At 41.3% G+C, this 144179-nt stretch overlaps 2 protein-coding genes across 6 annotated transcripts; both read right to left on the bottom strand.

The window, feature by feature from the left end:
• Positions 1–30996: 30996 nt before the first annotated feature.
• On the bottom strand, positions 30997–60810 carry LOC102450720 (actin, aortic smooth muscle-like). The gene is made up of 9 exons (XM_075927687.1): positions 57180–60810; positions 50341–50516; positions 48592–48720; positions 47173–47283; positions 42912–42996; positions 39342–39503; positions 37038–37229; positions 35131–35312; positions 30997–31987 (listed from the first exon to the last, which is right to left on the bottom strand). Exons 2-9 carry the CDS (start codon positions 50467–50469, stop codon positions 31844–31846), a joined length of 1134 nt encoding a protein of 377 aa, XP_075783802.1. The 5' UTR covers positions 50470–50516; positions 57180–60810; the 3' UTR covers positions 30997–31843.
• A 2421-nt stretch (positions 60811–63231) lies between these two features.
• LOC102451127 (uncharacterized) lies at positions 63232–130251 on the bottom strand. 5 transcript variants are annotated; one of them, XM_075927683.1, is made up of 29 exons: positions 130025–130251; positions 123551–123608; positions 121568–121711; positions 117917–118066; positions 115217–115339; positions 113915–114082; positions 113323–113508; positions 112158–112280; positions 111855–111968; positions 109006–109327; positions 107964–108079; positions 107466–107583; positions 105886–105977; positions 104710–104860; positions 100703–100812; positions 99778–99901; positions 95586–95716; positions 92470–92579; positions 91474–91642; positions 89089–89193; positions 77985–88778; positions 77423–77574; positions 74416–74575; positions 70688–70840; positions 69497–69664; positions 67384–67481; positions 66102–66236; positions 65118–65232; positions 63232–63895 (listed from the first exon to the last, which is right to left on the bottom strand). In XM_075927683.1, the coding sequence occupies exons 2-29, from the start codon at positions 123593–123595 to the stop codon at positions 63737–63739; spliced, it is 14535 nt and encodes a 4844-aa protein (XP_075783798.1). In that variant the 5' UTR covers positions 123596–123608; positions 130025–130251; the 3' UTR covers positions 63232–63736. The 5 variants fall into 5 exon arrangements, with proteins under 5 accessions (XP_075783798.1, XP_075783796.1, XP_075783800.1 ...); XM_075927681.1 differs by having other exon boundaries at positions 130071–130251; XM_075927685.1 differs by having other exon boundaries at positions 99811–99901; positions 130071–130251.
• Positions 130252–144179: the final 13928 nt, after the last annotated feature.

Here is a 144179-nt window from a genome sequence, read left to right as displayed (position 1 = left end):
ATTTTCTTCAAGCTAGAAATGAGAAAGATTTGATCCTTGGAGCAATTACAATGGGAGCTGTAGAAAGGGTCAGTTTGTCTAAGTCATGTCAATGTTATGTAAGTGTGACACCTACTGGTGGGCAATGAAGATTAAAACATATCAAACAAATAGTTGTTCATGCCTTGCTCTCATTGCAATGTTTTAGGACTGTAGATTTACATAATTGCTTGCTTTTATCTTCAGCAATTATTACACTTTCAGCTAAGATATTGAAACAAACTATAGCCAAAGATCTTTGCTTCACGCTAACCATATAGGGTCAGAAAGCAGACATACTAAATTCACAACTAATTCTTTTCATCTGAGACAAAACAATTAAACAAACATATAATTTAAAATAATAGTGATGCTCTGTTCCTTTAAAGTCTTCTGGTATCTCTGGACTTCTCCTCTGCCAGGTGCAATGCGCCACTTCCAGTTAGTTTCAATTTTGCAGCCAGAACAATAAAACCACCACAGGAGAAAACTGTGTTTCTATCAGCTCCCTCTGCATCCATCTATCTTCTCTTCCGCTGGCTCCAGAAATATAACAAATAGATGCCTCAAATATTTCCATTTCTAATTCTTCCACCATTTCCTGAAGCCACTAAAAAATTTAAATTTCATATTCGTAATTTCATCTAAGGCTAAGGCAGTTACGATAACTTTCTTATATCTTTTAACAGAATAGAAGTGGCATGATGATTTGTTATCTAATGTTTTGCATGTGATGTAATAGTTTACTACAATAAGGTCTGATCCTGCATGAATAGGTGAGTGCTAACAGGGAGTTTTGAGAGGGAGTTCTCCAGGAGAAGCAGATACAGGACTCTTGAGGGAAGTGTGTTTTTGTTATTGGGGCTTTCTTACTGTGTGCTGAGCTTGTGTTTGTTTGGTGTGTGGTGGTGTTTTTTTTTTTGTTTCCCCCCCGTTTGAGTGAGGCTGTAGAGAGGGAGTTCTCCAGGTAGGGAGAAGCAGATACAGGAGTCTTGGGGGAAGTGGGTGTTGTGTTTCGGGCTTTCTTGCTGTGTGCTGAGCTTGTGTTTGTGAGTGAGGGTTGGTGTGTGTACTTTTTTTGTTTTTTGTTTATTTATTTATTTATTTTCCCCTGTGATTGAGAGAGGCTTTCTTTTTCCCCACCTTCCCTCTGCCCTCCCCCTCCCCTTGATGGAGTTTGTGCTGTGATTGGCAGGTGGAAACTGTTGGCTTCTAATTAAAGTTTGAATTCTAGAAGCCTCTGCTGATTGGCTGAGCCTTGGTAGGGAGAGGGGCTTTATAAGGCAGTGGGCAAGCGACCAAGGAGCTTCCGAACAGGTGAGTGCTAACAGGGAGTTTTGAGAGGGAGTTTGGAAGGGAAGAGGAAAGGGCGGGAGGTTCTCTTGCCTTTCTTTTTAAATCCCTTTTCCAGGACAGCAGCGATGGTTGGTGATGGGTCTGCTGTTGTTACCTGCACAGCGTGTGCCATGTTTGTCTTCCTCCCGGAAGAAAGAACGGATTTCATCTGCACCAAGTGCAAGTTGGTCAACATTTTGGAAGAAAAAATTAGAGGACTGGAGGCCCAAGTGTCGACCCTACGCTTGATCAGAGAGGATGAAGACTTCCTCGATAGAAGGCAGCATTTAATCCTTCAAGCACGGCAGGCAGAAGAGCCAGAGAGGGCAGTACGTGACCAAGAAGAGAACTGGCAGCATGTAACTTCTAGAAGGGGAAAAAGGCCAGCACGGGAATCCCCCGATGCTATAGAGGTAAGCAATCGCTTTCAAGCTCTCTCCACAGGCTCTGCAGTGCTGAAAGCTCTGGAAGGGACCTCACAAGGAAGAAACCAGAAGGGAACATCATCTACTGGAAGGCATGGGATGCGTAGTCCTACGGATGGGGGTTCCACGGCCACCACCCCCAAAGGGAAACGACGGGTGGTGGTGGTCGGGGACTCCCTCCTAAGAGGGACTGAGCCATCTCTCTGCCGTCTGGACCTGGAATCTCGAGAGGTGTGCTGCTTACCGGGAGCTCGCATTCAGGATGTCACTGAGAGGCTTACCAAGCTGATCAAACCTTCGGATCGCTACCCCTTCCTGCTTCTCCACGTGGGAACTAATGATACGGCCAAGAATGATCTTGAGCGTGTTACTGCGGATTATGTAGCGCTAGGAAGAAGGATCCAAGACTTTGGAGCGCAAGTGGTATTCTCCTCCATCCGCCCTGTTGAAGGGAAAGGACTGGGCAGGGATCGTCGAATTGAGGACGTAAATGCGTGGTTGCGCAGATGGTGTCACAGAGAGGGCTTTGGTTTCTTCGACCATGGGACTCTGTTCCGGGCGCAAGGATTGTTAGGAAGAGATGGGATCCACCTAACGAAGAGAGAAGGAGCATCTTCGTGGGCAGGCTTGCAAACCTAGTGAGGAGGGCTTTAAACTAGGTTCGTCGGGGGACGGTGACCAAAACCCTGAGGGGAGTGGGAAAGTCAGATACCGGGAAGAAATGCAGAGAGGAAGGGGCAAGAAAGGAGGACCCATGTTTCGAATGGAGAAGATAGGACGATCAACTGGTTACCTGAAGTGTTTGTACACTAATGCGAGAAGCCTGGGCAACAAACAGGAAGAACTGGAGGCCCTGGCCCAGACCAAGAAATATGATTTAACTGGGATAACAGAGACTTGGTGGGATGACTCGCATGACTGGAGTGCTGTCATGGAAGGGTATCGACTGTTCAGGAACAACAGGCAGGGGAGAAAAGGAGGAGGAGTTGAACTATATTGAAGAGAGCACCACGATTGCTCTGAACTCCAGTATAAAGAGGGAGAAAAACCTGTTGAGAGTCTATGGGTTAAGTTTAAAGGAGCAAACAACAGCATTGATGTTGTGGTTGGTGTTTGCTACAGGCCACCCAATCAGGTGGATGAGGTAGATGAGGCTTTCTTTGGACAACTGAGCGAAGCTTCCAGATCGCAGGCCCTGGTTCTCGTGGGGGACTTTAATCACCCTGACATCTGCTGGGAAACCTATACGGCAGTACACAGGCAATCCAGGAAGTTTTTGGAGAATGTTGGGGAATAACTTCTTGACACAGGTGCTGAAGGATCCGACCAGGGGCCGTGCGTAGCTTGACCTTCTGCTCACAAACAGGGAGGAACTAATAGGGGAAGTGGAGGTGGGTGACAACCTGGGAAGCAGTGATCATGAGATGGTAGATTTCAGGATCCTGACCAAAGGAAGAAAAGAGAGTAGTAAAATACACACCTTGGACTTCAAAAAAGCAGATTTTGACTCCCTCCGAGATATGATGGGCAGAATCCCCATGGATGTTAACATGAAGGGGAAAGGAGTCCAGGACAGCTGGCAGTATTTTAAAGAAGCCTTATTGGAGGCACAGAAAGAAACCATCCCGATGCGTAGCAAGAGAGGCAAACATGGTAGGAGACCAGACTGGCTTACAGGGGAAATCCTTGGTGAACTTAAGCACAAAAAGGAAGCTTACAAAGAGTGGAAACTTGGACAAATGACCAGGGAGGAGTTTAAAGGTATAGCTCGAGAATGCCGGGGGGTTATCAGGAAGGCGAAATCGCAAATGGAATTGCGACTGGCTAAGGATGTGAAGGATAACAAGAAAGGTTTCTACAGGCATGTTAACAAGAAGAAGGTGATCAGAGAGGGTGTGCGGCCCCTAATGGATGAAGGAGGTAACCTAGTGACAGATGATGTGGGGAAAGCTGAAGTACTCAATGCTTTCTTTGCCTCTGTATTCACGGACAAGGTCGGCTCCTGGACTTCTGCGCCAAGTGAAGCAAGATGGAATGAAGATGGACAGCCCGTGGTGGGTAAAGAACAGGTTAGGAACTATTTAGAAAAGCTAAACGTACATAAATCCATGGGTACGGACTTAGTGCATCCGAGGGTACTGAGGGAGTTGGCAAATGTCATTGTGGAGCCTTTGGCTATTATCTTTGAAAAGTCGTGGAGATCGGGAGAAATCCCGGATGACTGGAAAAAGGCAAATGTAGTGCCCATCTTCAAAAAAGGGAAGAAGGATGATCCAGGGAACTATAGGCCGGTCAGTCTTACCTCAGTTCCTGGAAAAATCATGGAAGGGATCCTTAAGGAATCCATATTGAGGCACTTGGATGAGAGGAAAGTGATTAGGAATAGTCAGCATGGATTCACAAAGGGCAAGTCATGCCTGACCAATCTGATTAGCTTCTATGATGAGGTAACTGGCTCGGTGGACATGGGGAAGTCAGTGGATGTTATATACCTTGACTTTAGCAAGGCTTTTGATACGGTCTCCCACAATATTCTTGCCAGCAAGTTAAGGGATTGCGGATTGGATAAATGGACAGTACGATGGATAGAAAGATGGCTAGAAGGCCGGGCCCAGCGGGTAGTGATCAATGGCTCGATGTCAGGATGGCGGTCGGTTTCTAGCGGAGTGCCCCAAGGTTCGGTTCTAGGACCGGTTTTGTTCAATATCTTTATTAATGATCAGGATGAGGGGATGGATTGCACCCTCAGCAAGTTTGCGGATGACACTAAGCTGGGGGGAGGGGAAGATACGCTTAAGGGCAGAGATAGGGTACAGAATGACTTAGACAAATTGGAGGATTGGGCCACAAGAAATCTGATGAGGTTCAACAAGGACAAGTGTAGAGTCCTGCACATGGGATGGAAGAATCCCAAGCATAGTTACAAGCTGGGGACCAACCGGTTAAGTAGTAGTTCTGCAGAAAAGGACCTGGGGGTTACAGTGGATGAGAAGCTAGATATGAGTCAACAGTGTGCCCTTGTAGCCAAGAAGGCTAATGGCATATTGGGTTGCATTAAGAGGAGCATTGCCAGCAGATCCAGAGATGTCATCATTCCCCTTTATTCGGCTTTGGTGAGGCCGCATCTGGAGTATTGTGTCCAGTTCTGGTCCCCCCACTACAAAAAGGATGTGGACGCATTGGAGAGGGTCCAGAGGAAGGCAACCAAAATGATTAGGGGGCTGGAGCATATGACTTATGAGGAGAGGCTGAGGGACTTGGGTCTGTTTAGTCTGCAGAAGCAAAGAGTGAGGGGGGATTTGATAGCAGCCTTCAACTTCCTGAAGGGAGGTTCCAAAGAGGATGGAGAGAGGCTGTTCTCAGTAGTGACAGATGGCAGAACAAGGAGCAATGGTCTCAAGTTGTGGTGGGAGAGGTCCAGGTTGGATATTAGGAAAAACTATTTCACTAGAAGGGTGGTGAAGCACTGGAATGGGTTACCTAGGGAAGTAGTGGAGTCTCCATCCCTTGAGGTGTTTAAGTCTCGGCTTGACAAAGCCCTGGCCGGGTTGATTTAGTTGGAATTGGTCCTGCCTAGAGCAGGGGGCTGGACTTGATGACCTTCTGAGGTCTCTTCCAGTTCTATGATTCTATAATTCTATGAATCTATGCACTAGCAACTATTTTGGGGACATATTATGGCCTGAGTTATGCAGGTCAGACTACATAATCATAGTGGTCTCATCTGGCCTTAAAAATATCTGAGAGAGATTCCGATGGGGGAAATGAAGCAAAGTAAAAGGAAGCCATAGGAGGAATGGTCTTGTGGCAAGAACATAGGACTAGTCACATAGGGTACATCTACACAGCAAGGCTAAAGTCAAATAGACCTATGTAACTTCAGCTACATCAATTGTGTAGCTTAAGTTGAAATAGCTTCATTCGGCTTTCGGTGCTGTCTACACAGCAGGAAGTGGAAGGAAGAACACTCTTCCTTCGACTTCCCTTACTTCTCTTGAAATGAAGGTTACAATGAGTTGGAGTAAGAAGTCCTCCAGCTTGACATTGCTTTGAAATCAAGTCTTGTAGTGTAGACATGCACTATGTTATTTTTGAATAACATCAGTTATTCTGAAACAAAGCTGCTGTGTAGACTTACCCATAATGATGTGGAGTTCTGGCCTCAATTTTGCCACAGATTTCTGGCTGACCTTAGACAAGTAACAGACCTTTTTTGTCCCTCAGTTATAAAATGGGGATAACACTACTACAGTGAAAGGGTGGTTTAAGGATTAATGTATTAATATTTGGGAAAGGGCTTTGATATCCTCACATGAAAGATATTATTGTAATGCAAAGTACTTGCCTAAAGCCACAGAGAGAATTAGTGCTGGACAGGGGAATAAAACCCAAGAAGTCCTGGATCCCAATGTATTCAGTCCACATCTGTCTGAGCAGAACACACCTGGAATTCTAAACGCTAATTTTTTGGACTGGCCATAATAATTTTCATAGTTTTTCTATTATGGCTCTTTGAAAGAGATTGAGTCACACTTTTATCAGTGCATAGAGGCTGGTATCCTATTCCTAATACTCAATATAGTTGTCAACAATAAACTGCTTGTCTAAATACAAGCCAGTTTCAGGAGTTGATGCATAGCACTGTGCTGCTGTCATGAATGACCTTTAACTATTAACCAAAGGCCTGTGTCAGTCTTAATTTTGCTAGAACCCCTCACCTCTTTTGACACTATTTTGGATGACATATATTTATTCTGTGCAGTCACCTATGCCCAACTCCAAGGTAAAATTTGAATTGGGTGTGATCACTTGTAAGCTGTCATTAGTGTTTGTCTCATGAGGATAATTGTTGTTCTTGCTTGTTTTCTTTTCAAAATAATTTATGCTATTACTGGTTTTTAAAGTCGTATTTTCTAGGTTCAGTTTTCAACACTTCTGTGTCCATTACTATCTTACATTGTCAGCTTCTCTAGGAACCGTAGCATATGTACTCATGAAGGCAAATCCTCTCACAAACTGATTTTGTTCCTCTTTCATACTCCTAGAGCAACAATATGCAGAATGACCTTTATTTTAGACTAAGGAAAACAATAAGAAAGAACCAATGGAAAAGTTCCATCGGAAAGCAAAGTGTGTGCCTCTCCTTTTTTTAAAACCCAGTGTCAGCTCTGCTTTAAATATGACCAGTGCTCCTGAGGAAAGGCAGGTTCCTTAAAAATGTAAAAGCACTAGACACAGAAAACAAAAATCACAGGCTGGTCAACAGAAAGAACAAATTGGGGAGTTTTACAAGGGAGTCTACAAGGAGTCTATAGGGGAGTTTATAAGGGTGAAGGAAGAGCAACTATGTGTCCCTTGGGGTGAGTTTGTTGCCTAATGGTTTGTTTGTTGTCGTGTGCCTGCTTAATTGAAGTTTATAGTGTAGCCCAGGAATGGCAAAAGGGCCTCCGCAGGACAGATCCAGCCTGCCAAGCAGGATGGATCCGGCCCACCAAGCGGGTTGATCTGGCCTGTGGATATCCTGCCTCTCCCCCATCCCTAGGCTAATCAGGGCATTTATGCGAAGTCTCCTCCCCTGCCAGGAGCACATGGTGCTTAGAGTTAATGATCAGGGTTGACTCTAAGTGCTGTGCGCCCCTTGCAGGACGGGGGTAGGGCAGGAGGAGACTTCATGAACTTCTTCTCGCCCGCAGGATGCCGCACACCCCTTGCAGGATGGCAGGGCTGGAGGAGACTTCCTAATTGGCCTGGGGGCAGAGGAGAATGCAAAATCTCCTTCTGCCCAGCAAGGGGCACACGATGCTTAGAGTCAGCTGGCAGTTGATGTAAAGCTGGCAGTTGACGTAAAGCACAGCATGCCCTTGCAGGGTAGGGCAGGGGCAGGGAGCAAGAGACTTCCTGTGCTGTCCCTACCCCCAGGCCCTGATTGACCTTGGGGTGGGGGGAGCATGTAAAGTTTACTCCCTCTGCCAGGGAGGTGGGCGCTTAGAGGGAACCAACTATTCAGAACAGCTGGCGGTTCTCCCTGGGACAGGGCAGGGCAAAGACTTCACACATTTCCCCCACCCCCTGGTCAATCAGGGTCTGTGGATGGGGAAGCATGGAAGTGCCCTGGCCCCACCCCTCCCACCCAAGGCACCGCCCCTTCTGGGGTGGGCCGGGTCCACTTCAAAAATTTCTGAAGTGGCTCCCTGTCTCAAATTTTTGCCCACCCCGTGTGTAGTCTGTATGGGGATCTATGTGCTGAACCTAGCAACCTACCAGGCAAGAGTTAGAGCTTCCTAGTCTGCCATCATTTGGTCCCTAATGTCTTTTGGCTTGCTTGGCAGAGGAGTAGTGAACAGGGGCATTTTGTAGGGAAGTTCAGAGCGGGACCATGGGGGCCAGATACATCTAATGAACATGCTCTAAACCAGTGGTCCTCAGGGCCACCACTGAAGTTCTAAGTCCTGGCATCCCCATGAAGGGTGAGGCTGGGGGGAGGCGCAGGGCTGAAACGGGCGGTTTGCTTTCAAACCTCGAGGGGCTGAAACTGCCCTTCCCTCTATCTGCCCCACTGAAGCTGAGAGCAACACACAGCTAAAACCCCAAGCTCCCCTCTCTCTGTGTCTCCCTTGCTGATATGTGGGGCTGAACCCCTGAGCTCCCCTCACCTTTCAAAATCAGAGAAGCAAGGAGCTGAAACCCTGATGTAGTCAGAAGCCTTGAACCCATGAGTAGAGTTGAGGGAATATAAGGGTCCCCCCTCCATAGGGGCAGTGTTGGTGACAGGTCCATCGCCCCACACATATGCCTCCTCCTTTCCCTCAGCCTTCACTCTCTGGCTAGATCCTAGGTGAGAAGCCAGAGCCAAGAGCTGCCCCTTTGGCTGGTGGTGCTAGTCAGTGGGCGGCCCTGGTATTCACCTGTCTGGCCCCCACGGTTCAGCTTCTCCTCATTTCCCATCACAGCTGCCCAGGTGGGGCCCAGACTCCAGGGCTGACAAATCCCTTAGGAAGCAGCCCCCAGTGCACAACCTCAGACAGGTTGTTTGGCCTGCTGAGGTGAGGCAGCCAGTGGCAGTGGCACTTTCTCTCTGGACCCCACTGCAGAGTTTGCCCAATGCCTGTTGGCCCTTGCTTCCTTCCCCCCAAACAGACATAAAACTATGCCTATGCCCCAAGGTCCCACCCCTGAGCCACAGCCCCAAGTCCCTCCACTGCTCTTGCTGTGTCATGAAGGTTTTATAGAAGGTTGAGAGAGGTCTAAGGAAGAAAAGGGTTGAGAACCCCTGCTTTCAACTATGGCCAATAACTCACCCCAACACACACACACAACAAACCAAAAGAAACCTGTACAAATAATGGAGGCACAAGTCCTGCAGTAGAATCACACACAGTCCTACAGTTTATCACACTGAATGCTGCAGGTATGATTACCTGCCTTGTGGGCAGATGGCATGTGCAAGCAACTTGTGCTCCTCAGAAACTGAAGAAGGGTTCCTGAGACCAGAGTGGCTGAATTGGAGATAAGGAAGACAGTGAGGTACACAGAGGAGACTTTCAGGGACACAATACAATGGCCCCTCTCTCAGTCTTCTATGCTGTTGTGGAGTCTTGGGGAAGAGAACATCAAGCTGGAGATGGAGAGAAATGACTCTATAGTTGGAACCTTCCTTCCCGATAATATCATGGTACCCTCTTGTACTTAATGTATCTCTCTAGAGGAGGAGGCACTGTTCTTAGAAAAAGACAGGTAATAATAATGGGGGATTCAATGGTTAGAAATATAGATATCTGGGTTTGTCATGAGGAGGAGAGCCATGTGGTGAATTGCCCTCCTGGTGCAAAGGTTGCAAATCTCTTGAAACATCTAAGTAGATTTATGTGTAGTGGTGGGGAACAGCCAGTGGTCATGGTACTTATAGGTAGCAACAACAAAGGGAAGAGTAGGAGAAAGGTCCTGAAGACAAAATTTAGATGGCCAGATAGAAGATCAGAACCTCCACAGAAGCATTCTTGAAATTCTTCCTATTCTAGTTAGCCAGGAAGAACTTCAGGATCTTAATATATATGGATAAGACAATGGTATTGGAGGGAAGGGATTTAGGTTTATTAGAAGGAAAGGAGGAAATTATACAGGAAAGATGTGCTCCACCTTCACTAACATGGAACCAGGTAGCTGGCATGTAAAATTAAAAAGGCCATACCACACGTGATTTTCTAAACTAAGGGCTGGACTAAATGTTACAGGTGTGCAGAAGTATATGATTTGGACAGACATATCCTTTAGGGGAGCATTTATTAAATGGAATACTCTACATCTAGTAAAGAGGAGAGGATAGAAGTTGATAACGTACAGGTAGGAATTTAAGAGAAACAGTCAAATGAAAAAAGACTCTCAATCACATTACATAAAGGCAGATAGCCAAACATTGACAAATTGTATACAAATGTGAGAAGTCTAAATGCTAAGATGAATGAACTTACTGGAGAGCCTGGTATTAAATAAAGAAATTGACAGGCATCACAGTAACTTACTGGAATGAAGATAACAAATGGGCATGGTAATACCAGGGAACAAAATACAGGAATGACAGAGTAGCTTGTGCTAGGGGGGACTGGCATTGTATATGAGAGAAATCAAAGTCAAATATAGTATAAATCTTAAACGAATCATACAGTGTTACAGAATGTCTATAGATAGAAATTACATGCTTGTATAATAAAAATATAGCAGTGGGAATATACTACTGACCACGTGACCAGCATGGTGACAGTGATTGAGATGTTCAGGGAAATTAGCAATGCTATCAAAATTGAAAACCCAGTAATAATGTGGGATTTCATCCATCCCTATATTGACTGGGAACATGTTGCCTCAAGATGGAATGGAGAGATACAATTTCTACACACCATTAATGACTGTTTCTTGGAGAAGCTAGTCCTGGAATCTACAAGGGGAGTAGCTGTTCTTGATTTCATTTGAAATGGCACACATGATTTTTCCAAGAGGTGAGTATGACAAAGTAGAAACATATTGGCCTGGTTTACACTAGGAGTTTAGGTTGAATTTAGCCACATACAGTCACTTTTCTAAACAATGAGTCCACAGTACCAAGCTCGTTCAGTCAACTTTAAGGGCCACTAAAGTTGATTTTGGAACTTCTGCTTTTCACAAGGAGTAACACTAAATTCAACCTTGCATGGTTGACTTTACAGTAGTGTACATGCAGCACTGCAAAAATCAACATTCTTGGCCTCCAGGAGGCATCCCACGGTGCCCTGCTCTGATTGCTCTGGCCAGGACTTGAGTCTCTACTGCTCTCCATGTAAACAGGAAAAGCCCTGGGAATCTCTCAATTATATTTCCTGCGTGGACAGCATAGCAAGCACACCACAGAGCAGGTAGCACACCTAAGCAGTACACCTGTCCATGAGTTCAAGTCCCATGAGCTCCAGTTCTTAGGGGTGCATATGTGGGAAAGAGTCAACATGCCTTTTGTAAGGGACAACTATGCCTCACCAATCTACCGGAATTATTTGAAGGGGTCAACAAACACATTGACAAAGGTGATCCCTTGAATATAATATACTTGGATTTTCAGAAAGCCTTTGAAAAGGCCTCATGCCAAAGGCTCGTAAACAGGTATGGGATAAGAGGGAAGATCTTCTCATGACTCACTAACTGGTTAAAAGATAGGAAACAAAGGGTAAGAATAAATGGTAGTTTTTCTCAGTGGAGAGAAATACATAGCGAGATTCCAAAAGGATCCGTACTGAGAATGGTGCCGTTCAACATACTAATCAATAATCTGGAAAAGGGGGTAAATAGTGATGTTGCAAAGGTTACAGATGATACAAAATTACTTGGGATAGTTAATTCTAAAGCTGACTATGAAGAGTTACAAAGGAATTTCATAAAACTGGATGACTGGGCAACAGAATGAAAGATGAAATTCAATGTGGTAAAATACAAATTAATACACAATGGAAAGCAATCCCGATTTATATATACAAAATGATGGCACCTAAATCAGCTGCTACTATTCAAGAAAGATCCTGAAATCATCATGGAGAGCTCTCTGAAAACATCTGCTCAATGTGCAGCAGCAGTCAGAAAAAACTAGCAGAATGTTAGGAACCATTAGGAAAGTGATAGATAAAAAGACAGAAAATATATTGTCTCTCTACAAATACATGGTACATCTACACCTTGAATACTGCATGCAGATCTGGTCACTCCATCTAAAAAAGATATATTAAAATTGGAAAAAAGTACAGACAAGGGCAACAAAAATGATTGGTGTTATGGATCAGCTCCCGCATGAGGAGAGATTAAAAAGACAGACCAGACCGTTCAGCATGGAAAAGAGATGACTAATGGAGGACATGATCGAGAGCTAAAATATCATGAGTGGTGTCAAGAAAGTGAATACATAACCAGGGGTCACTCGATGAAACTAATAGCCAGCAGGATTCAAACAAACATAAGTAAGTACTTCTTCACACAATGCATAGTTGCTGGATCTCATTGCCAGGGGATGTTGCAAAACTAAAAGTTCGTGGATGGTGGTTCCACCAATGGCTATTAGCCAGGTCAGATAAGGTTGTGACCTCATGCTCTGGGTGTCCCTAACATTCTAGCTGAGACTAGATGACAGGGGATGGATCACTGGAGGAATTGTCCTATTCTGGTCATTCTTTCTGAAGCACTTGGCAATAACCAATGTCAGGAGACAGGGCACTGAACTAGGTGGATCACTGGTATGCAGGCCCACCAATGGAAGCAGGCAAAGAGGGCAATTGTCCCAGGGCCTGGCAATTCAAAAGGGCCTGGAGCGCCTGGCCACCACCACAGCTACTGCAGCAGTGGTGTGGCCAGAGATCCAGGCCCTTTAAATTGCCGCTGGAGCACCATGCTGCACCCTCCAGGTGGCTCTGAGGGCTGGGGAGGGGTGCCATGCTCTGGATGGCATGGAGGGCTGACTGCCCCTGATACCACCCTTTCTGCCTGAGGCCCTGTCCCTTCCAGTAACATGGAGCCAGCCTCCTCCCCCCCCACACACACACACTTTGCCAAATATGGCCTTTCCTCTGTTCTCATATCTCATATACTTGCATAATTGAATTGCTAGAAACTGTGCTGTATGCCCATCAAAGCACATCATTTTACCAACTGTTTTAAAAAGAAGGAAACGTATATCCTGTGAGTGAGTGGGAGGGTGAAATTTCATAAGATTAAATACATTTAGAGAAAGATAAGACCAAACTTTGAAATTGTATTTTACATCAACACAGCAATTTACCTGATGTAATAAAAGAATGCAATTTATGACTAGACCGAATGATTAAGTGCCTCTCTAGAATTGTTTGGGCTGGCTAACCCAACACAACACTTGAACAATTCATTAGCAAACGTAAGAGTCTTATTGGGAGAGATCCAGGTTCTCTCTTAGCAAGACATTTTTCTTTCAACATGAAGCATCTTGCTGACCATTTATTAATATTAGTTGGGATGAGATTTGGCTACATTACAAAGTGTAATTGGCAAGGAACCACCTGAAGTCCAGTCGATCATCACTGTAAGATACTCTGGGCTGAAATTGAAAGTATTACACTGGAGATGTGTTCTAAGAACACATTATTTAATAGGCTTCCTCCCGCCCTGCCAGGAACACGTGGTGCTATGAAGCGCCACACGCTGCTCACAGGGCAGGGGAAGAGCGGAGAAGGCTTTGCTCACTCCCCTGCCCCCAGGCCCTAATTGGCCTGGGGCAGGGGAGTGCATAAAGTCTCCTCCCACCCTACAAGCACATGGTGCTTTGAACTGCCATGCACTGCCAGCCTGGGGCGGGGAAGAAAGCGGAGGATGCTTTGCACGCTCCCCTGCCCTTAGGCTCTAATTGGCTTAGGGGAAAGGGAGCAAGGGAAATCTCCTCCCACACCAGAGGCATGGGCAACGTGGGGAAACTTGGAGTGGGGGCAAAGGCACTCCCTCACCCCCAAACCAATCATTGTCTGGGGGTGGGGAACCTGGAAATATATCAGCCCCGCCCCTTTCACTTGATGCCCTGCCCCTTCCTATGTGGCCCAGGGCCACTTAAAAATTTTTCGAAGTGGCCCCCCCCCCGCAAAAAATTATTGCCCACCCCTGTCTTCATCCACGAGTAGGCCTCATAGATACTTGGATAATAACAATAACTAGTAATAATAATAATCAGCATACAGTACTGGCATGACTTTATTCCACTGAATCAATAGGAAGACTAAACCAGGTACTATATGTTAAGGATAATCATATCTTCAAGTAGAAAAATTAACCATGTGGCAGATGCTCAGAATTTCCTGTCTTGTTAAAAACAAGATATATATTATGGTGCACTAATGGCACTAATATCAAATTGATATCCACAAAACTAGGATATTCAAAATAAACTCACACACCTATATATATCAGTCTCCCAAACTATATGCTTACAAATACCCTCTCTAAATAAAATCAGCCCTGTTGAATTATGGTAACCAAAATCAGCCCAAACAACCTTAACTCTGTCCAGTAAAGAATAATATTTTAAAATACATTAAAGAAAGTATGTGGAACAAAATATAATACAAGGTAACATACACAAGTGTTCAGTTCATCCACGCTGGTAAAATGTGTCACTGGTCTCTTTCTCAAAACAAGTCACCAAAAATGTGCTACATTGCAAGTGGGGGTCACAATGCAAGGCATACACTATCTGTCATTTACAAACAGAATGCCCTAGTACATCACAGGATGCAAACATGAACATTACTGCAATTATCACTTTTAAAATTGCAGAGCTCATCAAAAGCCCAAAATATAAAATTTTCACAATAATTCATGGGCTGAAGATCTAAAGTTGTAACAATGACATATCCAAATATTATAACATTCACAGTTAATCTATTTCCACATACATTTTACACAGATTTTTCCTTTTACACACATGCAAAATAAATGTATCTTTAAAAACTAAGGATTATGTAGTATATCAATCAGAAAATATTTACTAATGACAATGCACTCCAGTCCACAAGTCTAATATTTCAAACACACACATTTGTAATAACTGGTTAAAGTTACTAAGGGGGCATAAATCTAGATCCCAAATCACAAACAGGAAGAAATAAACAGTCACACAGCAACATTGGCATCAGAGGGATGAGTTAAGGTGATCTTGGTAACAAAGGCTAGTCTGGATGGGGAAAGGACGGTGTATATGTGAGCACTTATGAATGCATATATATGGGGAGGTGACACATGTAGGCATACGCTTAACAATATTTTCTGACACTTGCAGTTTTGAAAATGTCATTATTGCATCCTTAACTGGTGTCCATGAGGAAGTTTTTTTATATTTGACATATTTTACATTGTAAAACAAAATACAATGTTTCTGGTCAGATCTCCCCCCACACTCATTCCCGCACTTGATAAACTCTCTGCCTTGCTTCACTTACACAGCAGCACTTGTGGTTGTCTAGGAAACCCATCCTGTCTTCTCCCCTGCATCAGGCCTCTGGTAATGAAAGAAATCCCTTTGCATTCTTGGGTCATGTCATGCTAATTCAGCACTCTCTTTATGTGTGAGCCCGGCAGCTGATTTAGTGCGTGATTTGCAATGGAAAATGCTCAGTATGAGACTGTCAGGAAGAAAGAGCTGCCATAAGGGGAACATTCCTTACAGACTGTTACAGGGGCTGGCTACATAGGAATGTGAGCAATCTGTATTCATGGAGTACTGCACCTGCCTGTTTCCATTGAAGTCAACGTCAAAACACACATTTATGTTAAGAGAAGCCGGAGCAGGTCCAGGTAGTAGTAGTCTCTGTTAAGTAGCATGACATCTGCAAAACCTTCTCCGATTGACTTCAACAGGATTAGCCTGTATAAGGATCGCAAGAGAGGGCCTCTGGTTTCATTTACTATACAAGAAAGATGTAATTCCCACAAAAGAGAATTACTTAGCATTTACAAAGCGCTTTTCATCCAGAAAGCTCTCTAAAAACATTAACCAATGAATCCTCCCATGCCTCTTGGGAGTTCGGTGATAACTCATCCAAGGCAATGGAAGAAGGCACAGCAGGAGAGAGTCAGGATTAGATATTGTTAATTTGATGTAGCCTGACTAAACTGTGTACCCTCCATTATTCATTATAGTCAATACAGAAAAGAAATGGCAATTCAATACTTCTCTCCTATCACTAACCCACAAGCAAATTGTCTTTTCTGGGTCAGGTTTGAATCATGAGTCTTGCAAATCAAAATGTAAACCTAATCTAGACCATCATTACTGACCTTAGTTTCAAAATCCAAAACCAGTGTTCTGTTGGTCCATATGAAGTGATGGACCATTGCTGATGTGAATTAATATCCGAAGTGATGCATTTAATTATATGCATTCCTTTTATTCTTGATTGTACTCTACAAAGCATTAGAGCTGTGGCTCTCAACATTTCTAGGCTTCCCAACCTTTCCAATTTGATTTTTCTGGCATATCTCCAAGTTTCACCTCATTTAAAAACTACTAGCTTACAAAACAGATATAAAAATACAAGAAGTGTCACAGCACAGTACTCCTGACAAAAAAAATTTTTTTTCTTCATTTTTAACCATATAATTATAAAATTACATAATTTGGAATATTGTACTTAAATTTCAATGTATATTATATAGAGCAGGGCTACTCAACTTTGAGTAGTTGAGTAGTTAGAGCCCCAGGGACCACAATGACACTCACGGCACATGCCAAGGGCCACAACTTAAGTGTAGTTTTTGCATATACATGCAAATATATATGCAAATATATGCAGATAGCTTCTTTCACACTGACGGGCATGAATACAAAGATTAAAGCAAGACTACACAATACAGAGGCTCCATTTAAGTCGGTTCTGCTGATATTAATAAAATGCAATATTTATCTTATTTCCACCCATATGACAGCACTTTTAATGAGCAATGACAGTCCAGGAATTTAACTGCTAAAATGCAAATCAACAGAAGACCATTATATTGACTCACCATTGTGGAGCGTGTTCCCAGTGGAGGCCATGTTCAAAGGATTCCACCTGCGGGCCTTGTGTTGAGCCCCGCGTAAACCCAAACTGAACCGTGGGCCACAAACAGACCATGAGGCCGCATGTTAATTAGCCCTGATACAGAACAGTATAAACAAGTCATTAAATGAAATTTTAGTTTGCCCTGATTTTGCAAGTGCTCTTATTATACCTGTTTTAAAATTAGGCAAATATCTAGATGAACTGATGTACCTCCCTCCAGAAGACCAATGTGTACCCAGAAAGGTACGCATACCCCTGGTTGAGAATCACTGTATCAAGTATTGATATTTACATTAAGCCATTGTAACAACTTCACCATTCCCACTTCAGGATGGTTCAGAAGTGCTAGTTTGCCTCCTTTGTAAACTTCACACTGTCATACAGGCAGTAAGTATTGCCAGCCCCAAGCCTTCAGAAGTCCAGCCCCCAAAACCATGTGAGTGGCTTAAAAATACCGCATTTGGGGCTTTTATTTGCCTTTTATGTTCCAAACCCTGAGATAACACTTAGGGCAAAAACTTCCTTTAAAAAAAAGAAACCTGAGATTCTCATAACATCACTTGACTACAGGAGTTTGAGGAAAACTATCAAAGGCCATGCAACACAGTTGGTAATAGTTTTAGCCCCATTGTCACCACTGGAATGTTAATTTGCCATGATGTGCCGCATACTGTCAATAATTACATTGTACAGTAAAACTCCAATTGTCCGGCATCCAGTGGTCTGGCACTCTTGATAGTCCGGCACCAACTGGAACCCGGAAGTGCTCCAGCCAGCTGGACAATTGGAGCTCCTGTGAGCCCCACACGCGCTCACGGGCCAGGAAAGAGAAGGGGAGGAGAGGGAAGGTGATTATATCCCGTTTTGCAGGGAGGCAGGGGAAGCCCTGTGCAGCCGCCTGCTACAGGCCAGCTGGGGTTGCAAGTGGTGGCAGAGGAGAGGGGGCGAGGCAAGGGGTGGCACTGCGGGACCAACCTAACAGCACCCCAGCTGCTCTGCTCCGCCGCTTTCCCAAGTCTGCCACCGCCGTTTGCCACCAGCCTGCAAGTGGCGGCGGACTTGGGGAAGCAGCAGGGCAGAGCAGCTGGGGTGCTGCTGGGTTGGTCCCGCAGTGCCACTCAGGTAGCAGACCCGTCACAGCCCCTCACCGGAGTACCTCCTGATACTCCAGCATATCCAATAATCCAGCACCCGCTGGGTCCCAAAGGTGCCAGATTATTGGAAGTCTACTGTAGTTAATAATGATTTGCCTGTTCTGGGGGTATATCAACTCACTATCCGGGAGCACCCCTTCCTATTACCTGGGGGTCCCTGCCATCTTCCAGGAATTTGCCAAGCCACCAATGCCTTCCAGGCTGCCTCAGTGACTTAGCCCTCCAGCTAAGCCATGTTTAGTCCCATCGTGTTCCAGAGTTCATAGCTAACAAAACAAGGTCTTTGCCCTAAATTCAAACTGGGCCCAACTCCTCCATTCGAAGGAATTTACCTTTTCTTTTCTAATTCGAACACTCTTCTACCCACTCTCTAGACTCAGCTTTCATCCATTCTGGACTTCTTTCCATTTCTCTCTTCATCCTGTCCTGGGTTCCTTTCGGTTGCTTCCTATTCCTTTCATAGCAACCGTTCCCAGGCCTTCTTAGCTCCAGTCTTCTCATAGGCCTATGCCTGCTTCAGTGCAGTCCTCTGACTCCTTATAGTAGTGGCAGGCAACCTGTGACCCACATTTCACCTGAGGCCCGTGCACTCCCCTGTTAGTCCCCTTCCCCTACATGCCACCCTCACACACCTTCCCCTAGAGCCTCACACTTCCTCCTCCTCCTCCCTCCCAGTAGTTTTGGAGCACCACAAATATGCTCAGTTTGAAAAAGAGCTAACTAGTAAAAGTGTATGATAGAGAGCTATGCATAGCACTCAAACCACAGGCCACTCAGTGAAATTAGGCCAAACGTAAGTACTTCTTCATACAATGTACAGTAAAACAATGGAACTCATTGCCAGGGGATTCTGTAAAAGCCAAAACTATAACTGGGTTCAAAAAATGAACAGATAAGTTCATGGATGGCGGGTCCATCAGTGGCTCTTAGCCAAAAGTGCTCAGGGATGCAACCGTATGCTCTGGATGTCCTTAAACTTCTGATTGCCAGAAGCTAGAACTGGAGTTGGGGAATGCCTCACTGAATAATTGCCTTGATCACTTTATTCCCTCTGAAGCCTTGGAAGTTGGCTATTGTTGGATATATTAAGTTAGCTGGACCAATAGTCTGAGCTAGAAAGGTCACTCAGTACTATTAAAAAAAAACTAATTTTTCTGTCTCTCTCTAGCTCCTCAAATTCTCTAATTTCAATGTCTTTACAATTTGGAGGTCTCTTGGTGTGTCAGCAAAACCCTAGTGCTGGGTTCATCAATTTCTTAGTTTATGGTTTACTTTTTAAGAGAGCATGAGGAATGACTATGGGAATCAGTGACAACAAATAATTCACTCTGTATCACAAATCATCTTAAGGGAGACAGGCAAGTACTGTGGAGATGAAACAACATTTTTAAATGCAGTGCTACCGGGGACAGGGTTTTAATAAATTATTATTTTGAAAGAAAGGCATTAATGTTTAAATAGTACAGGTTTAATAGGCATAGTCTATTGAAGTCACTGGAGCTACACTAATATACACCAATTGAGGACTTCAAGTCCATTGAAGTCACTTGAGCTACACTAATATACACCAATATCTCTTAATTAATGCTTTCCTTCTGCATATTACTGTCACAGGAAGATGAGCCCCTTGAGGAGAAATGTCTATTGTAAAGTATTGTGATTTGTTAGGCAAGACTTTCTGCTTTGGATGAAGAAAAAAAAGCCATGACTGCTAATTAGAATTTGAGTTCTTTTTTCTTTGTTTCTTTTGTTTTTGTTTTATTTAAGTGTCGCATTAATTAACATGTTTCCAAGAAAAGAACTTCAAGAATGTTGATGAATGTTTAGTCTATGATATGGCTGTTAAAATCTGCACTTGCTTTGGAGAGACAGAGCTGTGAGGTCCAGGAGCTTGGGCAAACAACAACATTTATCTTCCTGTAGAATCAGAAAAGTAAGAGCAATTTGCTTGGTCCCTGAAAAAAATGGTCCCTACCTAGCTAAAACTGGTTTTCTTGGATTTGTATCACCACAGTCCAGCTTCTTTGTCACATCTGGGAAACCAGCCTGCAGCTTATCATCAATAGATCTATTACTCATTGTGGTGTGTGTTGTTCTCTCATTTCTTCAGCAACACCAAGGAACTAAGTGAAGATAAATTAAATTTGTTCTAGTTTGCTGCTGCCCTGGATAATTTTTCTAACACACAAGGCCTGTTCTCCCTGCATTTTTAGGTTCTCTTCAAAGACTAACAGGCAAATCATTTAGCAACAATCTGAGATAATTCAAAGGATCAACGCAACATATGTACAAGTACAGCTGCTAACGCACTAGAAAATGAACAGAGTGGAGTCTTAACAGAGTGGGTTTTATCTAATTTATGCATGTATCTCCATTGAACATTTTCAGCGTTACCAAGCATGGCTGAATTTGGCTACCTTGTAGTTCAACAAAATATGAATATTGTACATTTACATAGTGCCTTTCATTACTGCAATTGCTTTACATACTCTGAGCTACATCCAAAAGTCCTTACTCACTCAAAAGTCTCAGAGTATGTCTATACTACAGTGTTATTTTGAAATATCTTATTTCAAAATAACACGTCTCCAGACAAAATGCATTTTGAAATAGCATTTTGCTATTTTGAAATAGCTCATCCACACTGAGTGGACTCTGAATCGCATTTAAGGCTGGCCGGAACCACTTCCAGCAGGGCACCAGGTCAGGACTTACTGTGTGGGGCTGCTGCCTGAGGCTATTTGAGGTTTGTGCTTAAAGGGACCCCCCTGGACAGCCAGTTCTAGGTTTCCCTGCTTGCTTGCCTACCTCAGTGAGGGACAGCAAAGCATTTTGTCCCTGCGTGCTCTGGTTGCCCTCACTTGGGACACCACAGCACTCTGCAACATGGAGCTGGAGCTGCCCCTGGGCACTCTGGTGCTTCTCTTTGACGCGTTGCTGCGAGCCTGGCTGCACTTTCTGCAGGCTTCCATCTGGGAGGTCCATCGGGGGGCTGTCAGTATCCAGGAGGCCCTGCAGGAGAGCTTCCACCCTGAGGAGCACTAAGAGCTTCCTTGGTGTGCCTTCCTCGGGGTTGTGCCTCATTCCTCCCTCACGTCCTTCCACTTACCCCTCACTAACTCCCCTTCCTGATGTCAAATAAAATACATGTATTTTCATGAACACAAACTCTCTTTATTTAACAAAACTGGGGGGAGAGGGAATGAAACTCTGGTGAAACTGGGGAAAGGAGTCGGGAGAGGGGAGGGGAGAGGGCAGAAGAGAGGGTGAGAGAGGGGAGGGGGAAACCTCGGAGGAGGGATCTGGAAGGGGGAAGCAAGGGGAAGAAGGGGGAGAAGAAGCTCAGGGCTGGGCATATCACCGGACCAACTTCATTGTCATGCAAACCTGCTCCTGGGTTCACATGTGGCCTTTGGTGGTCAGGCTGGCAGCTATCCTGCCATAGACGGCCGCGTTCCTCCATCTAGTGCGGAGATCATGGACGTTGGGGGCATCCCCCCTAAACCTGAATAAGATCCATGATCTCCACCCTGGACCAGGAAGGCGCCCACCTTCTCCAGACCCTGGCATGCTCCTGGGAGCTGGAAGACTGCTGTTGGGGAGCAGTGGAGGGCTGTCTGCCAGTGGCTTGCTGGCTCATGGTTTGGGGCCACTGGGTCAGGGGCAGTGACTGCTGGCTCTGGGCTGGCAGGCTTGGAGCTGGCATGGGCACTGTGGCCAGAGTCTACCCCTTTAAGGACTCCTGGGGGGGGGAGGGAGAGGAGTGTTCTTGGTCGAGACTGGAGTGGCCACCTGGGCACCCTGGGAAGGCTAGAGGCCCCCTATTTCGAAATAAGTGTCTACACAGCACTTATTTCAAAATAGCTATTTCAAATTTGGCGTTATTCCTCGTAGAATGAAGTTTACCAAATTCGAAATAAGCGCTCCGCCATTTTGAATTTATTTTGAAATAGCAGTTTGGCTGTGTGGATGCTAGGAAAGTTATTTTGAAATAATGGCTGTTATTTTGAAAAAACTTTGCTGTGCAGACATACCCACACTGAATAACGAACTGAGACAGGACTTCAGCATATGTTCTTACACCTGAGGTTCTCAAAGTGTGGGCAATAGACCACTTACAGAACTAGATGGTCATAGGACTAGCTCCTCCTAATGTCCCACAGATACATTTCATTAAAAGCCAGAAAGCGGGATATTAAAAGGTTTCCTAATTAATTCTGCATGTAAGCACCGACCGTAGTTAGCACGGAGAGAAACTACTCTGAGAGATGGGTTCAAGTTCCTGCTGCCTATGTGCCTCTGGGCAAGTCATTTAACCCTTCTAGTCTCAATTCACTATCTGTAAAATGGAGAAAATCATACTTTCCTCATGCACAGAGGTATGTTAAGAGGACATACTGCATTAAAGACTTGGAGGCACTCTAAAGTAAAGGGAGCCTTAATAGGGACTTCAAATAGAGTCAGAGGTACAGTCATGAATGGCAGGAGAGATGGTCAGCTCAATCAAAAATGGGAGGGAGAGGTGTCTTTGAGACAATCAAATGCGGTGTGTACTCTGAAACAGTTTGAAACTCCCCACTCAAAAAGAATCACACTTTGCCTCTAGGCTGCAGGGAACAAGTAGACAAATGGCTGTCTGACTAACATGCTGTTCAAAATTCCCTGCTCTTTATATTTAAAATAGTAATCACACTTTACCTTTGAGACAAGGACACAAGCAGACAAATGACTGCCTAACATGCTGTACAGCTAAGATGGGTAGGAACCTGAACTTCTGGCCAGGAGCACGGGGTCAAGAGCTACTTGTTAATGGTAGTAATCTAATGCGCTGGTGGGCAAGCTATGGGTTATAAGTAGCCCATCAGGGTAATCTGCTAGCAAGCTGCCAGACATTGTTGACTTTAACTATCAGCAGGCACGCCCCCCCCCCCCCTGCAACTCCAAGGCCCCATTTGTAGTTCCTGACCAATGGGAGCTGTTAGAAGTGGCAACCAACATATCCCTGTGGCCCATGCCACTTCCTGCAGTTGGCTGGAAATGGCGAGCTGCAGCCAATGGGAGTTGCAGGGGGTGTTCCTGCAGACAGTCAACAAAATGTCTCATGGACCTCCAGTGGATTACCCTGATGGGCCACCTGTGGCCTGCGGGTTGCCCACCACGGCTCTAATGTCTATGCAGAGCAGAGAAATCCAGAGCTTTTAAAGCATCCTCTGAAAGAGTGCATGTCACCTGCTGCAACAGCTTCAAATAATCTTTAGAATCTGAGAAGTGTACAGCAGCATGGAATGGAGGGAGGGTCAGTCTGGAGGGAAACTACAGGCAAAGAGATCAGGCTGCTGGGGTCTCTCTTCTGTGAGACACTGTGTTGCTGTTTCCCAAAGCCCATATACATATCCACAGAGGTGTACACAGTATGTTGGCTGAACACTATACCTATATAAAATTCCAGAATTGTTGCCCCTCTGTGTGTCATTCTAAAGCCTAGAATGTGTGCTGAATCAGTGTGAAGCAACGGAAACAACTACAGGGCTTTTTGTTCAGAACATTATAAAGTTCATTCATCTCCGGGCTTCATCGTCTGTTACCCTCTGTTTTATAAGTTTTCATATTTGGCTTTTTAAAAAACACACGACACTATGAATTTGTGACAGCATGGGTGTTCTGCTACTCGTACAGCTGCCATGAGTGAAGCTTGGAAACTTCTCAGTACCTAGTTATGTAAATGGTGCTAATGATGAGACCCTGAGAGAAAACCATGCCTTCTTCCCTTGTACTACTCTGTCAGCACACAGACATGGTTACCTGGTCAGGGAGTGTGATTTTTGTTACAGATCATCTATTTTGCTCCTTAAAAGCCAGAACAATAAGGATGATGTTCACTTACCACCAGCAGCACAACAGCAAAATTTGCCATTGGACTCCACAACCAGAACAGCCACAAACCCTCTTACAAAGGTTATTTGCTTCCTCCTCATTACATCAGTCCTCATGCAGGTGGGGAAATTTTACTGATAGCTAGAAGAACAAGATTAAGAAGCACAACAACAAAAGAATGAATAAAGCAGAGTATCCACAGCTCCTTATGTGATACTATTTCTACCCTTTGGTCCCATCATTTATTTCTTCTTCAATAGATGATGTTTCATCTTTGTAGCCTCCAGTGGGTTTGGTGATAGAAATGTAGCTGTGTAAGTCTGGTGTAGCTGAAGCAAAATACAGGACTGCGTAGCACTTTAAAGACTAACAAGATGGTTTATTAGATGATGAGCTTTCGTGGGCTGTACCCACTTCCTCAGATCAAATAGTGGAAGAAAATAGTCACAACCATATATACCAAAGGATACAATCAAAAAAATGAACACATATGAAAAGGACAAATCAAATTTCAGAACAGAACGGGGATGCGGGGGGCGGGGGGAGGTAAATGTCAGTGAGCTAATGATATTAGAGGTGATAATTGGGGAGGCTATCTTTGTAATGGGTAAGATAACTAGAGTGTTTGTTGAGACCGACGCATAAAGTGTCGAATTTTAGCATGAATGACAGTTCAGAGGATTCCCTTTCAAGTGCAGATTTAAAAGGTCTTTGAAGCAGGATGCAGGTGATTAAGTCGTTGAGACAATGTCCTTTCTGGTTGAACTGGCAAGAAACTGTTTTTTCTTTGTGATCCTGTCTAATATCTGTTTTGTGGGCATTGATCCTTTGGCAAAGTGTCTGAGACATTTGTCCAATGTACATAGCAGACGGACACTTTCGGCACATGATAGCATAAATTATATTTCTGGATGCACAGGAATATGTGTTCGTGATCTTATAATTCACTTGGTTAGGTCCAATAATGGTATCAACAGAGTGAATATGTGGACAAAGCTGGCAACGGGGTTCTGAAATTTGATTTGTCCTTTTCATAGGTGTTCATTTTTTTTAAAATTGTATCCTTTGGTATATATGGTTGTGACTATTTTCTTCCACTATTTGATCTGAGGAAGTGGGTCTGGCCCACGAAAGCTCATCATCTAATAAATCATCTTGTTAGTCTTTAAAGTGCTACATAGTCCTGTATTTTGCTCCAGTGGGTTTGAGAACTAATGTTATAGTTTAGAAACAACAGGGTTGATTAAAAATGCAAATAACCTTTGCCAATATCCTCTTTTGTAGAGCAGAATGATTTTTACTGTCCTCAAGTCCCTAGCCTATTAATCAGACTATTACCAATCTGATTTCCAATTTTTGCACTACCCTCTACCACATTAATCCCTTTTGATGGTACTGCAGACTCACAGTTTTACCATGAATCTCATGATATTTGTGTTGAACTCCAAGTCCCAGCTCCAAGCGCAGTAAGAATCTCGACTAATATTTTTTTCCTTTGAAGGAGAGACTTGGAGTGCTCATGGTTAAACCAATAGAAAACACGACCTGAGCAAATCCACCAGGTAAATTACAAAAATCAAATGTATTGTTATAATATAAAAAAATCAAATGTATTAAAAAATGTAATAAAAAATGTAATAAAAAATCAAATGTATTGTTATAATATAAAAATATTGTTATATTAAAATATTTATTTTCAAGCTATTAGTCTGATTTTAGAGAATTTAATGCTTGGGGTTGGTAATACTGTTGAAATCACTAGACCCCAAATAGCATAGATTGAGCGAGTGTAACTGAAGACAGATTTTATCACTTACATGGGCATACAGACACTGGTGGAGTAAAAGCATAAATGATCTATACCGCAGAAGAGATTTTGCAGCCAGTGCTGAGTCACCCTTTTGGGGGTTGGGAAATCCCCACCTGCTGCTTTCAGAAGTCCACAAGACTGTGCAGCGGGCTAAAACAAGGCTTACATGGGGCTGAAGTCAGTTTCATCTCAAGGAACAAGAGGGTTTATCAAAATGCTTTTTTTTAAAATCAGTATTTGCTCATAGCACATAATTAATTCTCTTTTTAAAATGCATCTTAATTTTGAATAAGATTGCACACGTGGATTGTTAGGGCTGTATTCAGAACATAATCACACGCTTTCCACATTGCAAATAGAATCAGCAGCAGGATGCAGATTCCTATTCTGAGCATTGGGAACTCAAGTATTAGCCCCAGCTGGCCAAATGAATATGCCAGACAAGGATTTTGAATAGAATTTTGTGTGGCAGATGAAAGAAAGAAAAGCCCCCCAAAGGAGTGTTCTAATTATATGTAGAATAACTGCAATTGCATTCACGGATGCTGTACTTAAAGAAATTGTGATCTACATTTTAAAACAAATACAGTACATGCATGAATGTTCCTTTTAAAATATTTTTGCATAGTTGTGTTCATTAAAGCACTCTCAGCATGTTTTAAACTAGATAGTGGAGAGAAGTTTGAGTAGCGTCATTTGGGAAAGGTTGCTGGAGCTTTGACCTGATTGTCAATCCCATAAGATCACCTCAGAAAGCACGGAGTAACTTTTCATACAAATTAAAGACACAGAAGTACCTGTACAAATAATGATATCCTTCCTCGGCTGGGATCTACCTACCTGTGCAGGTAGGTTTCGTGTGGGACGCTCACGACAATAAGCTTTGGATTTAACTGCTTGTGGCACTCTCAGTGATGGGCTTTCAGGACTTCTGTGTCAGGTATACAGCAGAACTAGAGTCAGTTGATATTTATAGTTCAGTACAAGGCCCATATACTTTTTCAAAAGTTTGATTGAGGGGATGGCAGAGCATGAGGGAATTTTTAATTTGGGAACACGACAACTGGGCTGAAGCATGTCAGAGGACTTCTAATCTCTCTATGTTTTAGAGAGTTTGTACGTCTGTGAGTCCGTCCTTCTATGAGTCCATTTGTTCAAGAACTACTCCTAATTGGTAAGAGCTAGGACCACCAAATTTGGAATGCAGCTTCCTCTTATCCTAACTTAAAGCAAGGTTTGGTTATGCCAGGAAAACAGGATATGTCTGGAATACGATTGTTTTCCATAACACAGAAAGGGAGAGGGCTGAGAGCAGGGACAGTTATGCTCTACAGTGACCACCGGGGGGCAGTGGTCACAGGGGACAGTTACACTGCAGCGTGATGACAGGGGGATGACTGCACCAGAAAGAGAGTGGTAAGAGGGGGCCAGGGCTCTCCACACTGCTGGCCACTGGCCACACACCCTGCTCCCAAACACGTCCCGCAGTCCTCAGCCTCAGCAATGGATGGGGGGAGCCCCACTGTCCAGTGGTCCACCCATTGGGGGCCCCCTCTGTGAGCTCCACCCGGGCTAACCAGTACAGCATTGCCCTCCCCAAGGAGCCACTGGGGCAAGGCACTGCACCCCTCCCCACAGGAGGGTGGGGGCAAGCAGGGGGCAAGCAGCTGAGGTGGGGGCAAGCAGCTTCAGTGCACTCTTCACCACCACAGGCAGTCCTCCCTCCTCCCAGGCCTCCCAGCCCCCTGCCCTGAACCTGCTGGCCTAAATCCCCCATCCCCCCTGATCTGAATTCTGTACCCCTCACCTTGCACCTCATACACCTCCCAGCCCACTGCTCTGAGCTCCCCTCCACACCCATCTCTGCCAAGCTCCCTGCCCTCTCTGTCCTGGGCCCCTCACCCTCAATCCTCTGCTCTGACTCCTGCACCCCTACTACCTGCCCTGTCCCCCCAGTCTCTGCTCTGTCTCCTGAACCCCCCACACTGTCAGACCCCTGTTCTGAAGGAACCAAGCAATGAATTTACTTTTCATTATTTAGGCTGTGATTGCTTAGCTGGAGAATCTATGGCTATGTCTACATTGGCAAGATTTTGCGCAAATATTTTTAACGCAAGAGTTTTTGCGTTAAATATTTGCGCAAGAGACAGTCTACATTGGCATGTGCCTTTGCACAAAGATGTGCTTTTGCACAAAAGCATCCATGCCAGTGTAGACACTCTCTTGCACAAGAAAGCTCTGATGGCCATTTTAGCCATCGGGCTTTCTTGCGCAAGAAATTAACGCTGCCTGTCTACACTGGCCTCTTGCGCAAGAACACTTGTGCAAGAGGGCTTAGTCCTGAGCGAGAGCGTCATAGTTCTTGCGCAAAAAGTACTGATTTCTTACATTAGAACGTCAGTGTTCTTGCGCAAGAACTCGCTGCCAGTGTAGATAGGTGGCAAGTTTTTGCACAAAAGCGATTGCTTTTGCGCAAAATCTTGCCAATGTAGACATAGCCTATAAGTGGCCATTTCACTTTCATTTCTAGTCAATTCCACCTTCAGGTTCTCACACAGCGGCACAACACTTTATTGTTTTTGTTGCAAAAAGAGCAGGAAATGGACAAAAAAACCGGCTTCCACTGGACTCTTTGCATATATATTTTGAAACATTTCTACTGGTTTCAGGTTAGATGACAGAATATCTTTACAAAAGCAACATTTTTTGCTTTATTTTAACCAGTGTCCTTTGCTGTTTTTTCTATTAAAGCTTCATTTTAGTCATTTTCAGAAACCTTAATATGAAGCCGGGTAGTATCCACCATCATTTTTTCATCAGTCATGCACATCATGCTGAAATAACAGTGTAACTTGACTAGAACATCCTCACATGTTTGTGGCAACACCACGATAGCCAGGATACTTGACCCATTTACTGCTTTGAGGCTCTCGGCATCTCTCTCTTTTTATATATTAAAAAAAAGTTTCCTGTGGGCTGACAATGATGTCATCATGTCATCTGCATCCACAGGAGCCAAGCCCCACCCACTCCCAGCCTGGCCCGCCCTAGCCTGGCCTTCCCCTTCCCAGCAGCCAGGGGGAGGGTAGCGCCAGGCCTTGCCTTGACCTTGGCCCGGTCCTCCTGGGGGCGGAGGGAGAGCTGGGGCTGCCTATTCCCAAAGAGATGGGGGTTGGCAAGCATAGCAAGCAAGGAGGTGCAGCCCTCTAGTGACCTGTAAAAATGAGTTTGTGAAACTTACTTCCTAGGGGCTGCTCCAATCTGCCAGCTTTTTCTCACATAAATTAAATGTGAGTGTGCATGGAAGGGAGATGTACAAAGAGCTGAGGATTTTTTTAAAAGCACGGAAACGTTAGAAAACCCTTTAAAATGTCAAAACCAGAGTAAACTTGGCATTTTCATTAACAAACCTGATTATTTTTCTATTTCAACATTACAAGGATTTGTAAAAAATAAATCTGAAAACCTAAGGCTATGCCCACAAACAGCACTGGCTGCAAGACATAAAGGCTAAAAGATTATGCTATATTGCCTAGAGAAGGCTGTTCTTCTCAACCCACATTGTATCAGTTTCTTGCATAAGTGGTGATGTAAACCTAAACTAAGGCATTAAGCGTATGGTAAAATTTATTCTGAAGATTCTCAGTGATTCTTCCAAATATTTACATTAGTTTGGTGAGTACACAGTTACTGACCATTCGAATTTATGCTGCCATTCAAAACTTGGAACAAGACAAGGATTAGTATTTTTGCCTGCGGCTAACTCAATGGTCTTTCAGAGAACAATATTTGGGTGAAGAAGTAACTTTGCATAGGGCTAAAATTAGCAGCTAACAGAATTAACGAACCTTTAAAAAACATTCCTAAAGTTGTATTTCAAAAGGCTGCGGATATTCTTGTCAATGAAAATGACCTAACATGAAGTTCTACATACATTTAGTTCATCTCGTACAAATAAATTAAGAAAACAAAATTGCATTGTCTGATATCAGGATCAGTTAATGATACTTTCCTTGAACAGTGGGAGTGTTATGAAATAAGTGCCATGCAACAGAAACTTTTTCTCTTTTAGAAACATGAATATAAAAAAACAGATTTATAAAGCAATTGATGGAACCAAGGCAAACGCCTGACATTTTCTATTAATTATTAATCAATCCCTCAAGAGTATTAGTTGTCACCTTTTAATTTCTTGTCCAGTGGCACAGAGGAACTGGAAATGACATGGACAAACACACAGCATGCAGTTGGAAGAACATATATCACCCAGAATGCTGGTGCTGTTTAATGGGCAAATGGCTGGCTGGCATTACCCAAGAGGCTAGCTGAAAAACAAATGGGGCAGCAGCAGCCCTTGATAAAAACTTCTGATATTTATATCAGTTAATCACTTCTTGCTTGCGTGCTGTTGTCCAGGGCAGTGTCTGTTATGCTGTTGTCTCTGAAGGAAACAGGAATTATTTATATCATCCTGTATTTTTTTCATACTTTAAACCTTCAGCCATTTTATTTAGAAGAAAAAGCCTGGCTTCTACAAAAGCTGGCAATTAAAAAATACTCTTTCCCCAGAGCACAAGCCATATAAACAGACTGTGAGTGAGAGAAGCGTGCGCTGAATGCATACTCATGCCATGGAAAATCAATATTCCACACAATTGATGTGTTTTTCCCTTCCTTGAAAGAGGCTAGCAGTCCTGGCTGGCATCTCCCCTTTCCAGCCAGAAATGAAGGATTTAGGACGTGTCAGTGCAGAAAGCCGTGACATCAGACAGAGAGAAAGAGAGAGAGGGAGAGAACATTGTCTAGTTGTTAGGTCATTTGACTGGGCGTCAAGAATCCTGGAAGACCATGTCCAATTATTCTTCCTCCCTGTGCCAGGCTTTCTTCATCTAGGAACTGGTAAAATACTTACCTCGCTAGCATATCTCAGAGGGATTAGACCTAGGGGCCCTGATATTCGAGTCATGAAGTCAAAGGGAGGTTTGCCTAAGAGGTGAGGAATCATGTCAAATGAGTTTGTTTTGCATTTGAAACATAGCCAGAAGGGTAAATCCTCTCACCAGAGGAGCTGTTTGGAAATACAGGCACATTTTTTTATATGAATTATAAAACTTTTGTTAGTTGAATTTTAAAATTGCTTATCTTGAACCCTAGGTTGGAATTTAACCAACCAAATTTCATGACTCACTTAAAGTAGACTGTTATGATTACTCATTAATATATGTTTAATTTATCAATCAGTCGCTATGTAAGTAATGTAAATCACACTAGCATTATTTAGATAATTACTCTTTTATTGATCCATTAAAACTAGAAGTTTGAGGATATATTTGAAAGGCTCATTATTTATTTAGTAATAATTTCTTTGGCATAAAAAGAACAGTCACAGCAAGTTAATTACGAATCAATTAACTGCTACAAGAAGAGACATTTAAGCAGGACAATGTGCAACAGGTAAATGAGTCGGGTACATGTAACTACAGCACAAAATCACTACAGTTTGTTGACACTTGTGGCTGATAGCATGGGTTCCTGCCAAACAGTCATGAAAAATAAAGGAAAAGATTATATGCAACTTCTCTACAAGGGACTTTTCACTTTATGACCCATCTAGATTTGTTGAGTCTGCCACTTTCTCATTGGAGAGATGCATATCTATAAAGAGGGCCCACGAAAAAGCTAAGTCCTCAAATAAGACTCAAGTGGGATTTAGGAAGTGTATAGGCTTTGTGTTGTGTTTCTATGCAAGGGGGAGAATTTCAACCTATATGAGATTGGAGAAATCATTTCATTTTTGTGCGCTTCAGATTCTCCATCAGTAAAAGAGGGTAACAACCCTGACTAACACCACAGCAACTTTGTGAGGTTTAACTCATCAATGTTTGTAAAATGCTCTCAGATTCATGAAAGAAGAAGTTCTACAAAATTGATTGTTTTGTTGCTATTATTACTCTGGGAAGGCATCTGTCAATTGCAGGTTAAATTATAGTGTCTTTTCCTTATTCAGAAACAAGACAAACAATATACTAATCATCTTGATAACCATTTATTGCGTTTTATTAAGCAGTGGAAGAATGCCTAAAGCATGTACTTCCCACAAAGGGGATGTAGTGTAGAGAACCACCATTACTTATCATTGATGGCACATCATGAGTGTACTCAAAAGCATTTGCGATGGACAATGGAAGGACCAGCTTCCTCATATTCATCTTTGCTGATCCACATTTGCTGGAAGGTGGACAGAGAAGCCAAGATGGAGCCCCCAATCCAGACAGAGTATTTACGTTCTGGTGGTGCAATCATCTATAAGAGGAGAGAAGTGTAATTTTTTACAAGGAGAGAAATGACTAACTCACACAGTAACATCTCTCGTCAGCACCACAAAAGAGCTAAAGAGGTAGTCATCCCTTCTGCCTTGCATGCAGAATTATTAGCTCCTGCCTATATGGACTAGATCCTGAGAGAAAGCCAATAGAGTGGCAGATACTCAGCATTATTCTGAGTCAGGTCTGAACTTGATAATGAAAAATGGGCAAGGACCAAAAGTCAGGTATCTTCAAATAGCCAGGAGATGTTAGTAACTTGATCCACCTTGAAGCCAAGAAAGTGCTCATCAGGTGTTTTTTATGACATGTATCAAGATGAAAACAACCTGTTGCTACCCATGTATCTGGGTATCCCAGCATATTACTCCATACTATAATCCCTAGATGCAGCGGCAGATATAGGGCAGGGCGAGCGGGGTGGCTGCCCTGGGCCCCACAGTGCAATAGGCCCCGCGCTGAGCTGCTGCACGGGGCCCAAACGGCTGCTTGGGCCACTTGCTCCTGCGTGGCATCCTGGCTGAGCGGCGCAGAACTCAACTGAGCGCCATGGCAGGAGGCAAAGGGGGGCAGAGCGGTGATGTACACGGCCAAGGGGCAGGAGGTGAAGGGCATGACAGAGGCTCCAGGTCCCGTCCCCTGGCCGTGTACATCACCACCCCGCCCTTCTTCACCTCCCGCCGTGGCGCTCGGTTGAGTTCTGCGCCGCTCAGCCGGGACGCCGCAAAGGCCCAAACGGCTGTTTGGGCTCCGCGAGTGAGAGGCAGGAGGGGGAGGACTAAGGAGAAGAGAAAGAGAGAGAGTGAAGCAGGAGGAGGAGGAGAGAAAGAGAGAGAGTGAGGCAGGAGGGGGAGAAGAAAGAGAGAGTGAGGCAGGAGGGGGAGAAGAAAGAGAGAGAGTGAGGCAAGAGGAGAAGAGAAAGAGAGAGTGAGGCAGGAGGGGGAGGAGACTTAAATACAAATGTAAATTTTTAATTATGAATGCAGAATTTTGTTTAAGAATGACTTACAAGATAATTAAAATAAAAATTATCCAACTAAATTAAGTTTCTATCAAATTTGCCCAATTCACATTTAATATGAAAATAGAGCATTTGATGCCTTTTTTCTATTTTTTCTCCAAAAGGTGGCCCCACAAAATTGTGCTGCTCTGAGCCCCATAAAACTCTCATACACCCCTGCCTTGATGCATATGGTCCAATATACTTTGATTTTTCTCTCTAGTAAGCTGAGGTTGCACAGGACTTCATGATTGGCCTCCTTATCTCTTAAACTAAGATTTTAAAAAATGATTGTGTTTGGCAGCTCAATCTGAGACACTTTAAAGGAGTCTCAAAGAGCAGGTGTTGAGCACTTTTGGAAAATCAGGCCCCCATTAAGGTGTCTCCCATTGAGGCCCCCAAAATCACTAGTAACTTTTGAAATTCTTGGCCCTAGCTGTGTAGTAAGCTCTAAATGAGAGGCTTAATTAATTAGATTAAGGGAAAAGAGTTGTACTGCTGCTTGTCATTATTTCTATTTCAAGAGAAAGTTACCAGAAAAGTCTGATTTAGTGAGTGTTTAATTTGGGCAGCATCTTGTGGCTTTCTTTGTTGCTTCTTAGCAAACCCAGAGTTGGTCCTCAGAGCTTTAATATCTGAGAAGAATAATTTTTGGCACCCTCACTCAAGTCCACAAAGTTAATTGCTCCTTCCCTCTCAGTATGATCTAGTGGATAAAGACCTCGACTTACTCCTAGACTTGGGTTCAATTAACAGGTCAGCCCCTGAGCTGCTGTTACTATGGGCAAGTTGCTTCATGTCGATGTGCCCCTGTTTATCCTCCCACCATTCTTCTGTCTTGTCTATTTAATTTGTACATTCTTCAGCGCGTGTAGCGGGAATGTCTGATGACAGCTGGCCTAGTTGTCTCATAGTTTCTGCCAGTTTGATCATCCCAGAGGGAGCCCAGACTGTGACCTTTGGCTCCAATTGTTCCCACTGTGCTGGATCACTACAAAGGAGCAGGGGGAAGGGTAAGGAACAGCGCAAGGGGTGGGGGGGAGCTGAGCCCATCTATGCCAGCAGACACTGACTCAGGCCCTAGGGGTTTATCAAAGTGCTCAGCCTTGTTACTGAGATACCCCAAATTATGTTTTCCACTGGGTCATTTCCTTCTAATCTGGAATGCCTTGGTTTGAGGCACAGCCACTGGCTTAGCAGGCTCTCTTTGGGCTCTTCAGATATATTTACACTGCAATTAGGCACCCACAGCTGGCCCAGGTCACCTGACTCTGTCTTCCAGGGCTCAGGCGAAGGAACTGTTTAATTGTGGAGCGGACATTCAGGCTCAGGTTGCAGCCTGAGCTCTGGGACCCTCCCACGTCACAGTCTCCGAGACACCCCTGTCCTCCTTTGGTTCCTGCAGCTCCAACCTCTCCTGCTTCTCCTCCCACCTCTTTGGTTGCTCGATCACATGGTCTCTTCTGATAGGTTCTCTCTTCTCCTGTTCCAATTTCCATTAGTATCAACTGGGGTCTGTTGTTGATTCCCTCTTTACATTTTTTTAGGAGACCTCATTCATTCATACAGTTTTAATTACCATTTTCTGCCAGTAACGGACACATCTGTCTCTGAATCCTGACATTGATAAATTAAAGAAAAGAGGTTAGATGACCTGTCCAAGGTCACAAAAAAGGCAGGAACAGAATCCAGCTACACCAGCTCCCAGTCTTCTTTTCTAAGCATTAAACAACACTCATTTCTTAACAAAACAAACATGAAAAAAATCTGAATAAGGCCAAACTTACTGATCCTTCAAACCACATAGGAAAGTGTTCAGAACTTCGAGAGTCAAGGTGCACCTGATGGGGCCCAGGGTGTCAGTCCATTCCTGCTGAAACCCTGAGCAGCAGCAGGTATACCACACAGGGCTGAGGCCCCAAGACACCTTTCCCCACTGGGCAGAAGCTCCTACGCCATCATCACACCAAAAGGCAGAGGTCCTGAGATTCCCCACCACCACCACCACCCAGTCTTGTAGGTAAACAATGGGAGGGCCACAAGATGCACTTTAATGGTAAGACAGCTGCATGGGACTCACAAGCCACAGTTTGGCTATGCCTGGTATGAGGTGTTAGGATTACCTTAATCTTCATAGTACTTGGAGCCAAAGCTGTGATCTCTTTCTGCATGCGATCACCAATACCTGGGTACATTGTCGTACCCCCAGATAGCACATTGTTAGCATAGAGATCCTTGCGGATGTCAATATCACATTTCATAATGCTGTTATAAGTAGTTTCATGAACACCTGCAGATTCCATTCCTGTTTGAAAAGAATATTTCAATACATTACCTCCATATGTTAAGAAATCCATTTCACCTGTTTCTATACTACTGTCTACATGGAAAGATGATTCACACAGATCAGAGTCAAAGGGCCCCAAACACACCATATTTTCTGACATTGCTCCCTTAAGAAAATTCCAGTACCAAGCTATCAGATGCTGGAAGGGGGAGAAAGGAAGATAAAGACAAGTTCAATTTTTTTACCTTTCCTGTCAACTACACATGGGAACAGGGTTATAAATGGCATGCATTAAATAGACTTGAAAGAAGAAATATTCTCTCCCACTGTGTTTTAATGCTTGGAATTTAGATGGTCTCAAATTTAAATTGATGACATTATTTAGCAAACTTATAAAAAAAGGAACGTGAATTGTTCCCACAATAGTCTGCTGTTCCTATGGTCAAGTATATTGGTATTAGCTAGAAACAAGACCCATTTCCAACTCAGGTTGGCTAATATGATTCTTACTAGCCACATTGAATAACTGGGTGACATGAAAATACAGGAAGGCCCATGTATGGTGATATTATTTTTTTACTACAGAATTGATGCAAGGAGTGACCAGGGTTCCATGGAAGTTGTGCACTTGTGTGGCAGCTTAGGAGAGATTCAAACGCTGCCCTGCTCATTAGCAGAACACCCACAGCTAGGTTTTTTTGTTTCTACTGGCACATTCACACATGCCTCAGTGCACATAAAATAGTCTGCACATGCATGGGAAAAATCTGTTCGTGGATGGAAGAGATTAGAGAACATTGCCAGTGACGTGTACAATTTACACAGTGCCGTGCTTACATAAAATGCAGGACTCTCATTCTGACATGGACTTGTGCTCCAAGCCTTTCCACATCCCTGTTTCTCTGTCTGTAAAACACAATTTCCATGGAGGCCTGCTCCTGGTCTAGGACAGGTTTAGATCCAGAGATGGAAGCTGCACAAATGCTTCAATGAACAGATTTCTAGACAGAAGTCAGTGAGAGCTTTACTACTGACAGAGAAGGAGGACTGAATTGACTATGGGCCAGTCGTGCTGTCATTACTTAGTCCTTGTTGCTGAAGTCACAGGGAGTTCTATGAAGAAGGCCTGAATTACCATATGCTGAAGGTGGATTCTGACTCTATACAGCTGTCGATACACTACTGGAAAATAATTATACAGGGGTTTTATACTGTATAGTTCGCTGAGTTGTGGACTGGAAGAACTGACTGTGGAGCAGAGACAGTACCTGGATGACAAATCTCTTTTCTTACATTATCAGATATTTCTCTCACTTAGCACCAATGAACATCTGTACTGAGATATCAATCCATCTGAACTGGAAGTAGAATCTTCTCAGGATACTGAAGTAATGGCTGGTAGGTGTTGGTCTTAGTCTGGTGAACTGATACAGGCACTTGAAACAAGCATGTCTTGAAACAAGCATGAACAATCGCTGTCTTAAAACGCTGGTACTTTCTAGCTGGCTATGCAAATTAACATATAGCAAGACCATCAGATCTATCTACATTTTCCAAAAGAGGCTGAGTAAACCCAAGTCAATTTATCAGAGGGGCTGAGAAAACCCAACTACTGAAGAAGTCAACAGAAGCTACAGGTTCTCAGGACATAAATGTCTCTACATTTTAATGTTTTCTTTACAGTTAAAGACAACATTTTTTTCCAGCACAGCCAAGCCTTTTGTAAACACAGCCCAGCCCCACCTATGAATGAAGGCTGAAAGAGAGTTTCTGGGCATCGGAATCTTTCATTCCCAATGGTGATGACTTGCCCATCAGGAAGCTCATAACTTTTCTCAAGAGAAGAGGAGGAAGCGGCTGTTGCCATTTCATTCTCAAAATCCAAAGCCACATAGCAAAGCTTCTCCTTTATGTCCCGAACAATCTCACGCTCCGCTACAAACACCCAACAAAAATAAATAAGAAATGTTATTTTTAGAAAAGGATCGTATTGATTATATTTTTTATCCACATACAAGATGGCAGCCCGAAAACCTGCTCAGGACAGATTCCTTCACGAGTGCGTGTGGAGGGGGGGCACAGTCTAGTGGATTAATCACAGACTTGTAGAGTAGGAACTTGGGCTCTACTTGAGGTTCTGACATTGACCAATGAGAGGCCTCCAGAAAGTCACTTCACAATTCCATGTCCCAGTTTCTCCAAGTGTAAAATTATGATGATTGTGTCGTTGATTGTGTCATCATGGGTGGCGGATGAAAGCCCAGCTAGGGAAGACAAGCCGCAGCCCCGTCCCTCCTGCCTGAAGTGTTGCCCCTGGAACCAAGCCTTGCCCACCCCTAGCCGGATCCTTCCTGACCAGGTGGAGAGCTGCTGGAGCTGCCAGACTGCAGCTCTGGCCCCACCCCTCTCCAGCAGCTGGGGGGAGCCAGCCTTCCCCTGCGACTGAGGGAAACCAGACTCCTGGGGAAGGCTGGGACCACAGCCTGACAGCCTGGCTCCCCCCGGCTGCCTGAGAGGCCCCATCCCTCCCTGATGGCTGGGAGAAACTGGGTTGCCATACTGCGGCACTGGCCTTTCCCGGCAGCAGCCCCAGCCTTAGGTGGTCAGGCATGTAGGCAGTTTTGGGACAGCTCTGTCTTCCCCTGCCTACATTACTGACCACCCATGTGTGTCATGCTTCCTTCTAGGGCTACGGTGCAGATTAATTCATGTTTGTACCATCAAACGTCCACCAAACACCACAAGTCAAAACACAGTGGTAAAAATATAGCTCTATCCAAGTTCCTCTTGGGAACAAAATGGCTGTGATAGTACATGGGCAACACTTCTAAAGAAAAAGTATGTTGTAGGGATGTTAAATTGCAGTTATTTTACTAGTCAAGTAGTCAGTGGAATTTCCATGACTATTCAGCTACTCAATAGGCACTTCCACATTCTTCCTTTGAAATGTACAAGAGTCCCCGCTGGGGTTTTTGTACGTTTCAAAGGAGGAATGTGGAACTCCATGTGCAGCCCAGGGCTGACTCCGGACGGCATGCAGGCGTGCCAGCTTTGAAGTGTAGAAGAGTCCCCAGCAGGAGCTCTTTTGCATTTCCAAGCAGAAGCACCCACATGGAGCCCGGGATCAGCAGGGGACTCCTCATCTGACTGCAGGGTCCGCACCACATTTATCCAGAACCCGGGGTCAACTGACCCCGGGCTCCATGCATTTCAAAGCAGCAGCACCGCACAGCTGATCCCAGGCTCAGCTGTGCGGCACTGCTGCTTTAAAGTACCCCCTTCTCTCCCACTTTGCTTCCTCTATCTGATAGAGGCAGCAAGAGGGGGGAGGAGGGGAATTGACTAGTCGACTGATTATCAGATAAGCATTTGCTTATTGGATAGGAGACTAGTCCTTAACATCCTTAGTATGTTGTAGATTTCCTGTTCCTGCACAGTCAGCTCAGCACCAGCATGCAAGACCTTAGAGAAGCCCACTAGCTCACACAGTCCCTGTCTCTGGCTTATCGAGGGTTGTTCCCAGGAATACAGCTTTGGTGCAGCAAATCATATATGCTCTTGCCATCCAATATGACACCAAAAAGAGTGTGTACAAGGGCAACATGTAGGAGGGGCATGCATGGTCACATACCCCTCCCTAAAACACTGAAGGAGAGGCAAAGACCCAGTGGCAGAGCCAGAATGGAAGAGGGGGGCAGAGACTTTCCTCTTCTGGTTCTGGCTAAGCTGCCTTTCTAGAACACTGCCTGGGCGCAGGGCAGTAGCTACATTCTCCCCAAAAGCTGCTGTGCTGCATTTGGCAGCATCTGAGGTAGGCAGCATGGCTGGAGGCTACCTGGGACAGGCCAGAGAGACCCCACACATGAGGGAACGTGTGATGGGAAGGGGATGAGAGAGCAGGGGTCCTGAGCTGGGGGTGAAAACAAGTTGTAAAGGTCACGTGGAGAGATCACACGGGGGGTTACATTCCTTCCCACTTGGTGCTCCCTTTATGTCCCTTCCACTGAGTATACACATGTACATTGCATATGGAAGTCATCGTATTACCAGTGGTGACAAAAGAGTATCCTCTTTCTGTGAGAATTTTCATAAGATAATCGGTGAGATCTCTGCCTGCCAGATCCAGCCTCATGATGGCATGGGGCAAAGCATAACCCTCATAGATGGGAACATTGTGTGTGACACCATCCCCAGAGTCCAGAACTATTCCTGGGAAAAGAAGAAAGGGAAAAGCTCGGCATTCTCAGCCAACTTAGAATGCACAACCTCTGCACATTCTAAACAGAAAGCTGAAACGACAATAAAAGGATTTGTTAGGAGATGCTCATCTGACAAACTCTTTTGTCTTCATTATAAGTGGAGTCTGCTTGTGTGTAGTGGAAATTATTAGCATACACAAAAAAACAATTGCCTTTGGCAAAAGCATGAAGCATTCCGCAATTGTACTCTATTGTTCCCTCTCAACAGATGTTAATGAGCTCTTCATCTCAAAAGATCGAAAGCAGCATATGGACTAAAAATAATGTAAAACTACACACAGAGATCATCTCATCAACAATTAAAATACAACCTCCTCTGGGTTGACCACAGCAACTGTTTAACAGTGCACTTTATAATGTCGCTGGACTTGAGGTCAGGAAGTGAAGAGCACCATTTCCACTGAAAAGGAGATGAAAAGTTTTCGGTATGAAATGCACACACTGAATGGAGCCTTTTAAAGGAATCAACAATTTGCCACAAAGGTTGATTCCTGTAAACTGGTGGTCTGCTTACACAAATTAGACCAGCAACAGGCAACTTAGGCTAGTGAGTGGGCCATTTGAGTGGCCCTCCATCATCTCAGGGGGCTGCAAGATTGTCTTAACCAAAACGGTCTCCTGAGATAGGGTAGTTTTGCTAACTGCGCTTACATTTGTGCTGACTGAAATGTAGCAGTGCTTTGACTGGATGCAGAGGGACTGCATGACTCTCACAATCAATGCTGTGTACAATCAGCATGCACCTCCCTTCGGGTGTGTCTAAATTATATGGCTCCGTCGATGGAGCCATGTAGATTAGGCTGACTAGCAGAGGGAAATGAAGCAGCGATTTAAATAATCGCGGCTTCATTTAAATTTAAATGTCTGCCACGCTCTGCTGACCAGCTGATGATCAGCTGTTTGTCAGCAGATCAGGGCAGTCTGGACGCACCGCCGTCGACAAGGAAGCCTTTGTCAACCGCGCAGGTATGCCTCGTGAAACCAGGTTTACCTGCGCTGGTCGACAAAGGCTTCCTTGTCAACAGCGGCGCGTCCAGACTGCCCCGATCTGCCGACAAACAGCTGATCATCAGCTGGTCAGCAGAGCGCGGCAGCCATTTAAATTTAAATGAAGCCGTGATTATTTAAATTGCGGCTTCATGTCCCTCTGCCAATCAGCCTAACCTACATGGCTCCATCGATGGAGCCATGTAGTTTAGACACATCCTTCATGTGCCCTTGCTTTGTGTCATTTTAGTAATATCGGTAGAAAAAAACAATGTGGAAGGAAACTAGCAGAATGTGACAATCCTGCTCACAGGTAATGGTAAACAAAATGTCTTGTAGGCCACACGCAGAACCCTAATGGGCCACATGAAGCCCTTGGGCCACAAGTTGCCTATCACTGAACTAGACTGTGGTACCACATTGTAAAGAACAGATGGTATTTTCAATTTTGTTCAAAATGTAGTGAGGCCTGAGTGTTACTGAAATAAAATGTATTGCCTTAATGCTTGCTCAGCTGTTAAACGGAGGTCAGGAGAGATCTCTTTGTTAATGTTAATCATCCCTTCACAGCAGACTCTGAATCAGATAATACAGAAGTACAGTGTTTACAGAAGACATTTTCTTAAAATGATTCAATGGTATGCCTTCGTCAGGAACATGTTTAATGGTAAAGATATCATGGAAGTAAATACGCAATTTGGGCATTTGGTACATTATTCGGTTAAGCGGTTGCTCCTTTTATCTGGTGTGCAGTTAAGTAGAGACTCAATTTATATAATTTTTCTTAGGGGTGCTGAAAAAATGTATACAGTGACGGTGCTGAGAGCCATTGAACCAAACTGTAAACCATCTATATAATGGAAATAACTATATAATGGAAATAACTATATAATAGCCAGGGGGTGCTGTAGCACCCATCCCCTCCCCCTAGCCCCTCTAGTTCCAGCACGTATGCTTTCTCTAATATAAACATATGTTCTGTGCTCCTCACAGAAATTCTCCTATAACTTAACAGGTAAGTGTGTGTGTAGGGGGGTGAATTTGAAGGAAAGAAGTTCTATTCCTGCAGTGTCTAGGGCCATGATGTGCTTGTGTAGTACAGTGGCAAGCATACAGTTCCTAGATGTTTATTGTTGCATAAAAAAGATTCCACCTGAGCTTACTTGATTTTATACATGCATTTTCTGAAACTACACTAAACTGTAAGGTCTAAGGTTTTAAACTGCACCTCAATGTGATCTTTGTCAAACCTTGCAACTTGCTGTAATCTTTGTCAAAGTTTGCAACTCTCAAACTTACTGTGAGCTGCAACTTTGTAACTCTCAGCCACTTTGTAACTTGCTCTAAACTGCATTCTCCCGTGTGTGTGTGTGTGTGTGTGTGTGTGTGTGTGTGTGTGTGTTTGTGATTTTTGTTTGAAGTTGCAATGCTAAGACTGGAGCACATGGTGATGAGTCATCACAGACTGCTGCTTTTGCAGGATAAAGGGAAGTCTGAGCATGCTCCCTGATGACAAGGTGAATGAGTTACAGGAGCCATTCGGATACTATATAAGGAGAGGGAGCTCATGTTAAGACTCCTCTCTTTCTTTCCCTGCTCTTGAGAAACTCCTCTCTACAGCCAGTGTCTCTCCTCCTGACCAGCTTCCCCAGCCATGATGAGCAGACAGACCCTCCAGGAGCTACATGACTAGGCTCCTTCTGTAACCCATATGCCTGTTTAAGTGTATGAGTGCCTGAGGGCAGGAATGAATGTATGTGAATGAATGTAGGGGTGTGTGTGCTTGTTTGTTTGTGTGTGTGAGAGAAATAGCTCTGTATCTTCTTTAGTTTAAACCTTTGGTGGCAGCTCTGTCTTCTTTAGTTTAACCTTGTAGTGCAAATAGTGGACTGCTAATTCCTCAAACAATAAACCAATACTAGTGTAACCCTGGGTGGTCTCAGTGAGAAAATTTTTGGGGTAACAGTTATAGACTCCTAACAGAACATATATAAAAGTTTCAGAGGAGTAGCTGAGTTAGTCTATAACAGGAAAAACTTAAAAAACAACAATTAGTCTGGTAGCATTTTAAAGACTAACAAAACATGTAGATGGTATCATGAGCTTTCATGAGCATAGCCCACTTCTTCAGATGACTCCTTCAGAGAGTGTCATCTGAAGAAGTGGGCTGTGCCCATGAAAGAACATGTATAGTGGGTCTGTATAGAGAGCCCTGCAAATCTGCAGATATCCACTTTATATCTGGTTATCTGTGAATGCAGATATTCGTGACCCATTTTTGGTCACAACTTTGTATCTGCGCAGGGCTCTCTCTATATCAGCATACATAAGAGAGAGACAAACAATAAGACTAACACCCATAGAAACTCACCAGTGGTCCGACCAGATGCATACAGAGATAGAACTGCCTGAATTGCTACATACATAGCAGGCACATTGAATGTCTCAAACATGATCTGCAATTAAGAGTTTAAGAATCTTTAGGCTATAAAATCAGGAGTATTTGAAGAGACAATAACTCTTTTCTTAACGTGTAGATCACTTGCTAGTGCAGGTTTATACCCACAACTCGTGTCCCCAGCAACCTACTAAGATTAATTTAATCTGTTTACTCATGTGTAAACAAAATTCTGTGTCAACTCACAGGAAAAAAATTACCTTAATACATATATTTTATCTCTTTAAAATATATTCCAATTATAAATAGGGATTTAGAACACAATGTGAATAGTGTTTGAGCTTAAAAGTTAATTATTGTTCTTCAACTATTTTCAGCTATAAAGAAATATTATTTAATTGTGCACCTTTTCCAATAATGTTACTCTTCACATAAATATGATATATCTTGTTGGTAAAGTTTACCCACTGGTCTAAAACAAAAAGCAAAACAAATTACATACATTTTATATTATTTTTCCTGTATTTTAATGTTACTTTTTTATTTAAAAGTCCGAGTCTGGGATTTTGTTTTGTTGTTTTATTTTAAACCACTAACCCCTCTTTATCTGCTCTGATCCTGGTGTCAAAGCATTATAGAATCATAGAATACTAGGACTGGAAGGGACCTCAAGAGGTCATTGAGTCCAGTCTCCTACCCCCATGGCAGGACCCAGTACTGTCTAGACCATCCCTGATAGACATTTATCTAACCTACTCTTAAATATCTCCAGAGATGGAGATTCCACAACCTCCCTAATATTATATAATATAATATAATCACAAATTTCCTTTGCTTTCCACACTTGTTTTCCAAGAACTTGCAATAGCAAAGAGTTATAAACAATATACACATTTGTGACCCCCTTCATGTGAAGATTTTAAAGCTCTTTATAAATATGAATATTAAGTGGCACATTGCCCCAGTGAAGTGGGTGTTGTTATGGACAATTTACAGATAGGGAAACTAAGGGAAAGAGAGGGTAACTGACTTATCTAAAATGACAAATATAACTGGAGCCACATTGGTCCCAGGATATTAAAGAGACAAGGTGGCTGAGGCAATATCTTTTAATAGGTCAGTTTCTGTAGGTGAGAGAGACAAGCTTTTGAGCTGCTCAGGCCTGAAGAAGAGCTCCCTGTAGCTCAAAAGCATGTCTCTCTCACCAACAGAAGTTGTTCCAAACCTCATCTCATTGTCTCTCCAAAATGACAAAGGAAGTAAGGGGCGTAATGAGAATAGAATTCAAGAGTCCTCTCTCCTAGTCCTTGCTCTAATCACTATACAAGAATGACTCACTGTTTACCTCCCCACTCTGATAAAAATCTTCCCAGATGCCACTGTTTCCCCTGAGATATTAGACCTTGACACCCCCAAGACAATTGATATCACTTCTTCCAATGCTGGCAAAGAATGTTCCTGAAGCAATGCACTTACCATCCCTCTCCCACAAACTGGGAGACACCTTTGCAACAAACCTTTGTCAGCTCCACTTGCAGTGTGCTCAAATTCTCTCCTCATGCAGTTTTTGCCATGGAGTGCTGCTACAGCACCACTCTGCTTGTGTAGGGTTTAACCCAAAGTTCAATTAAATCAACTGAACCTTCCTGTTGACCTCACTAGGCTTTTGGCTTAGGCCCATATTGGGCCATATTCTGTGAGGTGGGCATACAGAGATGTAAACTATATAAACCTAGCCCCTAGCCTGCAAGAGGATTAGAGGGGTCAACGGTGACATTCTGTAGGTACTTACAGCAGGCTCACTCATTGCTACAATATTGAGAAACGTCTATGTTACAGGGCAGATCTTCAAAGACATAAGCAGCACTTAGGTACCTTAACAAATATGCTTCTATGTACGTACTGCAGGTTCTCCCTCAGGTTTCCACCAGGTGGAGCAGCTTTAGTTTCCAAGTGGCCTCCCTAGGAACTCTGCCAGTGAAGGCTGTTTGGGCATGCACTGATAACATGGCTGCATCCCTTTCCCAGGCAGTGCTGCCCACTTTCCCAGAAGCAATTTGTCCCCCCTAGTGGAAGGAATTCTATGGCCACATCCCACCACTACAACTTCCCTCTCAGACCTGCATCTACACCAGTGGAAACCAATGAAGACCGATGGGTTAAACTTAGACTCTTGATTTCATTCGCATCTTTGCAAAGAGACTGTGGTTTAACAAAAAGAATTTGTTTCTTTCAGTGACCAACTATATTCTAATTACTGACATTTCATTTCCAGTTAATGACTTCTCATTGCATAATGGCAAATAAACCCTACCAGGGTTGTTGAAAGCAGCTGCCTTCGTCAAGTGCTTTGCAATACCCCCTGGGCTGCATTACCTCCAAGTAAGGTGCTGTGTCAGTTCCTATTGTTTAGTTAACTCATTTCCATTGTCACTAGATATATAAAGGTCATACCCAATGCATGGCAAAAATGTGCCTGAAGGGAAATGCAGATCCATATATAACTTGTACTGACACTGAGGGTGTGTCTAAACTACATGGCTCCATCAACGGAACCATGTAGATGAGTTTACTAGACATAGCAAAATGAAGTGGCGATTTAAATAATCGCTGCTTCATTTACATCAAAATGGCCACCGCGCTGCGCCGATCAGCTGATTGTCAGCACAGCGTGGTAGTCTAGACGGGGATCAGCCGACCCCAGAACCCTTTGTCATCAGATCCTTTATGCCTTGTGAAACGTGAAACGAGGCATAAAGGATCTGACGACAAAGGGTTCTGGGGTCGGCTGATCCCTATCTAGACTACCGTGCTGTGCCAACAATCAGTGCACCTGAAAATTTGACAGTATTTTGGCTGAGGGCAATGCCTGTTAACAAAGTTTTCAGGTTAACAGAGTGCGGGATAACAAAGGTTTTACTGTATATAGGGCAGGGCTATTCAACTTTGGAAGCCCTGGGGGACCACAATGATACTCATAGCACATGCAGAGGGCTGCAACTTAAGTGTGGCTACATATACATGCAAATATATATGTAAATAGTTTTTCACACTGATAGGCATGAATACAAAGATTAAGGCAAGCGTATACAACACACAGACCCTATTTAAGTTAGTTCTGCTGATATTAATAAAATGCAATATTTTCCCGATTTCCACCCATATGACAGCACTTTTAACAGTCCAGGAATTTAACTACTAAAACACATATCAATAGACAACCATTATATTAACTACTTTTTTGTTTTGGTTCCCATGTTGAGCCCCGTGTAAACCCAAACCGCACTGTGGGCCACAAACAAAAGGGCTGCAGGTCGCATGCGGCTCACGAGCTGCTTGTTGAGTAGCCCTGATATAGGGTGTCACTCCAGCCACATGGCAATGGGCAGACAGGTTGTGAACCATGCAGGGGCAGGACTAGAGAGAGGCATGGGAAAATTTTCAAGAAAGATTTAGATAAAAAGTAAAGAAAATTACAGTTTCCCTGTGGAGCCAAGGGATGGATGTGGTTGGGAGGGAATTAATGCAAATAACATACTGCGTATTCAAATATGCATATTAACTCATTACATCATGCAGACATGTGTGTGATAGGTGCCATCTTGGCCAGCTCCATGGATTGAATTGGAGACTTCCAACACAACTGAAGGCTTAAATCACTACAGCCCCAGCTACAGAGCCTGGCTTTTTAGCTCCATCTGTAGCAGGCTTGTATTATCTGTGGAGCTGGGGAAACACAAAACATCCATTAAGCAGTGAATTACATATTTCCTCTGGAGAAAGCTCAACCTGAGTATATGAAGCCTACAGTAGTCTGAATCCCAGAAAAGCCCCCACTTAAGTGACAGTTACATCTACTCTGATACACTGGGGTTTGACCTGACAACCAGCAGAGGAAAAAGTCTGAGTCTCTATAGTTGGAGCTAAAGAACCACACTCTTGTGAACAAAGATTCTCAAACTGTGGCCTGGGGATAGTTTTGTCTAAGGTGCACACCTGGGCTGCTGCACATCAGAGAATGAAGGGCTGCCCATCTAATTAGAAGCTTACAAACATGGCTTCACTATGTAGATGCCTGGACCCTCACATGTAAGGTGAGATGGTGGCGTTGGGGAAACAGATGGTAAGTGGGGTGAGAAGAGGGGGTGGGGGAATTTGGGACATTGTAGGGCTGCAGTGGTCAGAGAAAGAGGCTACCTGTGCAGCACAACTTTAACAATATCTAAAGCGTTACCTGAGTCATTTTTTCCCGGTTAGCTTTAGGATTTAGGGGGGCCTCAGTCAGCAGTACAGGATGCTCCTCTGGGGCAACGCGAAGCTCATTGTAGAACGAATGATGCCAAATCTAAAATGAAAAGATGGCTTAGGGCATCATTTTGCTAGCTGCTTCCTTTTTTGGTGGGTAAGACAGAAGTTGAAAGAGGAATTTCTCAAATCGAGTACAGAACATGGATTTTGATACCTTGTAAATATAGTCATACAAAAATATATAATCGGGGTGGGCAAATTCTGCTGTTATTTAAAGCTGAAATCAATGGGTTTGAAAGAGTATAACAGTGTAGATTTGGGACCAATTTCTATACAATAGAATCTTTCTACTTCGGATATCAAGATAGGCAGCCTGTAATCCTTATTAAGTGGCTGTGCCCATTAAAGTTCAAATCCAAATGCAGTAGCTGCCCTAAGCATTGGAGAGTTATGTGAGGGAAGGTATTTTCCAGTCCAGGCTGCAGAGTTTCTCCATGGCTTCTATGGTATCCTAAATGTCACCATCAATAGGGATTTTAGGTTCTAGCTGATGTAGGCTTTATAAATAAAGTCCAGAGTTTTCCAACATCTGTGAAAATCAGATGGCTAGACCTGGACCCAGAGTTGAATTGTCATTAGTCTACATTAACTGAATTTATTTGCCAGGTAATTTGTAAAGCACACTGGAATCTTTCATGGCTGATGGTGCTGTGTATATCTGGCAATGCAAGCTTTGACAGTCCTCCCACCACAAACTTCAGTCCCCCAGCTATCACAGTCTAAGTGTTTTTTTGTTAAGAAAAATCTAAGGGTATTCCTTTCCTTCCTGAGTGTGTAAACTCTGCAAACTGCCAAAGGGGAAGCTGGTGAGTAACAAGAATCACTCCCTTCCTCCTTGGCAAAATCTTCTCATTTCTGGGTGGTTTTTTAACTCATTCATGTTTCAGACAATGATTCTTAATTTGATCCAATGGCAGATATTTATTTCCAGGTAATTAACTTCCCAAAGCAAAAAAACTTCTGGGTGCTGTTGTTGGTCAGGTTACTTTTACTTTGACCAAATTCCAGTAGATAGCTTTGCCTAAATGAGGACTTTGAGACTTGGATCAGCATAGTGTAAATGCAACCAATAAGGTTCTAGATCCTACTGCCACAGCTGAGGAATAACTAGAATAAAAGTATATGTACAACTTGGAAAAATTAAAAAGCCTCAGCAATTTTTATTGTCAAGACAAGATCAATCACCATGATTGCTCCACTAATGTACTATATACTCTTCCCCATAAGTTCTATGTATCTGTTCTTTTATGGATTGTGCCTATTTCTGCCTGTCCGACATATCGTGATGCTACCCAAAACAAATTAATAATGACTCGGACAAAATGAAATTAAGAAAAACACTCACCTTTTCCATGTCATCCCAGTTAGTGATAATCCCATGCTCAATGGGGTATTTCAGTGTCAGGATCCCTCTTTTACTCTGGGCTTCATCCCCAACGTAACTGTCTTTTTGGCCCATTCCTACCATAACACCCTGGAAAATGTAGTCATCAACAATTAGTGTTGTACTGTGTATTTTAAAGGGACATTGCTATCTTGAAAAAAATCATATTTCTGTCTGAAAATGTTGTATCTACTCTAGTTACTATCCTTGGCGCTTTTTTTTTTTTTTTTTTTGCAATACCTATAACTGAAAAATTAGAGAGGAAAAATATTTATTTTTCCACTTTTTCTCTGTGCATTTGGCACTGCTTTGTGTCCAGTCAGTTTCACCATTACCCCTGTTGAGCTGCATGCATTTGTTGAGCTTAAAACTGCATGTTAACTCTAATGATTAATAATACCCAATGGAGAAGACAAAGAGTTAAATTGTATACAATGTTTTGTGCCTTCACTATTGCAGGTTTTCATTATGTTTTATTCATAGCTACTGAGACACATTTTAGTTTTCAGAAATATAACATCCTGACCTTGAATTCCATGCATTCTTTTACTGAAAGAAGTAAACCACTTTTGACAGGCAGAAAAATATATTTTATATTTTGTGGCAAGCATTCACTTTTGAAAATTATTAAATTGTTGAAAATACAGGTATTTCTTTTTTAAATATAAAAGACATTTAAGCAGTTAAAAAAGCTGCTAGCCTCAGAATTGTGCTAATCAGTTTTACTTAAATTGATAAAGGGATGTTACCGAGGACTCTAACTGGAAACTTAATTGTCTCTACCAGCGCTTAATGTAATTATAATGGATCTTATTTCTATTATAAATTTGGTTGCTAGTAGTATTTATGGTCTCCCAGCAATACATTTTATTTATGCTAATTGTTCTCTAACAGCTAAGGATCATTAGTCAATTGCCCTCACTAGTCACCTAACCTCAGTTTAAGGTCCTAGTGTTCACACTGTTTTATAATGGGAGGTAAAAGACAACAACCAATGTCATGCTAAATAACAATGTCAAATCACGGGAATAGATGGATTTTTTTAGTTACTAACTGGCAATTATTATTACAACGCTGAAAGTATTTACAGTGAAATGTTCATGAGATCATTTAACATATTATTGACTTGCTAAGCCCACTCTCTATGATGTTGCAGCACCAGTTGCAGTTCCACTAATGCACATGAATACCATTGGAATGACCATTGAAATGTTACTGGAGATCACTAATTGACTTTACAACCTGACAATACCTCTTCCAGAGAACTGGCAAAAGCATTAGGGCAAGAAAGCTTAGTCCCAAACAATCATCTGACCCAAGTCTCCAGTTTCTAAACATACACATGTCCCATGGAAACCTGTGGAAGTTGGCATGCATTAGAACTGGATCATTGGAGAAGATCAGACAAGTTCAAAAATATTTGGTCTAACTTTTTAGAAAGCTTGGATTAACTCCAAGTGGATGGAAGCCAAGATGTGTGTCTCCCTTTCTTTTCCTGCCCCTTACCTTTCTTTTCCTTCTCATTCCATAAGTTCTTGCCCTTTTGTCTTTTTTTCCTGCTCTCCCTGATTTTGAGGGGAAAACATTAATTAAATAAAATTTTTAAAAAGTCATACACCCTATGTTATGCTTATATCATACCTAACATAGTTTTCAAGGGCTGTGTTAGAGAAATAAAACCATACAACACTCCTTTTGGAAGAAACTGACCTGGTGTCGAGGACGTCCAACAATCGATGGAAAAACAGCCCTTGGTGCATCATCCCCTGCAAATCCAGCTTTGCAAAGCCCAGAGCCATTATCACATACAAGAGCAGTCGTTTCATCTTCATCACACATTGTATCTCACAGTTGTGGCTGTAGCAACTGCTACTTACTGCAGGTGGCTGGGGGCAGAAGCAGCTTTTGATCATTTAGATATTATATTGCTGTAAGAAAGTCTTAAAAAATAACCCTAAGCACTGAAGACTACACTCATACCCCAATTCAGCATAGCACTTAAGCGTATGCTTAACTTTCAGCAAGAGTAGGTCCCAGTGAAGCTAGTCAAATTACTCATGCTTAAAGTTAAACATACGCTGAAGGTTTGCTAGATCAAGACCTTCACCTCCCACATCCAAAAGGCAAATCCCTTGCCTTGTGTGACCTCTCAAGTACCCCCAAAGTGTCCAGAGGCATCTTGGTGTCATTAAATGACCATTAGTCACATTCATTCAGAACAGAGATGTTCAACTTTCCCATTAACATCAGTGTGAGTAGCCCTATTGTGCCAGGGCTCACTTAACTATTCCAGATGATCCAGTTTTCCTTGTACTCAGATAGCTAAGACTGAATTCCATATATCCCCTGGGATGCCATTTCAGGAGGTTTTTAGCACTAAATTGCATGTGAAAGTGTCAGAGTAACACAATCCATTGTATTAAACACTATTTGCGTTGTCTACAAAAATATTCCAAATTCCTCTCCCCCCACCACAGTGTGTAAGAGCCAATCTCAGAAATGAATGACTAAAATAATCCTCCCACAACGTTTCTGCTGTGTGTTTCTAAATGGCAGCTGCTCTGTTAAGTGCTTGCTACAGGACCTATTCTATATTTGTAAATGGTGAATTCCTTATCAATGGGGTTATTCTAGGAAGTGGAGCAGTACATGACTGGCTCAAGTAGCCCAAACTAGCAGCTCACCAACACATTAGGTGAAATCCTGGCCCCATTAAAACTGATGGCACAATTCCCACTGATTTCACTGGAACCTAGGTTTCTCCTATAGACTCCTGTTTAGGATCCTGCAAGTTTACTTTTCAGACCCGGTGCTCCCCTCCATTTACATGGGCAGAAACATAGCAACTTACAGAAGTGTCTCTGCCTCTGCTCAGGTGAGGGGCATGGAGATTCAAGGAGCAGCATGACCCTGGTGCCCCTCAGTCATGCAGAAATAAATGGTGCTCACAATTATACTAATCCCAAGCTACATCTGCACCCTCTCTGAGATGGTGGATCTTTGGAAGGCATGAACAGAGAAGCCAATGCCAGCTCGGCTTCTCAGGGTACTATGGTGCCGTGGAGCAGGTACATCCTCTCCCCATGATTTCTGCAGTTCTAGGGGTAAGCTGGCATGTCCCATGACCTTTCCATGGCCCTCACACCCATCCACCAAAAAGAAATATTTATTTTAAAGTCTCCCTCCCTGCTATGTTTTATGAAGCAAGGGTATACTTAGTAAACTGATTAATTAATTGGAGGTCAATCAGAAAACAGCTGGATTTGTGAGCAATGGAAATGCTAAAAGTGAATAAATTACTCGTGCCACTGAAAGTTTAATGGGGTTTTCCCCTCATTACACAGCAAAGCATCAGTGCGTTAAACTTCTTGACTTTTTTCTAAAGTCATGACAAAAACATCACAGTACAGTATATCAGCAACCAGCAAAAAATTCACTAACCATCCTCTTCTGTGATGAGACTGTAAATAACTAATGAGATTTTACTTGCCCATTTCTGTTCCTTCCCTCCTCACCTGCTCAATTATACCCCTTTCCCCAGGAAACAGAATTTTGAAAGGGTGATATTGATCAAACTAAATATTAAATTGGTCAATACCAAAAGATGTGATCATGATGCAAAGAGCAGCATTCCAAAATATCATTAAAGAGAAATCATTTTAACTTTTATTAACTTATCTCTATCCAAAACACTCTTCCGTGAACGGATAGTTTGATCACCCAATTGTTAACTGTACTAAATACATTCACTTAGTAACTTAATTACTATTGCTAGTGTTGTCTTCTCTTTCTGAACAGTCACACTAACTTTGATTGTTGTTTCTAAACAGCCAGTCACGCTGACTTTGATTGTTGTTTACTGTCTTCTGAAACCATGTGTTTGATAATTTCATTCACTGATGTGACTCTGACATTATAAAGATGGGTCCAGATTACAATTTTATTTACATGGGTGAAAATCTGGAGTCAGAACAAGGGACACTGCAATGGAATTCCCTTAGGTTTGCACTAGTGCATCTGAGATAGAGTGAGATTCTAAAAGCCTAAAACTGGGGAAATATTTTCTTTCACAAGTCTAGTTCTCCCAAAAGGCTCTGCTAGCTCACGCTGGCTCTAGGCAGAGATGTAGAGGACATGCTGCTGGATTTGCTTTGCAATAGCTTAGTGGTGAAACATACATTGCTCCCAGTCACACATATGCTAAGTATCTCTGGTACATAAAAGTCAGATTAAGTGCATTACTATTTAAAAACTAGGTAAACCATTGTGTTAAAAAAGCATCACAGAAAAATCTCAAGACAACTTTGAGTTGCTCATGTAAATACTGATTATGGATCAAATTATATCTCCAGTTTTTAATGCTTAGTTCCCAAGCCACTGGGGGTTATTGTGTAGATGCAACCAATAGCAGATTTTGGCCCTTTATCTTCAGAAACAAAGCCACACTTTGCTTATTATTTCTATTAGGCCTCAACTGCTGAAGCATCCAACACTTAGGACCCATCTGTTCAGCCTGCAGCAGAGAGCCTCCCAGCCTAGGTCAACACTAGATGTGAGCTAGGGGGACTTGTGCTAGGACTCAGAAAAATAGCTCACAAACAGTGCTTTGAAACTGCAGCGTGACTTCCGAAACCCGGCTCCTTCCCTAGGTTTACAGTGCAGCACTTTCAGAATATGCCAAGATGGGATGGTGCCTGTAGCTTTCTCAGAACCTACAGAAGCATTAACCATTAGCTCCTTTCCTTTCCACTAAGGCAGCTCTTTGGATATCTGCTGTCGGTATTCAGAATGGAAAGGAGAATTACAAAAATGCTACTAACAATACCCACTAAAATATTAGGATAATTTAGGAGAAAATGGGTTTAATGGTCTTTGGAGAAAATTATTAAAAGATCCCTGACTACAACTTAGGGATCCCAAGCTATATTTTTATCCTTACCCTTTTTCATACAATGAAGAGTTTAAACATGGCTGCTGCTTAAGTCAATACTTCTCTTGTAAACTTTTGTTTCAGAATAAAGGATGTTAAGTGTTGCGTAATTGACTAATCAAATAGTCAATGCATTTTTGCATCGACTATTCTATTAGTTGATAGGGCACTTCCACCTTTGAAGTGTAGCAACAGCCTTAAGGCTGTTGCTACACTTCAAGGCGAAAGCATCGAAGCCCGGGGTCAGCTGGGGAGTCCCCAGCTGACCTTACAGCACCATGCAGTGCTGCTGCTTTGAAATGCCATGGGGAGCCTGGCATCGGGCTCTTTGCACCTTTCAAAGTGGCAGCACTGCTTGGAGCTGGGATCAGTCCCCAGCTGACCCTGGGCTCCACACCACATTTCAAAGCGGCAGCGCCGCATGGAGTCCCCAGCTGACCCTGGGCTCTGTGCGGTGCTGCTGCTTTGAAGTACCTCTCTCTTCTCCCCTGCTTGCTGCCTCTATCTGTTAGAGGTAGCAAGGCGGGGGAAGCGACTAGTCGACTAGTCCTTCATATCCCTATTTCAGAGTTTTATATTTAGACTATAAAAACAGTTTAACTTGGGGCTGAAATGTCGCAAGGAATATCTGAGCTTCTAGAGTTTTTATTGTTGTTGTGTTTCCCGAAAAAACAAAGGAACAAAGATCCTGACTTAAACATGAATTTTCTGGCGCTCACACCTGAATCTTATTTTTTATGTTTTGCATTGAGTATTTCACCTACTTTTATTTACTCATCTTTCATAAAGGAGGGGTAAGTTGTCTGAGTGTGGTTCTCAACAGCAGGTCCATAAGGGCTCTGCACCTGAAACCCAGAGCATAAACCCCAGTACCTCCACACAGTTGAAGTTAGCAGCTGGAGCTGAAGCCATATGGGGTTGAAACCTTGATCTCCAGTGCTCCTCCTCCCCGCCCCCACCGCCCATGGGACTGAAGCTGGGAGGCACAGGGGCTGAAGCCCTGAACCCTGGTACTTCCTGTGGGTCAGAAGCTCTGAGCCTAAGGGCCAGAGTCAGGGACATGGAGGGCAGTCCCTGTCCCCCCAGCAGCAGAAGAGCACAGCAGTTCTGGGGTCAGCTCCACACCTCCTCTACTCCCAATCTCTCCCCACCCTGGGCAGGTCAGAAGTAGGAAGCCAGAGTCAGGTAGTGTGGCGCAGTGGCAGCTCTGGCTGGTGCCATGGAACAAGCAGTGGCAGTGCTCCCCTTTTCCTGCTTGTGCCCCATCTTGAAGCTGCTGCTCAACTCCCAGCCCCCTTTGCTTCCCCAGAGACAGCCAGTAAGAGCCACCTGGGTAGGGAGACCTGGCTCAACGGTTGGCAGACCACTCTTGGAATAGGGGCAGCGGTAGAGCACTCGGCGCATGCAGCCCCCACACTGAGCTATGCTCTCCTCACACCTTGTACCGCCCATCTGCACACAGCCACTAACTACCTCCTCCCTGCACCGTGAGCCACCCCGTCTGCACACAGCACCTAGCTACCCCCTCCCTGCACCCTGAGCCACCCCGTCTGCACACAGCCCCTAGCTACCCCCTCCCTGCACCCTGAGCCACCCCGTCTGCACACAGCCCCTAGCTACCCCCTCCCTGCACCCTGAGCCACCCCGTCTGCACACAGCCCCTAGCTACCCCCTCCCTGCACCCTGAGCCACCCCGTCTGCACACAGCCCCTAGCTACCCCCTCCCTGCACCCTGAGCCACCCCGTCTGCACACAGCCCCTAGCTACCCCCTCCCTGCACCGTGAGCCACCCCGTCTGCACACAGCCCCTAGCTACCCCCTCCCTGCACCCTGAGCCACCCCGTCTGCACACAGCCCCTAGCTACCCCCTCCCTGCACCCTGAGCCACCCCGTCTGCACACAGCCCCTAGCTACCCCCTCCCTGCACCCTGAGCCACCCCGTCTGCACACAGCCCCTAGCTACCCCCTCCCTGCACCCTGAGCCACCCCGTCTGCACACAGCCCCTAGCTACCCCCTCCCTGCACCCTGAGCCACCCCGTCTGCACACAGCCCCTAGCTACCCCCTCCCTGCACCCTGAGCCACCCCGTCTGCACACAGCCCCTAGCTACCCCCTCCCTGCACCCTGAGCCACCCTGTCTGCACACAGCCCCTAGCTACCCCCTCCCTGCACCCTGAGCCATCCCGTCTGCACACAGCCCCTCACTACCCCCTTCTGCACACTAAGATGTTTTCAAACGTTTTGAGCTAAGCCCTTTGAGCTATACTTTTTGGCTGTACTCCACCCAATGCAGACAGGTGGATGGCCGGCTGAGGTGAGTCTGGAGTGGAGGTGGTATTCCCTCTTTGGAACTACTATGTAGAACTGGCTCAAACCCTGCTGGCCCCTCCCCTCAAAATAGGTATCAAACTATGTCTATGCCCAAGCCCCTGTCCCAAGGCTTCCTTGCCCCCTTGGACTCTGGAGTTTTAATAGCATGATGGGGGTCTCAAAAGAAAAAGGTTAAGAACCCCTGTTCAAAGACCCTATTAAGTATGTCAATACTTTACTTAATATCCTTTGAAACTACGTAGCAAATTGTGTCCAAAATTTGTAACCAATTATACAACTGGTATTTTGCACCTAACAGTAACATATGAAATAAGTGGAGATTTATGCCTGCTCTAAAGTCAACTTAGCAGGAGAAGGATAGGATGTTTGCTCTCTTTCCATAATGTCATACCATAAAATTCACTGCAGGTTAGTTAGCAGTTTTAGCATTATTTTATAAATGTTTGCTCAATGTATATATAAGTGAGTGCGCATTAAGTGCCTTTAAACAATCCTTATTCTTAATTCATGAACCAAAACCCATTAAAACACAACAGAAAACTTCACATGAATTCCAATCTGACTTGCCCTTACCCAACCAAAAAAACACAAGGAAGGTTCTGAATTTACTGCAGCGCAGAACTGCCTTTTATAGTTTACCTATGTAAATCTTTCTGAAAGATATGTGCAGTTTCGCCATTCATACAAGAGCACTCCCATGTGCATCAGAAATACATATGGTCATTAATATCTAATTCAAATCTCTAATAGTAAAATATTTATATGACATTCGATTTTTTTAATATATACTCTCAAAAAACCTGACCACCCCTCACAAACTCCCAAAATTAAATTGTAGTGAAAAGGTCTTGTATTACTAAAACATTATCCCTTTTACAAAACAAGCAGCTCATTTTCTGTCCTATAAAATAATGTCAAGTAACTGTAAGCAACAGAAAATATTTAAAAAACTTCTCATTTTGTGCTCTGTTTTTGCTTTTTTTATTTTGGTTGCTCAGTAATTGGTAGCTCAATCTACAAACACCAGTTCTCCTAAATCACATAGGAAGTCAAGTTCTGTGGCACACGCCTTATAATAATGCTGAGTCTCAGCATATTATAGCCATAGAGTCACATTCTGATAACTTAAGGAGTCACACTTTTAGGAATACTTGCATGACTGAAGCAAGATCTAATCCATATTTTGCAAAGGAGCAAGAGCATCAGATATCCTTGAGATCCTGGATATCTTGGCCTGTCGTGGTAAATCATTACATACAATGTCAAATTATCACAGAGTAATACTTACCAAAGGGAACAGGAGATGGCGAGGGTTTGTAAAAGCTCCTTTGTAAAAGTGAAATGATCTCACCTTCTATTACATTTATATTGGCTTCTGGAATGGAGTTTGCAGAATACCTACCTCTGTCGAGCCATTTTTGGAAACGTTTGTTTTCAGCTTGTGCTTATCAAAGTGACAGCTTAAAGGACGGGATAAATTAGGGCAGAATTTCTGACAACTCTGGAATCTTTCCCACTCACTAAGTTGTTCACTATGCTATGGCTAATACTAGACATTTCTCCCTCTAAAAGACAAAAACCTCTCTCACACAAGGGCTGAATAAGACTGAAATAATCTGTACTTTCACTGGAAAGTATTTTGCTTCATTACACCACAAATAATAAAAATAGCCTACTATTATTCTCTTACCAGCCACCTATAAGCTGCCACTGGTTAAAGGAAGAGTTCTTACCATGTACAGTACTGGTGTTTCAACTGTACGTGTTATCTGGTTTTGTAGTACAGAGACAGAAAATAGCCAGCTTATCTTGGTGACTGGATGACTGTGTACCTGAAAATGGGGGTTGAATCAGCAACAAGTCACCCAACTGAGTGATAACTATTTTACATCTCAAGAGGGTTATTACGCAGTGTGTCTATGGCAAAATGGCTGTGATGTTCTTGAACTTTTATAAGATCATGAAATGGTGAATCCACATAGAAAATAAACAGTCTTGGTCAAAAACAAAGAAATAAAGACCCATAAAAGTGAATAAGCAATAGCTTTGTTGGTTGACACACATACCGGGTCAGACCAAAGTTCCATCTAGCCCAGTACTCTGACTTCTGACAGTGGTCAATGCCAGGGGCCCAAGAACGAATGGAACAGGTAACCATCAAATGATTCATCTGTCACCCATTCCCAGTTAATAGAAAACAGAGGCTAGGAACACCATCCATGCCCATCCTGGCAAATAGCTATTGATGAACCTACCCTTCATGAACTTATCTAAATTCTTTTTAAAATCCTGTTATAGTCTTGGGCCTCACAACATCCTCTGGAAAGGAGTTCCAAAGGCTGTGAGTTGTGTGAAGTAGTACTTCCTTTTATTTTATGCCTGCTACCTATTAATTTCATTGGTGACCCCTAGAGTTCTTTCCTCCTTTAATCACTTTCTCCACACAAGACATGACTTTATAAATCCATTTAGCTATCTCTTTTCCAAGCTGCAAAGTCCCAATCTTATTAATCTCTCCTCCTATGGCAGCTATACCCATAATTTTTGTTGCACTTTTCTGAAATGTTTACAATGTCAATATATCTTTTTTGAGATGAGGCAACCAAATCTGCATGCAGTATTCAAGATGTGGACGTACCATGATTTTATATAGAGGCAGTAAGTTATTCTCTGGGTATGTCTACATAGCAGTGTTATTTCGGAATAACTAATGTTATTCTGAAATAATATAGTCCCCGTCTACACACAAGCAGTTACTTCGACATAATGTTGAAATAATGTCCAGCTGGAGGACTTCTTAATCTGACTCCTGTAAACCCTCATTTTCCAAGGTTTAAGGTAAGTCGGAGGAAGAGTTCACTTTCTCAGACTCACTGCTGTGTAGACAGCACCAAAAGCCGAAATAAGCTATTTTGACTTAAGCCATGCAATTAATGTAGCTCAAGTTACATAGCTTATTTCGGATTTAGCTCTGCTGTGTAAATGTACCGTCTTATTCTCTACCCCTTTCTTAATGGTCCCTATTAAGGAGTCAATGTTTACCTACAGTAGTAATTAAAATTCTGCATTATTTCCCTACTTTCTGAAAATTAAATAATTATAGAAGCGTCTCAGATATTACTGTGAATAAATTTTAATTTTTTAAGTATCAAGATCTGACCAAATACCTCCCCATATCCCAAATGTACCACGTGCCTATGTAGCAGAATTCAAATACTACAAGGGTCCTTCAACCCCCTGGAAAATTATTCACTTTCACTCCTCGTGACACATGGTCTAACAATCAGCTTTGTCCCACAACCCTGTTGTCACTAGATGCTTTCCATTTCAAAACTCTCCAGGTGTTCAATTTTCTGCTCTCTCTAGAAGGGCCTTTCACTTCTAGAAAGTAGGTCCCATACACAAGAAGAAAGGCTATTCACATGTGTTTGTATGCATGTATCCCAGCTTTTGTCGGACTCCCCCTTGCCTGATTAAGTAAACTTTCTTGATCTTTGAACAACTGTAATTGTACAGTCTAACTTTTAAACTGGTCATCCATCATTCTTCACGGACAGGTGAACATCCGCTGTCATTTTCAAACTTCCAGATAACATTCTGTCACTTATGAAGATCCTTTTATCCAAAAGGAGCGCAGCACATTGTAATCATCTAGCCTCATGTCCTTCCTCTCTTTCATGTCAGTCATTAAGTATATTCCCATTTTACAAATAGAGAAAACTGGACAATACAAACAATTGCCACACAAGGTCATAGAGGAAGAGGCAAAGTGAAGAAGTGAATCTATGTGTCATGAATTCAGGCTCAAGCTCCAAACAAGGTTCCTAAATGTTTAACATAATAAAGCAAAAACCATTTAAAATCAGACATATAGTAAATGACAGTACCTACCTCTCTCCTCTTACCTTCCTTGTCTTAAAACTATGGGCACAATTCTGTTATCATTTATACTGGTATAAATCAGGAATTATGCCAATGAACTCAATGAAGCTACAGACCAAGTGCTATCAAGGAGTGTGGTTTGTAATACACTCAAGTCCAACAAATATGTTTTATGAATGTTGTGCCATCAATGCATACTGCATTTGTGAAGACTATTAGTTAGGAAAGATACTCGGTTCAGTTATGTCACCGTAAACCTGGACAGTTCCACTGGTCTCTAAAGTGTTGCTAAATCAAAACTAATTTAAGACGAGTGGTTTTAGTTGAGGATTTTCACAGCAAAAAACTAAAAGCAAGTTGAAGAGATGAGCATTACAGCCCCTATTATGAAAAGCCTAATTTGACGATGAATCCTGGGTATTACAAAGTCCAAAGTAGTAGAGATTTTGATGAAATATTGCATTAATGCAGATCTTCTATGAGAAACATTTTCTTAAGCTGGGTCTTACAAAAATGGGTTACTCATTTAATGACATAAAAAAAACCCCCACAATCAAGTCCAACCTGGCCATCTTCCTATGACTCCTAAACAGACATATGCATGGGAATGCCTAATCTGGAAAAGAGGATCAAGTTAGTCCTAAAAATTTCTTGGTCCATTTAAGCATCACTATAACACAGATGCAAAGATGAAAATAAGCCAGTGTACTCTGGTGTGGCGCAGATAACAAAGTAGCTGGGTGCGAGTCGGGCTCTGAACATTGCAGGCCACCATACTGGGGAAAGGTTCCCCTGCCAATGCTGGTCATGGGTATTCCTCCTGTTCTGACCCCTTCCCACAGGAGCCCGAATCACTCCCCCTGTGCCCTCAGCGCTGGACATCTGGGAGCAGGGAGGTTCCAGCCCTGGAACTCGGGCATTTGGGCAGCACAGTCCTTGCTGCCCTGGGGATATGGTGGCCTAGCCTGCCTGCCCAACCCTGCCCACTCCCCAACCTTTGCCCTAAGCTCCCCCACACACCCAACCTCCTGCCTTGGCTCCTGCATCCCCCATACTTCCGCCCTGAGCCCCTCCCCACACCCTTATACTCTGCCCTCTTGCCCATACCACCCAATCTCTTGCCTTTTTCCTGTATGCCCTATAGCCCCCCTCACACTCCCAATTCCCTGCCCTGAACCCCTTGCACTCAACCCACACATATGTTTCTTACAGGTACTGTTGTATCGCACCCCAACCCTCTGCCTTACCCCCCCTCCCCTCCGGGGGGGATGCAATAAGACAGTACCTGTAAGACATTTACGTTATTTTCACCCTGCACAGATGTGACAGACTCATTTGTGGCTCACTTCTCTGTCAGTAGATCATCAGGCCCAACATGTTCTTTGTAACAATAATGTATTAGGTGTCATTTGGCATCTAAAAGGTGTCATAAAATGTCACTGGAAAACTAAAGTCACTGATCATTAATATTCTTGTATGATGTATGTAGGCAATGGATATTAAGAGTTATGGCTATATGCTAGAACGATCACTAAAATGTGTTTAAACCAGGCATATTATGGGGAGCTGGTAAACGTGTCTGTTTCTCTCACCAGCCAGTAGAGACAATGAAGGTCTATTTACATATTAGGTAAACAAAGCTATGAGGTTAACAAGTGCAAGAGGAGACAGCCTGACATCAACACTCAGCAGGAGAGAGAAGCTTGGTCATAACTTTTTTTGAAAAACCAAGTAAAACCAAAACCTTAACTTGCTTCAAGTTATGGTAAGAGAAAGGTGTACAGAGAATTTGGTGATACTAGCTGATATCATTTAGGAGGAGCTCTTGAACAAACAGACAAACTCTAATATATAGTAGATTATAAAAGTGCACTGGAATTGTATGCACATTGCAGAGCCCATAGTTTTTGGAAAATTCAAATCCGGGAGTATGTTGGGGATCACCTGCTAACATTAACTAAACTGGGCAAGGCATGTGTGTGCTTGTAGTTACTTCTGGCAGGCTGTGGAACTCAATCGGAGCTGTACAGCCTACAGAACATGAAGTGCATGCCAGCTTGTGTGTCCCTCACAATCAGAGAGCCACAAATATCAGCAGTATTTGGGGCACTCCAATCTGGCAGTGCCCAGAATATGACAATCAGTTGACAGCTTATTTGGATAGACTTCCCCAAATGCAAACACTCCTCTGTGATCCTTAGGAGGAAAGTTAAGGTGGCCATAATGTACTCCTTTTTAACAAGGCCAATTGAGCTGCTAACCCTTTTCTAACAGGGCTCTTTTAATGGGTTTCATTTCTTTAATATAGCTCTTCTGGATCAAATAAATATTTGTATATGGCAAAAAACATGGCCTCAGCTAATGCGTTTCTGGCAAAAATACAATTTCTAACACTGACCAAAATAAACCAATGTTCTATTCTAGCTCTAATTAAAAATTATTCTATAAATAATGTATGGGCAAACAGCACAATGTATCTGATAAAAAGATACAAACATTTAATGAACTGAAGAAAAACTGCTAACAGTAGCAGGACCACAGCCTTTGGTGGTAAATCTTGAAAAGAAATCATATTTGCCAAAAAAGTAATACATTTGATGTTGATGAGTCACCTCATGTTTAAAAAACTACATATCCAAGACTAACATCCAACATGGAATACTATATTAAAGAACTTTTATCCAGCTAAAGCCTCAACTGATATTAATTTCCCATTTTCATTTCTCATATATAGTAATTTGTAGTTTAAAACAGGCTCAGAAAGTGAACTACTGTACTACAATGTGCTACTGCTGATATCCTTGATAAAATAATCCAAAACTCCCAATTACATAGTAATCATCATGTCACTGCATTAGCAGTAGTCTCTCTTCTTTACAAAGAACTTACTTATGGACTCAGAAAACGTCACTCATTGCTCATTATAACAAAGCATGTATATATTTAAACAAGATGCTTCATTATGCTCATACAGAGAACACCAGAAAGCATGTCTCCTCACTGCTCACTTGAAAATGTATTATGTGCTTTTCACGTATGAATTACAAGAAACATTCTGAAACGTGTGGATGATCACATAACCTATTTATCCAATGGTTTAAGAGAACATAAGAAAATATGAAAATCCAGATGCACTAGACAGATGTCCAGGGATGTGACTTCTAAATGTGGAGTGGGGCCTGATCCTGTCTGGGGGTGCCAGAAGCTGCAACAGTAAGTCAGTTAACTGAGATAGGTTAGAGCAACTGTAGTGTGAAGTGATGTGGTCAGACTAAAAGCCGTTTGAGATTAGCAAGGAGGAATGTCTTAATTGTGAGTCTATATTTAAACGTGTAGTGTCAAAGATCTTCTTGTTGTTAACTGCCACCTTTTTCTCATTAATACAATAATAGTGCATCCTGTTAGTAACTACATAGACGATCCAGTATTTACCCTTCATACATCCATCCAAGCAGAGCTCAGTTCTTAAAGTTTTATTTCCAGACAAGAAATCCATCATGAATCCAGCTTTCTTCTTTTATTGCACTTTGTAGAGCTTCTTGCTATGATCAAGAGGCTAACAAACAGTAATAGTTGATATTACTTTAAAATGTATAGTGTAACTCTCTTAAAATAAAATTTATATAGAAAAGATACCATTTACAACCCAATTCAGTAGTATTCAATCATTATATATTCCCAAACAATATAATGCAGCAGTTTCTTTATGGGTTGCATTGGAGGGGAATATCTTCTCTTTAGCAAATATAATATTCATTTGTTAAGGAGCAATTCAAGTCAACTTTGGAGTAACCGAGATATACAGAAACTTCTTGAAAGAAGTTCAAAATACACATATTGTAATGAGGATATATACAACTGTGTCCAGTGCATAGTTTAATAACAGCATGTGAAAAGTCCATTATCTTCAATTGGCACACCATTATCTAAAGGAAAATAATTTACCCAGCAGTTGCAGTGCATTTAGAGAATGCCAGTGAGGCACAGAACAACAACAAGATGTAGTGTCACCAAGTACGTGAGGAATAAATAGCGGGATTTAGCTCGGGAGGTCAGCATCTTGGAGCAGTAAAGGCTTCGCCCTCGAAGCCATCTTTTGAAAGAAAGGGCTCCTCCTTTCATCTGTAGGAAACAAACAACTTCAAATAAGCAATCATCAAAAAAGATGCAAGAGCAGCTCTTATTATAAAAGCTTGATTTGTGAAGCACTATATCCTTCCAACTCGGTCTTCAGAAATGGGTACCCAAGAACATGCCATTAACATAAGGGATTCATGGGGAAAAGAATGGAGCAGTTAAAAAAGATACAGAGGGAGAGGAAGAAGGGGAAAGAGGCTATACAGAATGACTGTAATATTTAATTACATACACACAGACCAGAAAGAAACACACAATTATATAACGCATACACAATTTATATATGTAAATACTCAGTATTCATCCAAAATATACATAAACGGTATATTTTATTTAATTTACATTTGCATTAACTATAGGTTACCATCTATAACACAGCACACTAAAAGATGAAGTTAAACATGCTGTTTTATTTTCAATTTTTCACTGATATTTTGAATGTATACATAGGCATCACTCCACGGTGTGCCCATCACCATGATCTCTGGGCACTATAAAAGACTGTTAGCTGTTTGGGGGTTTTTACTACAGAGGGAGGTGCTGGTCGATTTCAGGTATTTGCTTCAAAAATATATTCAGTAAATGCATTGCACTCTCACATATCTATAATATTTCCCCTCTAGTTCATCTCTTGAAAAGACTATCTCCAGATATATTTACAACAGCAATCCCTCACCTGAGAATGTTTACACATAAAATAGGGAGCAGTCCTGTTGCCCCTTAAAGACTAACTGATTTATTTGGACATAAGCTTTCACGGGTAAAAACCCACTTCGTCAGATGTTCCAAATGTTTGTTTACTCACGAAGGCTAATGCCCAAATAAATCAGTCTTTAAGGTACCACAGCACTCTTCATTTTTGCAGATACAGACTAACATGGCTACCTCTCTGAGACTTGACATAACATAGGAAGATCTACAGTTGGTATAAATGAAGCTTAAGGAGCCATGATGATTTTATACCAGCTAAGCATCTGGGCTAATGCGTTTAGTTGTTCACAGTTTTACTCTTTTATTATTCATTTTAGCACACATGTCGTTTACTGCTCCATTCTTTCAGATTATTTATTAAAAATATTATTTAATTAAAAGAATCTGAAGAGAAAAGACTTCTCCATTCTCTGTACCATTTGCAGTTGGCAGTGTGAGCACCCATTTTTAGGCAACGTATACCTCAGAATTTCTTCAAGATCACACACTTCCTTACCTTACGTACAACAATATGTTCACTAGGATTGATGATCAAAGCCTCTCTTTCCTCATCAGACTCCATCTGAACAGTGTATTCTCTAGCTACAGTGCTGTAACTACTCGTTTCATGTCTAGAGAAGAGAAATTAAAAGGCCAAGGAGAAATATTACTGAGTTACCTATTCTTTACAAGTACCATTATCAAGTATCATCTACCTACAGAAACATACTTTGTACAGCTCAGCTAGTGCTTACTACTTTTGGTAAAAAAAAAATTAAATTATCTTTTTTCTTTTCCACCCTGTATTTTCGATTCTGTATGTTTTACTTATTCACACTTACCGAAACAGCCTTTTCCCCCTTTCTTTCTAGCTGATTATTTAGTACTTCTCCAATTAGGATGTTGATTTTATTTGTCTGCATGTAAATGATATATGGCTACTCCACATGTATAAAATCGAATTTATGTGGAATGCTCTGCTCATTCAAGGAGCAAAACCAATTCTGATTAGTGAATTCAGCTAGGAAACTGGTAGACATGTTTTCCTTTAGATCAGCACAAAGACCCTGTAATTTGTGGTTGAGACACACTGGCCAAGCAGTGTAGAAGTTTTCATTACTTTCATTAACTGATTCTGTGTCTAGCCATGACAAAACAACATCTCTCATCACTAACCTCACAAACAACAGTGGTAAATAACAAACAAAAAATTGAATCTCAAATTTTTAGATATACTAGACGATCAGTATTAACATCAGCCACAGTGACTCACAAGGAAAAACCTCTCATTCTCCCAAGAGGAAAAAATCCCCTGCATTTGGTCATTTAGGCCCTGATGTTACAATTAGTACTATATGAATGAATCTCTATGCTGATGTGGACCTTTCCCACCCCCACTGATTTCAAAGGAATTCCCTGTGAAAGTTTGCTGAATAGCTTCAATTGTCGGATCATATCGTATGATCTGAAAAGGGGAAAATATTGTGCAAGTATCTCCAACCTTTTACATTGTTCCTCAGCAAGTCCTAAGGCTTCTTCTGCAGCTTCTCTCCTGCTCCTTTCTTCTGACAATGTTTCTGTCACTTGTGACAGGGCCTGTTGCACTGAATCATACTGTTGCTCTGTCTCTGCAAGTCTATGGTAAATGCAAATATTAAAGCAATTTAAGCACAGAAAGAAAGATTAATTTTCTGATAATCTTTTTCTGTAATCTACTTGTGTGTTTTATAGAAGTTCAGGTATGCCTTCATGCCGAATTTGCTGACTATTTTCAAGCAAATCAAAACACTCCACATGTTTCTGTCATGTTTAAATATTTTGTTCTGGCCAGACTCAAAATTTCTCTTTCTGATTTCATGTATTTTGATGTAAACGAGGACTAGAATCACAAAATGGCTGGGAAGTTGTTAGTTCATAAGACAATTCACAGGGAAGAAGAGTGGGAATGACTCAATAGCACAGTAGTTAGATACTCTCCTAAGAAGTCTGACAGCTTGGTCCATGTCCCTGCTCCAATGACTAATTATTTATACAAAGTAGAACAGTCTCTCCTGTGGAAGTTGAAGAAGACCCACACCAGAATATCTGACAGTCCAGTGGTTAGGCATGCTCCTGCAATCTGGGTGACCCAAGTGCAAACCCCTTGTTCACATGAGAGAGAGAGAAATAAAACCTGTGTTACTCTTATATCCCAATAAAGATTCCTAACTATGGGCCTAAAGGTTATAAGGGAGGACTCCAGCTCCTAGCCTTAGCTCTTGTCAGAATTCCAAACTGAAATGAAATGCTCAGTTCTGATCGGATTTAAAAAAAAAAAACACTTTTTGATTTCCCAGAAAATTAAAAAAAAAACCTTCGCAATTTGAGTTGAAACAGAACATTTTGTATATTTTTTAAATTGCCAGTGAACTGAAAAATCTATTATTTGCTCTAATGCTTCACAATCTTTTGAATGTATTTATCCTCAACATCCCTGTGACATGGGGAACATTATTGCCTCCTTTTTACTGATGGGGAACAAGGCAGAGAGGTGCCACATTCACATAGGATGCGGCACAGCAGTACATTGAACTGAGTTTCCCATATCCTAGGTCAGCACACTAACCATTGGACCATCCTTCCTCTCTGATAAATTCACTGTAAACATTCCTTCTCTTGAACATCTCCTTTTTCCTCTTCCAAAACAGCACTCCAGAGAAATAGACGTGTTCTACTTCTGCTTGACTGCTTCATTGTCATAAATAAGAAAAAAAACACCATAAACTGATGTAATCAATCCTGACCTTTTTCTTAGTTCATTTAGTTCCATATTGTCTATTTCAACAATAACTGCGGCTCTTTCTTGTGGAGCTCCTGGGGGAACTTCTGCTCTAGTTTCACCCTAGAAAATATAAAATATTAAAATAATACTTATAAAAATAAGAACCTGTTTCCAGTTACAAAATTGGTTCTGTCAGTTGAAAAAAAATTATTCCGCAACTTAGTGGTATTTCTATCTGATATTTTGCCATTTCATCCTTAAATTCTGGGGGTTATAATCCCAAATGTACACAAAAATAAGAGTGCATCTTTGCTGCAAAGAGGACATTTCCTATGCAAGCCACAAGACTCAAAGATTCCATTACTTCCATTTGCACATTTACTGTTTAGCCTTTGGGGATTTCTGCATTTGAATAAATAAATGGAGTGAGCAGGGTGAACTTTGATAGCGGAAGTCTCAAAACAAGCCCCCAAAGAAAGGCTTTTAGTGTGCAGGGGATCAGTAGCACGTTGCAGAAATACAAAAGGGCAGACATGGTAGGTTTACACTAATTGATCCCTACCAATAAGTCAACAAGGTAGTACAGGATGACTAGGGTTAGGGGTTTTTTTTGTTTTTAAGAGAGAGATGGAGGTAAGGCACCCTTAAAAGCTGTAAGGCACTGTATGTAAGGAACAGGAAAGGAGGAGAACTGAAATGGCATAAATGCAACAATCAAACTCACTGGTAACCTTATGCTTTTTCCTACAACACCTATGGGTCAAAACAAAGGAACTGATACTAATGGTAACCCCTTGAAAAATATAGAATATACTTGATTTCTGGGGGCGAAAATCTGTACGTGCCAAGGATAGGGACAAGGAAGTCCCATGAGCATGTAGTTTCTAAGCTAATACCTGTGAACAGGGTACAAGCTTGGCAAAGCAGCAAGGGCATAACAAACCTACACTGCTGTGTGGAAGGGGAAACTGATGCACATCACCTCATGGCATTTGTGGCTAAAGGCCAAGAAACCTGCACTTTAAAAGACATTGCTATCTACATTCTGGGGGCAGTGCTACACCACAACATGTTTTCAGGCACTCAGGGAACACTCTCTGCTTACCACCCAGAAGACTGCTAGAAACAGTCTGAGGACTGAACGGGGGAGGAGGATCATGCCCAAGGTAGGAGGCTGCCTAGCTTGCAAGAAAAGATTATTAGAACTATTGTTAGGGTAACAAATTGCATGTAACAAGTTTCTTAGCATATTAAGCTTAGCTGGCGCGTTTTGTTTGATTTAGCTTAGTAATTTACTTTGATCAGTCTGTTATCACTTGCAACCACTTAAATCCTACTTTTTATATTTAACAAAATCACTTATTATTAAACCCAGGGTAAATCATTGTTATGTGGGGGTGGGAGTGGAGTGATGGTGGGGAAGAACAAGAGCTGTGCATATCCCTTTCATAGATAAAGGGAGCAAACAACTTATTAGCTTTATGCAAAGTAAAATGGGTGCTGTGCCATGTCTCTCTGACTGAGTCTTCCCAGAGTCCAACTGCTCTCCATGTCTGTGTTACTCTGCTGTAGGCTGTGACCTCACAACTCTTTGCCTTTGCTGGGGGAGACCAGAGGTTCTGGCTCAGCAGGACATGATGGTGGAGGGCAAGTGGGAGGGCTTAGTGGTATGATCAGCCTATCAAGTGACAGTCTCAAGAGGATCTCTGTGACCTAAACCCATCAAAATCATCTCCACCACTTTCACACCCATATCGCATATTTATTTGGCAACTAGATTTTTAAAGGTTTTATTGAGGCCTGCTCTTCATGGTTTTAAAAAAATTGTAGCATACAAATATTTTATAACTGCAAAGACTAGTAAATCTGTGTACACTAACAAGCAAACATCTGAGAAATCAAGTCCAAATGAGGGTAGTTAAAGCTGCATGTACCTACAAAAAGAAGAGAACTATTTTCATTACCTCATAACTAATACATGAACCAGCAAAAATGTACCAATGCAATATGAACTGTTTATTTTACACTAAGCATTAGAGGAAAACTAGGAAAGATTACAACCTTTTAAAATTTGGTAAGATCATGAGACTAAAAATTCAGTAGAGAAAAAAAATTATGGATTATGTTTACTTTACCTGAGTAGTATCTTGGAAAGAGTTAACTTGCACTGTCTGGTATTCCCTCTCAAGTCTAAAATAACGGTTTTGCAGATCAGTGTAACGCAGCTGATTCTCTCTTAGAGTCTGTGATACTGTCTTCAACTGGGCAGACAATACAGCATTCTCTTCTACTGACTGCATTACCTGCAACAATTCAGCCTTTCAAAACAAGAGCCAATACATTTCTTTCTAAAGAGATCGCCAGTAGAGACAAGAATTATAGTTAAGAGCAATTTTATATAGGCTGAAAAATGTGCATCATCAAAGAGTGGTGGCGGCAAAAGTACGGATCGACAATTTTCAACAGAAAACAAAGGAAAGATTTTAAAGACATAGTATTCCAAGGGTCATGCTTTTCCAAAGATCATGCATGCACTAACAGAGTACGTTAACAAATTGGTGCATGATAGAAAACTGCACACATAACTGCTTGTGCATACATGATTCCCTGGTTTATAATTGCAAATTGGTATACCTGCTGATTTTATGGATGTATTTTAAGGGACTTCTAAAATTTGACACCATATAGCTCAAATACAATACTAAGGCTATGTCTACACTAGCACTATCTTGCGCCAGAAATATGCAAATGAGGCTAAGCATGGAATATTGCCGAGCCTCATTTGCATATCTAATGAGCCGACATTTTGCAGAAGAGGCTCTTACACCAGAAGGAAATAATCAGCGTAACGGCATTGCGCAAGAAGGTTTTTCTTGCACAAGAAGGGGCAGTATAGGCGCTCCTTCTGGCGCACGAGCCTCTTCTACAAAAATAGTGGCTCATTAGATATGCAAATGAGGCTCGGCGATATTCCACGCTTAGCCTCATTTGCATATTTCTGGCACAAGATCGCGCCAGTGTAGACATAGCCTAAGTGTGGAGGAATTTCAACAGTTCCCATCTCAAATGTACTCTTTTTTGTGTTGATTGTGATGTAGTTTTGGTGCTCCTACTTCTGCATTGCAAACTGCAGGGTCAAGAGTCCCTGTCTAAGTCAAGTAACAGCTACAGTTGCATGAGCTAATGCAATAGTAATATAAATACTCAATATAAACATTAAATATGTCCTGGTCCCAGATTCTAGTTGTTGAAAATATTCCTACATTAACATTAGCTATGCTCCACATTTACCCAGAGTACTTACTCACTGCTATCTCTTTCCCCACCTTTGAGTTCATCTGCTGGAAACGCAGCTCCCTCTGGTGCATTTCCTGAAGACAGCGTTGCAATTCATTCTGAAACTGGCTCCTCTCAGCTAAAAGATGTTTGACTTGCTCGGGGGTGTTCGGACTTCCAACCAGAGTGGCTGTTTCTAATGCCTTAAACACCACCCAAAAATTCAGGGTTAAATCTACAGAAATTGGTTTGGTAATGATACATAATCCATTGTTTTAACAACACATGTTTTAAACCAGTGGTGTCTACAGTCCCACTATTATTTCCCTTTCACATGTTTCTCTCAAGTTTCCAAAAAAAACTGTTCTAATTTACATAAACCTGAGGTCCCCAACTGTGGGCACAGGCTCCTTGGGGGGTGCAGCGAGGCCCAGGCTCACCCCAACATGGGACAGGGAAGGTGCCAGTTGTACTCCTGGCTCCAGTCACAGTTCTGACCACGGTCTCCAGCCCCAATTGTGGCCCTGACTTCTATCTGCAGCCTTGGCCCTGACTATGGCTCTGTTCCCAGCTGCAGCTGCCAACCAGGTCATGAAGAGGTTCTATTACATAGGGTATAAGAGAAAGTTTGGGGAACATTGATATAAACTAACATCCCTCTGGTGTTTCCATCCCATCCATTTCAACACTGGGAACAGAAAGAGAAAATTACTCTAAACAAATGAGATTGACTTCACTGATTTTAAGTATCTAAGTGAAGCAAAATGCAGAAAATGTATGAATGAAAAACAATGGAAAGCAAATTCAATTTTTAAAGTCCTATCAGTTTTAACACCACCTTATGCTAGTAACTTGGATAAAGAAAGATGGATATTTTGCAAGTATGTACTTAAAGCAGGTAGTACCCCTCTAGAAAAATAACACCATAACTTGTTACTCTGAATCATAGAAGGTAAGCCATGTCCATCTCTATTTGGTCTGCTATTCTACAATCCAATCCAAATCCCAACAATAAAGGGCAGCGTCCTACCTATGATTTCTAGTACCAGTTTTACATATATAGTCATACAATGCGCCTTCTTCCACTTCCTTCAAGATACTATTCCACATTCTAATAGTCATCACTGTTAGAAATTTTTTCATATTATTCATGATTTGATGATCAGAAATGGTTAGTATATTATAGTCTTAATCTTGCCTAGTAACAATTATTGTTCTTAGCGAAATTAGAAGGTAACTTACTACAACTTTCCTTTCGGTCAGAAACATCAAAGATGATATTAGGTTGAAATAACACTTTCCCTAAGATCATTATTATTCATACACAAAATCTGAAGAACAGAAGTATTACCAGAATGAATGAGATCTGTGGTCCATCTACTCCTGTATTCTGTCTGCAACAGCAGTGAGTACCAGATGCTTCAAAGGAAGGTGCAAAGAACCCTTGCACTGGACACGTGGGTTAATCTTGCTTTCACATCTGGTCTCTGCCTAATTTCCAGCTATTTGAGGATGGCTTTAAACCCTAAAGCTGGTAATATCCCTTCCAACATTTGTTAATTCTTAAATAGTTCAAGATGTTCTGGTAATCCATAGAAATGAATAATTCTTTCTGGAATCTTGCTATGTTTTTGGCCTCAATGACAGACTGTAGCAATGAGTTTCTCAGCCTCACTAAATTTTGGGTGAAACACTATTCCCTTTTACAAATTTTGAATTTGTCACCTTTTAATTTCACAGAATGTCCCCTTGTTCTTGGGGGAGGAGAAGGGAGAACAGAAGCCCCAATTTACTTCTGTATACCATGTTGCATACTTTATATGCTTTTAGCATGTTCCCTGTTGTTTCTTTTCAAGCTTTCTTCCTTTGAGTGAGTCCTTTTGTCATTCCCATCACTCTTTAAATCTATATTATTTTTTATGAGATAAGGTGACCAATACTGCACATGCTATTCCAGATTGATTTATGTAAAGATATGACAATATTTTCACTATCATTCTTCATCCCCTTCCTTATGTATCCTACTATCTTATTAGTTTTTCTGTCCTCAACTGCCCAATAAGCAGAGCTATAGCCGTGTCACTAAAGTAATGTGTCTCAGTGTGCTCTGCCAACAGAAAGGACTTTTACCTTACCATTGGTAAAGGTGCACCAGCCATAATACTGTGTCTAAAGCTGATTCCAAGGCAGAAATAGATCTTATAATTTTAAGTTTTAAAATGAGTATTGTGAAATAAGTAAAAGGGTTTTTTAATTATAATTTGATATTCCTGCTTCAATATTCATATTGTGCCTATGAAACAAAGAAATTAAGTCTGTTTTGTGCATGTGAACGAAAAATCTGTTAGAAGATAAGTGTGAAGGCCATCACCAGACCAGATGTTCTAGGGAGAAGTGAGGACAGACGTAAAAATGCCACGAGATTGCTGTATACCCCATTGGGATGCGGATGAAGGGCAGACTGACACGACCCTAACAGATAGGGCAAACACCTATCAATTGAGACAAGATAGCTGTGATAAGAAAACAACAACTAACGAAAACAAGCACTCATCAAACAGCGATTGATTAGAGCACGATGGGAAAAAAAAATTACTGAACCATGGACAATTTACCTAGTTTGGTTCAGTCTCTCCAAAGAGCCTCTACCTCTCTGGGCTTGACTAATCTAAATAATCTTATTAACTACAAATTTTGCCGCCATATGCAAATTTGGCAACCTTTCTACTTTCCTGCTCACTTCCCCTTCTAGATCATTAATAAACACAGTAATTAACATAGAATCTCACTGAGAACTTTGAACCAGCCCACTGTTAATATTTGGCCAATATAAAAATTAGCCATTTATTTCTACTCTTCATTTTCTGTTTCTTGGTCAGTGTTTGACCCATGAGAATACAGGAGGACCCTCACAATTCGTGGAATTGCTATTTGAGGTTCTGCGTATTCGTGGGTTTCCTGTCCCAGCTGGAGGAAAGCCAGAGCAAGGAGCCACAGGGAACTCACCGAAGCTCCTGGCCCCCACAGTGAGATCCCCGTGGTTGCCTAATGCCACAGTGAGTTCCCTGCAGATTCCCAGAGCCACGGTGAGTTCTCATGGCTCCTGGCAGCTGTGGTGAGCTTCTGCAGTTCCTAGCCCTCTGCAGTGAGTTTGGAAGCCACGGGCAGCTCACTGTGGGGGCCAGGTGCTGCGATTCCCTGTATTCACAAATTTTGCCAATTGCAATGGATATGGGAATACCTCCACCGTAAAGGTGAGGGTTTCCTGTATTTTGCTTCTTACCACAGAACTATTTTTTATTTGTATTACTGGAGCACTTAGAAGCCTAATCATGGGCCAGAACCTAATTTGCTTGGTGCGCACACTTAGGTTTTGTGAGAGGCTTTAAAAGGCTTTTTGAAAGTCTAATTGTGTCAGCTAGTTTGCCTTTTATCCATTTCCTTTCCTTTCCATTTCCTCAGACATTCAAAGTCATCTTACAAATTAACAAGGCGTGATCTTCCTTTACATAAACCATGAAACCCAATATATCATGGTTTCCAAATATTTTACTATTGCTTTAATGATTGTTTCAAGCAATTTACTAAGTACAGATTTCAGACTTACTGATCTGTAAATACCTCGATCACCCATGGAGCTTTATTTAGATATACACACATTATTTGGTATCTTCCAATGCTCTGGTATCATAGTTCTATTTCTGGAAATGGTTTTCAAGATGAAAAATATTAACTGACCAAGTGCTTTTGTTTGATTTTAAAAAATGGTCTGGTTTACCTTGATAGGGTAATTGCTATCAATGGACACAGATTCTTTAACAATCATGTCATGCTGTAATTTCTGTAATTCTGCAATCTGCCGGTCCTTGTCTGCAACAGCCATCTGGTACTGATTTCGTAGTGTTTGGGACTCCGTCAGCAGGAGGTTTTTCTCCATTCTGAACACAAAGAATTAAACTAGGTGTTAATTATTACATACTGCATAAAAGTCAATGTGAAAAATGAAGCTGGCCTCACCAATATTGAAAAATTGCAAGTTGCGCACACACTCACAAATGAGTAGTTGAAAATACACATCAGTGCTCAAGCCCTTCAAAGACTTCTGTTGTTAGAAAACTTAAGAGAACAAGACATTGAAAAAATATACTGCACACACTTCGCGGACGTGTGAGAGACACTATTCCTGACAGACCAAATGCCAGCTCAAGGCATGGCCCTAGACTTCACTGAACACTTACAAAACCACAGTTGGAAACCAGTTTTCCTTTCACGTGTGTTGGTACTATCAAAATAAGTACTAAATGCTAAGTTGATAAATAGGTGTTGAGATTTTATAAAATGATTGCAGGATGCTGCATATATTGATCTCACTTATAACCAATCCATGCACAAAGTTATATTGAATTATACTGAGTTATCTATGCACTATAAACCTCTGTAATTATACATGTCCTAAACAGGAAAAGAAGCATTAAATAAGAAAAAAGGCTCATCAGTATACAAGATGGCTCAACTAAGTCAAATGAGTTATAGCATCAAAGGAGAGGCCCTGTTGGCTGCATTCCTAATTACCTCTAGTAATTACATGTGAACTCATCCCATCAATTTGGGCTCTGGAATGGAGGGATAAAAATCTCATCAAGGAGAAACTGGATCTTTTTTGCTATCTGGACTCTGACAGGCAAAGATTCCTAAAAATAAGCAAGTCTCATGCTGCTTGGCATGGGTTAGCCCTACAAGACATTTTGAAATGACAACGTACTACAACTTTACTACCTTTTATCTGTTAAACTGTGTATATACAGGCAGTCCCCGGGTTACGTACAAGATAGGGACTGTAGGTTTGTTCTTAAGTTGAATTTGTATGCAAGTCAGAACTGGCGTCCAGATTCAGCCGCTGCTGAAACTGACCAGCGGCTGACTACAGGAAGCCCGAGGCAGAGTTGCTCTGCCCTGGGCTTCCTGGAATCAGCCGCTGATCAGTTTCAACAGCGGCTGAATTTGGACGCCTGGGACAGAGCAGCTGGGGCGCTACCGAGTAGGTCCCCACAGCACCGCACCTCAGTGCTGCGGGGACCAACCCGGCAGCACCCCAGCTGCTCTACCCCAGGTGTCCCCAAGTCAGCCGCTGCTGACACTGATCAGCGGCTGATTCCAGGAAGCCGGTGCAGAGCAACTCTGCCTCAGGCTTCCTGTAGTCAGCCGCTGGTCAGTTTCAGCAGCGGCTCACTTGGGGACACCTGGGGCAGTGCAGCTGGGGTGCTGCCGGGTTGGTCCAGTAGCGCCGACGAGCGGCGCTGAAGGACCAACCCAGCAGCGCCCCAGCTGCTCTACCCCAGGCGGCGTCGGCGAGAAAAGCCTGGTCTGCGGGGGGGGGGGGGGGGGGAGGGGAGCGCACTAGCTGCACCCCCCCCAGCACACCAGGGAGACACGGGTGGCGGGACCGCCGAGAGGCGCCGCGGTCCCCCCCACATCCTCCGCAGCTTTGCTCCGCGTCTCCCTGGTCTGCTGGGGGGGGGGGGGGGATTCCCCCCAGCAGACCAGGGAGACGCGGAGCAAAGTTGCGGCGCACGCGGGCAGCGGGACAGCCCAGACGCGCCACGGCTGTCCCGCTGCCGGCGTGCGCCGAGGCTTTGCTCCCCGTCTCCCTGGTCTCCTGGGGGGAACCCCGCCAGCAGAGCAGGGAGACGTGGAGCAAAGCCGAGCAGCACGCTGGCAGTGGGACAGCCCAGACACACCGCGGCTGTCCCGTCAGCGGGACAGCCGCGGCGCATCTGGGCTGTCCCGCTGCCGGCGTGCTCCGCAGCTTTGCTCCGCATCTCCCTGCTTTGCTGGGGGTGGGTGGCTCTCCTGGCTCTCCCCCCAGCAGACCAGGGAGACGCGGAGCAGCTTTTCTCGCCCCGGAGGACGGCGGGACAGCGGCGCATCTGGGCGTCCCACCACTCCCGCACATAAGTCGGATCCACGTAACTCGGGGACTGCCTGTATGCATTACTGCTTTAACCTGTAACTCTCTCGTTTCTTTTTCCTAGTTAATAAACCCTCAGTTATTTTATTATAAGCACTGTCCGCAGCGTGAGATCTAAAATTCAGATTTACCACCTAAGGTAAGAGATCGGTCTCTTGGGACAGAGAGCAACCTGAATATTTTGTGATCTCAATTCCTCACAGGATCAGGCTCAAAGTTTACATATATCAATGTAGAATCACAAAGTTTCCCGAAAGTTTGAACAGTGAACAAAATTCAAGTGAAGCATGGATGCAGCTCAGACCTGAACGTGGGCTGGCTTTCAGTATTACTATGACTTAAGCTGAGCAGTCTGTACAGCTTACAAATCTTCCAACATGTTGGGCATTCTTACAAGGGCAGTTATTGTTTGTAGAAAATGCATCTTTTGCTCCGTCATAGAAATGGTAAATCTCTAAGGAGCAACATGATATGTAGCAAAGAAACTGATTGCAAAAACCCAACCTAAAATATTACATATCGAAGCCAACAAGACAGAAAATTCAGTTCCTAAGTAGGTCCATAGGAGGCTTTCATGTTGATGAAGATTTCAATATATATATATATATAGGAAAAAAGTTAATGAGGAGAAAAATAGAATGCTGAAATTGAATGTGACGCATAATGGAAACCTTTCCATGGCAAATTTTTGGTGAACTGTAAACCCTTTTTATTTATCAGATAATTATATAAGGATGTTTTATTCCTCTATTCTATCCCACTGAAAATTATTTTTATGAAAACAATGTATATATTTTGTTCAATCCAATATATGTACCTCAATCCAGCCAGTTCATTCTGGTATGATGATATCTGTATCTCAGTTTCCTCTTGGAAAGCTTTTGTCTGATGCAAGGCTCTCTCAAGGTCATCTACCTTGCTCTTTAAATTTGCTATCTCAGCAGCTGCAAGATTAGCTCCTTCTTTAGCCTACATAAAAAACAGGTTTGGTAAACAAGAATAAAAACCCCATGATGGAAAAATCTCTGTTAGCACCAAAACTATATTTACAGAAGCATGGCTTCCTCTCATTTGTCTCATTTGTACTTGTTCCTGTTGTTTAAGATCTCAGACTTATCCTAATTGTGCTTTCCTTGTTCAACTTGGATTTTTCTAACTATTTTGCTAAATTATTAAATTAACTTCACAAGTCTCCAAAAGAGAGAGACTAACTCCTTGCTTTTTTCTTTAAACTTTACATAATGTATCTAATCAAATCTTACTAGTCTCTTCCTATCCATCTGAAATATTTCCAAATTGCTCTTAAGATAATTTATCTCACTTATGCTATCAGAGGCAATGGGAAATGAAGCCGTGTCCTGTTTAGCTTCATGAACTACCTTTGACTTGCTCAGCTCCTGCAGCAATCTGTCTCGGTCATCCTGAAGACTAGCCATTGACTTGGAAAAGGCATCAATCTGTTGAACATAATTCCCACACTCTGATGAGAGCCTGGTAATTTCAAGGTCTTTGGTGGCTAATGTCTTGCACAAATTTTCTATTTCCTCAGCAAGTTGATCAAGAGTGATCTCATTTTCAGCATCAATAAGCACTGAGTTCAAATATTCATATTCTTTTAACACAGTGAAGAGATTTGATTTAAAATCATTAAGGTCAGCTTCAAGTTTATCTGCTCTTTTCCTTTCAAACTTCAGTTCAGATGCATATTTGCATTCAAGTAGCTTAAAATCCTCTATTAATTGGTCTCTATCATCTTGCAAAGCAGTCATAGCTTTTCCAAAGGACTCATTTTGGGATCTCAGCTTTTTATTCTGAAATTGTGCTTCTAATAGCCTCCTTTCTGAAGACTCATCAGCTTCCTTCCACAGGAAGCTAGCATCATGCTCAAATTCTGTCATACTATATTTATCTTCTATATCTTTTGGATTTTTGCCTGTTACATTCTCGACATCTTGAAATATGTTCTGAAATTGTTCCCGATGTTGTACACGAGCCTTGAAATCTTTATTCTGATTATGTTGCCTACTCCCCCTAGTTTGTGGTTTCTCTCCAAAGTCAGAAACCAGCTTCTCTTTGTTTAGTGATGCAATTAGAGTCTCTAAATCTTTAACTTTGGAAGTTAATTTTTTATTTTCATGTTCTAGAGATTCTCCGCTTTCCTTCTGCAATTTATTAGTCAGCGCCATTTCTTTGAGTTGATTCTGAAGATCAGTTTTTTCCTTTTCAAGGTTCTTAATGCAATCCAGTTGCTGTTTAAGCAACTCTTTCAACTGATGATCCTTCAATGACAAAACTTGGTTAAGATCTTCCCGGTACTTTATTAGTTGTGCATTTTGCATTGCATTTTCAGAATGAAGATCATCTATCCGATTCAAAAGTTTTCTTAATTCTTGTTTCAGGGTACTGTTCTCACTAGCACTGTTGGCTAATAAACTTTCTTTCTGACTTAAAACATTTTGGTGATGATGCTCCAGATCTCTGTATTTAGAAAAGAGATCATCTCTGTCATACTGGAGAGATGACATTGATTTTTTAAATGCATCAATTTCATTGGCAATCTCAGCCTTATCTTGAATTGCTTTGTCTGCTTTCTTCTGGAGATTTTTCAATTCATTTTCCATCCTCTGATAGGCTTCATCAAATTGTTCTCTCTCTTTTTGCAGAGATCTTATCTGTTGTTCACATTCGTTCATCTGTTCTCTATGCTGAGTCTGTATCCGAGTTAGATATGCAGATATTTCCCCACCCTTAGAAGAAATCAGTAGAGAAATTTCTCTATCTTTGTTGTTCAACATTACCTTCATTTGTTGAGAAATGGCAATCTGTTTTTCCAACTCTGCATGAGTCTTTTCCTTTTCAAATAAAAGTTGTTGTAATTCCTGTTCTTTTTTAGCAAAATTACTTTCTAATGCTTTTATCTCTCTTCTTGCATCACTATTAATCTCTAAAAGATGATTAAGAGAATTATTTTCTTTAAGCAGTGCTTGTAAATCTTGTTCTTTTGACTGAAGAGCAATTTCTAATTCTTGTTGTCTGCTGATAAGAATAGCATTTTCTTCCTTTATTCTACATAACTCACTATAGTGTTGTGCATCTACAGATTTTTGCCACAAGTGCATTTCATTCTTAGATTCTTCTAACATGGAATATTTAATTTTCAATTCCTGTATCTGTGCCACTTTGTCCTTCATTTCTTCTTGTAAGGTTATTATTTTCTTACTACTATCATCCAGCTGTTTCTCTTTATTTTGAATAACTTCTTTAAACTGTATTTCCCAGGTTTTCATTTCACCAATTACCCGGTCCCGGTCATTTTGGAGAGAGGAAATACATTTTGTAAAAGCTGCTAATCTGGCCAATGTTGCATTCAAATCTGCTTGAAGTTTCTTGTTTTGAGAGTCCTTAGTGTTGATTTGCTCTTGCAACTGATGTAGATCACTAACAGCCCTGTCTTTCTCTCTCTGAAGAATATTATGTCTTTCTTCAAAGTCCGACCATTCTCTTTTGTGAACTGTTTTCAGTTGCTGAAGGCCAAGTTCTAATTCTCTCTCACATTCTCTCTTCTGAATTTGTAGTTGATCTTCTTTCTTCTTTAGTTCCCTTTTCCTATTCAAATTCTCAGCTGTAAGCCTTTCAAGTTCAATCTTTGACTCATCCAACAAAGCTTTTTGGGAAGAAAGATTTTCATTCAGATTATGTATCACTTCATTTGATTTTGCAAGCTTTTCTGTGGCATTATTTAAATCTTTTTCAAATTTTTCACTCTTTGACTGTGCTAATTTCTTACATCTTTGCAAGTCCAGAATCAGTTCCTGGAATTTAATAGAATCTTTTTGCAACTGGTTAATTTCTTGCTGTTTTTCTTTTAAGAGCTCTTGTAATTCTTTGGTTTTGTTTTTTGTACCACTATTGTCTCTCTGGGCACATTTCACTTTCTCCTCTAATACTTTTACAAGATGCAACTGTTGTTCCTCTTTTTCCCTAATCACACTGAACTTCTCTGCCTTTAAGTCTTCCAACTGTTGAAGAAGCAAACTGTTTTGTAACTGTGCAGACTTCAGTTTGTCTGTCAGCTGATCCACTTTTTTAATATGGTTGAGCAGCTCTGTCTCCAGAAATTCTCTCTCATTTTTTACTTTGTAAGAAATTTCTTGCACATTTTCAAGTTCTTCCTGTAGAAGACACTTGTCATCTTCTAAAATCTTAACCCTTTCATTTAAGCTAACAATTTCTTGTTTAAGACATCTAGATTCATTTTCTAACTTTGACAGACAGTTGTTTTTCTGGTCCAAAGACTCTTCAGTTTCTTTTAGTTTTGCTGAAATCAATTCTGTCTCCTGCTCTATGATGTGCATATTTCTCTCTTTTTCTGAAATATCGTCATTTAACAAAGCAATCTGCTGTAATAATGATTCTCTTTCATTTAAAACATCGCTGATTTTAGATTGCATATCAGTCTGGGACACATCCATTTGAACTTGCAGGTTTTCCAAAGCTAATTTAGTTACACTAATGTTATTATGAAAGATCTCATTTTCATTCTCAGTTTTCTCTAATGCCTGCTTTAAGTTTTCAGACGTGTGCTTCAATTGTACATTTTCCTCCATTAGCTCCTGGTTCTGCAGAGCAGCTTCATGAAGACGATGCTGGTGTTCTTCCATCCTTGATGCATGTTCACGGGTCTGCTTTTCTACTTTACTGTTTACTTCATCAATTTCCAATTGTTTGGATTCAGCAAATTGTTTCAGTTGGTCCCTTATATCTTTGTTTTCGTTAATGGCTTCTTGAAGCTGTTTTTCAAGCTCATGTTTTTCAGATTCCCTTTCACTGAATCTGTGAATAGCTTCTTGCTTTTCTTTCCTAGTGATATCAATAATCTGCCTCATTTCTGCTATTTTGCTACTGATATTCTCATAGGCTTGCAGAAGTGACTCGTATTCTTGCTTTAATTCATTATGTTTAGCTTTCCAGCCTGTTAATTCAACTGTCTGAGAATCTTTTAAGGTATTAAGTTGGAAAGAAAAAGCCTCTTTCTCCTGAACTATAGTCTCCATGGTAGATTTAAGACTTTCACAAGCAGCAGTTAGGTTTTCATTTTCATTTAAGAGCCTAGCATTTTCAGAAACAAGGGACTCTTCTTCGCATAATGAAGAAATAGTATCTGAGTTTTGTTTTACTCTGCCAAGTTCAGACAACAAGCGTTCAAGAGTACAAGCTTTATTGGTCATTTCTTCTTTTTCTAACATTATTCTATCAATCTGATCTTTTAGAAATTTGTTTTCTTTCAGGGCTTCCTTACGTGATATTAAGGCTGCTTGGAGCTTTCTTTGGATACGTTCTCTTGACTTTTCATCTACAGTGTCCTTTTGCTCTTGTGGATGAAGGTCATCCACATTTATATTTTTCTCCATCTGCTCTGGGGTTGCTTTTGTTTGTTTCAGAATTCTATATTTTGTTCCTTCTATTAGCTTAGTTCTCCCAGAATGATCATGTTCCTGTGACTGATTAGAGATTTCTCTGTCTTGTAATCTCCCTTGGAGCAAATTAATTTCTGAATGTGACTGTGCCAGTTCCTTGCCAGTAGCATTTTCATCTTTAACTTTCCTGCATAATACCATAGTATTGCTACCCTCAGAAGCTTCTACAGTCTTTTCATGTAGCATATTTAACTCCATCAATAGTAGTTTGTTTTCTTCACTGAAATGTTTTAATTCCTTTTTCATATTGAGTAATTCTGCATTGGATTTCTCCAAACTGTTGATGAACTCTTCTTTCTCTCTGTTCATTTCTTCAAAAGCCATTTTAAAATGTTTGGCTTCTTCCTGGCTTTCCTGCAAACTGAGCTGTAACTGCACAGCTTCTTTCAATATTGCCTTTTCCTGATCAAATTTATCTTTGAAATCCATTAGAGTACAATGCAGTGTCTTAATTTCCTCATCCTTTTCTGCAACTTGTATATTGGCTTGTTGAAGATCAACCTTAAGTTTTTCAGATTCCTTCTTGTAATCCTCTACACTCTTTTTAATTACAGCTTCCTTTTCATTATTTATGCACTCAATCATATTTTTAAGATCCATTATCTCAGTCTCATACTTTTTCAACTTTTCATGCAGTTGAACCATTTCAACAAATAAGCTGTTTTTGTGTTGCTCATGCTGCTGTTCCAGCTGATTCATAGAATTCTTCAAATCTACTGTCTCTCCTATTTTCTCACAAAGTTCAACTGATGTCTCTCTCAACTCTTCCTTTAACATTTTTGTTTGTTCGCAAAGTTGTGCATAGTCATTACTTAGTTTCTCTAACTCACTGTCTTTCATTGACATTTCAAACATTTTCTGTTCTGATTTTCCTAAAACATCTTGAACCTTGTGTTTTTGTTCATCTGACTCCAACCTGTTTTGGTCAGTAGTTTCTTGTTCTTGGAGTGCTGCCACATGAGACTCCAACTCTTTCTGTAGAGAGTAAGCTAACAGCTGACTACAATCCAACTCTTTACACTTTCTTTGATGAACTTCCTGGAGTGTTTTGTGTTCATTTTTGAGAAGTTCAAGGTTTTTAGTTTGTTCATCAAAATCTGCTACAAGTTTAGTGTATTCTTCCTTTTCTTTCTGCAATTTCTTAATATTTTCTTTCCAGGACAAAAGTGATTCCTGAAGTTTCTTCTGAAGGGTTTCCTTATCTTCTTCTAATTGACCTGGCCGATTACCAGTGTAAGGTTCTACCAAATTAGTATCTTTAAGTAATTCCTCCTTGTCATCTACAATTTCAGCCTTCAGATTTTCAAGAATTGCAAGAAGTTGAGAATGTTCTTCTCCATATTCTCTCTCTTTCTCACTAAGTACGGACTGCATGTGAGCAAGCACAGAGTCTTTTTCCTGCATGGACTTTAGGTTTTGCTCAGATACTTTTTCTTTTTCAGCCAGGATATCTTTTAACTGTGCAATACTGTTCTCAAGCTGCTCAATACTGGAGACTTTAGCAGAAAAACTTTCATTCATGTTATTTATCTTGGAATCTTTCTCAAATAGCTGCTGCTTCACAGTTCCAAGATGGGACTCAAGATCTTTATTTTGTGTTTCAACGAATTTCAACTGATGTGTTAACTCACCAACCCTCTTCAATAATTCCTCTGTTTTTTTATGCTCTTTTTCTATTTCTTCCTGCCCAATCCTTTCAAGTTTTTCAAGTTTTTGCATTAGGTCTTTTCTTATTATCAATGCAGCTTGAAGTTTCTTTTTCATGATCTCTTTTTCCTTAACTAATTTCTCAAGATTAAAATGCAGTTGCTCTTTTTCATTCATTAAATCTTTAAATGCAGTTTCTTTGTTGCTTAATTTAACTTGATTATGTTTCAGTTCTGTCTTACAATCTTGAAGTTGCTGGGATATTTGATTAATATCTCCTACATAAGTACTCTGAACAGCTTCCAGATGCTGTAGTTTGGTGTTCAATATATTTCTCTCTTCAGAAAACTTCACCATTTCACTAGACATGGATTCCTTGACTTGAGCAACAAAACAATCCTTTTCTTTCAGCTGCTGATTTAGTGCAGAAATTATATCAGTCTGCTGGTTAGTCTGTGAAGTTAAATTTTCTACAAGGTGGTCTCTTTTCTCTATATCTTCTAGGAGACTCACTATTTTTTTACCTTCAATGTTCAACTTCTCATGACTGATTTTAAGTTCTTTTTCTGATTCTTCTAACTTCTTTTGAAGCAAAATAATTTTCTTGTTCCTTTCTGCTAACAATTTTTCTTTTTCTTCTGCAAGAGACTGCTGCTTACATAATGTGTCTTTGACACTGGCCATTTCTTTTGACAGACATTCAATTTCAGAATGACAGGTGCTTTTCACCTTTTCAAGATCATTTTGCAACAACTCCTTTTCCTTCTCTATTGACTGCATACTTTTTAACTTATCTTTTATCGTCTCCATTTCTTTCTCCTTTTCTAAAAGAAGTTGAAATTCTTTGTCTTCCATCTCTTTGCTCAGAATAGTAGATATCATAGCAGAGAATTTTTCCAATTTAGTTTTACTACTACTGCTAACTTGCAAACCAACATCTGAAGTTTCTGCATCCTTTTCTTTGAAGAAATGTCTACTACTAAGTAATGCAGATAACCTTTCAGTTAGCTTCTCTTCTATAATATCCAGCTCCTGCTGTAAAGACTGGATTTTACCATCCTTTGCTTTCATTTCACTTTCTAAATCGCTCAGCTGCTCTTTAAAAATAGCATTTTGCTGAGTTGCCCTATCCAGTTCTGTCCCCCACTTGTTTTCTGACTCAAGCAGACTATGTTCTAACTTTTCAATTTTAAACTTTAATTCAGAGACTTCTTCACCCTTCACACTAACCTGCATTTGTAACTGTTCTTTTTCATTCTTCATCTGTAATTTGACAGCATCTATCTGCATTCTTGAGTAATTCTCAGTCACGTCTAGTTTTTCATGGATTTCTCGTAGTTCTTCTGTTTTCTGTTGTAACTGATTTTGGTATGTGTTGAGTTCTTTGTTTTCTACAATCAACTTACCAATATTCTCTTGTAAGAGAATTTTCTCCTTCACTAAAGAATCCACCTGTTGCTGAAGTCTCTCTATTAAAATTGTGCTGTCATGGCAGTCTTGAGAGGATTTGGAATGTACATTGCTCAGCTCAGACTTTAAATGTTCAATATTTTTAGCCTGCTCAGTGCACTGTTCATAGAGATTCTGTAAAGTTAGCTCTTTTTGCTGTGTATCTTTTTTCCATATATTTATTTGGTCTTGTGCTTTTTGGTGTTCACTTTTTATAGAATCTAGTTCAACTGTCAGAGAATCAATATCCTTCTGCTTAACAACAAGATTTTCATCTTTTTCATGCAAAACACTAGTAAGGCTTTTAACAGCTGCAGCATGTTTCTCTAGTTCCTCTCTAAGCAACTCTATCTCATTAGTAAGAGCACTAATGTTGCTCTCTGCCAGCTGTATACTGACATCTTTTTCATTTAATGACTTAAGCAGCTCAACTATAACTTCCTCTTTCTTACTAAGTGATATGTTAAGTACGTTTCTTTGCTCGTACTGAGCTGCAAATTTTTCCTGCAGAGATAAGAAGGCATTTTCTTTTTCCTGTGCCAGGTCTTTGGACTTTCGTATTTCCTGTGTCAGTTCACGCATCTGACTCTGAAGCTGAGAAACTAACTGTATCTTCTCTTCATCCTTACTTGCTTTCTCACTTAGCTTTTCGAGGAGGTTTGTTTTTTCCATAAGAGAAGATTCTTTTTCTTGCATGGACTGGCTAATATAATTAATTATATTTTTCTGATCATTTGTTTCTTCCTTTAGTTTTAGTGTGGCTTCTTCCAGATCTGTAACCTGGTTCCTTAAGACCTCACATTCTCTATCTTTGTTATGAAGATCTGTCTTCAATTTATCATTAACCAGCGTGACATTATTGACAGCCAATTCCTTCTCCTGAACAATTGTTTTTAACTGTTTCACTTCAGAGGTCAAAGACACTAACTGTTTCTGTTGCTTACAGAAAGAGTCCTGTATTTCAGAAATGTGTGTTTTCAAACTAACATATTCATCTATTTTTTGCTTTAAAGACTCATCTTTCTGTGTAACTGACTGATTCAATTCTGCTGTTTTTTGCATCATATTTTTAAGCTGACACTGAAGGTCAGAAATTACCTCCATATTCTCAGACAGTTGAAATCTAAGTAAATCAGACTCTTCAGATTTATCTTTAAACAACTTTAATTCTTGTGCTTGCTTTTTAAATTCTCTCTCTTTTTCTTGTGCTGCCTGTCTAAGTTGACTAGTTTCAAAGCTTAGAGCTTGTACCTGGTTTTGCAAATCTGACATTTTCAAATGCTGCCTTTCCCCTGACAATTCATTTTCTTTCATTTGCTGAATCAAAGCTGCCTTCTCAGAAAGGAGACCTTCTTTTTCCTCAAAGCCAAATTTTAATTTTTCATTTTCAGTCGTTAAACTATCCATTTGGTGTTTCAAAGCTAAAATGATATTATCTTGCTGAGACACGTGTGAAGTTAAGGCAGTTATTTCATCTGACTTTTTCATTACTGTAGAATTGACTGTTTCAATGTCTACTTTCAATTTTTCATTTTCTAGGTTTAGTGTGTGTGCTTGGTGCTTTGCTGACACAATTTCTGACTGGTGCTGCATCAACTGAGACTGAAGATCAGTATATTCACTTGACTTTTTGCTACATATAACTGAAATGTCTTCCTTTTCACGTTTTAGTTCATCCCGTTCCTTCCTTAGAAGTTCTATTTGGTTATTTAACATGGCACTTTTTTCAGTTTTCTCAGCAATCTGCCTATGTAGATTCTCAAGCTCTACACCTTGATTTTTTATATTAAAATCTTTCTCTTCCACCCACTGAGATAACCTTATATTTGCCTCCTTAAGCTTTTGAACTTCATTCTGTAACTCTGCCATATCCATTTTATTTTGCTCTGCTTGTTTAAGTAAAGAATCATTATGAAGGATTTGTTCTTCTTTCGCTTCAATATCCACAGTTATGTCTTGAATTTGTTTCTGTAATAGTAATATTTTTTCCTCACTCTGGCTAAGCTGTTGGACTAGTGCGTTACAGTCAGTCAACTTACTATTTAACATTTCTTCTTTTTCTACTTCTCTGTCTTTAGCAACCTTCAACTGAATGATGAATGACTGTACTTGTTCATGTAACTGCTGTGTCAGATCCCTGCTTTCACACAACTGATTGGTTAGCACATTACACTCCATTGTTTTCTCTAGCAGCTGTTCTGTGACTGAATTTTCTTTTTGCTCTACAAGTGTTGAAAGTTGTTCAACCTTTTTCAATAGCTCCTCCTTATCATAATTTAGCTCTGAAAGGGATTTTTGGTACTCTGTTTGGTTGACAGATAACTTATTCTCCATCTCTGCTACAGCGTTGTTTCTCGTCAACAGCTCACATTCCTTCATGTCTAATAGTTTGGACAAACTCTCATTTTCACTGACTAATTGTTGCTTTTCTTTTTCCATAGCATCTATGATATTTCTCAGATCTTCATTTCCTTTTATTTGCTCTGACAAATCTTTTTCTTTCTCCTCGAGAGCTGCTTGAAACTGCTTATTAATTAAAATAATTGCCTGTGTCTCTGTTTCCATCTTACTAACTATGTCTTGTCTTTCAGTTACTTGGTTCTTAAGTTCTTTAAATTGTGTCTCTTTGGCTTTCAGGTCCCCAATTAATTTAAGTTTAGTCTCTTCACTTTGCTGCTCAACAACCTGAAGTTTTTGCTCTAATGATGTAATTGTCTCTAGTTTCTCTTGTAAAACCTTTGTAACTGTTTCTTGCTCTTCAGTACGTTCTGCAAGCTGTGTGGTTAACTTAGCCAATTCTTCATCTTTTTTTGCAGCTTCCAAAACTAGCTTGTTGTATAAATCTTTAACTGACTTCAACTCCTTCTCAAAACTCTGTTCTCCGATCTCTTTCTCTTTAAGCAGACTCTTTAGTTTCTCATTTGTAGAGCTGATTTCATGAAGCTGGGATTTCAAATATTCAGTTTCTTCCTTGTGTTTTGCCTCAATTTCTTGTAGTTTTTCACAACTTTTAATAATTTGTTCTTTCAGCAAAGTAATCTGTGACTCACACTCCATGAGCTTGTTATGGAATGTAACCTTATTGGACTTGATTTCAGAACGCAGATCCTTAATAGTTGTGCTGTTCTCACTGATTTGTCTTATCAACTCCTCATTTTCTTTGGTTTTAGCTTCAGTCTGGCCTTTAGATTTCTCCAGTTCCAATCCCATTATATTACTTTGCTCAGAAAGTACAGAAATCTTCATGCTTGCATCTCTTACATCAGCTGTTTGAACTTCTTTGAGTAAGAGGGTTTCTCTTTCAGCCTTTGACAATGCTTCTTCCATCTCTCGTATTTCTTCCTCTTTGCAATGGATTTGATGTTTTAAAATGACAATCTGTTCAGAATACTCAGTCATACTGGAAGAGAGAGCAGACATTTCTTTGTCTTTTTCCACCAATACTTCCTTGAGGTTGTCAATTTCTCTTTCACGTCGCTGTAGGTCTTGAATTAGTTGAGATCTCTCCTCTAAATGGTTTGTGTTCAATCTATCAAGTTCTTCATTTGTTTGGTCAAGTTCCAGTTGCATTGACTCTACCACAGCATCTTGTTTCAAGATCTAAACATCAAGAAAACAATAATACAAAATACACTGTAACTTAAAGTGTAGGTATTTGAAAGGAAACTGCTCTCCTTCTTATGAGATCAGTACATTAAGCTAAATAATCAATCTTGTTTTACAATGCTTGAACTATAAACTTGTATAGTGATAAACTAACAAATTAAGGGTTATTTTAAGATGGCTTTCATAGTCAGAAAAGTTGTAATTGTAGAGTATTTTTAATTCTTACATGTTTTGCTAGACAATTATAATGGATCAAGACAAACTAACATTTTTTTTACATTTCCACATCACTTTAAAGAGTTACCTTTTCCTTGAATGTAGCAACTTTTTCAGTTAGATCACTGATAGCTATTTTCTGTTCAGTACAATCCACTTCATATGCATTAGACTTCTTCAAGACTTCATCCAGCTTAATATAAAAGAAAATTTTCACTGAGATATGTTATTACACCAAAAATGCCTATGTATGTCTGCAAATTAGAATAGTAAACTTAAGTTTACATAATACTGATTTATAAACTAATATACCATCTACACACAGGGATCTTTTAATTGACCAATGAGACACAAGTTTGTACAGATAAAGCATAGCAACTATATGATGAGTCACAGCAACATCAGACAACAGTTCAGCACAAGTAATACCACATTTAAATGAAAGTGCAGAAGATAGGGTAGCCAGGTGTCCGGTTTTGAACCGGACAGTCCAGTATTTGAGCTTTCTGTTCAGGAAACAAATTGAGAAAATATAAATGACCAGTATTTTCTAAATAAGATATAATGTAGATTGTGACGTAATGTCAAGTGTGTCCGGTATTTTTGTTGAAACCATCTGGCAACCCTAGTAGAAGACGCTAACTAGGAAAAAATTATACTAGTACATTGGACTATGACCAAGAAGCTAAAGTAAACACCCCTAAATTTTCACCATTTACATATCATACATGAGATGTCAAAACAAAAATGCATTCACAAGAACACCAGCTATTGTTCAAAGGAATGTCAAATTACTGTAAATGGGATTAGATGGGTCAAGAAATCAGTAACAAAAGAATGAGCCCATCATCCCCAGGTCACCAGTTTCAATCTGGCTGAGAAGAGGCACACCATCACATTGACAGAGAGGGGACAAAAAGGCTTCTCTGGGACTGTTCAACATCAAGGAGGGGCACCTGCAATACTACTTCTGCCTGGATGGGGGGGGGGGGAGAGAGGGCAGGGGTTATCTTAAAAGGGAAAATCTGCTACTGGAAGGGACAGTGTGAATAGGGGAAAAGCTTCCTGACCTCAACAGCTGAGACAGGCCCACTGAGAGGAAGACAGCAATGAGCCTCATGGCTCCCAAAGCTACATGACATATACTCAGAGCAGCGCACACCACAATGGGGGGGAGGAGAGGGGAATTAAGCTCAAAAGGCTGACCCAGGAAGACTTCCTGAGTTCCAGGTCACCCTTGCTTCTTTTCAATTTCCCAAGGATCCCCCTCTCTCATAAGGGAAGTAAGAGGGCAGAGGACTTTTCTGTTTGTTTCCTTCAAGACCCCCTTGTGCATCTGCTATATGGGGAAGAGAGAAAGACAGTACAAGGACCAGAAGAGAGTTTTGGAAGGCACTTGGAGGTACTTTTGTCTCTTATACCATTCAACAGATATTCAGTGGCATTTGTGAAATGAACTGTCAAGTCTCAGTCCAGCTCCTTGTGGGTAGATGCAGCTCTGTTAGCAGTCTCAACTAAGAAATCAAAGAGGCATAGAGACAGATCTATTGTACTTGTCCCATAAGAAGGAAAATCCTTTAGAAGATGTGGAGTGTATTGACAAGGCAATCTTGGGAAGCCTGCTATTTCACTTCCCAGAATGTATATAACTAATATAGCATTAATAAAAGTGTTTGGGTTGCTAGTGTTATCACTCCCGTTCCTTTTCCAGTTATTGATATTTTTGTCAAATGGTAAACATTTTTTTTAAAAGCCTAAAACTTGCATGCAATTAGAAAACTATGACCCAATATAACAGGTTTATATTTTCTTTCATTATTTTTATTAATTCTTTGCAAAACTTCTCCAAAACATAACATTCCAAAACCAAAAGAATGCTACCTGAATTTAAAAGTCATAAAAGGGTAGCTGCGTTAGTCTGTAACTTTTAAAACAATGCAGTTTTTTGGGGGGAAAAAAACTCACAGTCTAGCTGTTCCCTTAGGTGCTAAGGACTGTTCTTTGCACTTGAATTTAAATTCAACATTGTTCCAAAAGCAATTATTTTCAGTGCCTCATATACTTCATATATTTGTCTCTAAGGGTATGGCTAAACTACAAGTTTTTGTTGGAAAAAGGTACGCAAAATGCACTTTGCATTTTGTGTACCTTTTTCCGCTTCTTTTGTTCGAAGAGGCTTTTCCAACATTTGGGAAAAAACCTCTTTCGGAAGCCCCCTTCTTCGTCATAGAACAAGGAATACAGTGGCTTCCGAAAGAGCGCTTTTGCTCTTCCGCAAAAAAAAAAAAAGCGGAAGAGCAAACGCGTTCCCTGTACGCGGCAAACTTATTTTGGGATATCGCTAGTATCCTGAAAAAAACCCACAGCCTAGCCATTCCCTTAAGTGCTAAGGACTATTCTTTGCACTTGAATATAAATTCAACATTGTTCCAAAAGTAATTATTTTCAGTGCCTCATCATGTGTACAACTTACCTTTTGTTCAGTTTGCACAAGCTTTTCACCAAGTTCCTTGTTCAAAAGATCTTTTTCCAGAAGAAATTTCCTCAAATTTTCAATCTGTTCTAGTTTTTCTGTTGTGTTCAACAGCTTTTGTTCTTTCTCTCCAAGTGAAGCTTCAAGAAAGCTCTTTCTATCACTTAATCTAGCAAGAAAATACTTATTTAGAATTTGAATATTCAATGTTCATTTTATCAATAGCACAGTTTGAACATCTAAAATCCGGGACTCTCTGGTCTGACATCATCCCTCATCTGGAATATCCACGGATACTGCTGGATCCCAGAGAGCCTTGGCTTGCCAGGTTCAGGGGTTGGTCTGGTGGTGGGGAACATGGGACCAGTGTGGCATGAAGCAGCACACCCCCAAGTGGGGATTGCATCAGAAAGCACAGCTCCAACCTGGGAGCATAATCCCAGCGGCAGCAGGGCCAGCACAACGGGAAGCATAGCCTGGCCTGGCAGGGGGCAGCACTGTCTGAGAACACAGCCCCAGCCAGCGAGGGCTGGCAGCACAGCCCCAGCAGCAATAGCCCAGCCCCAGCTGGGTTCAGCACGCTGGATGCACAGCCTTGGCAGGGCTGGGGGAAGTGGGCTTGCAGTGGTGGTCAGGAACACCACCCGGAGGGAAGCCTTGACCTCCCCCGGTCTGGCAAACTGTCATTTGGGACCGCTCAAGTCCTGAGGGTACCTGACCAGGGAGGTATCACCTATATTTGAAAACTGAGCTTGTTATTTTCCAGTCTTAACTTTTATATTACTGTGAATTCACTATTGGCATGCTTAACCTAAAAATAACCACGTCCAGAAATAATCAGATTTTACTACTGTATTGGAAATCAATGTTTTCAAGTTTTCTGAAAGTATTATCATATTCTTTATGATCCACTGTGAACATAAATTTAAAGCTGCAAAAAGACATATGTACAACTGCAACTGATCCTATACTGAATGTTTTTTAAAAATATTTTACCCTTTAAGCTGCTCATTCAAACTAGAAACAAGCACTTGGTGCTTTTCTGCATCTCGTGTTTGCTGAGTACGCAGTTGATTGAGCTGGGTTTGCAAACGTTCATTTTCACTCTGCAAGAAAGCAATGATGAATATGATTATAGCTCACAAATATCCAGAATGGCAATAAAACAGACCTCTGGAAAAATTGCTCCTCTACTCTATATAGAACATGAAATGCTAAAGACTATTGATCAAGCATATTAATAATTACCAACTGAGGTCTGATAGCAGATGTTACTCACCTCTGAGAAGTTTCTCTCTTAGTGATTCCATTATAGGATGAAACTAAAGAAAGAGAGACTCTAAACACTTTACACAAAAGGCGACAAAACACACATACCCGCACTGTGTGAAAGCAGCTTACTTTTCTGTGCTTGCCTTCACTGCATTATTAGCTTGAGGTATAACTCAAGATTTGCCCCTATCCTGATTGCTGTCCACACTCAAAATCTCTAGCTCAAGTAAAGTGGTGAGTTAGTGGACTCATAAGGGGGTTGGTTGAAGCTTGACTGCTGCTGATGCTAGTAATAATGGAATTAAGCATATGGAGTCACTACTCATCATCTGCTAATTAATAATTCTGTGGTGTCAGTCAAATCAAGCTACATAGCTGAAGTGTTGTTTCAGAGTGGATGCTCTATTCCAGTGGCTCTCAACCTATGGTCCTTGGCAGTACTGTGGGGGGGTCTACGGAAAACGCAGGTTGAAGGACATGCCGGCAGCCAGCAAGTCCCTCAGCCCGCACTGCTACCTGAGTAGGCTGAGGGACATGGCTCGGGAAGCAGCATGGGCTGAGGGATGTGCAGGCTGCAGGCACAGCTATATTGTTTGAGGTGTGTGGAGATCCATAAAATGTTTATAGATTGAAAAGGGGTCCGTATGCTTGAAAAGGTTGGGAGCCACTGCTCTATTCCATTCTCATCCAACACTGGCTATCTTCAATGGGGTAATTCATACGTATTTACTCAAGTTAACTGTGGTAGTAAAGACAAGTTCTATAAGGAGAACGCCAGAGACAGTTCATTCTTTGAGAACATTTTCAATACTGGTTTAAACACAATAATGAATTCCAACGGTTTCTCTGCAGAGCTTTAAAAACTTTTGTTGCTGTTCTGATCAAAGGCAACAAGCAATCTGCAACAGATCTGCAAAATAATCTGTGGAAGGAGATTAAAAGAAAAATAAAGCAAGCTCCATTCACACAGTTTGTAACACAGTACATAAATCTGTTACTCTAGCCAACTTCACTGCACCAGTTGATGAGCAAAACTGCAAAACAAAACAGAAAAACAACCCAGCAACCATAATCAAAAGCAACACACATAAATCCAAAACCACCAACAAGGTAGGACAAACAACATGGCAAATCTGTCACCTCTAGAGAAAATATGCTATCACTTTGGAGTGGACACAACACACCTGTACAGCCCTCAAGGGTTGCCCTTCTTCCTCTACACCAAATGTTACCTGTATTGAAAGGCTTTGTTATAAGATCCTCAAATATTAACATAATGTTGTCGGCCTCCTAATATGAACAACTTAATTTTGGAAAGAACAGTAATTGTGCATTTTACCAGGTAAAGGAACAAAGTTTTAGGGAGAAGTTAGTTACGTCATTTTAAAATCCTAGAAAATTGTCAAACAAAATAATTAATGAGCAGGCACCTTTTAAAACATGTTTGGATGGAAAGTTTTACTTTATTATTTAATTTGTTGTCTTCATGAATTAGTTTTGGAAGGTTTCTAAACATAGTCATTAACAAGTGAAACAATGACTATTTTTTTAAAATCACAAGCAGTTATCATAACAGCCCAATTATCATATCCATATTTTAAAAGGACAATAGAGACATTAGCTTCTAAGAAACTTTCTCTATACTTTGAAGGTGTAATTTATTGTAATTTCAATCTTGTGGAAACAGGACAGATTGAATAGGTGAAATACTGACATCACTGAAGTCAATGCAACTTTTGACAATGAATTAAATGGAGCCAGAATCTGTGCGGGGTAGTTGGTAACTATTATAAAAATACCAACACCAGGTTTTAAATGATATGAAGGGATAACTAAATCCTTTTATGCACTAGATAACTTTGCTGTGTTTGTATTCTATTATTAATTTATGGATTTTTTTTAAATTGATACTGTACTGTCAACTATTTTATCAAGGCAGGGAGCCAACAACCATTCCAGATCATCTACTCTGTATAGAACATAGTAAGTTGTTCAAGTGTCTGAAGGGAACAGTCATATTATTCCCCATAGTGTCCCCCTCCTTTTTGTATTTCCATATATATTCACTTCACACCCGGTCTATTTGCCTGCTATCTGCTCTATCATCTTGGTCTACACCTATTCTCTGGTTGCATCTCAAATATGAGGGTTGCTCTACCACTTTTGCAGCTTCAATCCATCTAGAAAAATTATCTTCTCCCTTCACTTACAGGCACTTCCATTATTCAATATGGAAAATTAAAAATGAAAAAATATTTCATTTTCTTATTGGCCTTTAACATCTCTGACTATGAAATGAAGCCTCCTTTAGACTATGAGAAAATGATTTACTGTTAATATTAGAAATAATTCTAAAGATAAGACGTTATTAGTGCTTGATTCCTCACTCACACCAGAATTAACTACATCTGCATTTCAATAGAAAATAAGTAAAAATGCACTTGTGTTAGTTTTAGTTCTTGACCTCTGAACCAGGCCCTACACTGTTGACAAAAATGATATTACATTTCAACACACCACTGCCACTAGTAACAGGCTTCTTAACATTACTTTTTTACTCGGTATTTTCACAGATTTTTTTCAGATTCTGCAGGGTAAGAAATGTTTCTTTCTGTGTGACTTATTCTTGCAGTGAGCAAAACGGGTGCAGTTTTACACTGTTCAATACAAACACAATATAGTATGAGCACATCAAAACATTATATGGGTTAATATTAAAGTATGAAGGACAAAAATATTTTGTACATCTTTGCTAATCTTATTTTTGCTTTACTATAGAATATTTTCATCCAAATATGAAGAGAACAGCTTCGACTCCCAAAACAAATATAAAGGCTCACCTGAAGAGCTTCCATTCTGCCTTGCAGCTGTAATCTATCTTCCAAATCCTGACAACGTTCCTCAAGGAATATAATTTGTTCTTGTAGCTGATTTCTTTCCAATTCCAACTCTTCTACTACTGTCCGTAAACCTACATAGTTTGTGGGTCAAAGGGAAAATGTCTATTTCAAGAACGGTTCCAAACAACACACTTCACGTACAGATAACTGCCATATAACATGTCTGACAAATGCCCACAACCTATTTTGTTTAATTTTCTGCGGTGCTGAGCACCTATAGACTTCAATAGACTTCAGTGGGAATTCTGAGCACCCCTGAAAAACAGGTCATAATATTTATAAAGGCTTTAATGATCAAATATTCCCTGAACTTTTCTAATAATGGGATTAAATTCACAGTTCAAGATCCCATACATAACCAGCAAAGTTGCCTTGCTATGTGCTAACTGAGGGCCCTGTGAATATTTATGAGTTATTTAATTTTGCTCTAATGAGTGAAGTTGTGTGTTTGCAGAATACAGCCTTAAGCACCATTAACATATATGAAATTAAGTGGTCCATCAAAAGCTGGAAGCTCACCTGTTCAACTGCAAGTAGCAATTTTATTTTAAAGCAGAGCTGACAAAGGAATATTCACTGGGACCACTGACTTTGATCTTTAAGAATAATGTATAAGCATCTTAGAATTTAGTTTACAAAGACAAAAAATTAGTTATACTGTATGATTACAGTACTCACATTTATTGTATGCAGTATAGTTGTGCTGGTCCCAGGATGTTAGAGAGACAAGATAAGTGAGGTAATAACTTTTACTATCAGTCCAATAAAATATATTACTTCGTCCATCTTGTCTCTGGAATGCTCACATTTGGAAGATTTGCCTTGTGGAAAATGGTATGGGAATGAGTGTCTGAACCAATTCAGGCTAGAGAGCAAACACAGTAAACGATACCTGATATAAGGCTTCTTCACACCACTGTACAGTGCTCTAGGATCAGAGAGACTGCAGCCCTTCTGCACTCGTATATTATTAGCCAAAATCATATGATGGCTTAAGAAATGCTTCAAGAGTCCAGAAGGCAACACCTTCCAAATTGACATAAGTCAATTTTACTGAGTAATATGAGGAATAAAATTGTTTTTAATATTTAAAAAAAATATCCAACTTGTTTAAATTTTTTATTTAAATTAAGTATAGGTTACACTTTTATAGGTTATATAAAAAGAATATTAAACAGTACATGCTTGCTGCCAACTGTGAAAAAGTCAAACCACTGATGCTGGAAGTCATTGAGGAAGCTTCTGGAATCAGAAGCTCTTGGAATCCAAGTTTGTGGGAGCATTAAACCCACTTTTAAAAGCCGCCACCCTTCATTTCAGTTCATTTATCCAGTCTAGTTCAATGACTAGCTCATTCAGAGTTAAGAAACCAATACAATCACTTGATTTCACTAACTACAGGTAAGACTTCCTTTGTTTACTAAATCAGTTAGTGTTAAATGCAAAACATGTTCTGATTAACATTTGTCTTATAAAAAAGTTTATGTATCTAGTATGAAAGGTAGTCCTATTTTATTAAAGAGTGTTAATGTTTGTTTTGTGCATTTTTAATCAAATTTAAATGAATGCACAAGTAAAAAAAGGTTTATCCAACGTAAAAATGTAAAATTTATGAATTTGAATAAATGTAAGATAAACTCTATTAAATTATGTGCTTACCTATAGTATAACCTCCTGATTAGAAAACACCAAAAAAGAAACACTGAATTTAATGTTCAGGGTATATTTAGTGGCAAATCACTATGTTTTAATGCTCATCAACTAATAATAAAACTATAAATGCAAAGCACAATTAAATCAATTATTTAAATCAAGCTTTGCTGCTTGTTGATTTTAATAACCAATAAATTGGTGATTTAAAACATTTTGATTTAAATCAATGCATTTTGAAGCCTAACTTAGGCACTGGGCCAAAATCATTCCCAGTCTTACCTGCATATTCCTTATGCTATTTTTGTTTAATAGTCTACTCTCTAAATACAAAGCAGCCAGTTCTGGTGGCATATATTATTAGCTTCTTCAGATATTCTATCTAAGTATAAGTCCACACTACTGGACAAAGTCAAATTAAGATACGCAATTTCAGCTACATTAACAGCGTAGCTAAAGTCAAAGTACCTTAACTCAGCTTTTGGCGCTGTCTACACTGTAGGAAGTCAAAGGAAGATCATTCTTCCGTCCCCTTACTCCTCTTGAAAGCTGAGTTACTGGCATCGACTGGAGTACCCCTTCCACTTTGAATTAGCTGTCTTAACTCAACCACTCATTCAATCCCTGAAAGATCAACAGCAGCAGTTTCAATCTTCCTCTGTAGTGTAGATGTACCCCAAGCGTGTCATATGAAACAATAAATGCTTTTAAAATGGATCAATCAGCTAACAAAACAACTCTGGATTGATGGTTAGCTACAAACAGGTCAGAATTCAGAATTTAAAAGAGAATAACCATGTAATTAAGAGGTATTAGGGATATAAAGGTGCATCTTGCACTATTACAGTGTATTTACATAATATTTTAAAATGAAGAATAGGACATATATGGATCCAAAACAACCAGCTAGAATTATGACAATTCACAGTACAAACTAAATTATGTGCTCAACATTTGTATGTTGCAGTAGTTAATACACACAACTGTAGCCATACAACTTCTGGTTTAAACCAGTATCTGCTGTAAAAAAAACCTGTACAATTTAAATCAGGACTATTCAGAATTGTAAGTATCTGTCCCAAACCCTAAAAGAGCTTTAATTTTCCTACTAAGTTCCTAGTTCTCCGCCCAGCATACTTGCAAACTTCAACTCAGCATGGTAAAGAAAAAATCAGCTGATTGGCGAGAACAGAGAAATTCAGTGTTTCTTTTTTGGTGTTTGTTAATCAGGAGGTTATATTATATGTAAGCACATAGTTGGGATTGGTCCTGCCTTGAGCAGAGGGCTGGACTTAATGACCTCATGAGCTCTCTTCCAGCTCTATGATTCTGATTCTAACACTAAATAAAAATGTCTGAATTTCTTTTAAATCCTCTATTTCAAAACATTTAAAAACCTGAATACTCTGTGTGTGTATGTAAATGTTGAAAACTATTGCTTCTAAGTTGAATATTCCATTACTTATGATACTTACGAACCTCTCTAGATCCAAACCAGAGAATTTTCTGGATAATCAGAGCTCAATTTTGTCTAGCAGGATTACCAACACATTCACTGCTTAGTGGGCTGTTAGAGGATTATTAGGGGTAAATTAGAGCTAAATAATCGCACAGAACACTGAGAGCTAGGACTGATGGCTGTAAACAAACTTTAAAAGACCGTGGGAAACTTGGACACACCCATGAAAGTGGGCATCCAGTTAATAAAATCATTCCACACAATGGCTGTTTCTGGATCAGAGTGTGCTAGACTAGAGAAGTTTAACCTGTAGCTGTAGATTTACTTTGATAAGAGATTTCTTCTCACCTAATCTAAAGTATTATTTTGAAAAAGATGTACATGAAAAGGTGAATGAAATGTTTGTAACAAATCTGTTATTCGTGCTATACATTTAGTTTGTACTAGACCTTTGCAAAACAGCACTAACAAATCCAAGGAACAGCACTTCATTTTTTTTCATAACTAAAGAAGCACTTAGAACAGATGGACTTGACTGATAAACTGTCAATAAGCTACTACTACAACCTTTCACGGATATAATAAATACAGGAAGAAATAATGCACATACATATATGCCTCAACGTCTAATTTTAAAACTAAAATGACAAAGAAGTGGAATATAATGGTTTGTTGGGAAAACAAGATTATATAGAGTGCAGCCACTTCAAGAAGAACAAGATTAATAACTTAAAAATAGATATAATCTTACCATACAGGACAACACATTTTGATGGGGACAAGGAGTGGGAGAATCCCAGATGTTAAACCATGACTGAGTTCTAGCTCTGAACCAAAACTAGACAGTTCATCCAGCACGCACATGCTTCAAAATGAAATGGAAAAAAAATGCAAGCCAAAAAAAATTCAACAAAGATTAGAATGCACCACAAAATGGGCTGTTAGTTAAATTTGAAAAACAAAAATAAACACAAAATACAGATGCTGTGCATGCTTTAATAAACGGTCTAGCGGTTATCACACCTGCATTAGGAGAAGTGTACTCTGGCCACCAACCTCCCATGTTCTCTCCTTCAGCTGAATCAGTACTATCCAAGGTGACATTCAGATCTTCAAAGCATTGTTTTCTATCAAAGCTGTATTCTTCCTATACACAGGACATGAGAGCAGAGATCAATATAAAAGGAACAGATGTATTTAAGATACACACACAGTCGTCAAAGGAAAAGTTGCAGTTAAAATTATATGACTGGCTTCTGTATTAAGACAAAATTTTGCTAATTAATTTAAATCTGAGATATCAGAGGTAATTAAATATAAAAAAAATCTTCCTGTAATATGTGAGCATAATACTGAAGTCTCCTAACCCTACATACTTATGAACAGATAAAGAGCAGAGGTATCTCTAAGAAATAACATCAATGATTACCTCAAAGAAGAACATCAGAATTAACTGATGCTCTTTAGAGATCATCTCATTGACTAAGAGAATAAGCAAATTTTTCCTAAGCTGAAAATAGCTCTTATTAACTAAGGTACTAAAACACTGGATTAACTTCCAGTATTCATGTTGTTCCATGGGAAATTTCATGTTTTATTGTAAAGTAACCTGTAATGTTCATAACCTAAAGAGCAACCTATGATGCAATGGAATTTACCTATATCCTTTTGCACTGTGGTGTCCAACACACTAGCCACTAACTTCATGTGGCTATTTGGCTGGTTGAGTGTGGCTAGTTAGTCAGAACTGATTGGACACCACAGCATCAGTGCTATCTACACCTTTGTTTTGTTTACCTCTGTAAACCTTGTCTATTTTCCTTTTATTATATATTTGCATTCAACTTTAAAGCACCATGGATACTTATGGTGCTATATAAACTATAGAATTATTAGTGTCCCTGATTAACATATAGATAAAATGTGTTTTTTATTTCAATCAACCTACCCGATGTTTTCCGCTGGCCAAGTTGCTCTTCCTTCTTGCCTGCTGCAGCCTGCCAGTTCCTTGAGCTGCAGTCAGTTCCTCCTCCAGCTCCTGCTGCCCTGAGACTATGGCTGGATCAGAGCAGCCAGGAAAGAACCAGTCATCCTCAATCAGTTTTGTGCCACAGGAAAGCAATTACATTTACACATCAGACACACACTAGATACAAAGAGATCAGTGACAGACTGAAGTCCCTATGAATGACTGACAGAAATAAGATTATAGGAGCAATCCACAGCATTCACCTTGTGATTTCCCCCAACAATATTACACAGAATGTAAGAATAATTTTCACATAATTCTTTCAAAAGTAAGTTAAACTATCATTTTATTTCTCAGCAGGATTTTTGAAAGACTAAATATAAAAGAGAGATTTGTATTTTGACACTATAACAAAAATGCAGCCAATTAAATTGCCAAATTAACTCAATTCAACCTGCCAGATTAAAGTACAACTAATTTGTATGATAAAGACATCAATGGAGATTGCTGTATTTTTGTACACCTGAATAATCACATACTTTTTTATGGAAATGAAATGCTTCTTGTTTATATTTTTAACTTTAGTATGAGCTACAGTGTCAGATAATTAGAGGAAGTCACAAGTATGTATTACACTGCAAACTGGCATCAAACCATCTTATCAAACATTAATAATTTGATTCTTGGTGAAACAAACATAGAATCACTTGTAAATAACACACACTAAATAAATTCAGAATATGAAAGCTTAAAAATGCATCCTGTCCAGTGTTAGAAATGATTTTTTCCATTTTAAGTACATTCCCATCTGTTTTGTGATATGACAAAATGTGTGATAGGTGAGGTAATAGATGTTTCATGCAAAGCAGACAAAACAACATGAATAGAGATAAGGTGGCTCCATACTCTAATCACTTTTATCTCTGCTCAAATTTGACACTCAACAAATTAATTCAATTCAAAGTGAATTCTCCCCATATTCCATGATGTTCATAGAAAAACTTACATCCATGCATTAATGAGGTAAGTAATGGATCAAATTCAACACCGGGGTAACACTGGGACGGACTGATTCCCCCTGGAATGCCTTTGACCTAACGCAAGTTATACTAATCAATAATCATAAAATTCCTCCCCGCCAAATGATAGAATTAATGGAAAATTACAAGGTAATATGAAATATCACTGGAACTCTATAATGCTAGGTAGAATTAAATTACTTTTTTAAAAATGTTTTGTATGGGGCACCATTAAGTTAAAATTCACATATTTTATGGTATTTCCATAGCTATGTTACTACCACCACTTTAAACTAATAAAACTAAAATCCGCCAGACAGCTAGTTTATGATGGGTGGTTATATGTTTTGTCATTTATTTTGGTTGTTTACTTTTTGCATTTACCTGCATGTGGTCAGTTAAAATAAATTACCCGTTTTCGCTTTTGCTTTTAATCACGTTTTGGTTTCAAGCATTACAACAACAATTCAATGCTAAGTTGCAAACACTGTTTGGGAATCTTCATTTGTTTTTATTTAAACATGGTTTCCACTTGAATTAAAATTAAATTTCTGATATTTTGTAAGAGTGAAAAATTCTGATATTTATACAAATAGTACCACTGAAATCAATGGAATCATTTGTGAAGCAAGATGCCATTCACTGATAGTACAAGAATTTGGTATAAAAAGCTAACAAATTTAAAAAGTAAACTTTGCAGTGACCCAATGAAATGATTTACCACTTAATAAATTATATCATACCAAAATGACTAATGACTTTCCCTATTACAAAGAACTAGCAATCTGAGGATCTTAGAACTGTCAGATAAGTTGCATATTTTCCTTACAATTTCTGTTAATTTAACAAGTATTTTAACATTTGCTGTTAATACAGTTTTCTAAAGTGATAGATCATGTCACAACTTGGAAGCTCTGACCTGCAATTACTTCTGAGAGAAAAGCTGATCATTTCAGCTCCATGGCTCAATCTTGCAAATAATTATACACAAGTTTCCTCACAGAGACACACTGCCATTAACAGAACTATGAATAATGTGAGAATAGTCACTTGCCTGCATCAGCATCCTACGATTAGGTATCATAATGATATCAAATGTGCAAACAGATCCAACTCATGCAGCTCCCCACTGCACCTAATACAGGTGTTCATGCTAGCACACTGATTACAAGATAGAAGCCTACAATGGCAGCCTCCAGGTAAAGCCACCACAGTCCCATTTTCTGGAGTTACCAATGCAGAGACAAGGATCTCTGCAAATGGGTTTGAAATATACTATTCAAATATATAGTTATATTTAGTAAACATTTATTTCAAGTTCTATCATTTGGTAGAGTGAATATTTAAGATGTGGGGTTGTTTTTTACATAAAATAGAGGTCAGAATTTGATTCTTAGCTATTTATTCAATCATTACAAGTTGTGCAGTTTTCCTTTAAACCAGGTTACAAGTTAAATATGGAGTCAGCTATTAATACAAAAGAGAATGAAGAAAGATGATTCTGTTAATATAAACAAAGAAATAGGCATTGCAAGAGGAAAACTTAAGTTAAAAAAACAGCATTTGTTACATGTATTATTAAAAAAACCACATACACCAACAGCAGCTGTTATAAGGTACTGTTGATGAATTCCTCTAAAGAAATGTCTACAGAGAAAAACAGCAACAGTACATTACAGGTTGGCACGGCTGGAACCTGCATGCACAAAACTGATGGGAAACTATGTTCTCAGTGGCTGACCAAATCGCAGTGTAGGGTAGGAGTGGAGGGGGAAGGGACGCTGAGTGCTCATCAGGTGTAACGGCAGGAAAAAAGAAACAGAAAGATCATGCATATCCCAAGGGGAACAAACTGCAAAATTAAATACTGACTGGACACATATGAAGTTTTACAACTGTTAATATTATTGCATAAAGACCCATTGACAACACTCATTAGATCAGTAATATTTAAAATTAAGAGAGTTTATTCCCTTCTCAGTGCCCAAGGGGTTAGATGTATAAACCTCTCACAGAGAACACAAATGGCCCTTAAATATTTTGAAATTTTCTGAATGAACTTTGAGATCTATCAACTGAGTCTCAAAAACATTCAAACTACATATTAACAAAATGTCAAGCAAATTAATCAACAGGATATATATTATTTATAGATGGTGCCTTCAATCCACATTCAGATACAAAGGGGAAAAAGTTAAGGTAAAACTACCATGGAGGGAGGAGGGAACAAATAAAAATTAATCTGAATCTACTGCTTAGACTTTTTCATAAGTTTGATTTTTCAAACAGAAAACACTTGGAAAATGTTCCACTACGGTGACTTTATAGTGGTCATAAAGTCTCAGATCACTTGTATTGGTAGTTTTGATATAATATTTAACATTTTACTAGCATCTGTTGCCAGTTCTCTCCATTTGTCTGGTCAGTATCAAACACATGTTTGTTAGTACATCTCATAATATTTGGTTATTGACATTTACAGATAAGCTCTGAATTTCATATATATTTTGCCAAAGCACGACTTTCTATCCCATCACCAAATTTTAACAACACTGTAGCTCCCTATATCTTCTCAAATTTGAGATAAGCAGCCAAGCAGCTACCATTTTCATACTTAATCATTCAAGTGAAGTCATTAAGCTTCTAAAATAAATCCAACTAATGACCCCAAAGATAAGCAACTCAGATAGCAAAAGCTAACAGACTAAAACATCCACCAATAAACATGATGCAAAGTGACGAATGTATGAAATAGATGGAGTCAAGGAAACAATCCAATATACAAACTGAATTACTGTAACCACTGTATTCTGCTAACTTCACCAGCCATATAAATCTTCCTTGACTACAGAAGTGAGAAATGGAGGAAATATACCAATTTTGTCTGAACTGCACAAACACAGCAGATCTGTGATACCTGCTATGCTGGCATAATGATCTAGTTTTATCTTAAATACTTGAATTTACCTTCTCTGTCCTCTTCAATCTGTGCCATTCTCAGGGCTATGGCAGATTTCTCCTCTCTGACTTGGTCATGTACTTCCTCTGATTCCGGGACAATCTCCTGCCACTCCAAAAGCTGACTCTGAAACTCATCCACACTGCCTGATTCACTGGTCTACAAAATAAGTTAGATATTAAAATACCACTTATCAAAATACATGTAATAGTTAGATTGTAAACTATTCAGGCATATAACTTTAACCTCTGCGCTTCGCTTTACAGCTTTATGTAAGTAACAAATACAAATAAGACCAAATAAAGTAGATAATTTTTTTAACATTAAAGACTATGTTAACAGAAACAGTTGCAAGGTCATCTTCAACATAAAAAAGCCACAAAGCTGCTTTTAAGTGATCGCATAGATTGTTTGTTGATTTTTTAACTGAAAAGCTGTTTTAACCAAAATGGCTTACTTGAGAAAAACAAACATTTTCAAGGAAATTCTTCATTGCAGTCAAAACTGTTTACTTTTTGGGAGAAAAAAATGGAAAAATCCACTCAACTCCTTTTTCTTCTCTAAGTACACAAAGTAAAAAAGTGGAGGTTTTGTTTTTTATTCACACATCAAAATAAGAGTTTATGGGGGAAAATTTTAAATGGCTTCAAACTTTTGCCATTAAAAATTTAGAACAAAAAATTAATTTCCTTTAAATTTTTTGCAAAATATGATTGTTTTTTCAACCTGCCCTGCTGGTTACACTGATATCAGGATTAATGAAACAAGATCCATCATTCACATAGCTATTTAGCAAATATTTCTAAAGTACCCCTCCCCCTCACTTTTGTATCTGAATCTATACATTTGTTAGAACTGAATGTTTACTAATTGATTATATCAATTTGGTTTGTACATTAAATAATACCATTCTGACATCTCCTGAGTTATCTGTAACTAGATAATTAGATGAACACTACATTAACTGTTCATAATTACATGTATTTTCTACATATGCAGGCACTCAATAGCAATTTCAAAACAAATTGAAACCTTGAAGCTTTTTAGCTGAATGACTCAATTCTGTATGCTACTAAATTAAATTTTAAATCAAAGGCCAGTTTCCAATAATACTATTTTGAAGGGTACAGTTAGTACTGTGAAGCTAATCAACAATTCACATTAATCAATTTTAAACAGAAAACCTGTGAGGCTGCCCTCTTTGTAACTTGTTCGAGATCAGCCTGCAGTTTTCGCTGCTGCTCTTCATATATTTCCAGCTTGACTAGCAGCTCTTCTGCAAAAAACAAACTGGCTTCATTATTTGTTGTCAAAATAACATGGTAAACAAACAAACAAACAAACATGTAAAGGAAGAGTTACATCCTAAACTGAGATCATAGAATCATTTGGTTTGGAAGGTGTCAACAATGGGCTGTGTGGTCCATCTCCCTACAACAGCTATGGCCAACCCGCGGCTCGTGAGCCGCATGGGGCTCTTGACCCCCAAAAGTGCGGCTCACAAAGCCCCCGCCAGCTCCCCCACCGGCTTCCCTGAGCTTACCAGATCAGAGCCGTGGGGTTTTAAAAATGGCGCCCAAGATGGCGGCCGTCTTAAAGGGGCAATCGCCTATTTTAAAAAAAAATTGTTTGTTTTTGCTCAACAATTCTGTTCTGAAGGGTTTGATTTGGTCTTTTTTTTTTTTTTTGATTGATTGATTGACAATTCTGGTGCGGCTCTTCGCATTTTTTCCGCCACTGTTTTGGCTCTCTGTTAAGTGGGTTGGCCACCTCTGCCCTACAAAATTAATTCAGATTATTACTAATAGCAGTCAGTGTTTTAAATCTATATCAATGACACCCAAAACTATACAGAGAAGTACTATTATCCCCATTTCATAAATGGGGAACTGAGGCACAGAGCTATAAAGTGCCTTGTACAACATCAAACTAGCAGACCAGGAATCTAAACTCAGATCTCTTTTATCTATGTGCAGTGCCTTGTCTTACATCACAGTAACCCACAGCACAGTTTGCTTCAATACTTTCTGCTCAAAGAAGCCAACTATAAAGTGTATGAGTGTCAAGGACACAGATATAATAAGGACACAGATAGTACTGAAGGGGGAAGCTTACAAACTCACTATGGCTACGTCTAGACTATACACCTTTTTCGAAAGAGGCTTTTTCAAAAGATACTTTCGAAAAAGCCTCTCTCAAAAAAGAGTGTCTAGACTACAATAGGTATTTTCGAAAAAGCAAGCCGCTTTTTCAAAAGACCACCCAGGCAGTGTGGATGCTCTCTTTCAAAAAAGCACAGTTTGCATTATATAGCGCCTTTTTCCGAAACAGCACTTTTGAAAAAAGGCGTTCTTCCTCATAAAACAAGGTTTTCCACAGTCGAAACAACTGCTGCGTTCTTTCGATTTACTTTTGAAGAATGTGGCAGCAGTCTAGACACAGGGGAAGTTTTTTCAAAAAAAGTCCACTTTTTTTCGGAAAAACCCTGTAGTCTAGACACACCCTATCTGAAATACACGTAGCTGTATCTCTTGCTGCATTTCTCAGTTTCATGAAGAAAATTTAACTTTGCAACCCCAGTACAATAAAACAGAATAATTGCACTGCTATTATGCAATGTATTTCAAATTCAAAGCTGCCAAGTTTGAAAGCTTATCGCAACAAAGACAAAAAATACCCCTTCATCCTTATTTTATTGCAAGTCATCCATTCAAAATCTAAGATGACAGATTAAAACCAAAAAACAACACAATCGCTTCATTACCATTTTGAGTTCTGAGTTCCGAAAATGCTTGCAGTTTTGATTGCAGTTCTTCCCTTTCAATTTCTAATTCTGAGATACAGTTGTTTAAGGCAGATATGTCATTATTCTTTGATGATAACTATAAAGAGAAACATTGTTAATTTCCTTCAAATATACTGAAATGCAAAAATCAAGATAAAAACAGTACTCAGAAAATCATTTCTCTATCTTTTTAAATAAGATTTAGAGTAACAATGTATCTAAAACAGTAAAGTGCAATAGGTTAATATAAACTGGAAGACCTCTTCCTTTGTGTTTAAATTAGTCTATACACTTCTTATCAGAACATTACCTTGAATAAATGTTTTAAATTCAGGAACATCAATCCTTTTCTTTTTATATATAGGCACTTTCTAAAACCCCATTTAGTGAGCCTTTTACACTGCACTTTAGTGCTTTTTAATCAAATCTACAATCACAACCCACTGTAAAGTAGACATGCTAATTTTAAAATGTTACATGTACAGCTTTCAGCTCATCCTCCAGTTGTTTGATTCTTGATTTGGACCAAGCCTTCATTTTAAGGAACTTAGCTTCAGATTTGCTGGCCTCTTCTGTTTTCAGCTTCATTTGAGCTAGCAAACAAACACCATAATCACAATTTAGCATTCTAGTCAAAGGATCGAAGTAATTCTAAAACATATTTCAGGATTCCACTTGTTCTATTTTCTCAGCAATACTTGCTAAATTTCTATGCTACAGTCATACCTAGAAGGTAAAAGAGATTACTCAAAAATGATAGGCCAAATTTAGATGTACTGTAATGTAATTAAGGATGTTAAATTTAGATTAATCAACTAATCGAACAGTAGATGTAATATGCATCAACTATTCGATTAGTTGATAAGGGCGCCTCTGCCTTTGAAATGTACGAGAGCCCTCTTGGGCTTCCCACAGTAGGAGCGGATATAGGGCAGGGCGAGCGGGGTAGCCACCCCAGGCCCCGCACATGCACGTGGCGCCACCGCGCATGCGCCGTGGCAAAGGGGGGCCCCACAAAATGGTCATCTGCCCCTGCCCCACAGCATTTCTGCTTTTGAAATGTAGCAAAAGCCCTTGCTACATTTCCAAGGCAGAAATGCCGCCAGTTCCCCGCTGTACCCCTGCCCCTTCTCCCCTCCAAGATGGTGCTGGGAGGAACCAGCTTTTAAATCAGCTCCCCCCAGCACTATATCCTGTTCCTCCCCTTGCTGCCTCTCTCTGACAAAGAGGGAAGCGACTAGTCGAATCACTAGTTGACTATCCGATAAGCATTTGTTTATCAGACAGTCGACTAGTCACTTACCTCCCGCAAATAATGTAATGTATCAAGTTATTTTTAGAATCCTCTTCTCCATAGCATCTAAGCATCTACCAACTTATTAAAAAGTACCCACAACTCCTCCTCCACTACAGTCAGTGAAGCTGTATCCAGTTTATACCAGGTGTGAAATTGATACACAATATACAACAGTGTGACAAGGAAATTCTTCAAATTAAGTATTACACTTCTATGTGATACCTTCTAGCTGTTCCATCTGTTGTTTAATTACAGCATCAACATCTATAGCTTGTTCTGAGTTACTTTGCCCATTATTTCTTAATGCTGATACTTGCTCCTGAAGCTGCAGAAGAGCTTGGTCTTTCTCTTGCAGCTCAGTTTCATGCTTCTCTTTGATCTCATGAACTTCAGCATTATGTTTCTCCCTCATCTTTGTCATTTCAAGTTCCTGTTTCTCCATCATGTCTCTTAGTTGGGCTCTCATTACATGTTTCTCAGCATCCAGTTTAGACTGGAGGTTCTCTTTCTCTGACTGAAGACGTTTCAAGTTTTCATTAATTTCCTGTATTAAAAAGAGAAAATTCTTCTAGTCGCTCAGATTTTCTACATGTACCCCTAATCTACTGCAATGCAGATGCAACACTCTTTAGAAAGAGATCACTGCTAGTGCTGGTCATCTTGGAAGCATAAGGCTTTATTGTCTATATCTAACATCTGAATTCCCTAGCAGTACCTTGAAGATACAATGGAGGCTCTGCACTGCTCTAGTGCTAATTGCATCCTGACCTGTGTTGTAGGAGAAAATGCCCCCTTATAAAGAATAAAGGGAATAAAAAAGGGGAAGGTCCTCTGAAAAAACCCACATACAAAGCTCCGCTGAGTTCTGAAGAACCCTGGCTAGAGTTTCATTTTAAAATTCTTACACAGGAAATTAGAGATGGAAAAATTCTAAGTCCTTTTACCTGTCCTTCTGATCTTTCCCCTACATCATCTACTGTTTTGTCTACTAGTTCTTTGCATTTTGGCAATTTTGTTGTTAGTAGTTTCACATTAGCTGCTTCACACTAAGGCCGAGTCTACACTAATGGGAAAGGTTGAATTAAGACACGCAACTCCAACTACATTAATTACAGAGCTGGGGTCAACGTACCTTGATTCAAGTTTCCCTGCCGTACCCACAGCAGAAGGCCAACAAGAGCTGCCGACAAAAGCACCCGCTAAGTTTGATTTAGCTGGTGTTTACTAGCATTGATCTAATAGAGAGGTAGAGCAAGACTGCAGAATATATTTATAAACGTATAGCCAGAACAAATCAACACCTATTTAATAACAACTACTTTCATAGTAAGTCCTAGACTATGTACTCAACCTTGATCTAGAAAGTCTGAGACAGGAAACTAACAGCCCATTGTATGTATTTGAGCTTAAGCAAAGCAAAAAGAATACCACAAATTGAGAGCAAGATGGAAAAGTTCAATTGATTAAGATGGAAGAATAATCGGGGGAAACCTTCACATGTGCTCAACTCTTGGCCTTTTCATCCCCAGTGATAATTCCATGTTAAACAACTGAACATTTTCATCAGAAATATATAAAAATCACAAGGGAGATCCCAATATACATAACCAATCACAATTTAGATTAAAAAAGTAGAAACCGCTAAAAAAGTTATCTAGTTGGGATAATAATAATTCAAGTATTCTCAATGCATACAGACTCAATGAGGTATAAGTATCTGTGTTCATGACTCTAGAAAGTCCTCAGAAGAGTCTGTTAGAACAATTACACATTGGTAACAAAAGAATAAGCATGTGAACGAATGACAGATCAACAGCATTCACTATAGTCTGTTAAAGAACACTTTAAATAAATGTTTTGCAGTTCAGCAAGATACTATTAAGTACTTTAGTCTGGAACATTTTCAGACATAAGTAGGCAAGTGGTGTTTTCCCAGCTCTCTTGTATATGCAAATATTTTCCCTTGATTCCTTTAAAAGCTGTGAGAGTACAGTGGATTGTCAAAAGAACTGTTGCACACTGACTCCATCAAATATAATCAATTATAAACCTTTTTAAAATTAATTATCTTAAAATTAAAAATGTTAATCTTTAAAATATGGGGGGAAACAAAACATTTTCTAAGCATTCTCAAGTGAGAATTTCAAAAGAGAAACAATGACAAAGCTTACTCAGTTTCAGTTCCTGTTCCACAAACCTTGAAATTGCCATAGGGAGTAATTTTATTTGATTAATTTTATACCAGCAGTAATAAAGCCAGTTTTTTTCATCTGGCCAATTCTGAACTTGACATTATGATCCATATCTTTATCACTGAAAGGTAAAATCTGCTGCAAAACCATTAGAACCAAAAGAAACTGGGACAACCAATCTAAGTGAAATTTCCTCATAAAAAGCACTTTGTCCTGTGGAACAAGACTTGCACTAGTTGCCTTCTATTGGTTCCTAGATACAATTTAAGGTGCTCGCCTGTGTTAATCTTTCTTCACCTCCTGGTCTGCAGCTCATGATTCTTTTTCCTATTGCAGTAGCATTCAGTTGCCCCAGCTGGGATCTGGGTTCATACAATGAGGCACTGTGTGTACACAAAGGAAGACAAGGAATCTCTTCCTTCTAAAACCTGCAATTTACTTAGGTATTGTAGTTGCAAACAAGAGAAACACTCAAGCTAGAATCCTTTCCATTTAAGAGGGCTGCTAGCTGGACATCAGTTTTGCAATTCGCCCTTCCCTTCTGGATCTGAAATAACCCAAATCCATTGAACTTAAGGGCATACTGTAAAAAAATATCATTCCAGTCTTCTGAGGGGATAGGTCAAGTTAAGGGTTGATATCCATGAGTGGGATAGAATATTTAGGGGGAGAAAGGTGAAGGAAGGGTTAATTTTTATTTTATTTTCAGCTTGTTATTTTCTGGTTTATTCATGTTGGCATGATTACTGTGTTTTTACCAAAAGCACCTACATAAAGGGTCTAGCCAGTGCTGTATGTATAAGTCTGAATAAATAAAATCGAAGAACTTACAAAATTAATTGGTTTTTCACTCACTGACTAGACAATTTAGTTTCTTACTTTCAGCAGTTGGTCCTTGCCATCCAGTTCTTTCTGCAGCATGACTATCACCTGCGTCCTACCCAGCATGACTTCCTCCTTTTCATGTAGCTTCTGTTTCAATGCCTTTAGTAACTAGCCAGGGAAATAAAGGAATTACATTTTACAGGAAAGAAAAAAAAAGAAGGCATTTCTTCCATCTTCCCAAAATATCACCAGAGCTATGCCTCACAAAAGTGTGTTGCTTGCATATTCTTCTCTACCTATCCTCCTACAAAGCTACCCAAATCGAAGCAAGTCAGTGTGTTCCCACTGCCAATATACCTGTTCTAGATCAGCACTGGCATCAGATTTAGCAATTAATTTAAAGAGCTCTTGCTCGTGTTTCTGGGCTTGTCCAGCCAGTTCCTTCTCCTTTTCCTGGATAATATTCTGAAACATGCGTATCTGAAAACAAATTATAAAAAGTAAGATTGAAATAACCCCTACACGACACATATATACAGGACAGAATCATTAAAAAATGCAGCCAACTAAATGGATTAATATTGACCATTTGAAGGACAAGATCTACTTTCAGCTACACAAGGTAAATCTAAAGTAACTCCAGTGAAGTCAAGAAATTTAACTAGAATAAATACAACTTTAATAAGAGTAGATTTTTGCTCAGAGGGAATATCAATGTAGTAAAAGTACATTACAAATATAATATTTTATTTGGCCTCACATATTTCGAACCTCCTGCTTTGGTTGTTTCCCTTATAATTCTTTAACCTTTCCTCTCTACATATACCTGCCTGATCTTTAGCCACTTCTATTTTCTCCCACCTCTTCCCAAACTGAAGCTTGCAGGACAACTAACCCCATTTCCAGACTTGTTTTTCCTGGTCACCTAACAAGTTTTGTCAAGAACAGATGTAAAACCACAGGACCCTGACCATTAATGAATATTTTAAAAATATATTTTTTAAGATGAACAGTCAAGTTAGTGCCAGTATCCCAGATATATTTTCATTTGACTAATTGCATTCTGCATCTTCAAAATAGCTTCTGTAATTTCACCTGGATACATTATTCTTTACTTCCTATCCCAAAATGAGTAGCAGTACTGAACACCATTAAACAGCTGCAGTCTCCTCTGTGGTGAGAATCAGCATTTCTAATATGGGTCAAGTCACATCTAATATAGTCTATAAAGCGCTCCGGGAGTGTTGGGATGAAAACAGTTATCCATTATATTTCCTTCTTCCAATATGTTTAAATCCCCTTCATTTTAGTGACACAAGCCACTCACAGAACACCTAAAACCATTTCCTAATTCACTTTTACATATGCTTTAATCACCATCTCGATCACTACTGAAGAGATCTTCAAAAATCAAGACATACACCAGTAAATTAAATGCGCAGATACAGTGGTAAGGGGCACAAAAACTGTTATCAACACTGGGTCCCAAAGACTTAATCGTTTTTACAATTTAGTCACTTACATTTTCTATATACATGGCTTCTCTTTCCTGGAAATGATCTCTCTCTTTGAGCTGAAGGTTTTTAAGACTCTCAATCTGTTCCTGGAGCAGGCTACATCTTTCTTCGCTGTCTCCAACCTTCTTGGTAAGGTTTTGAACTAAAATCTGCATGCTCTGCAGTGAAGACTCTTTCACAGACAGCTGATTCTTTGGAGAGCAAGATAAAGACAATTAGATAAATGTAGCTGGGACTAAAAAAAATGAAGCAACATGCATTCATTAACCTTTTCAAAGCTAAAGCTAGCTTAGATTTAGATTTCAACTTTTAAATTATCAGTGAAATCCACTAGCTCATTCCAAAATAATACTAAGATTTCAAGTTGCTTTTGTAAGTAGGACTGGAAAAAAATTATGAACAAATAAAAATTCATCAGCTTAACTGGAATTTATCAGAATAGGACTTTTCTTCATATGAGCAATGGTGCAAGACATACGGGTATGTTCCCTAGTGTAATGGAGCAGAATCCTTTGACTCTTACGTATTGTTCTGCGTATAGGTCTACACTGATTTGCCATTTGAGCCACCATTCACCAACATATACTAAAGGTGTACCTTCAATTCTTCACTAGGGGCAAGTGTTTCTTTCCTAACATTGCTTGAGTCACATGCTAACTGCAAATCAATGATGTAGGCTTCTTTTTCAGCGAGTTTCTTTTCCTTCTCTGCAAGCATGACATCCATTTCAGTTCCTCGCTGACGCTGGGCTTCCAATTCGGCAATCTAGAAATGAAGATATGGCTATACTTGTAAGTTATATTTCTATCACTCACATAGGGATAAGAAGGGATTGCATTACCACTCCACTTGCTACCTCTTCCAGGTTCCTGAGACCATGAAAGTAGGGATGCTAGCATATATCTGAATAAACAATTAACAGATAGGCTTAGATTTATCAGTTAATCCTATTGACTACACCAGAGGTAGGCAAGAGACATCTTGCAGGCTGCCTCTAGCCGGCCAAGCCACCAGATCCGTCCTGCGGCCCACCCTACCAGGACCCTCAGGCACGCAACATCCGTGTGAATCTCTGCTCTGGAGGGAGACGCTAGTGATCTGCTGCCCCCAGTCCAATTCTCAGCTCCTATTGGCTGGAAACAACTGTATCAGAGGCAGCAGCACAAGGTGGCAGGCAGCCAGTTCAGGGGTGGGGGAAGGGGGAGCTGGTTTTAAACTGGCTCCCCTCACAGACCAGCTCCCACATGGCACTCTGCGCTGCTGGCTCTGCTATAGAGTGGGGCCAGAGCACACTGCCTACCGGCCTCGCCCCTGGGACTAATGAAAAGTCATGTAATCAATAATATTTTATGTGGTTACACAACTATTCAATTATACGACATCTAACATTCCTACATGAAAGTCAAGTTTCTGACAAGATCAATTTTGAGTACAATGGAGCCTGGTATTAGCCCTATTATCCATGCAATTTCTGCACAAACAGCATTCCTGCAGTTCTCCATAGCCAGCAGAAATGTTCACAGCTGAGGCTGTACAACACAGCTTCAGCTTAGGAAATGCCATCACTTGTTTACATTTATTCCAATTGTTACCAAAAAGTAACAGGCGGAAAAGAAAAGTGAAGTCAAGGCAGCCTTTTGAGCCAACACTGGAGAGTAGGCAAGCTAGCATTATCCCTATTTACCATGTACCCAACACCAATTATTTGTAATTATAGCAAAAACTAATTTAAAGCTGGATTCCTCACCAATAAAAAGAATGACAAAAATTCCAAGTTCTGGCATTTAGTCTGTACTGATATCTCTATAAACCATTTACACAATACATATTTTCTGTCTCTAAAAATAATTCTGCACTGAGTAGAAGAAATCATCTTGTTAACATCACATAAAATCCCACCTTTTTTTGTAGTTCTTCATTTTTTTGTGTGTTCTGGAATTCTAGTTCTTCAACCTTCCTTCTAAGTACTAATAATTTCCCACGGTTAGCTGCAGCATTTTCCTGTTCACCATCTCTAGATACCTATATACAAATAGGGAGATTTTAGCCAAACAAAAGATTTCACAACTCAACTAATTCAGACTATACTAGTAGAAAAACTGTCAACCTACTTATGAGACTGACCACAGTTGCTGGATGGACCTGCATTATATCCTGTACAAACAGTAAGTCCATACATATCTTCTGGCAAGCACAACCCTCACACCCAAGAAAGAACAGAACAGGAAAGGGAAGTTGAAAGAAGAGGCAAAAGGGTTCTTGTGAAAGTATATTTAAACTATTCTGAAGCGAAACATTACTACCTGGAATTCTGTAAAAAAACAGTGCTAGATAACTAATTTCTACACATAAGTTACTATTTACAATCACAAAACATGCATCTACAAATCTGAAAACTTAATTATATGCTTTACAAACAAGGACCAGTAATCTTCACAGATCATAATTATATTAGTAGGTTAACTATTAACTTTCCAAAGCATACTCTGGCTGGCAGACATGCATAAAATCTATTAGCCCTTGGAAGTTATATCCAATCTAAGCATAGTTTTCTAAAACAGAAAAAATCTATAACGGATTAATACAACTCTTTTATAAGTTGCATATATACAATTTTACCAATGTGCTGTTTTAGAAATACTTACCTCTCTCTATATATAAGTTTTCTTGTGGGTCAACACAGTGACATCATGTCGCTCTGTCCTGCCACCCACTTCTGCCCTCAGCCACGTGGCCTCCTCTCTCCTTCCCTTATGCCCCTCTCTGTCCCCTCTTTCCTTTCCCAGTTCTCCTGCAGCCTCTGTTCATTCCTCCTGAATTCCTGCTCTCCCCTTCAGTTCCTCCCTTCTCAATAACCCTGCGTTCTTTCAGCTCATGGCACGCACCTCTCTTGGCAGCCTGCTGCGGAGTGGGTGGGCTTGGCATTAGCATCATTTCCTGGCTGCCTCAGTGGGACCCCACACTGCAGCTTTCGGGGTGGGAGCGAGAAGCACGGGGACCCAGTCCCTAGTAATGGCTGCAGTACTGCCTCTCCAGCGCATCCTGTGGCAGTCACACTGCCTAGTTCCCTCCCACCTAAGATGGCAAAGAGCCTTCCTGAGCATGAGCGGATCCTGCAGGAGATCGAGAGCACGGACACTGCCTGTGTGGGGCCCACCCAGTGGTAAGGGGCTGGGGTTGGGCAGAGACTCAGCTTGACGAATTAGTGGGAGGGTACGGTGTGTGTAGGGAGAAAGGAAGGGGAATAGGGTGTATGTGGAGATGGATGGTGAGGTGAGGGGGACATAGGAATGGAGGCAGGGAACAAGCAATGTGGGAGTGTGGAGGGGAAGAATTTAGCGAAGGATGGGGATGGACTGTGGGCCATGGGGTTCTGGGATTATCCCACTGGGCTCTCTTCCTGCGTGATCCAAATCTGGTTCTCAATAGGGTGTGGGCGCGTAAAGCTGAGGGCTCCCTCATGGTTCCATGCCTCCCCACTGTGCCATGTCTGCACGGAGCATGTCCCAGTCCTGCGGTGGAGACTTGCTTGCCAGCTGGAAGGGCATATCTGGAGTGCTGGCACCATGCAAAGATGGGCAGTAACTGGGCACAGAGAGTGGGGAATTCTCGGCCTACCTGGCCGCTCGCATGTAACCCAGCCTCTGCTCTTCACTAGTGAGCTGGGTGCCCAGGAACACCCAGAACAAAGGGGTTTCATTGGAGTTGGGCCCTGTTTTACTGATTGTGTTTGGTTTTAGGTTACACACGAAGCCCACGAGTCTGCAGAGCATAGCCGTTCCCTGTGCTATCTGCAAGGAGAGACTCTGAACTCTGCACACAAGCAAACTATTTTATTGGCAGATGGGGCAGGAGTTAAAAGGGTGTGGGGTGGGAGGGCTGGCTGGCGAGTGAAGGGCTCGAGTGAGCAAGATGGGCAAGAGGGTTTGGATAGAGGGGTCTATCCAGGGGTTTGGTGGGGCGGGCGTGGAGAAGGGCATGAGTGACTTGGGGCAATGAACAGCACAGCCGGGCTCAGTGCAAGATTAACAGGCTCTCTGGTGTTAAAGAGGCCAGTGAAAGAGGGGTTGGCAAGCATAGCAAGCAGGGAGGGCAGCCCCCTGGTATATTTTTAAAACATTTTTAAACCCATGTTTATGGTAAAACTTCATATACTGAAATGAAATAGTCTTATTAATTTAATTTGTCAGCTATATATTTTTCACATTTGGCCTTTGATAATAAAAACTGACTAGTCCCCTTCACTTTTGAAAAGGAAACTTTAAGAAAATAACTACTTTCTAGTTCTCCTGAGTTAGCAGGATGCAGAAAAATGTGAGTTGCAAACATCTAAAGCAATTTATTAAAAATAAATTGTGGCCATTCCAGTTGGAATGGAATGCCCATGGAAATATTTCTTAACTTTTGTAAAAAAAGATATAAAAAAGTGGATGGGTGGATGAATATACAAGATATGGAAACACGCATGCGCACACACATACACACACACCCCATCTTAATTTGACCCAAACAGGTAATCTCAGATCCTGGATTTTAAAAGCAGATCCTGGAACCGTAGTAAACTAAAGTCTAACTTTCAAAACTGAAGTGCAAACTCACTCTCTTTTTTTGCTCTGCTTTTTTGTCTTGCTCTTCTGATCCTGATAATTTCTTCTTAAGTTCTTCTAGTTGTGAGGTTAGCGATGTCACCTTGGCTTTGTTTTGAAGCTTTACTTTGGAAAGCTTGGCTTCAGAAGCTTCTTTTTCTTCCTACCAATGAATAAATAATCATTAAATTATAAATAATCATTGATATAAAACAGTTACCAAGAACTCCTATCTCTACAAGGACACTTTAGCTTCAATCCCAGAAACTCTGAACCTGTAAAGCACCCTGATAACATTTCTTTCATTACTACAGAGTATCTTCACTGAGCTACAACAATACTCACAGATACTGAAACTTACGGGGCAGCATCACACTAAAAATTATATGCTAAAGAAATTTCCCTTTCGTTTGTTAGTAATACTACTTCAAGCCCTAAGCTTTCCAATGTAAATAGTGAGTTGTATTGCCTTAGTTTTCAGAGGCCCCACTATGAACACCTACAGGACCTATTTTTGTAAGGCAGGTAACTCAGCAGTTACACTGTCTCAGCTTTTTACTCAGCTGGGACAATGTAACTGGGATGAGGTGCTCCACTTACTCTATAACAAACTAAATATTACACTAATCACAGTGGTCTGATATAAATAAAAAAAATCATTGATTTAAATCAAGTTACCAAAAAAACTAAGACAGGCTATGCTTAGAGTGTACTTAATTTCGGAATAAGCCCCACTGAACTCACTGGCAGTTTTGTTTTTTTGAGAAAACAAGTATATAGAATGGGGTTCCCTTGGAAAAACTGAGTTATGCTGAGGTAAAATGGCAGCACCATTATGGTCTGTGGCCATGATGTTCCAAACTAAGGGCATGTATGATGTAATTTAAAATAAGAAAATGACACTCAGTGGCAACTAGCAACTCTAGAGTTCTCTTACTGCAGCCTTCTGTATTGTATACTTTAGTGATTGATTCTAAACCTAGTCAACTAATTAAACAAGCCATTAGGATTAACTAAAATAAACTTTTTTTTCGTGCAACATCCAACACAGTGAACAGGTTGGGAATTTACTTGTCAAACACTTATACTAAAAGGCATAAGAGAGAGTCTTGAAGCATGATGCATTGCTAAGTGAATTTTTTAAGTTTTTAACCAGTTGATCCACTCAGCCAAATCCACATCTTCATCTACATCAGGGATGGGGAACTTCAGGCCCGGGGGCCAGATGCGGCCCTGCAATGCTCAGTGCCACCCCCAGCATTGAGAAGCCAGTGCTGGTGCTCCAGCTCCCCATATCCCCCGTTACCCCACTGTAAGGCTGGAACGCACACAATCTACTAGGCTGAGGCCCATAGGCTCTGGTGTGTGAGAAGAATGCGGGGAGTGTCTTTTTCCTTCTCAGTCAGGGGCCATGTTTTGGGCTTTTTTTTTCCCCCTTCACTTGTGTGCGGCCCCCTGTGGGCCAGTGGCCCCCAACCCAAAAAAGGTTACTCACCCCAGTATACATCATTTTCTCCCAATAAGCAGTTTTCCTTATGATGTTTCATTCTTGCAACTAGGTGTTGCATCGACTTCATACACTGGACATGTTTTTTCTATTTTACACAGGCAACAAATTTCTTCAAAATATTCCCAGATAAGGTTCCACTTTTTCCTATATATTGTGTCTCTATCTTTAAAACAATGTCTTCACTAATTCCTGTCCTGTGCTTGGCCAAGGTCCACCACCACATAAGCACAGAACAAAAATAACCCCATCCAGTTTGTGTCTTTCTTGGCTTTTATCCATCCTGACACTAATATTATGCATGCTGGTCACTTACCATTTGCATCTGTGGTCAGCCACATTTAGGGTATGTCTGGACTACAAGGCTCCATCGACGGAGAAATGTAGATGAGTTTACTAGACATAGCAAAATGAAGCGGCAATTTAAATAATCGCCGCTTCATTTACAACAAAATGGCCGCCGCGTGTGCTGATCAGCTGTTTGGCGGCACAGCGCGGTAGTCTGGACGCGTCGCAGTCGACAAGGGAAGCCCTTGTCAACTGCTCTGTTATGCCTCGTGAAATGAGATTTACCGGAGCGGTCAACAAAGGCTTCCCTTGTCAACCGCAGCGCGTCCAGACTACTGCACTATGCCGCCAAACAGCTGATTGGCACAGCGTGGCGGCCATTTTGATGTAAATGAAGAGGCAATTATTTAAATCGCCACTTCATTTTCCTATGTCTAGTAAACTCATCTACATGGCTCCGTCGACAGAGCCATGTAGTCTATACGTACCCTTAGAGTCACAACACTGTAGTAGAATGTTTAATTAAAAATAGTTTGGTTTGGTTTGGTTTAAAAAATCTTTGTTCTATGTAAAGGCCATATACTAACTTATTTTTAGATTAAAATGAAAATGTCCCATTAAAAAAGAAGGGTAAAAACACAGCTTTCAAGAACTTTCTACAAATATGATCTCTAACAGAAGAAATCAATGATAAAACCCCCTCAAATTCAATAGAGCATTTACTTATGGGCAAAAATCAAGGATGATATGCAATATAGGTTGCACCTGTATAAATCGGAAGTCTCTGGTCTGGCCATATCTGTGGCGTGCTGTGCGCAGAGCCGTCTTACCCATTAGGCACAGTAGGCAAAGTGCCTAGGGCCCACAATACTTTTAGGGGCCCACAAAAATGTTTTAATTTCTTTTAAAATCAGAAGAAAAAAAATGAACTTTTAGGGTCAAAGAAAATGTTTTAATTTTTTTCTCACATCAGAAAAAAATGAAACTTTTAGGGCCCACGAAAATCTATTAAATTTTGCCTAAAACAGAAAAAAAATGTTGAAGTATTTAAAGTTATATCAAAAATAATTTTTAATAATTTTTTTTATGGAGGAAGGGGCCCACGAAGGCAAAAGTGCCTAGGGTCCACGAAAGTCATAAATCGCTGCTTCATTTAAATTTACATGGCTGCTGATCAGCTGTTTGTCGGCTCAGCGCGATAGTCTGGATGCGCGGGTGTCGACATCAAAGGTATTTGTCGACCACCCAGGTATGCCTCCTGGGATGAGGTTTACCTGGGTGGTCGACAAATACCTTTGATGTCGACACCCGCGCGTCCAGACTATCGCGCTGAGCCGACAAACAGCTGATCAGCTGTTTGTCGGCTCAGCGCGGCAGCCATGTAAATTTAAATGAAGCGGCGATTATTTAAATCACCGCTTCATTTTCCTATGTCTGGTAGCCTAATCTACATGCCTCTGGCGACAGAGGCATGTAGTCTAGACGTACCCTAAATGTCAAACAATAATGTGGACAAATACTAGCATAAAAGGATGGGGGAAAAAACCAACCCTGTACAGCTTTGCAAAACCTTTAATTTACAAATGATACTTGTTCCCCACATTTATCAAGAACATCTATTATTTCTTAGGGACCATTCCCTGCCTGTGTAATACCCAAAGCTGGTTATAATTCCAGCAACACAAGGTAAATTGACAGGAAGTTGTAATGTGTCCCCATGCATCTGCACTGCTTCCTTAATCCCTAAGACTGACATAACTGACTCGTACACCTGTTTTTAGGAAAAACAGCTTATTTGCCCCAGAAAACATGACAGCGATTCATTTTCATCTGTACCTGAATAGTCACATTTATGTATGTACACAGTACCTTTAACTGCTGATCTCTATTCCGAAGTTCATTATCCTTCTCTCTGATAAGTTCTTTAAGCTGTGTTACCAGCTGTTCAGTTCGTGTCAGCTGTTCAGTCAAATCAGCCACTGACATGTTTGCTGCATCTTGCGAGCCATGAACCTACAGACATTAAGCATACTTTTGAACAGACAAAATGGTGCACACAATGGTGGCTGTGCATAAATCACAGTCATCTGCTTTTCAACCAACCCAATTAAATTTAGGCACAGTGTAGTATTTCCCCCTTTTTAAAACTGAACCATACTGTCTAGACAGATTCAGGATAATTTGTCAAATATGCTCAACAAAAGAGGCACTGAAATGAAACTTTGATAACTGAAATCTCTAGCACAGATTGGTCTCTTCGGTGCAAACTACATTACAATACAATGGGAACACTATGCTGATATAAACTGCCCTGATAAAGCAATCCCTATTTGTTTTTCCCCTCTCTGTATGCATGGCTGTCTTTACAATCTGAACACTACAGAGCACTGTCCCTAAATGTCTGGAAAGCAGCTAGCACATTGTAGGTACTACCATAAACAACACATTTCTCTCATTTCTAGTCAATTCCACTGAAAAATTAGAGTATCAGAGGGGTAGCCGTGTTAGTCTGAATCTGCAAAAGCGACGAGCACTTCAATCTTCCTGGACACACAATTGCAGATCTAAAAGTAGCCATCCTGCAGCAAAAAAACTTCAGGACCAGACTTCAAAGAGAAACTGCTGAGCTACAGTTCATCTTTAAGTTTGACACAATCAACTCTGGATTAAACAAAGACTGTGAATGGCTTGCTAACTACAAAAGCAGCTTCTGCTCTCTTGGAATTCACACCTCCAGATCAGCTGCTAGAAGTGGGCCTCATCCTCCTTGATTGGATCCACCTTGTCATCTCCAGCCTGATCCTGGCCTGCATATTTATTCCTGTCTCTGGAAATTTCCACTACATGCATCTGACGAAGTGGGTCTTTGCCCACGAAAGCTTATGCTCCTACACTTCAGTTAGTCTATAAAGTGCCACAGGACTCCTCGTCGCTTTTGAAAAATTAGAGCAACCTCAACAGAAGTGTGATCAATTTCCAAATAAAGGCATGACAGCAGAAGTCTAGGCTGTGGAAGTCAGGGCAAGGCTTAAGGGAGAGTTCTTGAAAATATCCAAGAAATCTATACCACCCAATGATTTTAAAACAATCAACTTAAAAAAAAATAAGGGGAGAACTGGCAATTTCTCTTTCTCACCACAAAAAATCCCCAAAAATGAGGTGACACAAATTATAGCATTAGTTTATTTGCTTGTGTTGCTTTTAGAAACATTCCTTTTGTAGAGAGATGGAAAATGGTATACAAAGACTTTTACTCATTATGAAGTGATGAATAAGTAACATTCAGTTAAATTAATTTTAGATAGTATACATGGCAGGGCTTTCAGCAGAAAATAGACAAATTCCTCCAATTACAAGCTATAAGATTCATGCAATTAAATATAATAATCTGGAAAATGTCAAAATTATTCAAAGCCTTGAGAGTCTGCATATTAAAGCTAATACTGATGTTTAAATTCTCAGTACCATTTTAATTCTTGAGGTCCTCTGCTGCTGCTAATGTAATTAATGATGTATACAGCCAAGTGTCAGCTCATAAAATAGGGAATGATCTAATGTTTACATGGCTTCTGTTGATCTTTTCTTAACTCAAGACAAACAGGTTGAAGGTGATCAGTATAGTTGCAGCTAGACTCCGAAGATTAAAGCTAACTGGAAAGGAAGCATGAAGTTTTATGACTTTTGAAACTATCTTAGAAGAACAGGTTATGCAGGTTAAACAATCCTTACAAAACAGCAAATACTTATTACCACATCTTGAATTGAAATTTTTCTAAATTTATAAGTTTTTTAAAAAAGTCAGCACTCAAAAAAAACAAACAAAAAAACTCCATAACCACTTGTAACACTTACTGCTTTGTTAGGGGACGCATCATCTCCTGTGCCCCATTTCCACATAGTTTCAAGATGACTGTGAGAAAGAATGAGGAAATACAATTATATTGCTACGAACATTAGTGCCACCTAGAAAACTATATACATAAAAAGTATGTTTTCTGGTAATGTTTTTTTCTCCAGGCCTTTCAGTTCAAGGTAATTCAAGCTAATTTGATATTGTTTTTTTTAAACAGTATCTCTCTGCATTTGCTGAAACTTTTGATGCCTGAGTCACTTTATGAGTTGCTATTGATTATCAACAAAGTCCCGTTTAATTTTTTTGTACAATATGTTACTTCTGCAGGCTGGGAAGCAGTAAAGTACCAATGCTGACTTTGTCAGTATAATTTCCTAAAATATTTGGAACTATAATCTTAAAAATGTAAGTACCTTAAAGTAGTTTTTGGCACAAGTTCTTCCAACTACAAATAAGAAGTACAGAATGTACTCAGTTTGTTAACATATACCCTGTCCTTAGGCACAAGCTGTACTTGCCTCTTAAGTATGACAAAGATTATGCCAGAGCATATTTCTACAAAATTAACAGATTGTTGTTCACAAAAATAAACATACTATGGCATATCACACTGTACAACAGCTGAGCATCTCTCACTCATATACCAAAGAGCCTAAAACTTGATAAGGGCACAGACTAGGAAATGCAAGTGCTCGCACCTCTCTGGTTCAGATCCAAATATAAGTTTTCAAAGGACTTGACACCTAAATATAAGCAATTATCAAATTTAGTAGCCAACTTGATACCATGCAGCTTTTGGGATAATCTCACAGTACAGGCAGCTCAAATGTAAATGTATGAACTAAGAACATCTGGCTCAGCTGACAGAAAATTTAGTTAACTCTTCAAGAGAGGCCTGTACAAAAGTCTCATAGTTGGTTTGATGGCATGCATTCAGAATACAGGCAGTCCCCGACTTACGCGGATCCGACTTACGTCGGATCTGCACTTACGAACGGGGCTCTCGCCCCGGAGGTCGAGGTAGCGGATTGCTCCCTGCGAGCTCCGGGGCGAGAAAGCCCCGTTCGTAAGCTGCTCCGGTGCCCCTGGTCTGCTGGAGACCGTCTCCGGCAGACCAGGGGCACCGGGCGGGTTCCCGCGCTTCTGAGGCTTTGCCAGAGCAAAGCCTCAGAAGCGCGGGAACCCGCCCGCTGCTGCCGCTCAAGTCCCGGAGCCTGTGGTCTGCTGGGGACGGTCCCCAGCAGACCACAGGCACCAGGACTGAAGCCGCAGCCGCGGGGGGCCGGGGGGGGTCCCGCGCCTCTGAGACTTTGCCAGAGCAAAGCCTCAGAGGCGCGGCACCCCGCTGCCGCTGCTGCTCTGCTCCCCCTGTCCCTGGTCTGCTGGGGGGGGGGGGCCCGCGGATAGTGTGCCCCCCCCCCAGCAGACCAGGCTTTTGTTTTGGACCCTGGAGCAGAGCAGCTGGGGCGCTGCGGATTGGTCCTGCAGCACCCGCTCTGGGCACTACTGGACCAACCCTGCAGCACCCCAGCTGCTCTGCCCCAGGCGTCCTGATTCAGCCGCTGCTGGTCAGTTTCAGCAGTGGCTGAATCAGGACGCCTGGGGCAGAGCAGCTGGGGTGCTGCTGGGTTGGTCCAGTAGCGCCGAGGAGCGGTGCTACTGGAGCAACCCAGCAGCACCCCAGCTGCTCTGCCCCAGGCGTCCCCAAGTCAGCCGCTGCTGAAACTGACCAGCGCTGACTACAGGAAGCCCGAGGCAGAGTTGCTCTGCCCCAGGCTTCCTGGAATCAGTGCTGATCAGTTTCAGCAGCAGCTGACTTGGGGAAGCTTGGGGTTCTTAAGTTGAATCTGTATGTAAGTCAGAACTGGCGGTCAGTTTCAGCAGCGGCTGAATCTGGACGCCAGTTCCGACTTACATACAGATTCAACTTAAGAACAAACCTACAGTCCCTATCTTGTACGTAACCCGGGGACTGCCTGTACTACCATACATCCTGCTGTACTTCTGACATTAGCCAGTCTTCAAGTTGAAACAAGAGAGAGGCCAACCTGCATCTTTGTCCAGTCACCCGTCCCCACAAGCAACAATTTCAAACCACAGCAAGGCAGCTGTGCTTCTGCATCAGCAGAACAGTTTATTAAAAATACTGGCACATACTTTATCTGAAAGGAAATGAATGAGAGCACAGATGGTTATTACAGCTGAATATTTACCAATGCTGAGCTAGAAGCTAGGATCACAGTGCTATACAAGAATCATTAGTCTCTCTCCTGGTTTTAAAAACCTGGGACTCACAGAGGAAAGGGAATGTAGATATTACTTTTTTTTAAAACTCTCCTTCATTCATCCATTTGGGTCAATTTTGCCCTCAACACCACCCATGCATTCCAAGTAACAGGAAAGGGTATAATGAGGGCAGAATCTGGATCACTTAGTGTAGCTTGGGACTGTGTACATTTTTTAAATTTGTAAATGCTTTAGAACCCAAAAGCATTAGCTAATGCAACGTGTTTAGTTCGCTACATACAATACCCCCCTGGATACCCTGAGCAATATTTTTGACACATTATTTATATTAGGGATCTTAACAAAGGAGCTTTCAAGAAAGGAAAGTGTTCTGAAACAAGTTGGGCAGCACAGCTGCCAGAAGAAATTCCGTTTAGGAGCATAAGCATCTAGTTTGTAAGAACTGAACCCTTTGGAATCAAATTATGGCACACACAACTCAATCCTTTCTCCTTTCAAATTACAGTAGTTAAATTAGAGCTCAATTTAGTTTACCATGTGTGTATTCTTCAAATGTGATTTTAACTACCAAAGGCCTGTCTGCTAGGCAAGATAATTATCCAATGGCCTTAGTAACCATTCCTCAAGTTATAAAAGTTCTGATTTCCTATCTTTCCATATCAATTCCAAACTCTTCAAACTCATTTTCAAACCTCCAGTACAGCATCTCAGTTCTTATCTTCTCACCTAAAGCACTCTGCTTTGATGACATCTTGCACCACGCACTACTTTCCATTATTCCACGAATGCCTCTTCTCCACTATAGGAGACTGGTGAAAGCCCATACAAACCATAACATATCTTGGGAAGATATTAAAGAGCTCCTTTGCATCAATAAAGCCTTTGAGATATCATGTTGTTCTCCACTGAGCTATGGTAGAAGTATGACTATGATTGAGTGATTACTGTAGCATACACTATAAGAGGAAGGAGCAGAAAGGAACAATTGCTAATGAGGATCCCAATTTTACACTCACGAGTGACACTATTCACATATATATAGTGTCACTCATATTTGTAAAACCATCCCAATCCTAAATATAATTTACAGAAATAGCTTTATATGAATGTGAATAGACAGTTAATTGACCTCAAGGGACTGTCAAGTAATTATATGCTTATCTCTGGCTCTGCTCCTTGGCTGCGTCTACACTGGCAAGTTATTCTGGAAAATCAGCTGCTTTTCCGGAAAAACTTGCCAGCTGTCTACACTGGCCGCTTGAATTTCCGGAAAAGCACTGACGAGCTAATGTAAAATTATCAGTGCTTTTCCGGAAATACTATGCTGCTCCCGTTCAGGCAAAAGTCTTTTTCCGGAAAACTGTTCTGGAAAAGGGCCAGTATAGACAGCACAGTAGTGTTTTCCGCAAAAAAGCCCCGATCGCGAAAATGACGATCGAGGCTTTTTGGCGGAAAAGCACGTCTAGATTGGCCACGGACGCTTTTCCGGAAAAAGTGCTTTTCCGGAAAAGCGTCCTACCAATCTAGACGCGCTTTTCCGAAAATGCTTTTAACAGAAAACTTTTCCGTTAAAAGCATTTCCGGAAAATCATGCCAGAGAAGACGTAGCCCTTAAGAATAAGGATGGTAAAAAATGCTGACATACAGGTGACTCTCCTTTCTATTACATTAATAGATGATCTCTCTCCATTCATGAGTCAGGGCACAGTAGCACCCTATGTGCAGTGGTGGAATTTTTAAGACACTAATAAATGTTTAATTAAAAAAAAAATTATACTTGTGTAAATTTATACTTAAATGTGCAAATACACATTTTAAAAGCTTATCTGTTCACTGCCATAGCATGAGCTCTTGCACAAGAGCAGTGTGGACGCTCAGCAGGGATTTCTTGCGCAAGAAAGCCCTATGGCTAAAATAGCCATTAGAGCTTTCTTGCACAAGAGAGCGTCCATACTGCCATGAGCGCTCTTGTGCAAAAGCGTAGCTCACACATGCTACTGTGGACATTTTCTTGCACAAGAACCCCTGCACAAGATGGTCTTGCGCAAGTGTAGACAGAGCCCAGGGGTCTCAAACTCCTGGCCTGTAGGTCAGTCCCAGCTGGAGCGATTGCGCAATACAGCATAGCACTTCTCACAGATGGTTCATAGATGGCGGGGTAGCTCCATGTTAACAGTCCCAAAGCCTTGCCCTTCCCACCAATACCCTGCTCTCTCCACCTCATGGCACCCCACCCCTGTGAGGAGCAGGAGGGAGCATGACCATTGCTGCCAAATGGCATCAGCCCCTGTCCCTCCTCCCTTCCCCCCATGATTCCAAATGCCACATGCTCAGGGGATGGTTACTATGAGAGAGGGAGCAATGATGGGAAGAGGCAGTACTCTGGGGCATTAGGGACCCCTGGGTTACTCAAATATTTCCTACATGAAACACATATGGAGCATTAATCAGATGTATCTGAGACCGTAGAGAACTAGAAACACAGGATATCTCCATACAGCTGGAGCTTCATCCTTAAATACGCTAAGGTAATGGAAAGTTACGCAGTGTGTACGTTATCCAACATACATTATTTGTAAGTCAAGATTTAATCTTAAATGCCAAATTGCTTTTGTCCTTAATGAGAATGGTCATGGGAAGGCAGAAGTTCTAAGAAATCTACATACTGTATTAAACACTATAAAACTGTCTTTAATATATAAATAGGATTTCAGAATGAAATTTCAACCTTAAGCTAAGAAAGAGTTTTTGGTCACAGAACAAAGATTTACAAAGAGAAATAGTGATGTTTTATTCAAAAGTTACTTTTGATAGTTTTGCATAACTTTTATTGTTGTGAAAGAAGGATTATAAGGCAGAAAGAACATGTAAGCTTACTACGTGAAAACAGGGAAGATAATTATTCAAACTGGTCCTATTAGACTACACATACACATTTGACTTTAAGCCTATTATAAATTGCAGGTACACCCTAAATTAATGTAACTGAAAAAATAGAACACTTTCCACTTATAGTATGAAGTTTAGAGTGGTCAGTAGTGAGTTTTATTTCTCCAGTTTAGTAACTCCATTTTCATTGTCCATACTGGATTTTCACAAACCAGCAGGGAAAAATATTTTTTTTAAAAAATAATAAAATTGTAAAGCCACGGTGAAATCAGATGGATGTGTAGTGCCTAAATTATTTATTTTCCTTTAAACCCCTGACAATCCTGAAGCGTCTCTTTAAATTATACTAGAAACATACTGAGTGGATATTACTGCATGTGAATAGAAATACATTTTTCTAACTTCTCCCATTTTCACCCTAGCTTCCCATTTAAGTTTTTCCATGACAAAGATGTAGCCTTAATTATAGTTCTGGAATATGTGCATGATATGAGAGCTCAAAATCCTCAAATGGGCACCACTCCACTTTGAACTCTATAATCTGTGAATCAACTGTCTCCACCCATCTATAAATCCTTCTTTAGTTCCACCTCTTTCTACTGGAAATAATTTTTTCTCTGCTTTCTTTTTATGTCATTAACAAATAAAAACTAGCAAAGACTTGAATGAAGTCCAAATTCTGCAATTTAAGCCATTACTGGCCAGGTTCAGAGATTCTCCCCAGGTATGCAGGTTTATGATTTATTTAGATTTTAATCTAAGAGAAATTCCACTTGCTGTCTCCCTTCCCTCAATATACCCAAATACTTCCTTTTCCTATGCTACACTAGGCATGCCCCAGAAATCAAGGGGTGATGGGTTCAAATTACACATCTCATAAATATTTCCTACTCAATCATAACTACTCCACAGTCCAGGGAGATCACTGTAGCTCTAGCGTAAGCCCATAACCTGTCCCAGGCAGTAGGCGCATTACAGTGCCACCCTCTCCCCAGCTGGGTTTCCAGGGTACATGGCCGTGCCCGGGGGAGGAAGGGGTATCTCTCAAAGCCGATGTGAACCTAGGCCAGGCCGTACTGAAGTCGCTTGTCCCAGCACCGGCCAGTGACCTTGCCCGAGCACCACAGAGCAAGGCGACAAGCGTGTCCCGAGTTACCAGGCCGAGTGCTGCCGCCCGCCCGCCCACTCGTTGTGCCCTTGGGGGCGGCGGGCTGCCCGGCGCGGACGGGCCCTGGCTGCAGACAACGAGCCAGGCCAGGACAAGCCCCGACCGAGGGGTCACCTCCCCTCCCCCGCCGCAGCTACGCCAGGCCGGGGCGGGATCCGGAGCCGCTCACCTGCGGGCCGCGCCGCAAGGGGGGGGGAGAACCGGGCCCCGCTCACCTGCGGGCCGCGCCGGAGGGGGACCGGACCAGGGCCGGGCCGCGAGGGTGGCCGGGCCCTAGGGGCGGGGGGGGCGGCTGCAGCAGCGGAGGTTCCGGCTCCTCCTCTTCGGCCCGGCCCTGGCACCACGGGGACAATTCGGCACCATCCCGGCGTCAGCAGCACCGCGACCGGGCTACGTCACCGCGTCCCCTCCCAGAGCGCAGCCAATAGCGACACGTCCCCGCCCCCCTCGAATCCTCGCCCCCTAGGGTCGGGGAGGGCCCCGCGAACGCGAGGGAGGGAAGCTGCGGGGCGGAGGGAGCTGTCAAGGGGCGAGGGGCAGAATGGGGGAGGGGGAGTGCCCTGTCTTGGGGGGGGGAGCTGGGCACCTGGGACTTCATCTCCAAAGCACGGCCCGGCCTGGCCCGGCCCCTTCCTCCTTGGCAGACACGAGCCTCAACTTTGCTCACGGCTCACTGTGTCGCCCGCAGCAAGTGTGTGTTCCACTTTCTGTGCCTCAGTTTCCCCATCAGAGAGAGATAACAACCGAAAGACTCCCCCCTCGCCAGAGAGGCGGGCTCTGTGTCTCAAACCCATATTTTTATTTCGTAACTGAACTGACATCTTCCCCATGTGCAATCAGCATAACGCTGTGGATTTCTGATCTCTTAGCTCAGCCACCCAAACATCTTTTTCACAGAAACATAGACATAGGAGCCTGGTGCTGACTTCATTCCTATTGACTTTAACGGGAGTGATCAGTTGTCCGATTTTACTGTACTACATAAGAAGAGCACCTGGCTGGATTTAAATTTATTCTTCCAGAGAGATTATTTTATTGCAAATATGATTAGCTATTTTAAGATACCCCCCCCCCCCCCAGCCAAACTTTTACTGGAGGAACTTCTGCACAAAAACATTACAAAAATCACCTCTCTAAAAGGAAAAACCACATAAAAACAACATTATGAGAAACATTCACATGTTAAATGATCATTTATGCTATATCTTTAGAGTGGACAGTTTAAGTAAGGCAAAAGCGCCATCTACTGGCATATAAATCTCAGAGGGTAGTTGTGTTAGTCTATTTGAAAAACCAGCCAGGAGTCCTGAGTCACCTTTACCTCTACACTACAGAGAAGATCAAAGCTGCCTCTGTCAATCTTCCAGGGTTTGAATTAGCCGGTCTAGTTACAACAGCTAATTTGAACAGAGTGGGACACTCCAGTTGATGGCAGTAGGCCTGCTTCCACGGGAGTAAAGGAAGTTGAAGGGAGAATGTTCTTCCTTCCACTTCCTGCAGTGTGGACAGCGCCAAAAGTCAAGTTAAGGTACTTCAACTGTAGCTGAAGTTGCGTATCTTAATTTGACCTCATCCTGTAGTTTACACATACCCTCAGAGACTAATAGATTTATTAGGGCATAAGCTTTTGGGAGTAAAATCCACTTCATCAGATGGAGTAGAGTTTACAGAAGCATGGGTCTATATAAGGAAGACAAAAAAGAGGGTATTTGTGTAAATGAGACTAATCAAGTCAGTCTGAAGACGAACATTTTGCATTTGTCCTTACTGAACTTCATCCTATTTACCTCAAACCATTTCTCCAGTTTATTCAGATCATTTAGAATTATAACCCTGTTCTCCTAAGCACTTGCAACCCCTCCCACCTTGGTATCATCTGCAAACTTTATAAGCATACTCTCTATGCCATCATCTAATCTTTGATGAAGACATTGAACAGAACCAGTCCCAAAACTGATCCCCTGCAGAATCTCTTTCAGCATGAACCACTGATAATTACCCAGAACAGTTATCCAACTAGTTATGCACCCACCTTCTAGTAGCCCCATCTACATTGTATTTCCCTAATTTATTGATAAGAAGGTCATGTGAGACTGTATCAAATGCTTTACTAAAGTCTAGGCATACTAGAGATGTAAGTGACTAGTTGACTAGTCTCTATAAGTAGTCCCGGTATACATCTGTTTCACGCTAAAGTCGTTAGTGCTTGTAAGAACTGATGCATTATAAGTCCACCCATTCCCAGCTCTTAAATAGTGCAAACCCCCTCCCCCAACCCCAATCTGCACAAATGGAAGTCAGCTGTGGGAAAAAATTCCTGCTTTAAGTTGTTTCACTATAAATCTAAGTTTTTTGGAATGTACTTTGGACTTATAGCGAGGACGGACTGTACCCCATAAACATAGGTTTATTGGGTAGTTAAGTCACTACTCAACTAATCACTTCCCCCCACCCTTGCTGCCTCTGTGTCAGAGACAGCAAGTGGGGGAGCAGGAGGTGGTGCTGGGGAGAGCCAGTTTATAAGCCAGTTCTACTCAGCACTGGCACCACAGTGGCAGAGGCACAGCTGGGAACCCAGGATGAGCAGGGACTGAAGCAGCTTGCACCAGGTCTTGACTGCTGTGCCTCTGCCTTTGAAATGTAGGAAGAGCCCTGGCTCCTGGCTCCTGGCTCCAATCTCAGGGAGCCAGCTGTGCTGTGGAATCTGCATTGGGCTCCAAGTGACTGATTTATTTGGCTTCTTTCTGCAGGCTTCTTTCAGAAGAAGCTTTTCCAGACGACATCTTACGGAAAATCTTCTTTAGAAAGAGAGCGTTCACACAGCAAAAGTGCATTGAAAAAGCAATCTGCTTTTTCAAAAGATAGAGTCCACATTGATTGGATGCTATCTCACATTTAAATTGTGATTACTATGGATGGAGTGGCCACTAGGGCACCTGTGCTTTTTCTGGAGGCCTCTTCTTTCGGGAAAAAACCCTCTTCCCCGTCCGCACATGCCTTTTTCCATAATAGCTCTTTCCGAAAAAGGCTTCTTCCTCGTAGAAAGAGATTTACTGCTGTCGGGAAAAAACCTACATTTTTTCAACTTTCTGTCAAAAGAACGCAATGTAGTATGGACATAAGTGTAGTTTTTTCTGGAAAACCTGCCGTTTTTTCTGGAAAAACTCTACAGTGTAGACATTCAGGAGGCTTCACATACCCTAAAGAATATAGTCTATATATTTAGAAACTGAGATACAATTGTTTCTCTGTCTTCGATTTAAGTGACATAAAAATAGAAATTCTCACAATTTATTTTAAGAATCCACTGTGTTTGATTTTACTGTTCTCTGAACATCTGTAGTCAACTTCCTATTATGAATTCTGGATACCAGTTTCCTAAAAATGTTATAATTAGAGCCACCACTGAATGGTATTCAAAACATAATGTACATATTTTACTACAGTACACAAAAATATCCTTACTTTTTCAAAATTTGAATGTATTAAATTTAAGTGTTCTGATACTACTGTGCAATGTTGAGGGCACTATAAATAGGTAGGTAGATAGAGTAATTTCCGTATGCAATGAGTGGAGCAGGGGGAAACCTGTCCAACAGTGGCCACTAATAAAAAAAAATCAATATATGAAAAAGCCATGGCATTACCTCTTTCCCACACATGACTCTCCAACAATACACGTTTGCTGAAAGCGGAGGAGAGAATGGGTTGGAACCTTGTGCCTCCGTTCCATTTTTTCAATCCCACATATTGATAGATTATATCAGGGGTGGGTAAAAGGGCCTCTGTGGGCACGGGTGGATCTGGCCCGCGGAAGCCCTGCTGCTCCCCAGCCCCTAAGCCAATTAGGGTCTGGGGGCAGGGGAGCGCCCAAAGCCTTTTCTGCTCTGCCCCACCCTGCGAGTAGCCTGCAGCATATCAAAGTGCCACGCGCTCCTTGCAGGGCGGAAGGAGGCTTCACATACTCCCCTGCCCCCAGGCTCTGATTGGCTAAGCCTCTTCCAGGGCATGGGTGCCTAGTGTGAAGGGGGGGCAAAGGGGCTTCACCACCCCCAGACCAATTATGGTCTGGGGGTGGGGTAGCACCGCCCCTTCCTGTGTGCCAAAAATTATTGCCCACCCCCAAATTATGTACTTTATCAAACACTGAAATATGACATGAAAATGATTTCAGCCTTTGTTTCTAAATGCATAAAAGATCTGCAATGCAAGGACTATTTATCCTTCACTGTGTAAAAATTATAACAAGCTTCCTGTCTGGCTTGACAAGGTAAATCATACTTAATATGTACACTTGGATTGATATTCTGATGTCTTTTATTGCTATTTTTGTTCTTTTGCATGGATCAGATTCATGCCTAGCTGCAGCATCTTTGATTTAAGATTCCTTGCAAAAATATACATTTCATCTTATGTTAAAACACTATGTTTACATGCAGTGATGTTTTCTTTGGAGTCTGGGGACTAAATTTGGCTTTTACTTACATCAATGTAAAGCAGGATTAATGCCATCAAAATCAATGGAGTTACATCAGTGTAAAACTGATGTAAGAACAGAGCAAGACCTGGGCTTTTCTTGATAGTAATTATTGTAAAGAATATAAAATTATGTCAAAGGATGTTGTTCTAGGAAATTTACAGGATTATTCCTGTGTGCCAAGACTGCAGAATAAGATCTTAGAATTGTATTGGATATTTTGCAGCACAGTTAGAAATCTTCTTTTGCTTTTTATTTGCCACCTAAGTCAGAGTGAATTTAATAAAGTAGTTGCACAGTTACATTATGTGTTGAATAATGGCCTTACAGCTAATAAACTGCATTCCACACTGTGATTTGAAAACAATCCAGTGCCTATGAAGAAGAAATATTTTCTGCTTCTCAGACACAATAATCTTGTTTGTCTATGATTTTCAGGCTACTGGTCAATATTTTGCATTTTGCATACAGATTCAGACCTAACGTAAGTAGGTGCAATTCCCATGGAAATGTTTAGACCAAATCCTGCAATAGTGAAAATTATAGTGAAATTGCACAGTGATTCTAAATTCTGCTTCCATTTACATTGGTGGAGTCACTTTGGATTGATGATAGCAGAACAGTGGAATTTGGACTCATATGTAAATACGCTAGGAAACAGATGTAAGTGGTAGAGTAGTGCAGTCTGCATAAGTTTAGTATGTTGGCTCAGGGAATGATTAAGGGACTAATTCTCTACTTGCAAAAGCTCTATTGATCTCAGGGGAATCAGTTTTGGTTACACAACAACTGTAGGACTGGGCCTACAGCTACAAAGAAGCAACTGGAGAGGCAAGTCCTATCAGGATCATGCCTTTGCTTGTATGTCAGTTAGCTTTATAGAAGGTCAGACAGCTCATGAGAAACAGGGCACAAATGTAGAATGGATTCTTTGTTTTTCCAGTTTAAAAAGCATGAGCCAAATTCTGCTTTCATTCATATCAATTCAACAGAGCTAACTTAAGTAGATCTGGTCAGTTTATTCATCATTAAAAAATCTACCCCTAATATTTTATTTTTCCCAAAACTGACCTTTTTCCATTTCTTTTCCTTTTAAAAAAAAATTAGATTGGAAAGTGAAAAAAATGAGAGAGATAGAAAGTTTTAAAATTCTTTCATATTAATTTTGTAGACCTTTTTCACACTGCCAGTGGAAAGGAGAGAGTCTGGGGTTGCTCATTAGATTTTAAGGAGATTAATTTTTCCTGCCACTTTCCCTCACTTCTTTTTACTTTTCACCACCAATTTTTTCAAGTAGGAAAAGGTGGAAAGGTGATTATGGCTTTTCCCCCCTCATTTTCTCTAACTTTAATATTAATATTTCCTTCCCTTTTCCCAAAGGAAACCAAGTTAAAATTGAGAAAAGTAAGATTCTGGTCACTATTTCAAAAAAAAAATCTGTCTAATTTTCAAAAGGAATTTTTTTCAAAAAAGAGCCATTAGTTTATTAATAAAAATATTTGTGACGAAACTCCATTTTAAGATGAAAAATCTTTTCAGTTAAAAAAAATCAACCAGTTCTAACTGTAAAGGAGTTCTAAATATGGTTCCTTGATTTATAAAAACACAGGCTAAAAGTTTTGGAGAGAAGAAAACTTGAACATTATACAGCAATAAACTACAACCTGCACTTTAAGATAGGGGTTTTTAAAGTGGGAATTACTCATTCACTTTATATCAAAAATACTTACAATGACTCTTCTGTATCCTACTAATTTTTATTTCTATATTTTCCTTATTTTTTCCTTAGCATGATACCCATTCCACTCTGTCATATACTTTTGAAGACTACTTCAGTTTGTGCTCACACTAATCTCTTAAAACATATTTAAGATTGCTACCTACTCCAAAATGCAATGTTAGTATCCTGAAAAGAAAGAAAGAAAAACATATTTCTGCTATTCCTGTTTTGAAACCTTTGCAATATGTAGTAGAACATCTTCCAGGTAATGCAGCAAGGCTCTTTTATATCCCTGTAATCTAATCTATTAGTTTTATATGTGTAGTGTTGCTGTAGCCATGTCAATCCCAGGATATCAGACACAGATAGTGGGTGATGTAAAATCTTTTAATGGACCAACTTCTTTTACAAGTTTAATACAGTACTGACATTACTCCAGAGGATTGGATAAATTGATATTTTTCTATTGCCATGATGGATTGTGTTCCTTTGCTTTTACCTGGAAAAGTAGGAAAATGTTGATAAGTAAAAATAACTCAGAAGAAACCAGCCAGGACTTTTCTTAGGGCATGTCTATTCTTACCGACAGACTGACACTTCAGAGGTCGGTCCTCTGGCATTCGATTTAGCAGATCTAGCGTAGACCTATAAATCAAATGCTGAGGGCAGCTGCACTGTACTCTTCACAGTATCTGTACTCTTCACAGTTGTGAGGAGTAAGGGAAGCTGACAGGAGCTCCCATCAGCCTCCAGCTGGGTGGATGCCACCAAGGTTTGGCTTAAGTTAAGCCAACTTCATCTAGGTAGTCAGCTGGAGTTGCATACCTTAAACTGACCTTCCAAGTCTAGTGTAGACCTAGCCATAGTGAATTGCTGCAGCTTTATGTCTGCACTACAGGCAGTCCCCGGGTTACATGGATACGACTTACAAACAGGGTGAGGCAACCCCGCACTAGCTGCTTCCCCCCAGCAGACCAGGGAGATGCGGAGCGGCTTTTCTCAGAAGACACCTCAGCTTGAGAATAAAGGACTGAGGGAAGTGAGGTGTGGGAGAATAAAACTGAGCTCTGGAGAAATGTTTGGCTAGAGTTTCTCCTACAATATGTACCAGTTCCGACTTACATACAAATTCAACTTAAGAACAAACCTACAGTCCCTAGCTTGTACGTAACCCGGGGACTGCCTGTATTAGAATCTTTGCATTTCATTGTCAGTTTTCTAACCCAATCATAACAGCTTTCTCGTTGTGTACAGTTGAATAAGAGCCATTTTCCTACCATGTACACTAGAAATACAACTGCCTTATGGAAATGTTTTTTACTGAAGACTAATATATATAAACTTTTGTCAAATTATCTGTTATTTGGAGGTCCATGAGACTGTATGGCTACGTCTACACTGGCCCCTTTTCCGGAAGGGGCATGTTAATTTCAGAGATCGTAATAGGGAAATCCGCGGGGGATTTAAATATCCCCCGCGGCATTTAAATAAAAATGTCCGCTGCTTTTTTCCGGCTTTTAGAAAAGCCGGAAAAGAGCGTCTACACTGGCCCCGATCCTCCGGAAAAAGCGCCCTTTTCCGGAGGATCTTATTTCCGGAGGATCTTTGAAGTAGGAATAAGATCCTCCGGAAAAGGGCGCTTTTTCCGGAGGATCGGGGCCAGTGTAGACGCTCTTTTCCGGCTTTTCTAAAAGCTGGAAAAAAGCGGCGGACATTTTTATTTAAATGCCGCGGGGGATATTTAAATCCCCCGCGGATTTCCCTATTACGATCTCTGAAATTAACATGCCCCTTCCGGAAAAGGGGCCAGTGTAGACGAGCCCTATAGGTTTAGCTAAGGGCCGGATTTAGACCAATGTAACATAAAAATCAGACAATGGTTTATTATATTTATTTTTTTGCCTTCCCTTTCTATAACTATTTGCCAACCCGAATTTCATACATTTTGTTTATTCAGCATTGTTCCCTGCAGCACCTTGATGTTTTCTTGGAGGTCTCCCACCTAAGCAAACATCCAGTCTGACCTCAACTAATTTGAAAGATCCATCAAGATCATAATTCGAGGTAGTATAGTGCAGTGTTTCTCAACTTTTTTTTTATAAAGTAGCCCCTTAAAAATTATAAGTATCCTCAGCAACTACAGTTTTCAGACACACAATTTTTTTTTCTACCGTTGCAACACATTTGTTTAAACAACTTAATTGTAGCCAGGTGGGAGATGACATTTTAGGGTGTAAACAGTACAAAATAATAAAAAAGCTGTAAAACTTAAAACAAAAATTCAGTTTTCTCCAAATTTCAGTTGTGTTAACGTACCCCCCAGACTTCTCTTGAGTACCCCTAAGGGTACTCATACCACTGGTTGAGAAACAGTGATATAGTGCAATTCACAACTCCTCGCTTTCAGCATAGAACATAATAGCAGACTGACCAGAATTTTATTGTTTTTCTAAATAATTAAATTATTGCCAGTAAAGCAATTCTGGGTGCTCTGCGGGGAGAAAAGCTGTGGCTTGTTAATTATATCATTCACTGCTACTTTTTTATAGGAGATGAATAAGCTACAATATCAAATGCCTTGGAAAGGTCAATATAAATAGCATCAGCAGTTTGGCTCATCTCCATGGCACAGAAATAGCCCTGTGATAGCTAAAGAGATGCAAGAGTAGGAAGAACTAGTCTAGCTACCGGGGATGAGATCAAACTGTAGGGGGTAGGGATGCCCCCTTAAATATATCCCGCTATGCAGTCCACTACCCCACCTGAACAGAGAAGGAGAATAGCAACAGAGAAGATTTCTTCCCTTAATGGGTATGAGAGTGATTGATGGGATGATTAATTAATACAAGCAGGTGCTGTACTGCACTGTACAGGAGACCCGCACTTTACAACGGCCCGATTTATGAGCCCCCACACTTAAGACCTTTTCCGTAAGTGCGGAAGGGGCCGAAATCCCCGGACTTACGTCCTCGACCCCACATTTACGAGGCGTACGATGCCTGTCATAAATGTGAGCTCGAGTTACAATGCCCCCCGACTCGCGACACTATTCCCGGAGCTGATCGCATAGCAAGGGGGGGGCAGCCTGTACTGTACTGTACTGTACGACTGCTATGGCCAGACATTCTTCAATTACTCTGTGGAGCAACACCAGCAACCCCCAGTCCTAGATTTTCCCCAGAAATGTACCTCTTGTACTGCCTCAATGGGCAGCTGGTACTGTACGCAAGGGAAGGCATAGCCTTCCCAAAACTGACTACATGCCTGGCTGCCAAAGGCTGGATCCTCCTTGAGGGAAGGCTGGAGACATGATGCAGCAGCCTGGTTTCCCTGACTGGTGGGGAAGGCTGGGGCTGCAGCGTGGGACCATGGCACAGCAGCCCTGCTCCCTATCCGCCAGGTGCAGTTGGCCAGGAAAGATTGGGCTGGGGGCTGGCAGGACTTTGCTCTGGGGAAGGGGAGGAGGAGCCTCAGGCAAAAGGGGTGGGGTAGGCCTGGGGCTTGCCTTCCCCAGCTGGGCTTTCCCCCTATCATCCATGAATTATTTCCCACTCCCTCCTGGACAACCCAAACTCATACAAAGTCTGCGCCTTTATTAATAGAAAACAACATGCACAAATCCTGTTATCCTTAATGGAGTTTCTCAAACACTTCAATCCAAACACAGAGACTTAGATAAAACAATAAAATGTATTAGTTAGAGAAAAACAGATTTTAAGTGATTACAAGTCATGAGGCATAAAAGTCAGAACTGGTTACAAGAAATAAAAACAATGCAACTAATGCCTAAGTTAACAAGCTAAGTAAATTCAAAACTACTGTCTCTCTCTCTCGCCACAGGTTTCAGCAATCGTACTGGCTGAACCTCTTTTGGTCAAGATCCTTCTTCCAGTCCAATGCTGCTTCCTTTCTTCTTCATGTGTTATTGTTGCCCTGAGTAGAGAGGAAGGGAGAGATCATCTGAGAAGTCTACTCTCTTTTCTAGCTCACAGACATTAAGGCTGCATCTACACTGGCATGATTTTGCGCAAATACTTTTAACGGAAAAGTTTTTCCGTTAAAAGTATTTGCGCAAGAGAGTGTCTATACTGGCATGTGCCTTTGTGCAAAAGATTTGCTTTTGCACAAAAGCATCCATGCCAGTGTAGCTGCTCTCTTGCGCAAGAAAGCTCCGATAGCCATTTTAGCCATCGGGCTTTCTTGCGCAAGAAATTGATGTTACCAGTCTACACTGGCCTCTTACGCAAGAACACTTGTGCAAGAGCACTTATCCCTGAGCAGGAGCGTTAGAGATTTTGCGCAAAAAGCACAGATTTCATACAGTAGAACATCAGTGTTCTTGCGCAAATACTCGCGGCCAGTGTAGACAGGTGGCAAGATTTTGCGCAAATGCAGCCGCTTCTGCGCAAAATCTTGCCAATGTAGACTCAGCCTAGCAGTATCAGTGTTTCACTGCACCCAACAGTTTTTCCCTGCTCCCAGTGGTGTCCTTGCCCACAGCTATTTCCTAGCTGTACCAGTGATTCACCACTCCTAGCACATCCTCGGCTACGGGCCTTTTCTTTGGGCCTCAGTTTCCCTGCTTTCAGAGGTGTTCTAGCCTCCAGCATTTCTTGAACCACCAGTCTTCCCACTCCCTGCAGATCCTGGGCTGTAGCACTTCCTAGCTGTACCACGGACACACACAGTACTGACTCAGTTTCCCTTGTGAGTACGGATGTAAAAATTCATTTAAAAAGGTAACCATGTAACCACTAAAAATCTTTGCAGCTGTACAGTTAGGCTCTGCAGTATAAATCTAAGATAAGCCTCCCCGGGAGCGGGGCTGTCAGCTTTGGAGGATCGGATTACAATTCTAAATGATCAAGACAAACTGGAAAAATGGTTGGAAGTAAATAGGATAGAGCAGCTCCTAGGGAGGAGGCTTTGCCAGTTCTATTCCTGTGAAGGAGGTTTTACTGCAGGCTCTGCAGCCGGCTCCCTGGGAGTGCTTCTGGGGAGCCAGCTTGCAACCTGGGGCAGCCGGAGAGCTGCTCCAGCCCCCTACTCATTAACCGGAACCATTAAGCATTACCCATTTAGGGTGATGCTACTAGTTAACTTTTCACATTCCTAATGGTGTGGGTAGACAAGAAGCAAGGCTTTCTACCAATGAGTCTGGCCATACTGGGCTTGCACCTGAGCCCTCAGGTTTTAACCCTGCTATATCATTTTAGAAAATCACACATCAGGAAAAAAAATAACTTCCTGCAGCTAGGGGCGGCCCTAGACTAGCTGCCAGCAACTGGCGCCCTAGGCAAACCATGCAATTGGCACCCCCGCCCACAACCCCCAGGGAAGATATCGACTGAGGGTTTTGGTTCTGTGCTGGGGAGATGGGGGTTGGGGATGGAGTTGGAGTTCTGTGGCTGGTGGCCGAGGGGCTGGGGATGGAGTTCTGTGGCTGGGGATGGAGTTCTGTGGCTGGTGACCGAGAGGAAAGGGGGTTGGGGATGGAGTTGGAGTTCTGGGGCTGGGGGCTGGGGGCCGGGGACAGGGAACAGGGTGCCAGTCGGGGGAGAGAGTCCCCTGCACCCGCCTCCTCCCAAGATTCCAACCCCTAGAGAGAAGCTGGCATGTGCCTCTCCCAGGGCGACGCCCTCCCTCCCACAGGGCAGGGGAAACCCCCCCCCCCCGCATTCCTCCTCCCCTGGGGCCGACCCCCTCCCTCCTGCGGCACAGGGGAACCCCTCCTCCCACATTCCTCCTCCCCCGGGGATGACCCCCTCCCTCCCGTGGCACAGGGGAACCCCCCCCCCACAGTCCTCCTCCCCCAGGGCCGACCCCCTCCCTCCCGTGGCACAGGGGAACCCCGCCCCCCGCATTCCTCCTCCCCCGGGGCCGACCCCCTCCCTCCCGTGGCACAGGGGAACCCTCCCTCCCGCATTCCTCCTCCCCCGGGGCCAACCCCCTCCCTCCCGTGGCACAGGGGAACCCCCCCGCATTCCTCCTCCCCCGGGGCCGACCCCCTCCCTCCCATGGCACAGGGGAACCTCCCCCCCTCGCGTTCCTCCTCCCCCGGGGCCGACCCTCCCCCCCGCCGCGTGCTGCCTCTCCCAGGACTTACCCCCCTTCTGGCACAGGGAAGCCGTGCTCCAGGTAATGCACCGGAAAGGAAATGGGAAATGGAAGGGGCAGGGTTTGGAATTTGGCGCCCCATGCAACTTGGCGCCCTAGGCGGCTGCCTAGTTTGCCTATAGGCATGGGCCGCCCCTGCCTGCAGCCAGAGTCCCATTAGTATGCATAATGACCCAGCCTTCTGGCAGAGAGATGGAGTCCTCATACCCACATAGAATCATAGGTCTGAAAGGGACCTCCAGAGGTCATCTCATCCACTCCCTTCACTCACAGCAGGACTAAGTATTACACAGAGCATCCATGGCAGTTGTTTGTCTAACTTGCTCTTAAAAAATCTCCCTTAGATGAGGGCCTGAGTTTATAGATTGCCACAGCTCTATGATCCTGAGATCCTACAGTACTCCTTCCTCAGCAGTCATGTCCCATTTAGTACATGTGTAACTGTTCTTTCCAAAGTGGAGTTTTTTGCATCTGTCCTTATTGACTTTCATCCTATTTACTTCTGAGTATTTCTCCAGTTTATCTCGATCATTTTGAATTATTATCCTGTCCTCCAAAGTACTTGCAAGTCTCCTAGCATAGTATCACCCACACTTAATAAGTGCGCTCTCTATGCCATTGTCTAAACTCTAAATCATTGATAAAAACATTGAACAGAACCAGTCCCAGAACCAGTGGTGGCATGTGGAAGGTACACATGAGTGCACATGCACGCACCCCTCCGCCCCCAAGGTGCTGCGTGTCCCTTTCTTCCTCCATCCCTCTCTCTCCCACTGGTGCAGAAGGCACAGGCCAGGAAGCCTGGAGGAGAGACACAGGGACAGTGCACACCCTCCTTCCTGAGCCATGAGTTGACACTGCCCAGACCGGATCTCTGTAGGACCCCACTTGTATTGGGACATGACTGCACCACCAATAACTATTCAGTGGGAATGGTTTTCCAACCAGTTTTGTACCCACCTTATAGTAGCCCCATCTAGATTGTATTTCCCTAGTTTATTAAGAGAAGATCATGCAGGACAGCATCAAAAGCTTTACTAAAAATCCAGATATACCACATCTTTTACTCTCCTCCTATCCGCAAGGCTTGTTACCCTGTCAAAGAAAGCAGTCTGGTTGGTTTGACATGATTTGTTCTTGACAAATCCATGCTGACTGCTACTTATCACCTTATCGTCTAGATGTTTGCTAATGGGTTGCTAAATGATTTGCCCCATTATCTTTCCTAGTACAGAAGTTAAGCTGACTAGTCTATAATTCCCCAGCCATAAGTGCCAATGTCATGAGTGCTCTGGGGCTGGTGCACCCCTGGGGAAAAATTAGCAGTTGTCCCGCACTCACCAGCAACCAAGCCACCCCACCCTTGTTTTTATCCCTTTTATCTTTACCCACAGACTTCCAACAAGTCTGGCTCCTATGTCCATCTCAACCTCAGTCTAACTGTATACCATTTTAATATACTGTATAGGGTGGCAGCTCCTCTCTTTTTATCCTCTCTGTCCTTCCTGAGCAAGTTGTACCCTTCTTTACCAACAGTCACATGTTTGTTTGCTTGCTAGTCCCCTGCTCAGCCATTCCCTAATGTCCTTCCTCATAGGTCCAATAGGCTTAATTTACTTGACCCTTTTCTTCTATTCAAGCTGCCAGCGTTTGTCCTAGTCAGCATGTGTCTGGTGCTCCTGTTTTGCTCCCTCATTCTACCACCTTTCTGCTCTATCCATTTCTCCTTCCCTAGCAGTCTTTTCCACTCAAGCCTCCATAGTTCTGGACTTCTCACCATTGCTACTGCCTCTGCTGGGTGTCTGAGAACCATCTGTTTGGCTTCCTGTGTAGTCCATAATTTGCTAGCCTGCTATATCATATGTTTTTTTCTTGGGTTGATTCATACTAATTTGTTGTTATATGCTACTAAATCATACTTTCAGGGGCTGTTTTAATGAGTTCCTGTGGATGTTATTCATTGTGGTTATTCATAATATTTGGATTTACGCAGGGAACCTATAGACTTGC

This window comes from Pelodiscus sinensis, chromosome 4 (assembly GCF_049634645.1).
Source record: "Pelodiscus sinensis isolate JC-2024 chromosome 4, ASM4963464v1, whole genome shotgun sequence".
Lineage (NCBI taxonomy): Eukaryota > Metazoa > Chordata > Testudines > Trionychidae > Pelodiscus > Pelodiscus sinensis.
Note: the sequence above shows the minus strand (reverse complement) of the source record. Positions and strands in the feature narration are given on the sequence as shown.

Bases quoted from the DNA above. Each gene is read 5' to 3' on its own strand.
- LOC102450720 (XM_075927687.1), bottom strand. From the start codon at position 50,469: ATGTGTGATGAAGATGAAACGACTGCTCTTGTATGTGATAATGGCTCT. The intron at 48,721-50,340 runs GTCAGTTTCTTC...TACATTTTCCAG, and splicing joins TTGGACGTCCTCGACACCAG to GGTGTTATGGTAGGAATGGG. The intron at 42,997-47,172 runs GTAACGCTTTAG...TCTTAATTGCAG, and splicing joins ACCGGGAAAAAATGACTCAG to ATCATGTTTGAGACATTCAA.
- LOC102451127 (XM_075927683.1), bottom strand. From the start codon at position 123,595: ATGTGGAAATGGGGCACAGGAGATGATGCGTCCCCTAACAAAGCA. The intron at 121,712-123,550 runs GTAAGTGTTACA...TAATGTCTGTAG, and splicing joins ATGCGTCCCCTAACAAAGCA to GTTCATGGCTCGCAAGATGC. The intron at 66,237-67,383 runs GTCAGGATTGAT...CATTTACCATAG, and splicing joins CTAAATGAACTAAGAAAAAG to ACTTGCAGAGACAGAGCAAC.